At 41.2% G+C, this 144179-nt stretch overlaps 4 protein-coding genes across 14 annotated transcripts in view; 3 read left to right on the top strand and 1 right to left on the bottom strand.

Annotated features, from left to right (window-relative positions):
• The window catches only part of ccdc142 (coiled-coil domain containing 142), a 40083-nt gene extending 3261 nt beyond the window's left edge, over positions 1–36822 (bottom strand). The window contains exons 1-15 of the mRNA XM_069669380.1: positions 36558–36822; positions 35723–35802; positions 34565–34605; positions 34247–34292; positions 33632–33888; positions 33230–33442; positions 31777–32897; positions 29799–30100; positions 29628–29714; positions 26250–26429; positions 25994–26160; positions 12569–12709; positions 11713–11827; positions 11416–11593; positions 9391–9501 (exon numbers count right to left, since the gene is read on the bottom strand). Of these exons, the coding sequence (XP_069525481.1) occupies positions 9391–9501; positions 11416–11593; positions 11713–11827; positions 12569–12709; positions 25994–26160; positions 26250–26429; positions 29628–29714; positions 29799–30100; positions 31777–32897; positions 33230–33442; positions 33632–33888; positions 34247–34292; positions 34565–34605; positions 35723–35802; positions 36558–36571 (3053 nt within the window). The 5' untranslated portion in view covers positions 36572–36822. The remainder of the gene's footprint in view (positions 1–9390; positions 9502–11415; positions 11594–11712; positions 11828–12568; positions 12710–25993; positions 26161–26249; positions 26430–29627; positions 29715–29798; positions 30101–31776; positions 32898–33229; positions 33443–33631; positions 33889–34246; positions 34293–34564; positions 34606–35722; positions 35803–36557) is intronic.
• A 1752-nt stretch (positions 36823–38574) lies between these two features.
• cfap100 (cilia and flagella associated protein 100) lies at positions 38575–73583 on the top strand. 4 transcript variants are annotated; one of them, XM_069670606.1, is made up of 14 exons: positions 38575–38861; positions 60219–60387; positions 60668–60732; positions 63594–63757; positions 64202–64282; positions 64483–64661; positions 64820–64904; positions 65289–65331; positions 65447–65601; positions 67633–67762; positions 67849–67878; positions 67981–68051; positions 69861–69954; positions 73241–73583. In XM_069670606.1, exons 2-14 carry the CDS (start codon positions 60222–60224, stop codon positions 73364–73366), a joined length of 1389 nt encoding a protein of 462 aa, XP_069526707.1. In that variant the 5' UTR covers positions 38575–38861; positions 60219–60221; the 3' UTR covers positions 73367–73583. The 4 variants fall into 4 exon arrangements, with proteins under 4 accessions (XP_069526707.1, XP_069526705.1, XP_069526706.1 ...); XM_069670604.1 differs by adding an exon at positions 59904–59975 and having other exon boundaries at positions 38576–38861; positions 67849–68051; XM_069670605.1 differs by having other exon boundaries at positions 38576–38861; positions 65534–65601; positions 67849–68051.
• Positions 73584–75263: 1680 nt separating this feature from the next.
• Positions 75264–111986, top strand: ap1ar (adaptor related protein complex 1 associated regulatory protein). 5 transcript variants are annotated; one of them, XM_069669709.1, is made up of 11 exons: positions 75264–75455; positions 96750–96798; positions 96893–96919; positions 97351–97376; positions 97469–97565; positions 97756–97854; positions 98508–98569; positions 99341–99426; positions 99592–99714; positions 100271–100419; positions 109564–111986. In XM_069669709.1, the coding sequence occupies exons 1-11, from the start codon at positions 75385–75387 to the stop codon at positions 109663–109665; spliced, it is 891 nt and encodes a 296-aa protein (XP_069525810.1). In that variant the 5' UTR covers positions 75264–75384; the 3' UTR covers positions 109666–111986. The 5 variants fall into 5 exon arrangements, with proteins under 5 accessions (XP_069525810.1, XP_069525812.1, XP_069525811.1 ...); XM_069669711.1 differs by lacking the exon at positions 109564–111986 and adding an exon at positions 105162–105233; XM_069669710.1 differs by lacking the exon at positions 109564–111986 and having other exon boundaries at positions 99365–99426; positions 100271–101368.
• A 7533-nt stretch (positions 111987–119519) lies between these two features.
• smad5 (SMAD family member 5) lies at positions 119520–141860 on the top strand. 4 transcript variants are annotated; one of them, XM_069669689.1, is made up of 7 exons: positions 119520–119543; positions 129822–130712; positions 135529–135822; positions 139304–139411; positions 140279–140500; positions 140608–140864; positions 140996–141860. In XM_069669689.1, exons 2-7 carry the CDS (start codon positions 130310–130312, stop codon positions 141137–141139), a joined length of 1428 nt encoding a protein of 475 aa, XP_069525790.1. In that variant the 5' UTR covers positions 119520–119543; positions 129822–130309; the 3' UTR covers positions 141140–141860. The 4 variants fall into 4 exon arrangements, with proteins under 4 accessions (XP_069525790.1, XP_069525791.1, XP_069525788.1 ...); XM_069669690.1 differs by lacking the exon at positions 119520–119543 and adding an exon at positions 125032–125159 and having other exon boundaries at positions 135529–135765; XM_069669687.1 differs by lacking the exon at positions 119520–119543 and adding an exon at positions 125032–125159.
• Positions 141861–144179: the final 2319 nt, after the last annotated feature.

Below are 144179 nucleotides of genomic sequence, written 5' to 3'. Positions count from 1 at the left end.
TAGGCTGTGGATGAATAAAAGATTCATTTAAATCATCATTAGGCATAGGTTAAGTTAGTTATTGAAAATTTTATTCAAACTGCCTCCGTTATCCTCTTCCACACAGCGTTTTTATGAGCTCCTTTGTGTTGTGACCTCAGTGGGCGAGGCCTCTGAACCAGGAATATTTAAGGGCGTAACATGTTAATGACGATCAAATTCAGCCGCCGCATTTATCAAGACCCGATCATTTGTACGCTGGGATTGGTCAGATACGAATGTTTCATAAATCACACGTGTGTCCTGTCGTAAGACCAGTTCTGTGCTCAGATCTGCACCTGTTTTCACGCTAGATTGATAAATGAGGACCAATATGTATTTTTACGTCATGTTGATGTTGTGTTTTTAATGTTTCGTCCAAATATTCATCATGTGCTTAAAACAGTTCTTACTAAATGATGCGATCTTCTTGACTCCAAAGATCGCAAGAGGCTAAGTGAAGGAGTGTGACATTACCCCCTCTCCCTACTGACAAAACAGGTGAGCAGGTGAATATTCATTAATTCATTTCTACCCTCACCCATGTGACATGAATAACAACGGCGGTGAGGAAGAGAGAGAGAGAGAAAAAAAAAGACACTTGCATGGCTCCTACATTCCAGCCCCTAATTATTATAACGTACCAATAATTACTCAAATGCATATAAATAGGAGCCACATCCAAAGGCAAATTACATTGAATGTTTCAATAATAGTACACTGATGCTGGTGTCCTTTTTCTTCTTAAAGCAGGAAGTGTCATGCAAAATGTAAAAGTCACCTTGAGCCAGAGGTCATCAATACATGGCGAGGAGCAATTCGAGGAGCTGAGTCATCGACCACAAGCACTATGTCTGCTGGAACAAGTTGCGCCTTACCCCTGACCACTTCTGATGTTCCTGTAGCTGAGGTAAGTACTCCTTGACCCACCGTTTCGAAGGTGATTGGGTGTAAGCGCTTCCAAGTCATTTGGATCAGAAGATGCCTTAGTGACCGGGCGACCATTTATAATGGCTTCTGCTTCACAAAGCACTGTGTGAAGGCCTTCCTCATCAAGGTTCTGAACATTCAAAGTAGAATTCAGGACTTTTTCGCACAGTCTCAATCTCTCCCATGTTCCTCCGTGATGTGAACCGGTTGGGGGGTTAAAGGTCCACTTGAGCCCCTTTTGAAGGAGGGTTTCATTGATCCGAGCATGATTCCACTTCTCGGTGGTGCGTCTCAGCTCACGCTCGGCTCCAACAAAATTTGTTCCATTATCGGAGTGCATTTCCAAGACCTGTCCTCATCTTGCTATGAAGCGACAAAGAGCATTTATGAAAGAATCAGTGACCAGCGATGATGCCACTTCAATATGAATTGCTCTTGTCGTCAGACAGGTAAATAAGACTCCGTACCTCTTCACTGTGCTCCTTCTGCTCTTCACTTGAAAAGGTCCAAAACAGTCTACCCCTTCATGTGTGAACAGGGGTTCATCTGGAGAGACCCTGGCAAAAGGCAAGTCTGCCATCTGTTGGTTTCCTGGAGCCGCATACAACCTACAGCAGACCACACACTTGGACAAAGTTCTCCTTATAGCCGAGCCAACACCAGGAATCCAGTACTTCTGGCGCAGTCTGGAAAGCATGTGGTTACGACCACTATGTCCCACAACTTGATGGATATGTCTTAGAAAGAGGTCAGAGAAATGGAAGTCTTTTGCCAATATAACTGGATGTTTAGACTCCTCCGGCATAGCTGCCTTACTCAGCCGGCCGCCAACTCTCAAAACACCATCCTCAAATGTTGGATTAAGTCTGTAGATATGACTGTTCCTTCTCACGCTTTCTCCTCTTTACAAATTATTTCTTGAAGGAATCTTTTTCTCTGGCAAAATCTGATAATCTTCATTTTAGCTTCTCCTAACTCCTCCCCTGAAAGGTGGCCTCTTCCCTTCTGAGCTTTGACCCTTTGCATCTCTTTCTCCACAGTGAGTCTTTGTTGAGCCTTTTTCAGATCAGGATGAGCAAGAGACATTTGCTCAATTGCTTTCTTTTCTGACTTAGAGACAAAAGCAGGTTTTCAGTCTCAGTATCCATGCCACTGCCTTCCTCAAGTGGATCCAAGAAGAAAAGCGAGTGATCAGATGTGTGATCGCATCTATCTCTTCTGTGGTCTGAACTGCATTTGCAGTAAAACTCTGCTTGATTTCAGGATCATCTTGCAGAAGTTCTCTAGAATCGTCAGGGTTGATAGGCCACTCATTCTCAGGCTGAAGAAGGAATGGAGGCCCTGACACCCAATCCACGTCCTTCAGAAATTCTTCCACCTTCAACCCTCAAGACGCCACATCTGCTGGATTGCTTGAAGTGTTCACATACTTACATTGGCACACTTGTGAAACTTTGAGAATTTCTGTGACCCTGTTTGCCACAAAGACTTTGAATCTGGAGGTTTCATTCTTGATATACTTCAATTCAGAGGTGCTGTCAGTCCAAAAAATTTAGTCATGAAGCTCCATGTGCAACTCTTTTCTCCACAAGGTGTCCATACGGCTTGCTATAGTAGCAGCTGTAAGCTCCATACGAAGGATGGAAATTGATTTCAAGGGAGCTAATCTTGACTTCCCCATGACAAATCCAGTGTGCACCTGAGACTGGGCATTGTGCAACAGTAAGTAAGTCACTGTACCATAGCCTTCTTCACTGGCATCTGCAAAGTGATGCAGTTGTGCTGTAGCGACATCTCCAAAATCCAAAGGTTTAAGACATCGGTCAAGCTTGAAGTTTTCCAGCTGAGCAAGTTCCGCAAGCCAGCTCGTCCACTCCTGAGCAACTGAATGTGGTATGGTGTCGTCCCAACCAAGCTCTTTTCTGCACAGATCTTGTAGAATCTTCTTGGCAGATAGCACCACAGGGCTCAAGATTCCCAAAGGATCATAGATCGAACTGACTGTAGAGAGAATTCCTCTTCGGGTGAGGGGTCGATCTTGGACCACAATTTTAAATTTGAAAGTGTCCGACTGACCGACTACACCACTGCACACCCAGTACTCTCTCCACAGGAAGCAAGTCTTGGTCAAGGTCCACATCCTTCACATCCTTTGCTCTTTGGTCCTCAGGTATCTTGGCCAGAACGCTGTTGCTCATCCACTTTGTCAGCCGCAAGCCGCCTTCAGCCGATATGGCCACAAGGTCATGATAGGCAGATAGCGCTTGATCCTCTGTTGCCAACGAAACAAGGCAGTCATCAACATAGAAACTGTGCAAGACTCTTTCAACTGTTTCTTGGCAGAACTGTTTCCTGTTGTCTTCCACACATTTTTTTAGAGCAAAATTTGCACAGCTTGGTGATGAAGTTGCTCCGAAGAGATGAACCAGCATTCTATGATCCACCATGTCTTGACTGAGGTCACCGTCAGGCCGCCAGAGAAACCTTAGCAAGTCTGTGTCTTGTGCTGGTACTTTCACTTGATGAAACATAGATTCGATGTCTGCAGTAATTACTACTGGTTCTTTTCTGAACCTGGTCATCACTCCAATAAGTGAGCTAGCGAGATCCAGCCCCTGCAGAAACTGAGCATTCAGGGATGTTCCATGGAAGGTTGCTGCACAGTCAAAAACAACCCGGATTTTCCCTTTTCTGGGATGGTACACTCCATGGTGGAGAATGAACCACTCTTTGCCATCGCTGCGTTCAAGATCTTCAACCGGCACTCTCTGCATAACCCTTAGCAATGACATCCTTTATGAAAGAATCATACTCCACATGAAATTTAACATCTTTGTGAAACCTCCTTTTAAGGTTTGAAGCACGCTGTGCCGCAATTCTTCTATTATTTTGCATTTTAACCTCAGCCTTTCTCAAAGGCAAGCCAATCTGATAATGGTCGTCCACAAGCTTTACAGAGTCAGTGACAAGTTCAGCTCTGGCTGTGAACAATCCTTTCCACAGCTGTCATCCCTTTTTAGAGGCCCATTCACTGTCCAACCTAGCATTGTTTGTATTGCATATGGACCATCATTGCATATGGAGCTTTCCTGTGTGTAGATGTTAGGCATTTCACAATAAACTTCACCATCTAGGCCTGCCACTCCAATCCTGAAACAATGTTGCTATCCACAACTTTTTCTTGACCCATTGTACATAAGAGAATCCTTGTTTTTCTACCAGTGAGGTTGAGTTTGTTCATCAGGTCATCTGTACAGAAAACTGCAGTACTGCCAGCAACCAAAAAGGCATAAATTACCATGGTCTTATCACTCCCTTTTGATTGAACTCTCACTGGGACTATTGGGAGCTTGCAATTGTCATCACCAGTCCCAGTAAGAGCACTGGACACCAAAGCATTGTCAACTGCCGAGTCTGATTTTCTTATGGCTTGATCTGAACTCATGCTGTCTCTCCTTTTAGGGATATGGAGCATGCTGGGATGGTGCAGGCCATACACCTCACATGAAAGGCGCTTCCGACAGTTTTTACTTATGTGCCCTGTACACAAACAGCTGAAACAAACTCCTTTATCTTTAAGGAAGGCAATCTTCTCACTATGATCCATCTTTCCCAGCTGAGGGCACATATCCAGAGCATGGACGCAACCACAGAACAGACAGACCCTCTTGGCGGATAGACCATGTTCTCCTCCGTTAGTTCCAGGTTCAAGTCTCCCATCCACGCCGGACATGGTGGTGGCAAAACTGCTTCTGTTTGCCAAGTGAGGTTGGGACTTTAATTTAGTCACACCTCTGCTTTCTGCTGGTGCTGCTGCATCCCGTATGTTTCCAAACACTGGATCCGATGCGATCCTCACTTGTTTTTCAACAAATTGAACAATGTCTGTAAAGGTTGGTCTGTGGTGGTTGTTCTCCTGTTGTCCACAAGCCACTGTTCTCCATATGTCCTTAAGCTTATAGGGCAACTTTTTTACAATGTGGGACATATTAGAGGGCATATCCAGTTCAGACGTGTTTGATGTGTTCCATAGCATTATAGCAACCTCGAAGAAAAAGACTGTAATCCTGAAGTGCATTCACATCTTCAGGTTTGATGGGAGCCCGAGAGAGAGCCTTTTCTATGTAGGTGGAGGCAATTGTGTGCTCATTGCCAAAATGTTCCTGTAGCAGATATTTTGCCTTTAGATATCCCGATTCAGGATCTCCATGCTGGCAGGTTCTGATTAGGTATCTAGGGCGACCCCTCGTGTACTGCTCGAGGAAATACAAGCAGTTACGATGGCTGTTAGCCTTGCTCTCAAACTCCATTCTCAAAGGCTTTAATGAATGCATGAAACTGCAATGGGTCACCGTCGTAGACTTGTATTTCTTGTTTTGGTAAAGATGAAAGACATTGTTGGTGGACCAGAAATTCTGCCTTCTCATAATGTAAATGTCATAGAGAGTGTTTTCATAATTTCCATTTTGTGCGGTTTCAGCATTAGAGATGTTTTTGTGCTGCATGTGGATGCTACCTGAAATGCCTTGGGACAATGGGTGTAATTGGGTTCCATGTGTCTCAATGGTGCAGCCTGAGGATGAAAACGCTGGGCTGTATTTACCATCTTTGGCCTAGCGCCTGGATCCACATGACCACATGGTTGTGCTTGTGGAATGAATGAATGAATGTGCATCAGCATTAAGTGTTTTCCTTTTTGACTCTTTAGACCCCTTCGTTGAAGCACTTGTCACACTGGAGGCTCTTAACACACTCACTCTGGCCATATGTGCGGCAATTTCATCCTCCAGTTTTAGTTGTTCCTTCCTTTTGCGAAGATTTTCCTATTGTTCTTCCAGTGCATGCTTGTCCTTTATCCATTTCTGACGAGCTATTAGTGCAGCCAAGTCAGCCTCTGCCTGAACGCGTGCAGATGAAGTGGTGGAGGCTGTAGATTTTGTTCCTGTAGCAGAGCTGTGTGTGCTGGATCTTCTACTTCCAGCATTTGACACACTGTGAGATGGTTGTACTTAATCTTTTAATTTGTCTGCTAAATCAGTATTTGGAACTGGAGGCACAGGATCCAATACAGTGGGGGGAAGGTTTTTATACAAAGGAATGGATTGCAAATTTGAACCAGTTCGGCATTTTCATCTGTTTTCATTAGATCCTTAATTGCTGGTATTAGTCCTTTAATTTTGTTAACTTTAGTTTTACGATCCTTTTGAAGCATTCCAATTTTATTTGTGAATGCTTTGGTAGTCAGTTTCCTTTCCCTTTTTCCATCCAGCCTTTCAGAGCCATTGACATCAGGGATAACACTTTTTTCCTTTTTTAGCCGATACGGCTCAATTACCACAAAGCCAACATACACGTGTCCTCAGCCACAAACCAAAACAAACAGCGTCCAGAATGGCACAATTATTCGGTGATCGCACTTCACTCGGCAGAGTGCACACAATTGCGTAACTGTCCCTAATAGACCGGCAGACACAACACTCAAATCTGTGTTCTAAACATCTAAAAAATACACAGTATGAATGAAAGACAGCCACAGGCCGGCCTACCGTTTTCTCCACAGCTTTGCCGAGTGTTGAACAGCCGGCTGGCTCGTTTCAGCTTTCCATTTGTTTGCTCCGTCCTTTGTTTGAGCGTGTGATACAACCTCCAGAATGTTTTCGCTGAATCAAGTTATTACCATAAACTGCTGTATTGTAATGGATGACTATATTTTTGTTGACAAATGATGCAATCTACTTGACTCCAAAGATCGCAAGAGGCTAAGTGAAGGAGTGTGACATCTGTTTGACGCGCAATGATCCAGCTTGAGTCCAAGATCCATTTGATTATTTATTAAACAAAAACAGTAAAAACAGCAAACTCGAAGTACAGCTCATAATATCAAAAATGCGGTCATAAAGGCGGTCAACAAAAATGTGTCCTCCTCACTCACCCCCTCTCCCTACTGACAAAATAGGTGAGCAGGTGATTTCATTCATTCATTTCTACCCTCACCCACATGACATGAATTACAACGGCGGTGAGGGAGAGAGAAAACTAAAAAAAAAAAGAAAAGAATGACACTTACATGGCTCCTACACTAAATGTTGCTGCAAATTAAAAAACTAATGAAACATTCTGAACAGCTGACTAAAACTGCCTACACGAAATAAAAAACTGGTTGTCATCTAACCTACTCAAACTCAACAGCAATAAAACTGAGCTCATCCCAAGCTGCTAGACTGGAAGGTTAGAGATCTGCTCCTCTCCGTTGATGGCTGCTCCATCTCTCCATCCCCCGAAGTCTGCAACCTCAGCGTCATCCTAGACTGCACCCTCTCTTTCCAGGCTCACATCAAATCAGTCATCAAATCTGCTTTTTACTACCTCCGTAACATTTCCAGACTCCGGCCATCACTCTCCGACTCCGTGGCAGACACCCTCATACATGCTTTCATTATCTCCCGACTGGATTACTGCAGTGGAGTCCTGTTTGGGTTTCCCAGCAAAGCGCTGGACAGGCTCAAGTACGTCCAAAACTCAGCTGCCAGGGTTCTCACCTGCACCAAGCCCCGGCAGCAAATAACCCCCACCCTCATCCACCACCTCCACTGGCTCCCTGTCAAGTCCCGCATCACCTATAAAATCCTCCTCCTCACCTCTCCATTGCCTCGCCCCCCCAGTACCTAAAGGACCCAATCCCAGAGTCTCCGAAACTGTTGGGAACCGAGCCTTCAGTGCTGCTGCCCCCACCCTCTGGAACTCTCTGCCTGCAGAGATCTGCAACACTGCCTCCCTGGACATTTTCAAAAACACCCTCAAAACACATCTGTTCACCACGGTCTGTGGACTATAATTCACCACCTTCCCCTGTTTTCAGTGCTAGTTTTATCTACCTTATCTATCTATCTGCCTTATTTGTAATGTAATGTAACAGGTGTGTTGGTGTGTTTACCTGCAGGATGTAACAGGTGTGTTTACCTGCAGGATGTAACAGGTGTGTTTACCTGCAGGACGTAACAGGTGTGTGTACCTGCAGGACGTAACAGGTGTGTGTACCTGCAGGATGTAACAGATGTGTTTACCTGCAGGACGTAACAGGTGTGTTTACCTGCAGGACGTAACAGGTGTGTTTACCTGCAGGATGTAACAGGTGTGTGTACCTGCAGGATGTAACAGGTGTGTAGGTGTGTTTACCTGAAGGATGTAACAGGTGTGTGTACCTGCAGGATGTAACAGATGTGTTTACCTGCAGGATGTAACAGGTGTGTGGGCCTGCAGGATGTAACAGGTGTGTTTACCTGCAGGATGTAACAGGTGTGTGTACCTGCAGGATGTAAAAGGTGTGTGTACCTGCAGAATGTAACATGTGAGTACCTGCAGGATGTAACAGGTGTGTTTACCTGCAGGATGTAACAGGTGTGTGTACCTGCAGGATGTAACAGGTGTGTTTACCTGCAGGATGTAACAGGTGTGTGTACCTGCAGGATGTAACAGGTGTGTTTACCTGCAGGATGTAACAGGTATGTGTACCTGCAGGATGTAACAGGTGTGTGTACCTGCAAGATCTAACAGGTGTGTGTACCTGCAAGATCTAACAGGTGTGTGTACCTGCAGGATGGAACAGGTGTGTGTACCTACAGAATGTAACAGGTGTGTTGGTGTGTGTACCTGCAGGATGTAACAGGTGTGTTGGTGTGTTTACCTGCAGGATGTAACAGGTGTGTTTACCTGCAGGATGTAACAGGTGTGTGTACCTGCAGGATGTAAAAGGTGTGTGTACCTGCAAGATCTAACAGGTGTGTGTACCTGCAAGATCTAACAGGTGTGTGTACCTGCAGGATGGAACAGGTGTGTGTACCTACAGAATGTAACAGGTGTGTTGGTGTGTGTACCTGCAGGATGTAACAGGTGTGTTGGTGTGTTTACCTGCAGGATGTAACAGGTGTGTTTACCTGCAGGATGTAACAGGTGTGTGTACCTGCAGGACGTAACAGGTGTGTGTACCTGCAGGATGTAACAGATGTGTTTACCTGCAGGACGTAACAGGTGTGTTTACCTGCAGGACGTAACAGGTGTGTGTACCTGCAGGATGTAACAGATGTGTTTACCTGCAGGACGTAACAGGTGTGTTTACCTGCAGGACGTAACAGGTGTGTTTACCTGCAGGATGTAACAGGTGTGTGTACCTGCAGGATGTAACAGGTGTGTAGGTGTGTTTACCTGAAGGATGTAACAGGTGTGTGTACCTGCAGGATGTAACAGATGTGTTTACCTGCAGGATGTAACAGGTGTGTGGGCCTGCAGAATGTAACAGGTGTGTTTACCTGCAGGATGTAACAGGTGTGTGTACCTGCAGGATGTAAAAGGTGTGTGTACCTGCAGAATGTAACATGTGAGTATGTGAGTACCTGCAGGATGTAACAGGTGTGTTTACCTGCAGGATGTAAAAGGTGTGTGTACCTGAGGCTGAGCAGTCTGTGGTGCAGATCAGCTGACAGTCCATACTTGTCTGATTGGATCATTTCTCTGATGGAGTCAAAGTCCTGTTTGAGCTGCAGAGCTCCCTGCACACTAAGAGAGAGGTCAGAGGTCAGTGTTATTATATGACATACAGGCAGCGTGAGCTCCACACACACATTATACACAGTATACACTATATACTTATTTAGTCTGTATAATAGAGTATGTACATATATATGTACATATATTTTATATATATACATATATATATATATATATATATATGTATATTTATTTTATTTTTATTTTTTTACAGTACTGTGCAAAAGTTTTAGGCAGGTGTGAAAAAATGCTGTAAACTAAGAATGCTTTCAAAAATGGAAGTGTTAATAGTTTATTTCCGTCAATGAACAAAATGCAGTGAATGAACAGAAGAAAAGTCTAAATCAAATCAATATTTGGTGTGACCACCCTTTGCCTTCAAACCAGCATCAATTCTTCTAGGTACACTTGCACACAATTTCTGAAGGAACTCGGCTGGTAGGTTGTTCCAAACATCTTGGAGAACTAACCACAGATCTTCTGTGGATGTAGGCTTCCTCAAATCCTTCTGTCTCTTCATGTAAGCCCAGACAGACTCCATGATGTTGAGATCAGGGCTCTGTGGGGGCCATACCATCACTTCCAGGACTTCTTGTTCTTCTTCACGCTGAAGATAGTTCTTAATGACATTGGCTGTATGTTTGGGGTTGTTGTCCTGCTACAGAATACATTTGGGGCCAATCATACGCCTCCCTGATGGTATTGCATGATGGATAAGTATCTGCCTGTATTTCTCAGCATTGAGGACACCATTAATCCTGACCAAATCTCCAACTCCATTTGCAGAAATGCAGCCCCAAACTTGCAAGGAACCTCCACCATGCTTCACTGTTGCCTGCAGACACTCATTACTGTAGCGCTCTCCAGCCCTTCGGCGAACAAACTGCCTTCTGCTACAGCCACATATTTCACATTTTGACTCATCAGTCCAGAGCACCTGCTGCCATTTCTCTGCAGCCCAGTTCCTATGTTTTCGTGCATCGTTGAGTGGCTTGGCCTTGTTTCCATGTCAGAGGCTTTTTGGCTGCAGCTCTTCCATGAAGACCACTTCGTTGCCCGTTTCTTTGTGCTTCTTCAATAGAGCTTGAACAGCACATCTTGAAACCCCAGTGTGCTTTGAAATGTTTGTCTGGGAGAGACCTTGCTGATGTAGTATAACTACCTTGTGTCTTGTTGCTGTTCAGTCTTGCCATGGTGTATGACCTGTGACATTAAACTGTCTTCCACAACCTCACCTTGGTAGCAGAGTTTGGCTGTTCCTCAGCCAGTTTTAAGCCTCCTACACAGCTGTTTCTTTTTAAGTTAATGACTGTGTTTCAACCTACATGTGAAATTGATGATCATTAGCACCTGTTTGGTATAATTGGTTGATCATACACCTGACTATAATCCTACAAAATCTCTGACTTTGTGCAAATGTACCTCTAAGAATTGATGCTGGCTTGAAAGCAAAGCGTAGTTACACCAAATATTGATTTGATTTAGACTTTTCTTTTGTTCGCTCACTGATCATTTTGTAAATTGATAAAAACAAACAATTATTATTTATATTTTTGAAAGCGTTCTTAGTTTACAGCATTTTTTCACACCTGCCTAAAACTTTTGCACAGTACTGTACATATATTATATATGTTCTCCAGCACAGCCTAACACACAAGTTTAGGCTCACTGATCGAGGGTGTGAGTGATTGTCTGTCTCCAAGTGTCAGTTCTTGGCTGGTGACCTGTCCAGGTGGACCTGCCTCTCATCCAATGACAGCTGGGATAGGTTCCAGTGAAAGAGCAGTAAACCTCTGCCTGCTGGCTGACTGTAGGACTGTTCTCTGATCCGAAACTATTTGATGTGTTTCATGTTGCAGAGTCACAGCTCGGCTTCACAGACGCCTTCCGCTGTGGATCTCAGGTGTTACAGGTGAGGCTTACCTGAACTTGATCCTGTGTCTCAGGATGTGCTCCATCCAGGCCTCCATGAAGGCCGTCATGGTGATACTCAGAGCCTGCACACGAGCATCATCAGACAGCGGGGCCACGCCCTCCAACACCTGACCAATCACAGTCTGAGCTGCCAGGGAGGCGTAGTCACTGGGACTGCTGGGAAACCCTGCACACACATAGACACACATTAATACACATAGACACACAACACAACACAGACACACAACCATTACCACACACAGACACACAACCATTAATACACACAGACACACAGGTTGTAAGTACCTGTCCTGAGGCTCGGTCTCCAGTGAACAGCAGCAGGCATGGTCTGCTCAAAGATCTCCCCCGACATCCTCTTACAGTCTGTGGAGAACGTCTTCAGAACCACAGCGGAGAATGTCTGACACGCACAGCAGAGACTGGATCAAATCACATCCAGCAAACCAAGTGTCAAACCTGCAGTTTCTCTGGTGTCCACTTGAGGCTGTCTCCAGCAGTGAGTCAGTCCCCATAGAGCCCCATGTTAAACTTCACAGCAGAAATAAACATGTTTACAGCCTGGTACAAAAAACTGTTTGGGTCTCTATAGCTCATTTCTCTCTTCATGACAACTGTACGGGGAGAATCTTTATACAACTCACCTGTTTACATTATATTAAGGCTTAAAGTGGGGCGTCATTAGGGGCGAGGCCTCTTTGAGTGACAGCTGGGAGCTGCTAGCTGTCTGCTAGGTGTCCCCTCAGCTAATACAGTCACTGAACGTAACCTCTGGGCCGTGTTTGTGCTGTTGGAGCCTTTTGGAGATTTGTTCATGTAAATATCAGACAGATGATCTGTGCGCTTTATTGGACTAACAGACCGTCCAACACGTCTCACACACTGTTTTTAGACGTATTATTTTATTTGTGTGCTCGCACAGCTATCTGTGTCTGTGCTCACCATACCCCTTGTGTTCGTCACACAGTGATTCATCTGTTGGGGCCAGTGCAGGGAGTCAAGACTGTTGTTGGCAAATTTAATGACAGTGTCTGACAAGAGCTGTCGTCTCAGAAGACAGCATCATTAGTTTACATCACAAGTCTGTAAACTGTGCTGCAAATGTGTGAGGTGTGAGTGATTAACAGGTACATGTTTGTGTCACCTGCAGATTGGACACAGCTCCGTCCAGATCTCTGAGTTGTCTTCTGAGCAGGAGCTGGTGGTGAAGAGAGGACTGATTGTCTCTGTCTGAGGTCAGCGTCAGGGTCTGATGAAGCATCAGGTCAAATGAGTCAGTCAGCACCTGCACAGACACAGAACAGACACACCTGAAGCAAAGGACAATACAACACACACAAAGGAGAATACAACACCTGAGGCCAGAAAGCATCAGTTTTTGGTAAAATACACTTTACACACACTAGAGCTGACACAGGGACATGTACACACACACACACACACACACATACACACACACACGCACTTCACCTAGACATGGCTGAACAAACTCACTCCCGACTCGCTCGTAACTTCAGACGTCAGAGTGGACCGGAGCGCGAGGGAGATTGGTAAGAGGAAGGACGCGGGACTTGCGATGTATGTGAATGAGAGATGGTGCAGCCCTGGGCACGTCAGTGTTAAAGAGCAGTGTTGCACTAAGGATGTTGAACTGCTGGAAGTCAGTATTTGGCCATATTACCTCCCGAAGGAGTTTTCGCATGTCATTGCATTTACGGTTTACATCCCCCCCTTGGCCGATGCTGCTGCAGCCTTTGTGTTAAAATCACAAGTCTCCACCCAACCTGCATCACTCAAAATAACCAGCCACACCTGATCAAGCCACTCCCCAACATTATAAAGCCTGCCCTCAGACCTGTCACTTCCTTTCACACCAAACTGAGAGCAAAGGAACCACCATGTGAGTTGCAAATGGATTTTACCTTGCTTAACTCTTGTTTCATTGATGTAACTTGCATTATTTGGAATATATAACACTTTGTTTTATGTTAACTTGTTAGATTGCCTTTGTACTCACCTTATTTACCGAAGAGAGAAATCAAACAGAGGATGCATTAATGATGTAAGTTAAATACACCAAATTCAAAAGTTACATTAAGATTATTTGTTTAACATTATTAAGGTCTGTAATATTTCCATTGTCATGTTATCCGTATCACCAACTTACTTTGAAACCTGTAAACCTGCAACCACAATAAACTGTTCAAACTGTATTGGATCCAATGTCTAAATGTGCACTCAACAACAGACGGTTTCCTGAACCAACAGCAATATAAAGCTATAACATAATAGCTTTTACACTGTGAGCTCATCCACGGTGTAGTGTCCCAGCTGTAAACATTGCACCTTCAGGCCCTTGTCCTCATATCAGGGGACTTTAATCACGCATCGCTGTCAGCCATTCGCCCAGTGTGTTGACTGCCACACTAGAGACAATAAAACTTTGGACTTACTGTATGCAAACACCAAGGATGCATACAGCTCTTCACCCCTGCAGACTGCATTCCATTTACATACATATGGTGAAAAAACAACCCCCCACCAAACTGTATGTGAAGAAGTGGTCTGAGGAGACCACTGAGGCGCTGCTGGAATGCTTCGACACCACTGACTGGGATCAATCAATCAATCAATCAATCAATCAAATTTTATTTGTATAGCGCCAAATCATAACCAGGGTTATCTCGAGACACTTTACAGAAAGAGCAGGTCTAGACCGACTCTTTGTTAAGTTATTTAAAGAAAGGCCCAACATGAATCACAATTCGGCGAATATTCTAAATCCGAATATATAATCGAATTGTAATAAAAAACAGATATTCGGATATTAAAATCAATATTCGTTGTGACAAAAAAATCAGCACTACCGTGGCTGTTTGCGAGCTCGCAAGTTCTCGTATGTCCTCACGCGCACTCTTAGTTACGGAGCATCCTTGAATGCATCACAAAGTCACTATGATACATTAATAATTAACTTTCGTCTCGCTGAAACGAGCTAAAACCACAACCGTGTGGTGTGCGGTAATGATGTCGGAGAATTAAAATCCCTGCCCGGCCAGACAGAGAAATTCTCATCCCCAGCATAACAGACAGGTGTAAGTATGTGAATTTTGTTTTTTAAAGGCAATGTTTGAATAAATAAACCGGTCACAGCAAACTTAATTAATTTGTTTATTTTGCAAGGTGTAGGCACTTTTAAAAGGCACGTTTCTGTTTAAATCAATATATATTTGCAAGTAAGTTTGTCTCTCGTTGTGTTGGTTTGTCCTCTTGTGGACATATTGTGCAAAATTAGATATTCGAGTAGTTCGAACATTTGTGGGGTTTTTTGAAGGAATAATCGAACGTCATTTTTGGCCAATTTTGACAGCACTAGCCCACACGGAGAGGATTTTGACAGTTTGACCCACTGGATCACGGACTATATTAACTTGCCAACTGCCCAACAGGAAAGTATGGTGTTTCACCAATAACAAACCCTGGGTGACCCGTGAACGAAAGGCCCTGCTGGGCCGTGTTCATTTCAAATGCATGAAAACAGATGAGAGTCTTCACGCTGCGGACGGTTCCTCCTTAATATTCTTTGAAATAAAAACGTAGTCATATGTCTCCCGCAGGCCATAAGTAAGTATGTCTGTAAAAATACATAAATAACATCATGTTATTTGTTATGTCACCAGACCCATAGGAGGTGGCTGGCTTGTTGCAGGTCAGATCTACCTTGAGAGCAGACCCCACCTCTCCAGGTGGGGTCTGCGCATCTGGGACTGCCTGGGACTGTCTGGGACTGTCTGTGTGGAGAGGGGGTCACATTTCTAATGTAAATAAGATAGTTTTCTGTTATGACCAACCCCCGGAAACCTTTAAAAGAAAGACCCCAAGGTAACGCCGGGGACACACCGGATGCCGAAGCGCTGCGAAGCGCCGCGCAACGAAAATCGCGCTCAAGCCGGAGCACTTCCGTTCACACCAGACGCGCATTTCTCCGCGCCGGTCGACAAGCGCCTCTGCTCCTCAGCTGTCGTTGACTCACATTTGGAGCTGTTTTTTCATCATGCTCTCTCTGTCTTGCTCTCTCTCTCTGTGTTTGCATGTGTGTTTTGACCAGACGCCGAAACGATCGCTGCAGGGTGCGGAGGTGCGCGCCGCGGCGCGTCTGGTGTGAACGATACAATCGGTTAACATGGGCGCCGAAAGGAAACTGGCTCCGCTTCTCGGCGCTTCGCGGCTATTCGCAGCGCTTCGCGGCTATTTGCAGCGCTTCGGCGTCCAGTGTGTTCCCGGCGTAATGCCAGGGACACACCGGATGCCAAAGTGCTCTGAAGCTCTGAAGCTCTGAAGCTCTGAAGCTCTGAAGCTCTGAAGCGGAACCGGAGCACTTCCATTCACACCAGACGCGCACTTCTCATTGTTTCATGTGTGACTTCCTGCCAGGATTGACGCGATCGCTCGCGGTTCGCGCAAAAAATAGACCAGACGCCGAAACGATCGCCAACACACTATGTCTGTGTCTGTGTGTATCTTCATCTCTTTCGTGCTCTGTTTAGATACTGACAAATTGACCGGATTCTCTCATTGTTTCATGTGTGACTTCCTGCCAGGATTGACACGATCGCTCGTGGCTCGCGCAAAAAATAGACCAGACGTCGAAACGATCGCTGCAGGGTGCGGAGGTGCGCGCCACGGCGCGTCTGGTGTGAACGATACAATCGGTTAACATGGGCGCCGAAAGGAAACTAGCTCCGCTTCTCGGTGCTTCGCAGCTATTCGCAGTGCTGCGCAACGAAAATTGCGCGCGAGCCGGAGCACTTCCTTTCACACCAGACACGTATTTTTCCGCGCCGGTCGACAAGCGCCTCTGCTCCTCAGCTGTCGTTTACTCACATTTGGACCTGTTTTTTCATCATGCTCTCTCTCTCTTTCTCTCTCTCTCTGTTTGCGTGTGTTTTGACACCCCAAAGTTTCATATCACGTCATCACTTCAGTCGTGATCACGCGCTCCCTCCCTCTGAGCAGCTCTGCCCCTCTCTGTGCTGCGAGTCTGCCGTGTTTTTTCTACTATAGCCTATGATGTAGCCTATGAAGTCTGTAATTAACGGGTCTTACCTTTGCCGAAATTTCAACATCATGATGCAGATTTGTAAAAAGTAAAAATGAATGCTCGTTTGTTGAACGGATATCGGATCGAGCATTTCTGATGCATTCGAGGGAGTCGGGAAATCTGGACGCTGAACGGCTTTTGCAAACTAATGATGTTTCTGTCCGTTTTGGCACGTTTGTGGTAGTCTCATTACGTGTGTACCCTACAATCTGGCACAAGGCCACAGCTCTTGGGCTATGCAATTAGTTGTCATTTATTGAAAATCACCTGCTATTTGATTTCTGTCACCTGTTTGCCACCTAGATGTCTGCAATTGAATACTATGAATACAATAGTAATACAGCCTTGAGATTATGTCATGAGAGGCTTGTTGCATTTGAAATACATCTTGTCAAGCTTTAACAATAAATAAGTGTCATAGTTTAATCAAATGAAGAACATTATATCATTTAAAGGCAAGCAATGTCAAAAATGTGTTATTTCTGATGAGATGAACAATTTAATTATGGCCACAAAATCAACAACCCCTGGCTGCCCCCGGACCGCCCTACAAGGTGTGAGGTTAACTCCAGATGTATTTCGTTAAGCCCCAAATCTTTTCAAGTCCTAAAAACGCCCCTGACCGGCAGCACTGTGAGGGTCATGTTCTTTGACTTCTCCAGTGCCTTCAATACAATCCAGCCTTCACTGCTCAGGGGAACACTAGAAGGAGCGGGAGTAGACTGTCACCTGGCTGCATGGACTATTGGCTGCCTCACCAACAGACCACAGTATGTGAGGCTTCAAGACTGTGTGTCTGACATGGTGGTCTGCAGCACAGGGGCCCCACAGGGGACAGTGCTGTCCCCCTTTCTCTTCACCCTGTTCACATCGAATTACAGTTACAACTCTGTGAGCTGTCACCTCCAGAAGTTCTCCAGTGATACAGTCATCGTCGGGTGTGCATCTGAGGGGAACGAACAGGAGTACAGGGAGGTCATCACGGACTTTGTGACTGTTGGTTCGCAAGATGAACCAGCTCCGAACCAGCACGAGCACCAGTCCTGAACTACAACCAGGTTCACGTTGGTGGAAAAGGGGTAAGAGAGGGAAAGAAAGAGACTGAACAGACTGGTCTGGTACTGTCCTCTGGACTCCATAGAGGAGGTGGGTGAGAGGAGGATTTTAGCCAAGCTGACATCTATCATGGACAACCTCTCTCACCCCCTGCATGAGACTGTGGGGGCCCAACGCCAAGCGTATCATATTTTATACATGAGTTTCTGAGACCTCTACATCATCAGTGTGATATTTTTTTTTCGTAAAAACCTAATGTATACAATCGGATACAAGCAGTGCACGGATAATCCACCAGGGGTCACCAGAAGGCCTTCACTTGAGACATCCAAAATGGCAGCTGTCGATCAGTGACCCACAAGTTTTTTTCAGGCATATTTTGGCTAATTTTGAAAAAAGTTAAGGTAAGAAAAACTTTCAAATTGTTACTGAAACTTCAATATGAATACTTACTGGATTGATGCAAAGTAAAACTAATTAATATTTAACAACTAAATTTATAGTAAAACCGTGTTGAAAATGTCTGTATGAAAAAAGATACAGCAGGTCTATAAGGTAATTTATTTGCAAATCTGTCAGTCGTAATTTTATTGCATTTCATACATTATGCATTCAATAAAGCAAAATACGGTGTTTTTATTATTTAACTAAACTAATTAAAGATTTAAATGACATAATTAGGTATATTTAGAGTAAAAATTTAGATATGTATAACCTATATTGTAGTTTTATATCGCAACCTGCTGTATCATGATGATTTTTCATTCATGATTGACTAGTTGAATGTTGCCTTTCCTCCGTTGTAAGTAATTGCCTTTTGCTCATTGATTTCCACAAAAAATTAACAATATAGAGAAGAAATATACAATACATTTGTTTTTTTGTGTGTATTTTTAGATGGCAAAAAATGTCAGTGTTGAAGATGTCCTGGAGATGATTATGGATGGCAATTCAAGTGATATGGAGCAATTAGGGGAAGACGATGATGATGAGGAAGAGGAATGGACTCCTACTGCAGTGTGTACTGAGGAAAACTCAGATAGTAGTGACGAAGAAGACTTACAAGATGAAAGTGTGGACTTTATTAATTACTTTATTACTTTAATAAATTAAATAATAATAATAATAATACAAATTAATTACTGATTATTATTAATTAATTACTTGAGCCAAATATTGAAGGAAACTCAAAGTTTAATGCGTTAAAAATTTTGTTTTTATATGTTCTTTGTTTAAAAAATAAAAAAACTGTGACCAATAAATTGCACAAAAATGCCTGATGTATCAAATATGATACGAATTAAAATTCATATATGCAAATTGCTATTTAATTTCTTTTATTTGTCACAAGGTCCAATAAACACTCGGCTTAACAGGGTTAAGCAGCTCCTTCAGCAGCAGAATGAGACACCCACCTTCAGGGTTGTTTCTAGCTTTTTGGGGGCCCTATGCAAGATGCTGTTTGGGGACCCTTATTTTGTCAAACTAAGATGGGGGGATTCCAAACCCTTTAAGATGTTCCGGGGAGATGCATCAATCTGGTACACTTTAGGAGGGAAATAGACTAGATTTGTGGAAAAACTGTCTCAAATTCAAATGAAACATCTCAAGTTACCCCAAGCAGTATTAACCTACAGAAAATGATAATAAAAGGTAATCAATGATGCTCCTCTACGTCAATTAATGCAATAGATGCAGCATTTTCCTCAAAAATGTTTATTTTAAATTCTGAAAGCAAAGTTCTTGAACATGAAACATAACTCAACAATGGGGTCGGCGATATGATCTCAAATTTATACACAGTATTTTTTTTCCTTTTTGCAATACTGGTTTTATATCGCGGTATTACAGAATAAAAAGGGGTACTCAAATCAACATGATTGTAGCTCTTTTTGCTCTATTGTCAATGAAAGGAACAGATCTTCAAATAGAAAAATGTTTAAAAAAATGTTTTTTTCTAAAGAAACTAATGTGTTCATTGGTGCACAATAGGAATGAATATATTCCTGCCCTGATAGTAGGGATCCATATTGGGAAAACACTGACATTGCAATAACTTTTTGTTCTGTGATATGTATTGCAATATAAAAAAATGTTTTCATGGACATATAAACAATTAACAATTATACTTAATATTATTTAGGACTTTAAAGTCTATTTTCTATTTTACAAAAGAAAATCCCCTCCTACTTTTACCACATGTGGTTTAGCGACTACAAATAGACTTGTGGGCTACAAGATGACAAGTTGTCATCTACTGCAAATGTATGTTCAATCAGCATGACCAGCCCGGTGAGGGTAACTTGTGGAACTGAAAGCTCACGCATCCTACTTCCTGTCGGCACACGCAACCTCATGCTGCGTGTGTGCTGCAGGTGAAGTCGCTAAAAGCGACACCTCTGCTCCATGAACGGTCCGTTCATGTGGCCACAGCGTCAAACCGCACTGGGACGAAGTTCCGCTAATAACGGGAACACATTCACTGAACAGCTGACTTGCGTAACTGTCTCAATCATCCTCACTGACCTGACGTGCAGCTGTCAGGCCCATCATACCTGTCGGCAGTCACTCATTGCGTGACAGTCTCCTGGTGATTTTGACTTGATTACCCCACAACACAAGCCACAGCTGACCTACCATTGCATCTAAGTTTTGTTTATATCCTACATAGTTCTAAGCATGTAAGTGCTTCACTGGAAACACAAGGGGGCTTGGCCGGCTACAAATAACATACCGTGAACAAAAATATAAACGCAACACTTTTGTTTTTGCTCCCATTTTTCATGAGCTGAACTCAGACTTTTTCTATGTATTCAAAAGGCCTATTTCTCTCAAATATTGTTCACAAATTTGTCTAAATCTGTGTTAGTGAGCACTTCTCCTTTGCCGAGATAATCCATCCACCTCACAGGTGTGGCATATCAAGATGCTGATTAGACAGCATGATTATTGCACAGGTGTGCCTTAGGCTGGCCACAATAAAAGGCCACTCTAAAATGTGCAGTTTTATCACACAGCACTGTTGTGTTTGTGACAACTTTAGAAATAAAGAAAGACTGTTTTTATATAGTCTACCACTATTATTGGCATTGTAACCATAAGTATGTGTCTGTTGTTGTTCATGTAACAAGGACATATGTTGTTGTGGTAACAAGAACATATGTTGTTGTTGCTCTCTCTGCCTGTCTCTGTCCTTCATCTCCTTCTATCCCATTTTCAGCCCATCCAGTCGAGGCAGATGGCTGTTCAACATGAGTCTGGTTCTGCTCGAGGTTTCTGCCTGTTAAAAGGAAGTTTTTTCCTTGCCAATGTGCCGAATTGCTAAGTGCTACTCATGGTGATTCATGTTGGGCCTCTCTTTAAATAACTTAACAAAGAGTCGGTCTAGACCTGCTCTTTCTGTAAAGTGTCTCGAGATAACCCTGGTTATGATTTGGCGCTATACAAATAAAATTTGATTTGATTTGATTTGATTTGATATATATATATATATAAACAGTCCATACACTACAATTCCTCCCATTTTAAATTGAATGGATATTAGCACTCAATTTATAACAAAACAATCCATTCAAATATGAAACACACATGAAGACCTTTTTGTTTTCAACACCTTTGTGTGTAGAATGCTAACATGTCAACAACTCAAAACAACATGAGAACATATGAGCACTACAAGTCCAGTCTTGTGGGGGGCGCTCTGTGCCTTTCAGGATAACGCATCTGGACTTGTGGAGTAGGTTTAGGGGTAGCAGAGTTTTTTCCTGGATCAAGAGTCTCTGTTATAGCTGACGTGTTGATGGTGGTGGCATTACTGTCACTGAGGGCCGTGTCTGGAGATGATGAGTTGTCACTCTTTGGTTGTGTATCCCAAATCTGATCCATGTGACGTCTCCATGTTTGTTCTCCAACATCAACTGTGTACATCAGTGGTCCAGTTTTTGTTGTTATTTTCCCTGGGGTCCACTTGTCTTCTCTGTAGACACGTGCCAGGACTTCCTGTCCAATTTCAAAGTCTCTTGCAGTCTTACCTGACAACTGACTGAGCTGCTTGTTCTGCATTTCCCTCCGCAGATTTGGTTTCAGGAGATCAATACGGGACCTGAGGGTTCTGCCCAGGAACAGTATTGCAAGCACTTGGTTTGTAGTTGAATGTACAGAGTTTCTGTAGACAGAAAGGAAGTTGTCCAGCTTGTGTTGAAGAGTAATGTCTTGTTTTTCCATCGCTTTAATGGACTTCTTGAAGGTTTGCACAAATCTCTCGGTTAATCCATTTGTAGCTGGATGGTGAGGTGCTGACTTAAAATGCTTGATACTATTTTGTTTCATGAAAAGAGTGAACTCCTCTGAAGTGAATTGTGGCCCATTGTCGCTCACAATTTGTTCAGGCAAACCTTTTCTGGCAAAAAATTGACCTGAGAACACTTATTGTCTTTTCTGAAGTGGTTGACTTCATCTGTATCACCTCCGGCCCTTTGGAATGAGAGTCAACGGCAATCAGGAACATGGAGTTCATAAATGGTCCTGCAAAATCAACATGCACTCGTTGCCATGGCGCTGACGGCCTTTCCCAAGGGTGAAGGGGTGCCTGTGGTGGTGCATTTTGGACTCTGTGGCAGCCTAAGCAGCCTTTGGTGATATCTTCAAGTTGTTTGTCTATACCTGGCCACCAAACATAGCTCCGGGCTAGACTCTTCATCTCGACTGTACCAAGGTGTCCCTCATGGAGAGTCTCTAACACCCTGGCTCAAAGTTTTGAGGGAACTCTGACACGGGAGCCGCACATTAAGGTTCCCTGACAGATTGAGAGTTGATCTCGTCTAGCTGAAAACTCTGGAAACAGAGGGTCACCATGAGCTGGCCATCCCCGCATCGTTATTTCGTACACTTTCGACAATGTGGGATCATTCCTGGTGTATTTCTATATTTCAGAATTTGTCACTGACAGCTGATCCACCACAGCTGTGTGGAACACATCTGCTGGATCTGGATGGGTAGCGTTTTCTCCTTCTGTTCTTAACAGGGGCAGGCGTGACAGACCGTCAGCGTTGGTGTGTTGTTTTGTCCTTTTGAATTCAATGTCATATGAGTGAGCTCCAAGGAAAAGTGAGAACTTCTCCCTCCTGCCAGCAATGCAAAGATGTTGTCAATACGTGGCAGTGGATACTGCACAGTACGCAGCACAGGATTGACGCTCACTTTGAAGTCTCCACATATGCGAACAGCTTCAGCCTTCCCTTTCTTCATCACCGGGACAATGGGCGTCGCCCAATCACTCCATTCAACTTTTGACAGGACGCCAGAGGCCACTAGGTTCTGTAGTTCAGCTTCCACCTTTGGACGCAGTGCATACGGCTCCGGACGAGCTTTGTGGAATTTTGGAGTTGCGTTTTCTTCCAACTCAATTCTTGCCTTTATCCCTTTTAGTGTGCCTATGCCCTCTGCAAACACTTTCTTGTGGGTTTTGAGTAGCTGTGACAGTCTCTCTGTGGCACTGTGCGAACTATCATTGTCTGTTCGAGCCAAATGTAGAGCTTTAATAGTGCGCCAGGCCAGTCTGATCTTCCTCAACCATTCTCAGCGAGTGGCGGCCCTTTTTTCAACACATACAGCATCAATTGCAGTGTTTTACCCTCATATGTCACTTTCACTTTCAGTTCACCTGCGGGACACACCTTTTCAACTGTGTAGGTCTTGAGCCGCATGGAGGTCCTCAGCAACGGTAAGTTGGGGAACAGTCGCCTGTAGTCGGCTTTTGAAATGACAGACAAGGCTGACCCTGTGTCTAGCTCCATTTTCAGTTTTATGCCAGACACATCTAGAGTGATCCAGATCATTTCTCTGTCGTCTTCCTCGGTTATGTCATGTAACTTCAAGCAAGCCAGTCCAATACTGTCAGACTCTGATGTTGATCCACTTTCGCATGTTGTCACATTATGCACATTTTTACCTTTATATCTTGGCTTTCTATCTTTGTTTGATTTCTCTCTTTGTGCTTGGGTGTTGCTGGATTTCTGTCTGCAGACTCTCTCTATGTGCCCGCTTCTGTTACACTTTCTGCAGTTTTTGTACTTAAACCAGCAGTCATTTGGATCATGAGATGTTTTGCCACATCTGTAACACTTGTGTTCTTCCTTTATAATGTCATTCATTGACATTTTGTGTACGCCACTGTCTACAGCTTTCTTCTGTAGCTCCAAAGCGTCCTTAGCTGCTGTCTTCATTTATACTGCGATAGCCAGTGCTATTTCCAGTGTAAGATCTTTTTCTGACAGTAGCCTTTTTTGTTTGCTTTGACAATGCATGCCACAAATAAGTCTGTCATGCAGAGCATCAGAAAGTCCTGGTCCAAATTCACAGAACTGAGTCAGCCTGCGTAGTTCAGCAACATAATCTGAGACACTTTCATCTTTAGACTAGACTATGTTTTAACACCTATTAGGCTGAGGAGTATGGGAACGTTCTTTTCATCCTCCACATCTTTTGCAGTGAAGTAAAGTTCGACCCTTTCAATATAGGAAAGTCTTCATTTGCACTGTCACACTCCTCTATTTTTCCAATAAAAGACATGCTCACGTTCTGTCCATGTCATCCGCTCTCTGACGTTAGAGGTATCCGTTAGCCTGGTTTAGCATGTCACTCACGAGCCTTTTTTTCCTTCCTCTCTCTCTCTGCCGAGCTCCACCGCCTCCCTCAACTGTCAATGCAGCCGGGATCATTCACTTGCATGTCGGTCCGTGCTCGTTGCCAATTTGTTGTGTCTGTGACAACTTTATAAATAAAGAAAGACGGAGACGGAGCTTCCACTTAGTGTGTTACTTAACTGTAGAACGGCAGGTTACAAAGATGTGTTGCAACACATATCGCTGCGCCAATGTACTTAACATGAAGTGCGCTGTAAGGCACAAATTGGCATGCTGACTGCAGGAATGTCCACCAGAGCTGTTGCCCGTGAATTGAATGTTCATTTCTCTACCATAAGCCTCCTCCAAAGGCGTTTCAGAGAATTTGGCAGTGCATCCAACCAGCCTCACAACCGCAGACCATGTGTAACAAGACCAGCGGTCTGAGACCAGCCACCCAGACAGCTGCTGCAACAATCGGTTTGCATAACCAAAGAATTTCTGCACAAACTGTCAGAAACCGTCTCAGGGAAGCTTATCTGCAGGCTGGTCGTCCTCATGGGGGTCTCGACCTGACTGCAGTTCGTCGTCATAACCGACTTGAGTGGGCAAATGCTCACATTCGATGGCGTCTGGCACTTTGGAGAGGAGTTCTCTTCACGGATGAATCCCAGTTTTCACTGTACAGGGCAGATGGCAGACAGCGTGTATGCCGTCGTGTGGGTGAGCAGTTTGCTGATGTCAACGTTGTGAATCGAGTGGCCCATGGTGGCGGTGGGGTTATGGTATGGGCAGGCGTATGTTATGAACAAACACAGGTGCATTTTATTGATGGAATTTTGAATGCACAGAGATACCGTGACGAGATCCTGAGGCCCATTGTTGTGCCATTCATCCACGACCATTACCTCATGTTGCAGCATGATAATGCACGGCCCCATGTTGCAAGGATCTGTACATAATTCCTGGAAGCTGAAAGCATGGCCAGCATACTCACCGGACATGTCACACATTGAGCATGTTTGGGATGCTCTGGATCGGCGTATACGACAGCGTGTTCCAGTTCCTGCCAACATCCAGCAACTTGGCAGCCATTGAAGAGGAGTGGACCAGCATTCCACAGGCCATAATCAACAACCTGATCAAATCTATGCGAAGGAGATGTGTTGCACTGCGTGAGGCAAATGGTGGTCACACCAGATACTGACTGGTTTTCTGACCCCCCGGACCCCCCCAATACAGTAAAACTGCACATTTTAAAGTGGCCTTTTATTGTGGCCAGCCTAAGGCACACCTGCGCAATAATCATGCTGTCTAATCAGCATCTTGATATGCCACACCTGTGAGGTGGATGGATTATCTCGGCAAAGGAGAAGTGCTCACTAACACAGATTTAGACACATTTGTGAACAATATTTGAGAGAAATAGGCCTTTTGTGTACATAGAAAAAGTCTTAGATCTTTGAGTTCAGCTCATGAAGAATGGGAGCAAAAACAAAAGTGTTGCGTTTATATTTTTGTTCACTGTAGTATAATATCATACTTTGGTACATGTACTTCTGCATTTTTATTACCTCATCCATACTGAGCATATATGTCTGTGCAATCACTTCTCATGTGCAACTGTTATTTATTCTGCAATATGCATTTATCCATCACTTGTTTTACCCTGTCCTTCACTTTGAGCTGTTGTAACAAGTGAATTTCCCCCAATGGGGGATCAATACAGGCTATCTTATCTTATCTTAAAGTGTGTGTGTGTGTGTGTGTGTGTGTGTGTGAGATGTACCTTGAGGTCTCCCTGGGCGACGAGCAGGAACTTGTTGAGGCTCCATGACGACAGGAACTGGAAAGACTTGGACATGACCCAGACTGAGGACAGCTGCACGGTGGCTAATGCTAAGCTAACAGTGAGTCTGTGCAGAGACATTCTGGAGGGGAGAGGGCTCAGAGCGCCTGGGGGGGGGGGGGGGGGGGGGGGTTATTATGGGATGTTCAGATATGAAGCTAAACACTGATGCTGCTGAGTTACAGTGCATTGTTACCTGAGCTCCTGCTGAGTGATTGACAGCAGCTCAGTGATGACATCAGGGGAGGGGACAGACACAGGAAGTGCTCCATAGTCAGTGACATCATCGCACCTCCATCCTGCTCAGAGGACGACAGATGATTCACACCTTTGAGACACCTGTAATTCAGAGCAGAGCCTAAGCTGCTGCACACCTCTGAGGACAGCCAGGCAGGAGAGAGAGATACAGAAAGACAGGCAGTCAGAATGTTTTTAATTCAACAGTACATCACATGACAAAAGTGTGTGTGTGTGTGTGTGTGTGTGTGTGTGTGTGTGTGTGTGTGTGTGTGTGTGTGTATGTGTGTCTGTGTGTCTGTGTGTCTGTGTGTTTATGGAGTTCTATCCATATCAATATTAGCAGACACATGCGCAGCAATGTGTGTGCACGCATGATTAAAAAATAGTAAATTTTTGTACACGTGCGTTGTTACGTGCGCACACTACATCACGTGTAAAAACAACATGCATACTGCACTTACAGCGTGTGCACACACGTCTGCCACTGTTGGAGAAATTAAGCGTCCACACACACACACACACACACGTTCGCATTTTTTGATACTACACAACCGGAAGTTGATCTGCATCGCACACACCAGTCCGCATACATAAACGCCTCGCGTAGTTTCCTCTATTTCATTCTATTTCTGTGTTCCATTTTCATCCAGTAGAAGGTGCCGTCGAGCCAATAATACACTCTATACAGACATATATAATTAGAGTTTTTTTAAGTATTATTATTAGATGTAATTAGAAAAACACAGACACAAAGTTAGTAGCCTAGATAGATCAAACTGCAAAAGAAGAACAGAAAGTCTGAAATAGAAATACATATAAAAATAATAATAATGTAATAAGCCGTTTTTTTCCCAGAAAAAGCAGTGTATAAAATACCAACCAGTTACCCGCATAGTCATTTTTGTGGTGTAATGTCAGTTGAAATATTGTTGATCTTTAGTCAAAAATCAAAATGGTTTCAAAATTAATTTAGGGTGTAAACTGATGTTGAATCAAAATCAGAGTTCAACGTGGATTAAATGATACGGGTAAATCTCAAAAAATTAGAATAGCGTGGAAAAGTTCTACTTATTTCAGTAATTCAATTCAAAAAGTGAAACTCATATATTATATAGATTCATTACACACAAAGTGAAATATTTCAAGCCTTTATTTCTTTTAATATTGATGATTATGGCTTAGAGCTAATGAAAACCCAAAATTCAGTATCTCAGAAAATTTGAATATTGTGAAAAAGTTCAATATTGTAGACTTACGGTGTCATACACTAATCAGCTAATTAACTCAAAACACCTGCAAAGGTTTCCTGAGCCTTTAAAAGGTCTCTCAGTCTGGTTCAGTATGCTACACAATCATGGGGACGACCGCTGACTTGACAGTTGTCCAGAAAACAGTAATTGTGACCCTCCACAAGGAGGGTAAGCCACAAAAGGTCATTGCTAAAGAAGCTAGCTGTTCACAGAGTGCTGTATCCATGCATATTTATAGAGTTACGAGAGTGCACGAGCAACAGGGATGACCGCAGCCTTGAGAGGATTGTCAAGCAAAGCAGATTCAAGAATTTGGGGGAGCTTCACAAGGAGTGGACTGAGGCTAGAGTCAGTGCATCAAGAGCCACCACACACAGACGTATCCAGGACATGGGCTACAACTGTCGCATTCCTCGTGTCAAGCCACTCCTGAACCAGAGACAACGTCAGAAGCGTCTTACCTAGGCTAAGGAGAAAAAGAACTGGACTGTTGGTCAGTTTTGCATTTCACTTGGAAATCAAGGTCCCAGAATCTGGAGGAAGAGTGGAGAGGTACAGAATCCAAGTTGCTTGAAGTCCAGTGTGAAGTTTCTACAGTCAGTGATGATTTGCGGAGCCATGTTATCTGCCGGTGTTGGTCCGCTGTGTTTTATCAAGACCACAGTCAATGTAGCCGTCTACCAATAAATTTTAGAGCACTTCATGCTTCCTTCTGCCGACAAGCTTTATGGAGATGTAGATTTCATTTTCCAGCAGGACTTGGCACCTGCCCACACTGTCAAAAGTACTAGTACCTGGTTTAGTGACCATGGTATTACTGTGCTTGATTGGCCAGCAAACTCCCCTGACCTATTGTCTGTATTGTCAAGAGGAAGATGAGAGACACCAGACCCAACGATGTAGACGAGCTGAAGGCCGCTATTAAAGCAACCTGGGCTTCCATAACACCTCAGCAGTGCCACAGACTGATCCCCTCCATGCCACGCCGCATTGATGCATTAATTCATGCAAAAGGAGCCCCGACCAAAGTATTGAGTTCATACATGAACACACTTTTCAGAAGGCCGACATTTCTGTCTTAAAAATCCTTTCTTTAAATTGGTCTTATGTAATATTCAAATTTTCTGAGATACTGAATTTTGGGTTTCATTAGCTCTAAGCCATAATCATCAATATTAAAAGAAATAAAGGCTTGAAATATTTCACTTTGTGTGTAAGGAATCTATATAATATATGAGTTTCACTTTTTTAATTGAATTACTGAAATAAGTAGACATTACACCACAAAAATGACTAAATATGCAGGTAACTGGTTGGTATTTTGACAGGTTTATACACTGCTTTTTCTGGGGAAAAAACGGCTTATTACATTATTATTATTTTTATATTTATTTCTATTTCAGACTTTCTGTTCTTCTTTTGCAGTTTGATCTAAAAAATGTTTTTTAAATACACACACAAAAAAAACATGGCAACGGTGACTTTCGATCCCATAATGTTTGAACTGTAATTCCAGCTCCTTACCCTGTGAGCTAACTCTGCCTTTTGTGCTGTTGGTACAATAAATATTCCATTCAAATACTTTCTTCCACAATACTAAAAAAACTGTATCTAGGCTACTAACTTCTGTTCTTCTTTTGCAGTTTGATCTATCTAGGCTACTAACTTTGTGTCTGTGTTTTTCTAATTACATCTAATAATAATACTTTAAAAAAAACCTATAATTATATATGTCTTTATAGAGTGTATTATTGGCTCGACGGCACCATCTACTGGATGAAATGAATTTCTCCAACAGTGACAGACGTGTGTGCACACGCTGTAAGTGCAGTACGCATGTTCTTTTTACGCGTGATGTTGTGTGTGCACGCACCAACGCACATGTACAAAAATTTACTATGTTAATCACGCGTGCACACACGTTGCTGCGCATGTGTCTGCGCATGTGTCTGCTAATATTGATATGGATAGAACTCCATAATGTGTGTGTTTGTGTGTGTGTGTGTGTGTGTGTGTGTGTGTGTGTGTGTGTGTGTGTGTGTGTGTGTGTGTGTGTGTGCGTGTGTGTGTGTGCCTGTACTAACCATAGTCCCACTGAACATGTGCAGTAGAGGCTAACAGATACAGACTGAGGTCCTCCAGCAGGGCCCTGCTCTCCTTTGGAAGCAGATCTGCAGCAGAGAGAGAACATGATGGTGTACAGGAGGTGAACACATGAACACTGTTACCTGTACTGCTCCTGTCACCTGTCTCACCTGTCTTTGCAGCCAGTCTCACTCTTTTCAGGATGCTGAACCTGCTGTGGGGATCCTGAAGGTTGATGCTTCCTGCAGAGGTTCCTGCTGGGGGGGCGAGCAGCTGCAGCCACAGAGCTCTGCTGCACAGAGTCACCAGCAGGGGGCGGTACTGCCCCAGCACATCAGCCACGAGCACAGACTGACCCAGGTCCAACCACTGCACAGAGGGGGAGAAGCGCGTACACACCGGGGGCCCCCAGACCCCCTTTGATCCTGCAGAATACACCTGTCTGTGTGGGTCTGCTGCCTGAACACCTGAGCTGAACAACACAGGAGAGTCATCAGAGAAACAGGCTGAATGTGTGACTCTTTGAAGAGAGTGATGTAACATCTGTTCAAAGGTATATCTCTGTTGGGATCCTTCCTGCAATGTTGCAGCTATGACAGCCTTTTTCACTGCTGCAGGATGAACACATCTACTGGAGACATTCAAACATTTTCTTTACCTGTGAGTCATTTAGAGCCCATCATGTGTTAAAACCGGACCCAGGTATAAAAATGCCAGAAATGCAATAGGAGCTTTAAAAGCAGCTTTAACGGCAGCTTTAATAGCAGCTTTAATATGAGCTTTAGTAGCAGCTTTAATAGCTTTAATATGAGCTTTAGTAGCAGCTTAAATATGAGCTTTAATATGAGCTTTAATATGAGCTTTAGTAGCAGCTTTTATAGCTTTAATATGAGCTTTAACAGCAGCTTTAATATGAGCTTTAGTAGCAGCTTTAATAGGACCTTTAATATGAGCTTTAATAGGACCTTTAATAGGACATTTAACAGGAGCTTTAACAGGAGCTTTAATGGAGCTTCATTAGCTGCTTTAATAGGAGCTTTAAAGCTGCAGTAGGTAGCATTATTACCCTTTTGTCATATTTGCTCAAACTGTCACTTTAAACATGCAGTAGTACATGAGAGAAACAATTTGGGAAACCTCCTACTGCTCCTAATGGCATTTGCATAAATCCACCGCTCCCGAAACACACAACCAATCAGAGCCGAGCACTCTCTCAGGCTACTGTCAATCACACGCTGCGCAGCACCACTCCTCTGAGCTTGATCGTGTGAGCATGCGCAATTTCTTCAGGCTTAAAAACAACCACCAGGAATAAAAAAATTGACCATCCATCAATTGCCAACTAGGCTTACACTACAAAGAGCGTTACACCGAAGAAGAGAAATGAGGAAAAGCAAGCTAAAAAGAAAGAGTTGGACTGAGACAGAAATGAAACCAGAGTAAACATTGGAGCCGCATTTCCGAGGTGGAGAGAGCTAAGGGACCTGAGAGGATTAAAAAGCGATGTTGAGTTAGACATTTCTGCTCGACAGGTAATTACCCCAGCTTTATTTCTGCTGTATTTGTTTCACATTGCTAAGATGTCTGCGGTTACTGCGACGTTGTGTTACATTGGTGTTGCAGTCGGGCTAAGGTTAGCTTGTTCTCAATGTGGCTGCTGTTCAGCGTTGTTTCATGGTGGTGTGGCTGAAAATATCTCTGTGAAGTGCCCAGGCGGTGTTACCGTTTCAGACTTTCTCCTGATAATTCTGTGTGCCTGTGCTCTCACGGCTAAATGTGCTCAACATCAGTGAGTTACTGCTTAGTTGGCTCTGTTTTTTACACAGTTACTGTTAGCAAACTAAGTGCTGGTGGTTTTGCTAAATAGAATTAGCTGTAGATTACCGTTCACAGCAAAAACACTGATTTCCGCTGGTTTGATGTGTGTCTGCTTCGATAGTGTAACAGCAGCTTTAATAGGAGTTTTAATAGGAGGGCCTATTAAATGTGTGCAGTCAGTCTGAGGTGGCAGGTTCTGTGTGTGTGAAGGGTCTGAGCTGAGTGAAGAACCCTGTAGACATTCAGCTCCTCTCTTCATGTCGTACAGTGTAGAACATGTCAAGGAGACACACACAAACTGAGGACCATAATCACACCTCGGACTGTTACCTGTTGGTGTTCTCTGTTCCGGGTCCATCCACATGCTGGTCCTGGTTTGGTTCTGTCTCAGCTGGATTAAAGACCAGAGACTCCTCTGCTCCGGTGTTCAGACTCAGGTATTCAGGTGTTTGTGATGTCAGAGGAGCAAGCAGCTCACCTGAGGACACCAGCATCTGGATCAGCAGCTCCACAGAGAGCCGGTCCTGCTGGACCCCCGACAGCCCCGACTGAGGGGAACTGGTCTCTACATTGGTCTGTCTGTCTGAGACCAGAGCTTCTGGTCCGGTCTCTGTGGGCTTTTGGCACGGACTGGTCTGGTCTCTGTTAGAGGACTCTGTTCTGTGTTGGACTGAGGCAGTCTCTGGACAGTGGTGCTCCTGGTCAAGGCAAAGGTCCAGGAGGTGTCCTGGAGGAGTTTGGTGTGAGGAGATGTGAGGAGCAGAGGGCTGCAGAAGGGGCTGATGGGTAACAGAGGCTGTAAAGTATGTGTGCTGCAGCTGCTCCCAGGTCCACTCAGACCTCAGAGTTCTGGTCCTACAGCGGACCACCTGACCAGCAGAGGGATCAGGCCCGGTGTGGTTCTTGTGAACTGGACAGGTGTGACAGACCTGCTCAGAGGTCCAGCTGTGCAGCTGCTGGGCTGCTTGCTCCGTGTGATGCTCCGCTAACAGCACCATCAGTTCTCTTATGGAGAGGCCAGCTGGGTGACGTCCTCTCCTGGGAGGAAGACCAGGACCCAGAGCCGGGTTCTGGGCCTGCTGCAGTATTGTGGTCCTCTGCTGGGTGGTGCTGTGCTGCGCTCTCTGCTCCCCCACAGTCTGGTTGTACAGTTCAGTACCTGCTAACACATCCTCCAGAACCTCTCGAGGTACCGAGTCCAGGTCAGTCCTGACCACAGCGCATAGGACCAGGTACACATACCGCTCCATCAGAACCAGAGCCTGCAGACCCAGCAGCTCCAGACTCTGTCGGACCTGCAGTAGCAGCCGGGTCTGCTGGACCGAAGCTGCTCTCAGGTTCTGGTCTGACTGGACTTTAGAGAGCAGACAGGACCAGTGGCTCAGATGGACCCGCAGCTCCTGACTCATTGAGCTCAGAGTGACCCTGAACCAGGAGCAGTTGGACTGGGCCTGAAAGGAGGAGGAGGAGGGAGAGGAGGGGTAGGAGGAAGAGGGGGAAGGGAGGGAGAGGAGGAGAAGGAAAGGAGGAGGTGGAAAAGGAAGGAGAGGAAGAGGAGGAGGGGGAGAAGGATGAAGAGATGAAGGAGGAGGGGGTGGAGAAGGAGAAGAAGAAGGAGAGGAGGAGTAAGTTTGTGAAGAAGAGCCAATAAACAGGATTATTTAGTTCTTTACTTTTTCTCGTACAAACATGTCTTTATTGGTTCAGCTGTTCCACCTGAGCACCGCCTCCACACAGGAGCATTCAGACTGTTTACACTGACTCGGCTGCATATGAGTCTCACCTGTCTGAGCCTCAAGTGTTCTCTCTCCAGCAGGTGAGTGACTCTGGAAATGAACGCTGCGGCCAGATGAGCTCTCCTGCTGAACTCGTGGATGAAGAGTAGCAGAGAGCGCTGCTCCTGCAGTCTCCTCAGAGCGCTGTAGATCTCCTGCAGGGAGGAGGAGGAGGGAAGGAGGAGGACCACCCCCTCAGCTGAGAGGCTTTTCACACACACCTGAGGAGGAGGAGGAGGAGGAGGAGAGAGCTCAGGTTAACATCCAGCCTGTTTCTGTCCGACCTGCGGTCCGTTTTAGCATCTTCATGTTTCCTTTTCCTTAAAGAGAAACGATTTGTTTATCTGTCCTCTGTTCTTCTTCTATTGTAGTTTTATTTTAACACCTGTTGACGTCCTGCTGTCACTCACCTGTGGAGACCCTGTCTGTGGCCCACCCACAGGCTGCCACTGGGGGGCAACAGTGAGCAGAGCTTGTTGCAGCCGCAGGAGGCGTGCAGAGGAGCGAGACACCAGGTTGTGAGCGAGCACAAAGTTCCCCTCCTTGTCCTCCTCATCGTCCTGACTGCGAACGTGAAACAGCCACTTCAGACTCGGGTTGAAGGTGCTCCTCAGTAACGTCTCTGCCCGCTGCAGGGAGCGGGAGATCGACCTCTGAGACCACGACCCTGGGGGGGGGGGGGGGGGGTGGGGGGGGGGCAAAGCAAGTCAGCACTGTGCAGAGAGACGACTGGCTCAGGTACTTGGCTTCATATAAAGGAGGAACTCAACAGTTTATTTCAGACTGCTGAGGACGCCTGCACAGTGTAGAGGCACACATCATTGACTGACAAGAGCTCCTTTCAGCCTTATTAAAGTTCAGGACAAACCTGAACTCACTGACATATATATATATATATATATATATAAAATATAACAGTTAGAACTCAGTGCAGTGTCTAATCAGTGTGAGGTGTGTATTTCTTAACTGAAAGGAGTATGTGTGTGTGTGTGTGTGTGTGTGTCACATTCAGTCACGTGTTTTACCATCAGTGCTCAGGTCCTCTGTCAGCACGCACGAGGTGCATCTCCTCTGAAACACAGACATGTTAATATCACCTGTTCAACATACTTCCTGTTTGATACACACATGAATCCATATCTATAATTATCAGCCTCAGCCTGCAGGTGGCGCTCTGCAGATATAATGTTAACAGGAAGTGTTATTTAAGCTCACATGAAGCAAGCTGTTCATTATTAAGATGATCTGATGTCTTCACTAAACACTCCTGTACAGCAGGTGGCAGTATGCACCTTTAATAATATTACACACATATGACATGTTTTAAATGGGTAATAACCAACCTGCTCTTTTTCTGGACTGAAGGACTCAGACGTCTCAGAGTCTGAAAGAGACACAAACAAATGCACAACCATCAGAGCAGCATGTTCCTGCGGAGTGTTTGTTCTGTTTTCATGTGTAAAGAGTCTGCACTAAACTGTTACCACAGAGACTGTAACCATAGAGACTGTTACCTTAGAGACTGTAACCATAGAGACTGTAACCACAGAGACTGTATCTATAGAGACTGTAACCACAGAGACTGTTACCTTAGAGACTGTAACCACAGAGACTAAAGCCACAGAGACTGTAACCATAGAGACTAATGACCGTAGAGACTGAGGACCATGCCTTGGCTATGCCACCGAGACCAATTTGGAGTTGGTGTCTTGCCCAAGGACACTTTTACATGTGGCTGAGGAAGCTGGGGATCAAACCTCCGACCTTCCGATTGAAAGACCACTGAGTCACAGCTGCCCCTACAGCTGACCATACAAACTGTAACCTTAGAGATGATGACCGTAGAGACTGTAACCATAGAGACTGATGACCATAGAGACAGGAGCTATAGAGACTGTAACCATAGAGACTGATGACCACAGAGACTGTAACCATAGAGACTGATGACCATAGAGACAGTCGCCATAGAGACTGTAACCATAGAGACTGATGACCACAGAGACTGTAACCATAGAGACTGATGATCATAGAGACAGTAGCCATAGAGACTGTAAGCATAGAGACTGATGACCATAGAGACAGTAGCCATAGAGACTTCAACCATAGATACTGTAGCTATAGAGATCGTTACCTTAGAGACTGTAACCATAGAGACGGATGACCAAAGAGACTGATGACCGTACAGACTGTAAGCATAAAGACCATAGCTATAGAGACCGTTACCTTAGAGACTGTAACCATAGAGACTGATGACCACAGAGACTGTAACCATAGAGACTGATGATCGTAGAGACTGTAACCATAGAGACTGATGACCGTAGAGACTGATGACCACAGAGACTGAACCATAGAGACTGATGACCATAGAGACTGTAACCATAGAGACTGATGACCACAGAGACTGTAACCATAGAGACTGATGATCGTAGAGACTGTAACCATAGAGACTGATGACCGTAGAGACTGATGTCTGTGTGTGTGTGTGTGTGTGTGTGTGTCACCTGTGAGGAGTCCAGGTTCTCCTCCAGGATCTCTCAGTAGCTCCAAGTTGTTGTGATCCATTCCTAACGCTGCAGTAAAGCTGAGGAAACAGGAACCTTCAGGATGTTTTCTGTCTCATGTTTGACACAGAAATACGCCACATATCAGATCACACAGATCAACATAAAATGCTCTGCTGTGTTCTAGCTCTCTACTTGTGTAACAGCAAATTTCATCATATGAACATCACACTTGTGTAAATGTTCCTTATTTTACTCATTTCATAGGTGTGTTTGGTGCTTTATCTATATAATTAAACATCTTGTTCTGTTTGTAATAACAGTCCTGTGTTTTCTTTACCTTCACTTTTCAGTTGTCTATAACTGTGTAAGAACACTGAGAACAAGGAGAAACATTCTGACTAAGGACACAGGATAATTCCTAGTCATTTGTATTTTATGGCACTTAATAGTTCACAATAAAATATTGTGTTTTAACTGTGATCATCTGAATGTTATTGAGTTATTTTACACAGTTGGTGCTTTAAATTCTTTGTGTCACAGATGTAAATACGGTATAGTCTAATGTCACAGTGATATCAGAGGGCTGTGACTGATGTAAACATTTTTCACCAGAACACATCAGGCTCCAAAGCACTGGTTACTGGACAGACTGGTTACTGGTCTGACTGGTTACTTGCATATCTGACTGGTTACAGGTCTGACTGGTACCAGGTTTGACTAGTTACTGGTCTGATTGGTTACAGGTCTGACTGATTTCAGGTTTGACTGATTTCAGGTTAAACAGGCTAAAGGAGGAACATGACGAGCGGGGACAAACACTGTAGATTCTTACTCAGCATGAGACATGGCGCCCGGACCTCCATCCCTGCTGCATCCTGACGACACAACATCAGAGCTTTCCTCAACACTGTACTTTAATGTTGAATGAGATGCTGTAGCCTCAGACCCACTCTCTGTTAGCTTCACGTTAGCCCATGTAGCAGCGACTACCGGCACTTACATCCGTTTCTACTCCTTACATTCATCTGATGTCTTCAATATACGGCCTCAAAAACACGAGCGTCGTACTGTTCTAAGATGCACCTGATAATCCACTGCTCACGGGGAAGTGTGGTTTAAAATAGCATCTGCAAGCTGCCAAACCGGAAAACACACAGGTAAACACAGGAAAGTAGCTGTCGCCAATCAGGAGAGAGCGTCCCGGTTGCTATGGAAAACAGGTCCGGGTATCGGATAATCCGTTCTGTGATCAGATAACCCAAAACAAAACTGCTGAAAACTTTTTTGTCCATTTATAGTTTTGATTTTTATCGCAATGAATAAAGGAATAAATTTGGGCCCGTGTCACGTGACACGGAAGTAAAAGTTAAAATGTCAAAATAAAAGCCCCTGAACAGCGCTAGCTGGCAGATAGGTAGGTAGGTAGGTAGATAACTCACTCACTCACTCACTCTGTGAAGTCTGATTCAAGCCTTTCTATTTCTCTCTCTCCATCAAGCCCTGCCGTCTTTGGTTACGGCGAGACACTTAAAAGATAAAAGTGAGTGTACCTGTAGAAATTATACAGTTGTTCCCATCATTGCAGGTGCAGAATGCAGTGGTCAGACTAAAACTAGGTCTTGCATGTACAGATGAGAAGAGCAGGTGCAATGATGGGAGATCACAGAAGGTTGAGCCTTTACCCAGTATTGCCTTTGTCCACTGTGGCACAAGAGCTGCCCCAAGAGGCCTACAACACGCAGAAAGGAAAACAATATTTGCAAAGCATGCCATTGACATCTCTCACACCCCGCTGCTAATTTAGATCCTCTGCTAAATTGTAAAGACAAATATGTTCCTGTAGATTTATAATGTGCATTTGTCCAATGAAACAAGGAAGATGACACTTTAAGTGTTATTTTTTAATTTCTGTATGGTTGTTTGGTAACAAAGTATATTTGATTGCCAGAAAAGATCATGTCTATACATTTAGATCATTATTTTTGGGCATAGACAAACCACAATCATTCTTTGGCAGCTGAAAATGACATGTTACTGTTTGTTGCCTATTATTATACACATTTGGAATATATACCTGGGTGTAAAATGAGTCACTCGGGCCAAATGAAATGATAGAGCAATGTACTTATAATAAGTTCAATTGTAATACCTTGTACAATTATGATCATTATTTTGCTGTTGTCATGATTATCCTAAGCCATGTTGCTGCTTATAACCTTCAGGGTGGAGGATGGGGACCTCTGCTGGTGACTTTGAAGATGCTATGCTACTATGTTAACTAAACACAACCTAAAATTGTATCACTTAATTAAAAATAAATCACAAAAAATATTCAATTGTGAAAAGGAAATTGATAAACAGGAAATAAGTAAACCAAAATCTGTGATGTAGAGATTTTAAATTTAGCCCAAAATTGTCTGAAAGAACAATAATTAATATGGAAAGTTAAATTGTAGTTACAAAACTATTATAATTATTATTATCAGTATTTGTAGGAGTCTACTAGAATTAATATTGGTGGTAGTAGTAGAAGTAGTAGTTGAGGTAGTGATCAATGTTTGTCAAGGGAATATGTAGTATGTAGTATAGTATGTAGTATAAAACATGCACAATAAAAAACAAATGACTCTCAAAACCATCTCAAATCGATCTATCTATCCATCAATGTATCTGCCAGCTAGCGCTGTTTAGAGGCTTTTATTTTGACATTTTAACTATTACTTCCGTGTCACGTGACAGCCCAAATTTATTCCTTTATTCATTGCGATAAAAATCAAAATAATAAATGTACAAAAAAAACAAATTGGACCGTTTACCTTAAATTGATTTTGTCGGTTTTTATCGATTCTGAGTGACAAAACGAGAAAACGGCTCCGACGAGGTCGTCATTAAAAATAGAACGCTTCAACCATGAAGGCTACAGTTGCCAAGACAACAGCAGGCCAACGGAGCAGCTTGAAGAGCGAACCAATGTATGCTTGATAGTTAGATTGTCCTCGAAGTCATATGTCCTCTGCATAGCCAGCGCTATCAGAATATTTTGAAAAACAATTGGGTTTATGCTAACACGAAGAGTAGAATGCTGAGTCAAGAGTAGAAGAAGAGACACAAAAGGCGCTAACCTGTTGCTAGTAAGGTAAGCTAACAATTTTCCCTTCTGCCAGGATACTTTTCAAAACAATATTACCATACACTGCAGCTACTTTGAATGAGAAATGAATCGGTATTATCACGATAACCCAGCAAGCAATTTTGTGGCTAATACAAGGCTAATAGCCATCAATACGTAGACCTGGGGTCTGGGTTAAAACTGCTAAATGTGGGCTATTTGAATACTTTGATTAAACGTTTGTGTTTAGACCAGATTTCACCTGCTTCTGTCACAAGATTCATTACACATTCACGGCAATTTTCAAGTCTCATAGCAGCTAAAATGATAAATATAAGTGAGCAGTGCATCACAGTCACCAAAAAAAAAAGTGTTTTCCAAAGATGGGTTGACCGAGATTTGATCCGACATCGCCTGCACTTAAGCTGAGTTCTTGTCCCGGTCGGCATCGAACTCTTTTTAAAAATGTATTATTATTATCATAATAAATAATTCAATAATTCAAATAATTCAAGAACATTGGAAAAAGAGGGGTTGCAATTTTTCCACTTACCAGTTTGAATATGATATTTTCCCCAAATAATTATAAAATTAACAAGATAAATGTTCTTATCCAAGTTATCCATAAAATATGTAATATCATAACAGGGAAACTAGGGTATATTATCAATTTTTAAAGACAACTAGCTGTGGACATTAGACCAAAACAGTTTAGTTAGTGAACAGTAAAAACAATAGATTCAATGGTTTCACTTTCTGAGTAACAGAAGATACAAGGCTCCACATCAAATTGAAATCTTTGATGTAAAAAATAATTTACAGGACAGATTGCAGACACAATTTTAAAATGTGTTTCCTTGACTTTCAGAGCAACAGGACATAAACCACAAAAAGAAAAAGAGTCTTTCCTCAAAGTGACCTCTGTGTTTAACCTTTATATTCCCGGAATTGAAGTCCACCATGTTTATCTGTTTGAAGAATAGACTAATAGTTGTATTGTTGTTGTCATTTTCTACCCAGCAAATCGACCTCACCTACTTTTAAGGAAGGCAAGAAAAATGTAGGCAGAGAATATGATATATTATTTTGAATCATTCGAAGTACAGAAACTGGGAAGGCTTTACAGATTTTATTGTACCCTTTCCTTGTTAGTTATTTTGTACTTTGTGATAAATTCTTCAAAGGAAAACAGGTGTCCCTCTGTGTTCAGTAAATCATACACAAATGTTAAACCTTTGTCATACCAGTCCACTTTAAAAATAGATTTTTTATTTATGGTGAGGAACCTATTATTCCATAAAATGATATTGTGTGGAGAAAAATTGTGGGAAAATAGCATTCACTTTTGTTTTTCTTCCCATTTTTCATGAGCTGAACTCAAAGATCTAAGACTTTTTCTATGTCCACAAAAGGCCTATTTCTCTCAAATATTGTTCACAAATGTGTCTAAATCTGTGTTAGTGAGCACTTCTCCTTTGCCGAGATAATCCATCCACCTCACAGGTGTGGCATATCAAGATGCTGATTAGACAGCATGATTATTGCGCAGGTGTGCCTTAGGCTGGCCACAATAAAAGGCCACTTTAAAATGTGCAGTTTTACTGTATCGGGGGGGGTCCGAGGGGGTCAGAAAACCAGTCAGTATCTGGTGTGACCACCATTTGCCTCACGCAGTGCAACACATCTCCTTCGCATAGAGTTGATCAGGTTGTTTTTTGTGGCCTGTGGAATGCTGGTCCACTCCTCTTCAATGGCTGCCAAGTTGCTGGATATTGGCAGGAACTGGAACACGCTGTCGTATACGCTGATCCAGAGCATGCCAAACATGCTCAATGTGTGACATGCTGTGTCATGCATATGCTGGCCATGCAAGAACTGGGATGTTTTCAGCTTCCAGGAATTATGTACAGATCCTTGCAACATGGGGCCGTGCATTACCATGCTGCAACATGAGGTGATGGTCGTGGATGAATGACACAACAATGGGCCTCAGGATCTCGTCACGGTATCTCTGTGCATTCAAAATTCCATCGATAAAATGCACCTGTGTTCGTTGTCCATAACAAACGCCTGCCCATACCATAACCCCACCGCCACCATGGGCCGCTCGATTCACAACGTTGACATCAGCAAACTGCTCACCCACACGACGCCATACAGGCTGTCTGCCATCTGCCCTGTACAGTGAAAACTGGGATTCATCCGTGAAGAGAACTCCTCTCCAAAGTGCCAGACGCCATCGAATGTAAGAATTTGCCCACTCAAGTCGGTTACGACGACGAACTGCAGTCAGGTCGAGACCCGGATAAGAATGAGCTTCCCTGAGACGGTTTCTGACAGTTTGTGCAGAAATTCTTTGGTTATGCAAACCGATTGTTGCAGCAGCTGTCTGGGTGGTTGGTCTCAGACGATCTTGGAGGTGAAGATGCTGGATGTGGAGGTCCTGGGCTGGTGTGATTACACGTGGTCTTCGGTTGTGAGGCCGGTTGGATGCACTGCCAAATTCTCTGAAACGCCTTTGGAGACGGCTTATGGTAGAGAAATGAACATTCAATTCACGGGCAACAGCTCTGGTGGACATTCCTGCGGTCAGCATGCCAATTGCACGCTCCCTCAAAAATTGCAACATCTGTAGCATTGTGCTTGTAGTGTATGGACTGTTTTATATATGTGTGTATATATATATATATATATACTGTTATATACAAGCAGAGTTATATCCCCCTTTGTGCCTTACAGCGCACTTCATGTTAATTACATTGGCGCAGTGATATGTGTTGCGACACATCTTTGTAACCTGCCGTTCTACAGTTAAGTAACACACTAAGTGGAAGCTCCGTCTCCGTCTTTCTTTATTTATAAAGTTTTCACAGACACAACAAATTGGCAATGAGCACGAACCGACATGCAGGTGAATGATCCCGGCTGCATTGACACTTGAGGGGGACGGCGGAGCTCGGCAGAGAGAGAGAGGAAGAGGAGCAAAGGAAAAAAAGGCTCGTGAGTGACATGCTAAGCCAGGCTAACGGATACCTGTAACGTCAGAGCGCGGATGACGTGATCAAAACGTGAGCATGTCTTTTATTGGAAAAATAGAGGAGCTCCCTCAAAACTTGCGACATCTGTGGCATTGTGCTGTGTGATAAAACTGCACATTTTAGAGTGGCCTTTTATTGTGGCCAGCCTAAGGCACGCCTGTACAATAATCATGCTGTCTAATCAGCATCTTGATATGCCACACCTGTGAGGTGGATGGATTATCTCAGCAAAGGAGAAGTGCTCACTAACACAGATTTAGACAAATTTGTGAACAATATTTGAGAGAAATAGGCCTTTTGTGTACATAGAAAAAGTCTTAGATCTTTGAGTTCAGCTCATGAAAAATGGGAGCAAAGACAAAAGTGTTGTGTTTATATTTCTGTTCAGTGTAAAATCACATTTGAGCAGGAATTTAATAACCCCCACTTTATTAAATAAATGATAAGGAATGTGGTACCACATAGAGTGAGGTTGAGAAATACATTCTTTTAACCATTTAATTCTGAAGGCTGCAATTACAGATTCAGATTCCATGGCTTTGATCATCATCTTTTACTAATTGTGAATTGCGTAGGAAATGCGTTTTATTTTTCCAAATACATTTAAATATGATGGAGTTTATCATATAGATATAGGAGATAAGCCTAATTAAGCCGCCTGCTTTTGACAGAAGAATTCGACCAAGTATAGAGAGGTCTTACATGAGCCTGTGGTTTAATAATTTCTGTACATCTTTCAATCTGGGAATTATATTAAAGTCAGTTCTCATGGATGTATTTTTTGTTATTATTAATCCAAGATATTTGACCTCTTCTTTAACTGGGATATTGGCTATACTGCGTACATCACTGCTGTGAACAGCTAGGAGCTCACATTCTTTAGGGTTTCATGGCAGACCAGATGCTTTTGAAAAAAGATCCATTTGATCAATTGCTTTTGAAACCATATTTTGTCCTTTTAAAAAAAAAGTGTTGCAAATTGGCTTATAATGAATTGCTCCCCCAGTAATTCGATATCTTAACAGTTTTTTTAGGTATATTGCATCGACTCTGCAGTTAGAATGAATAAGAAAGTCAAATCAAAATCATCAAATCAAATTTTATTTGTATAGCGCCAAATCATAACCAAAGTTATCTCAAGACACTTTACAAAAACAGCAGGGCTAGACCGACTCTTTGTTATGTTATTTAAAGAGAGGCCCAACATGAATCACCATGAGTAGCACTTAAACTTAAGCACAGTAGCACTTCCTAATATTAGAGATGCACGATATGTAAAATTTAAACCGATACCGATAACCGATAATGAAATGCTTCTCATGGCCGATACCGATACAGATAACCGATAAGTTCATTTTTTTATATTTAATATAATCTTTATATAATCTGCAGTTTGTGCACCTAGGAAAATAAAAAAATGTAAGAGTGATGAAAAACTAATATTTTAGTAGCTCTGGCTTAACTGTAACGGCAAACAACAGTCCTGGCTCTTCAAATGTTCATTTATTTTTTGTGCAAGTAAGGCACCACAATACTTCATCAACAATAAACAACTTTTGGATACACTTAGGGTGTGTCATATCACACTCATAGTCAAGTAGTTGAAACAAAAATTTAATCAAAATAACATCTACTGTGATTGCACACAGTGAATTTACGTGCATCTTAGTATATTAGGCTTTTTAAAACTTAAACTTCAGGCCTTTGGTCAGTTGCTATAGATAAAAAAAAAACAGCAGCAAAAGACATTTTACATATGAATTCCGTAAATCAAATGCACTGACATGTCAAATCACACAATTAAAACAAAAAGTGCATCCCTCAAGAAAAGGGTTAAATAACAAAATTTATATTCAAGTATTTTTTGCATAACAAAGAAATACATCTATTCAACCTTTAGTGCCTGAGGATGAGGTAAGCATTTGTAAGTAATTTGTGAGTTTTTAAGTCAAATGTTTTTATAATATATAATAAATTAAATGCATTGACCTATGGCTTTTTGCATCTTAAAGTCTTCATCCAACCACTGAGACGTCAAGCTAAGCATACTGACCGGACTAACGTCAGAAGTCCATATGTCCGTGGTGAAACTTATGTTTAGTCCGTTCTTGTCGATCAAATTATGAATGTGTGTGGCGACCAAATCGCACAAGGCATGGAGGGACACATCCGAGAAAAATCGGCGGCTTGGGAGGGTGCAACGTGCGAAAACCTGGATCCTCTACCACAGAAAAAGGCTGGTCGTCAACCCTTTTCGCTGTCTCTAAAAAATGTTTTACAGTTTTAGCCTTAGCGCTAGTAGCTGCTGCTGCGGCTGCTTCATATTCTTTTAATACAGCTTCGCCGCGATGACGACCTTTCAGGTGATTCTTTCCTCCTCTCTGAATCCTCGCTGAACATGTTTTGCAAATAGCAAAGGTGTTGTCATCTGCTTCCTCCGAGAAAAACGAAACCAAGCTGGCGAAGACATGGTAGTGTACTGCTGTCAGCGCAGTCAGGCAGACATGGGGCCAGCTTGCCTTGGGTCCTGCTTGTAAAGCGCGGTAGATGACATCACGAGCGCGACACGGCCTGTTTTAAAAGGCGATAAATGTCCAGCAAGCAATTGCACCAGTTCCTTTACTTTATCAGATCTGTCTATGGGACTTTATCTATTTATCGGAGCAATAAAAATGACGTAATTTTCCCCCATATCGACCGATAATTTATCTGTCCGATAATTATCGTGCATCCCTACTTAATATTCGGCACATTGGCAAGGAAAAACTTCCTTTTAACAGGCAGAAACCTCGAGCAGAACCAGACTCATGTTGAACAGCCATCTGCCTCGACTGGATGGGCCGAAAATGGGATAGAAGGAGATGCAGGATAGAGACAGGCAAAGAGAGCAACAACAACATATGTTCTTGTTACATCAACAACATATGTTCTTGTTACATGAACAACAACAGGTAATACATACTTATGGTTACAATGCCAATATTAGTGGTACACTAGTGTGAAGATTAGCAAAAAATAAATTAGCGAGAGAAGCAGAGTAATGATAGAGGCTGTAGTAATCGTAATTGTAACAGTTGAAGTCAGTGCAAGATTTATCAAAGAGGAAAGTTTTAAGTCTACTCTTAAAAGAAGAGAGGGTGTCTGCCTACACTACTGTTTATATCTTTTATACAGCATTTGAGTTACATTACAAAATCTTGGTCCAAAACCAAATATTTCCAGGGCTTTAAATAAAAAGGGTGCTCCAAGGTATCAAAGGCTTTATAGAAATCTAAGAAAAAGATGAAGCTATCCTGTGAGATCAGAGAGTTATAATCAAGCATATCTAATACTAGGCGAATGTGATTATAAATATGTCTCCTTTTAATAAACGCAGATTGTGTTTCATCTCATCTCATTTCATTTTAGTCTATGAGCATAGACATGAGACAAAAGCATATGGTCACCACAAAGAAGTGTTGTAGGCCTCCAGTTGTCTAAGGATAGTTTGTCTTTGTTAGGCTTTGAGCATGATTATACCTTGTTTCATAGTTGCTGACATACTAGAGTTATCAGTACATTCTTTAAAGGCATTATAAATCAGATCTCTTATTTCAGCCCAGAAGTGTTCTGCTGTGAGAACATCTGAGCCTTTTGAGATAGAAGAGTTCTTCTCTGGATATTTCAGCTTCAGTAAGAAGTTTAAAAGTCCTCATCTATTTTTGGGATCCATTCCTTTACAATTCCCATGAAAAATTCTGCAACTTGATCAGAGTATTTGGAGCAGCTGAGAGTCTTATAAAATGTAAATATGTGATTATCAATTATATCCTGATCTTCACTCAGACATTTATTAACATATAATTTATTTATTGTCTTTTTGGCCTGTCTTCCAGGTTGAAAAAGTAGGATGGGTTCTTTTCATCTTCTTCGATCGATCCAGCCCTTGACCAGACAAATGTACCTTTTGCCTTCTCTGTGTAAAGGTCATCTAACTTTGACTGCAGTAGATGTAGTTCACGATTTTTTTCCTCATTCAAATGAGTTTGGCTACATAATAGAATAATTTTAGATATAATTAGTGGGAATGCTGATTCAGCATTCACACTATTGTTATCCTGTTTTTTTTTTTTTATTATTATTATTCTTCTGTCCGTTTTTCACTTTGTTACTCCTCCTACATACTTTGGGCTACAGAAACCGTTCAACTATCAAACTGTTCAGCATCTTCAGCACATCTCTTTGTACTTTATAAAATATTCAGCTTTATCTACATTTTTTTTTACAATTAAAACAGATGGGAAAAATCTTCAACTTCACCTCAAGTCCTTCAACTTCAAATGCTACTTCTTTAGCATACTTTCACTCACAGCCACTCACTCATTATTGCTTTAAAATGTTCAAAATTATTTCTACTATTATACTTTTATTCAGCTTTTTGCTATCTTTTACAGTTTTTGAATTATCACTGTTTAAGTTTTATGCTGTTTTTAGCCTTTTTCAGATTTTAACATTAGTGTGTATTGCGCGGAATGTTCGGGGCTTGAGTGGCAGATCTGAAAAATACTGTAGAGTGGGAGGGCTGTTTAAAATATTTAAAATTTCTTCCAAACAAATTGCTCCTCAGCCCACAATTTTCACTCCACACACATAATTTTCCACCACTCAAAATGTAGGAATTCTTTTCCTCTACAACTAATTCAATTTTGAAGCCAAACTGATTAACAGTTTTGGCACAATGAGCTCTAAAGCAACAAGAGCGCTGAAAAACTCCATCTGACGCAGTGTTAAATTCTACTTCAACTTCCTTGTGCGAACCACTTTGTCGCTTTTGTATTTCGCTGTGGGATCCACATTTCTAGCATCACAGACATAAAAACACAGACTCTCTACATGCTCACAGTATAATTCTTTTGCTGATACTCATTCAAATGGACTGAACTTAGCGCTTTTCTAGTCTTTGCAACCACTGAAAGCTGCTTTTACACTGCATATCACATTCACCCATTCACACACAGATTCATACACTGATGGCAGAGGCTGCTACGTAAAGTGCCCAACTGTCAATCAGTTATCACATTCATACCCGTTGGCTATTCCCCCGGGAGCAATTTGGGGTTCAGTGTCTTGCCCAAGGACACTTCGACATGTAGCTGGGGGAGCTGGGGATCGGACCTCTGACCTTCCGATTGAAAGACGACTGACTCTACCACTGAGCCACAGCCGCCCATTACTTTTGCCCCTTAAAATTACCACTATTTAGAGGCAAGTTTTCAGCTTTTGCTCACTTCAATCTAGTGTTTTAGTTGGCTAGGCTGTTTGACTGATGACTGCTTTTATCTCTCTCCAGCTGCCTGTCTATCTATCTATCAATCTGTTTTTGTTTCCTCTTTCTCTCTCTTTCCTCACCTTCAGCTATTTTTTATGACCTTCAGCTTCTTCTACCTCACCTTCAGGTTCTTCTTCCTCGCCTTTAGCTTCTTCTTCCTCTCTTTCAGCTACTTCTTCCTTACCTTCAGCTCCCTCTTCCACACCTTCTGCTTCTTCTTCCTCACTTTGAGCTTAATTTTCCTCAGATTCTGCCTAATCTTCCTGACCTTTTTAATATTTTCAACAGCTTTCTGCAGTTTATTTCACATTTCTGCATTTTCAGTATTTTTTTGCAATTGCATTTCAGCCTTGAGCTTCAGCATTGCAACACATTTTCTGCAAGAAAATGCAATTTTTCTAGTTTTAAATAGATTTTTCCTTGTTAAATAGGCCTTTTTTTTTGCCTTCTTCAATATCAATTTTTCTAACATTGTACTTAAACCACTCCCATTTATTCTTCCACTCATCAATCAAAGTGACTAAATTATAGATCAATCTTTTATTTCTGGCCCTATTATTAAACCCGTAAACATTAACGAGAATATAGTTGAAGTCATTAAGATAAATGATCACCATGAGCCAATGCCCCTCTATATCGCTCTTGTGGTCAGTAACCCTACCATCCAGTTTGTTAAATATAATTGCCACACCTGCTGAGTTTGAAGTGCCATGGGATAATAAAATGTCGCCACTACCCCATTGACATTTCCAAAAACTAACATCATTTTCAATAGAGTGCGTCTCTTGTAGGAAAAAACAATTAACCCTCGGCTGCTCCTTGCAAAAAAGAAATATTGCCTTGCGCTTTGTGCTGTTTCTTAAACCTCTAACATTTAAGGATAACAAAGAAAACACCATATAGAATACCTTGTGAGCGTATACTAACTCAACGCACGATGGGTGCAAATATGAACCTTTTGGCGTCAAATTGGTAACAGTCAAACAGTAAGTCCCAAAGATTGGTCTTAAAGAACATTGTTTTTAACAAGCATACAGCTTTGTCATGTAGTCAATATTCAAAGTGCAGCATGACTCATGTTAGTTTTTCTTGTCATGTAGGCTTAGCTGCATGTGTATTAACTTAACAGAGATAGCCTAAATACAATCAGGTGTGTACCTCAAACAGTGGGTGGATTAGTGACGATGCTATACTTCAGAAACAAAGCCTGCATGCAGCGTTCTCTCACCGGGTGCAGCGTTTTTTCTCTCACAGCACAAGTGCTCCATCCCAGCTCTCTCCAGCCACCCTGCCCTGCCTGGCTAATGTACGCTAATGCCATTTGGTTACAGAGCACAATGCCGGAGTCATCCAGTGCATTTATGTTAGAGCTAGTTGGCTAACCTTAGCATGCTGTCTGCAGTTCCCTCAACGGCCAACCGTGTAGCTAGGAATGAGGATTTTCTGAAAATTACATATATTACCTTAACAAGAAGGTCCAAAGGGAGCATTTTTAAACATTCCCCACTACGAAAGCAGAATGACCCCTCGATGCTGACGTAGTTCATTAATAGCTGACGGAAAAAGTAAGATATTATTACTCCGGCGGCTGACGTTGATGATCACTAACTTTGAATGCAAAGCTTGTTAGATCGAATCCAAATACACCCATGTGTGCGATATATTTTCGTTGGTGATTGTGATGCACTGCTCACTTGTACATCATTTTAGCTGCTATGCGACTTGAAATTTTCCATTAATATGTATGTGAATGTGTGATGAATCTTGAATCATGAAATCTCTAAACATAATGTCTTCATATAGTCTATTAAAAAATTCCAGTGATCAAGTTTTGAACGTCTTTTCAACAGGGGCCATAGTCAACCAAAATCAAAATGTTTGACATTCCTCTATAAGTTAAGAGGGCCCCAAAATAATTTTTTTTAAAAACATATATTGCATTTCTTACATCAAAAGCTCTACATAACAATTGTTGACCCCTTTAGGTGTTTTTACTATTTTCCTGATCTGATCAGCCCTTTCAACAAAGAGATTCTGCTCTGTAAAGAAGCGCCGCTGTTAGTCTGTCTTTATACTTTTAAATTGAACCAAACAGCACTGTCATATTGCTGTCCCAGTGAATAATTTTACACTGCTTTACGGCGTTGCGGGAGCAAAAGGGAAGTCACTTGTAAACAAACAGATACATGCACACAGAGCTGTTCTGTCCTGCCACTTCGGCCATTTACACATTCTTCGCTTTGCAACTAATACACCTTGATTACTACCTTCGCTGCTGGTTCAGCAGGGAACCAACTTTGCCCCACCATTACCCCTTCACACCTTTTACGCAGGCATAACAGGGGCCCTGTCTTGAACAGGCTATGTAAAAGGGGATCTCTTCTAATGACCCTAAGTTTCTTATCAGTATATTTGATGATGTCGTTGCAAGTCCTTGCAAAGTAGTAGTTATAATAGTATCTACCTATCTGTATATTTAACTAGAGAGATGGATAGAGACAAACAAACAACAACAAAACTAACAAAGGCTGATAGAGACTTTAAGTGAATATGCAAAATATGATCGTAGAAATATGATAATATTAGAAATAACAACTTAACTAATGATAATATAAGTATGAGTATAATTGTAGCAGTGGAAGTCAAGCAGGTCCAAGGCAGCTGGAGGACCTCAACAACTATTGGGGGGGAAAGGTACAAAGTAAGTGAGTTAGGAGACATACATGACGAAGCACATGTGGAAAAAAGGAGGATTGGGCAAATTTGAGTAAAAGTTGCGATGATTGGAAAAAATTGCAAGGCTGGGCAGAATGCAGAGGGATTGGTTGAATTTTTGTGAATTGATGCAATTGCGACATCGCAACTTTCTGAGGGACTGAGGAGTATTTTGAGTTTGAAGACATTTCTTAGGGCAGCTTCATAATAGGAAATTGCAATAATCCAGTATTGAAGTAAGAAATGCATGGTCTAGGGCAGGGGTCTCAAGGGGGCCTTGAGTACAACTATATCAGGCCCGCGAGATTATATCATATGTCTATCATAACTGGCCCCGCGAGTATACAGCAAGCACACCACTGATACTACACATCCCAGAATGCACTGCAACAGCAGGCTTTTAACTCCGCTAAACCCCGAGCTTCAGGGACGGACCTCCCTGTGGGAGACTCAGATGCAGCAAGGAAAGTTGGGTCACTTGCCAGACAAGAACAAACCATGTCTCCACTGCTGTGTTCCCAACTGCTCATTTTGCTGATAAACTGAGCGGACCTGGCACACACGAGTTCACATGGTGATTAGCCGACTTTGGAGCTCAGAAATTTAAAACTAAAGTGCTCAGTAATCCGTATGTATTTGACGTCGAAAGAACACCTGTAAACATCCAAATGGAGCTGATAGAACTGAAATGATGCCCCAAGCTCTGCCTGCAAGCTGCTCGAATGCCCTGCTGTATGTTTGGAAGCACATAGGCCTACCTGTGTTAGCAACTAATGTACACCTTCACTCCACCCTAAGGGCCCGATCAGCCAGCAGAGTTTTACAGCCTGCTAAACACAAGGCGCACCGCACTGCCTTTTTTGTTGAAGCCTACGGTTAAAAAAAGAGCAGCTCGCTGCGCCTTTTTTTTCAACTGTTGTTAAGGCAACCACCAAATTATTAGCTGTCATTAACCTAACCGTTATATTGTATACTGACAGAAAGCCAGGCCTCTCTTTTTATCCGATTGGACAATCAGAAATAACGCCCATGACACCTCTCAGTGAAAACAAGAAAAGATGCCAAGCGTCTGGCTCTGGTAAATAAGAGCAGAGTGCACTTAAATAATTGTTTTCATTTTTCACTTTTCTCTGTAATCACAGGTAGACTCACAAATTTTCACCAGATTGATCACACTTAAAATGTTCCTTTTTAGCTTGATGGTGTTGTAATAAAAAACAATATTTAAGATCTTCTTGACAAAAAATATAGTTTTCTGGCTGTTTTTGAAGCATGTGTAAAATCCTTTTTGGAAATGACTCTGTGAAAAACTGCTGATAGAGAGGAAGACTAAACAAATGAATAATGCTGATGTGTCTTTGTTTTCAAATTTGATCTCATTTCTTCTTTTTGATACCCTTGGTTTGTTCTGAATTCTATAAGATGTCTTGGTAGAAGTTAAGTTCATGTTTCTGTATGACTCATTTGTCATAATATCTCTGACAAAACGGTGGTTTATTTAAGTCTGTTCTAAGTGTTTCATTTTGCCCACTCTCTGATTGAGTTTGACACCCCTGGGGCCTCATGTACAAAGGGTGCGTACACACAAAAAGGTGGCGTACGCTCTTTTTCACGGCAAAGTTCAGATGTATCAAGAGTGAAATGATCGTGGAAATGTGCGGTGCCTCACGCCAACTTCATGGCTGGCGTACGCATGTTTCTACAGCTGTTGATCCTTTGGCGACACTTAGAGGTGATGCTGGGAAATGTGAAAACAATTAGTCCTCAGACTGAGGGATGTGCACATCAGAGACACATGAACAATTAACACTGATGAACAATTAACACACCCACGTGTCTGCAATTACATGAGTGGATATAAAAGCATGCGCAAAAATTACCGTTAAAAACAATGGCTGCTTTAGCAGTATTAGAAGACATTGTAAATGGTGCAATACTAAGAGAGAGTGTGTTCAGAGACAGAGAGGATTTACTGGCACATGATGACAACTGGCTCATCAGCCGCTTTAGGTTCCCGAGGGGCAATCCTCCTGGAACTGTGCGCAGAGCTGCGGCCGGCCTTGGAGCGCAACACAGCGGGGAGCCATGCGCTGCCTGTGCCCATACAGGTGCTGACCACACTGGGGTTCCTAGCAACCGGGACATTCCAGAGGGAGCTGGCCGACCGATCGGGACTGTGCCAGTCGACCCTGAGCCGAGCCATGCCAGCCGTGTGGGACGGATTTATCCGCATGTCAGCCAGGTGTATCAAATTCCCATACAATGCAGCTGAACAGGTCAACATTAAAGCGCAATTTGCAGCGAGAGCCGATTTTCCTAATGTAATGGGAGCTATCGACTGCACACACATTGCTATAAAAGCGCCATCACATGATGAATTTGTATATGTTAACAGGAAACATTTTAATTTGATCAATGTAAAGATCATATGTGATGTGCAAATGCAATTAAGCAACATTGAGGCGAGGTGGCCTGGTTCAACGCACGATTCATACATTCTGAGGAACAGCATGGTTGGGAACAGACTACAAGCTGGCACTGTGCGCGATGGGTGGCTTCTTGGTGAGTACATTTATTTGTGTAATTGTCCTAATATTAATCCCCGTGATGCACATTGAGCAATGCCCCCAAATTCTATCCCGTCTTCACAGCATCATTTCTAGTCGGTGGTTAAAGTTAGTGACTTGTTGTTTTTTGCTGGTTAAACTACAGCTTAAGATCTTTCTAACAAGCCCCTGATTGTCTCTGTGTGCAAAGTACTCATGTTAATAACCCTGTGCGTAAAGTGTGCAATGTCTTAATCAGCCTCACCTTTTACGCATTTTACGCATGAACCTCTATCTTATAGGGCTGTGAGCAGGCTACTGTATGAACACATTTGTTGTGAGTTACACAAATACATAGGTATTTACCTTGGGGGTAATCAGAGTCACCCACATGTGCTCCCACCACCCCTGAGAGAGCAGTGTCACCCACAATTGCGGCGACTCTCTGTTCAAACGGGGTGGGTCCCTTTTCTCCTGTCCCCCCGCCTGTTTTGGCCACACTTTGGCGGTGGGCAGCCATCCTCCGCTTCACATCCACCTTGATGTCAGACAACTTTTTCTTCAACTCTGCTTGTGTGCGCTTCTCTGACCCCACAGCTTTGACAGCCTCACACACACTCTCCCACTCACTCCTCTTGCATTTGCTGCTCATGCCAGAGGACAGCGTGCCAAAGAGCACATTTTTGCGCACCTCTACTTCAGCGAGTAGCGCCTCCAATTCACTTTCCGTGAAATTCTTTTTTTCCCCCGTCTTACTCATTCTTTTTCACTTTTCTGATTCGTGCAGAGAGGGGAATCTCAGGTGTAGGGCTCATTTAAATATGATTTGCGTATTTAAATGGGGGCGTGGAAAGGGAGGGGTCGGGTACTCCAACATGTGCGCTCAATTCCACGTTGATTGGGATGTACAAAGGAAATGTGCTTGGATTCATGCGTGCGCACAGATTCATACATCTGGATATATTTGTGCGTACGACGTTTTCTGGATTTGAGCGTACGCCATGTTTCAGTAGGAAATCCATGCAAGTCTTTGTACATGAGGCCCCTGGTCTAGGGTTTCTGCATTGTTTTGATACAGGATTTTGCCTTTTGGAACATTACATAGGTCTTCAAGGCTTTCTTTGACATTTTTATTATGTTGAAGTTGAAGGAAATATCCTGATCAAATATAACTAATATTTCTAACAGTGGTACAAGATGATAGAGAAGCTATATCATAAAATGTGTCGAGTGTTTAGGGCCAAGCCTGATAACTTAATTTTGTCTGAGTTAAGCAGTAGAAAATAGTGTGTCATCCAGCTAGCTCTGGTTGTAATGGTTGTAACTGTTGATTTTTCTGGCTGACTGTCGCTTTCCTTTTTAGACAGCTTGCCTTCATCTGAGTGTGTAATTGGTTCCTTTTTTATTGTATTTTCACTTCTTTTTGAAGTTGTATCTGTAGTCATCCATCTCTTCTTTGTTTGTTCAGCCATAGTAGATTAGTGTTTACTCACAAGACTTGCAGAGCCCGGAAAAGCAGCCGCTTAGCTCCGCCTACCCTCTCTGGCAGACCAACCACTGCTGGCTGATGGAAAACGCGTCACTAACTTGGGATTTTTTTCCGCGAAAGTTGCACCAGACACCCAGTGCGTAATTCTGCAAATGCGATCAGTGGGCCATAGGCTCAGTCACCATTGTGTTACTTCATTCTGCGATAGACTTAGTGACTAAACAGACTTTTATTAAAAAAAAGATTATTCAAGATTATTAATTTCATCTCAGAATTCTGACTTTTTTCCTCAGAATTCTGAGGTTCAAGTCAGAATTCTGACTTGAAACTCAGAAGTGTGTCTGCTACCTGTGAGGATCCAACTTCAGTGTGAGCAGGCGGGGAACCACAGGCTGACAGAATATGTGGGATTTGAGTGTGGGTCTTAGCGGACTCAATTTCTTTATTAGGAGAGTAAAAAAGGCATGTTGGTTTGGTGCTGGTGTCACGATTTCAAATTTAAACAAAAAGGTGTGGACCCAGAAGCAGACTTATAAGGATTTAATTAAATAAAAGGCAAAAATGCACAAACAAAACAGAGCAAAAAACTTACAAACAAAACCGGGAAAAAGGTAATCCAAGGGAACATGAGGAGGGATAAGGGGAGGCACGAAGATAATCCAGAAAAAGGTCAGGGACATAGACTCACACACGATGGACGACAATGAACAGGCAACGAGACAGGGGAGCACAAAGACTAAATAAACTTAGGAGGTGAGGCTAATCAGACACAGGTGAGACAATCAGACACAGGTGAAAACAATCAGGGCAGGGCACATAATCAAACAAGCGGGAAACACAAAGGCAGGAAGTGGACCAACACGAGAGACAAGGTGACAAAGTAAAACAGGAAATGATCTAATCAAAAAGACACAAGTGAAATACTTAACTAAACAAGACTAAATACTGACAAGAACACAGAATAAACTAAATACAAAACTAAACGATGAAAACTCAAGACAAGGGACAAAGTGACAAGGTAAAACAAGAAATAATAACTGAACACTGAAATACAAGAAAACCAGAACTAAACTAGAAACTCATGGCAGCTGGTGTTTGTAAAAACAAAGAAAAGGCTACGAATATGAAGTATGTTTTTGCAGATGGGGCTAGCTAGTAGCATGTTGTTAGCTAATGTGGTTGGGCAGTTGCATGAATATGTTAATGTTTGGCTGAGCCTATTGCCTTTTTTCGTTTATTTTGATAAGAAGACCTGTACCTGTACATGAAATATCGGAGAGGTCAGTGGTTAGAGAACAATGCGTGGAGAATCCTGGCTAAATAGGCAGCCCCGATAACTGGGGCGGGGGGTAGACGCCCAATAGTTTTTTCTCCGGCTGACGCTGTCCACGGCTTTTTGGGATTGTGTTACCACAAGGAGCCTGGCCATTTACCTCATCACCACAGGAATATTATCCTGCTCGGCTGTCTGAAGGTAGGTAAAAATCACAGGAAACATAAAATCTGGTTCATCTAAATACAGGCACAGGCATTTCACTCCTTAGAATTAATTAGCCTGTCAATTTCTTGTTTGAACTATAAATAAAACGTTTGTATAGGTCGATTTAAGTTGTATTTTAAAATGATTTAGCTTCAACGGTACAGGCACTCACACATCCGCCCATATTTATAATTTCACTCAATTTTGGTCGCTGGAAACATTGAGATACTCTGGTGTCATGAGTAATTCTTGTTTAGTTTTAGATCATTTCCTGTTTTACTTTATCACCTTGTCTCTCCACTTCCTGCCTTTGTGCGTTTCCCGCATGATTATGTGCCCTGCCCTTATTGTTTTTTAGCTGCTCCCTTGATTGTCTCTCTGTGCTCCCCTGTCTCAGTGACAGTTCGTCGTTTGTCATATGTTGTTTGTCTTTTTTGAAACTTCCATCTTTGTAAGCCCTCCTCCTGGCTCTTGTATTTTCAATTGGATGTTTTTGTTGGATTTTACCTGGGCTGTTCACTGTAAGCCTTTGTTTTTTTTTGCTTTATTTTGTGTGTAAATAAATCACCTTAGTTTGCACCTGGGTCCTCTCCCTTTTTGTTTCAACCACAACCCTGACAGTATGAACTGACCGTAAATGGACCCAGCTGATTTTGAAAGTTTGGATTTATTTTCAAAAATTAAATATATGCAGGACATTTTGAGAAGGGCTTTCTTGGAAGTGATGAGTCAGGATAAAATGGACTGGGACTCACCTGGCCATTTTTACTGCCACCCGTGGAGGCCCAAGAAAAAAATGCGGCCATCATGGCTCCCGTCTTCCTCGTCCATCTCCACGGCCCAGAGCCCTGGGTCCAGATCCTGTTCAGGCCCAGCCGGAGGATTCCCCTCCTGGTTCTCCGTTGGTGTCCTGGCCGACACCTCCTCTGGTCCAGCCGGAGGATTCCCCACCTGGTTCTCCCTCGGTGTCCCGGCTGACACCTGCACCTGATCCAGGTTCCCCGTCTGCAGTCTGGTCAATACCTGTTCCTGGTTCTTCTTCGGCGGTTCTTGGTCCTCTCCCTTTTTGTTTCAACCACAACCCTGACATCTGGAACCCCTGTGGGCAGGTGTGAAGTCTTAAAGTGAGAGGGACTTTTAACTGAGGCAAGTGATTGAAGCAGAATCATGTAAATAAAAAGCATGCTGCTGTTTTTTCCCAAAACTACTTTAATCTGCTCACCTTGCTTCTCTTCAGTTATTTCTCCCCACACACCTTCACCTGCTGTAACTGCACACAGCAGCTCTTTCTGTTTCTCTTTCGCTATCTGTCTGCTCTGTTTATACCTTATATTCATCATGAGCTGCACGTTTTACAAAGTCGGGCAAAAAAATACAACACGCACTTTGTATTTTTTCACCTGCAATCTCATTTTCAGAGCAGTGGGTGAGCCATGCGTGAAGGATGCTCGTCGTTAAAGACGTTGTTAAAGGCGTGTCGAAACGATAAAACCCGACTAATGAGGCCGACACTACACAGCTACACTTACAATCCTGAGGTCGCACCTCAATCAATGCATTTACAGAAGGGACCTATGGACGTCTGTGTGTGTGTGTGTGTGTGTGTGTGTGTGTGTGTGTGTGTGTGTGTGTGTGTGTGTGTTTTCTGATGAGCATGTGGAAGAAGCTGCTCCATGTATGGGACAGACAGAACGCGAGGGGCGAGTGTCCAGTTAGTTAATTGGTTGTGGATGATGATATTTTTGGCATATAAAAAAAGACACATGATGGAATTAGTCGGCAAATACACTTGCCCCCCTCCCCACCCCCAACCCCTTCGGGTCAGGGAAAAATCTTCCACTGTGAGGGACATGTGTGAAAGAGACTTCAGAGACAGAAAATCATGACCTGAGGGTGTGTCACCTTTCTGCCTGTGAGTCTGTGCTGACAAGCTGGCCCCCATCTTCACCCAAATCTTCAACGGATCTTTGGAGCTGTGTGAAGTCCCCTCTTCCTTCAAATGCTCAACTATCATTCTGGTCCCCAAAACACCCTCCATCACAGGAATAAACGATCACATCCAGCAGCTAGACAATCAGCACTGGCGCCCCCCAGGGGTGTGTGCTCACTCCCTATACAATAATGACAGCACCTCAGGGGACCCCTGTATTAAACTCCTGAAGTTTACAGACAACACAATGGTCATTGGCCTCATCTGGGATGGTGACGAGTCTGCATACAGACAGGAGATTGATCAGCTGGTCCTCTGGTGAAGTCAGAACCATCTCGAGCTCAACCCGCTCAAGACTGTGGAGATTACAGTGGACTTTAGGAGAAGCCCCCTCACACACACACACACACACACCCTCCACCCTCACAATCCTCAACAGCACAGTGTCTACTGTTGACAAATTCAGGTTCCTGGGATCCAGTATTTCCAAGGACCTGAAGTGGACCTCCCACATAGACACCATCAGGAAAAAGGCCCAGCAGAGGATGTACCTCCTGCACCAGCTCGGGAAGTTCAACCTGCCTCAGGAGCTGCTGATCATGTTTTACACTGCTATCATCCAGTCTGTTCTCTTCACGTCCATCACTGTTTGGTTTGGATCTGCCACCAAACAGGACAGGAACATACTGCAGTTCACAATCAGGTCTGCAGAGAGGATTGTTGGAGCCAGCCTGCCCTCCGTCCAGTACTACTACCGGTACAGGGTCAGGGAGCGGGCAGGTAACATCACTACAGACCCCTTACACAATGGACACAAACTGTTTAGACTTCTCCCCTCAAGTAGGCGTTACAGAGCACTTTACACCAAAGCATCCAGACCATAGACTGTATAAAAAGATGCACTTGACAGCTCCCTAAAAGTGAAACTAAATCATTTTGGGCGCCCCCTGCTGACTGGCCCGCCTCCTCCATGTAATCAAATGGGACATGAGACAAACTACAAAATAATAAAATGACAACTTTTAATTAGTTATGCGATTATGTTAAAAGGATGATTGACAGCTCTGTTGACCAATACGGCTCCTGCAGCCAATCAGTTCCGGATTAGCATAGAGGACAACTGGCGAGAGGAAACGTAACTAAAACAATCACTACAGTCACTGAAGTTTCCATACCTGGAAACGTTAACCTCAGACCAACACAAGAAGCTGTTCTGCTGTTAAATATGGAGACGCATCTTCCATCTATATATATAGTCATTGATCCAGACACAGAAACAGTTTTTTTCCCCAGGCTGTCACTCTGATGAACAGCTAACTCAGCCAGAGTGTCAGGGACAGTAAACGTGTAATAACCTAATCAGCTGTACACGTGAGTTATACAAACATCCACTGTGCATGAGAAATATGTTTATTATTTATTGTCATTGCTTAAATTCACCCTCTTTTGATGTATCTATTATCATTACGTCGAAGGTCAGTTCACATTCCACACATTTCAGTGTTGGAATGCTTTGGCTTACTGTTCCTTTAAGTCATTACAAGGGTCGGGGAGAAAATCCTAATGTATATTAACAGGAAGGCTTTGTACGCTGGGATCAGTACAATAATGGAAAAACAATAACAGCAGCATGCTTTTATTTATTTGATTATGCAGAGCTTTTCAATCACTTGCACCAGTTGAAAGAGTAAAAATCAGGGAGTGTTAATCCCTCTCACTTTGAGAGGCTCATCCACAGGTTCCAGAGTATCTTAATGTTTTCAGCAATTGAAATTTAGTGATAGTATCAATATGGGTGGGTGTGTGAGTGCCCCCGACCTGGTCCATTAAGCTTAATGATATTTAAAAAATGACTTAAATCCACCTATACGCTGTTTTATTTATGGTTCAAACAAGAAATTGACAGGCAAATGTATTCTAAGGAGTAAATGGACTGTACTTATATGGCGCTCTTCTAGTCTTTGCGACCACTCGAAACTGCTTTTACACTACATCTCACATTCACCCATTCACACAGACAATCATTCACTGTTGGCAGAAGCTGCTACGTAAATTGCCCAAGTGTCAATCAGTTATCACATTCATACCCGTTGGCTATGCCACCGGGAGCAATTTGGGGTTCAGTGTCTTGCCCAAGGACACTTCGACAGACTGAGGAAGCTGGGGATCAAACCTTTGACCTTCTGATTGAAAGATGATCCTATCCTCAAAAACATCCTTATATATTCGTAGCCATTCTTTTTTTTTTTTTTTTTTTTACAAACTACAGCACCAAACCAACACATATGTCCTTTTTACTCACCTTTATCTCTTCTAATAAATAAATGGTGTCCTCTGAGACACCTTGAACACTTGAAAAGTCACTCAAGTCCGACATTTTCCGACAGCCTGTGGTTCGCCTCCTGCATGCCCAGAAGTGACACTCTCACTGAAGTTGGTTCCTTTCAGGTAGTAGACACACTTCTGACTTTAATCTCTAACATTTGCAAGACAACAGACAAGAGAGTCAGTGATTTATGATGGATTTGTTACATTATTTATGTGATTATATGTTTTTCCACAGAAAGGCCAGAGATTTCTTTTGGCAGTGTTGCTTATTCAGAGACTGATAGTGCTGCCAAATCACATAAGCCAGGTACAGTGGCCAAGGTGACAGAAACTGCAGACAACTATATGCATTGTTTTCCTAACCCATTTTCATTATTGCATTGTTTTAAGACATGAGTAGGAGGGTGAGGAGTGACTCTCAACAGAACCCTTTCAAAGTGCCAGACAGCATTTTTCAACTAAGTATAGATGATAGCGAGAACCAAAAAGAGGTTAGTGTACGAATTCAAGTCTCAAAATCAAGTTTGCTGCTGTTATCCTCTGTACACAGGACATGGATAACTTTGCTATGCCAGGGGATAAGAAGATGACCCATGATGCAAGAATGAGGGTCAGGCTGAAGAACAGTCTGGTAGGACTGGAGGAGGAAGAGGAAGAAAAGGAGAAGCTGAAACAAGAACCCTGCAGTTATAAGATGAAGATAGCCATGATGAAGCGAGGTGAGTGAAGAGACAGTCAAATGTCAAAACCCCAAAGTGCTTTGCACCCTGTTGTTAGCTTGCTTTTTTAATGTAAACCATTGCCTGTGATGCCCTGGTAGCTCATCCGGTAGACCATGCTTCCCATGTACAAATACAAAGTCCTACTGCAGCAGCCACATACTGCATGTCATTTACTCTGTCTCTTTCCCATTTCTTATCCCTCCTCATCTTTCCCCATTTTGGAAAATTCCTAAAAATGTTTTTAAAAAAGTAACTATTGTTATTCTTCTGTTCACAGAAAACCTTATTAAAGACAGCAAACATGACTTAGTCTCCATGGAACGGCAGAAGGCAGTTTTGGAGGTGAATAGTTGCTATTATGTTACATGTAAAAGCTGGAGCCATGCTTGTTTAATATTGTTTTTCAACAGAATACATTTTTAGAAAAGGGAAACTCCAACATTTTGGGGTTTGGTCTTATAATCAGGATTTCAAATTCATGTTCATATTTAGGATTCGCTCCAGCTATACTGAAGTCAAGTCAAATCAAGTCAAATTAATTTATTAAGCACATTTAAAAACTAGAAAAATTGCATTTCCTTGCAGAAAATGAGTAGGAATGCTGAAAGCTGAAATGAAATTGCAAAACACTGCTGAAAATGTAGAAATGAAATAAACTGCGTAAAGCTGTTGAATGATTGACTGCACTGCTGAATAACCTGGAAGCTTAAAAAGTGATGAAGATGCTGGAAATGGTGAAGAAGGAATAATAAAGGAAAAACAAAAAAGACATGGAGACAGTGGCGGCTGGCCAATAGAGGGCGCTAGGGCGCCTTCCTCCCTAGTGGAGAGTGTGTTTTTATTTTTATTTATGTTATTTAAAAAAACTAATATTAACAAAATTACGTATTCAAATATGTAATATATATATGTATATATCCAAAAAAATATATACATTAATTAATGTTCATTGGAAATGTGGGAAACAAGCGTTGCCACCAGGGACTGTTGCTGGGGCAAGATACGTGCATATAAACGAGAATTTGGCCAATCAGCGTCGTAGAAAATAATCTCCGAAGGGCGATTCTGAAAACGCCCTTAGTTAGTCTCGGTAGTTGAAGTGTGATCAGTCTATGAGTGATGGAAATGACAATGATGGATGCTGACACCGCAAACAACTCTGTACGCTCTCTTCTTCAAAATCCGTTCGAGAGGAGAAGTTTAAGTGAAAAATTACGGATTAAAGAAACTGGACTGGATCAGCCAGATATTAAAATCAACCAACAGGCGAGTGAAAAAGGCAAAACCTACACCAGAGGATTTTCTCACAACTGGTACACCAGAAAGGCTTGGCTAGCTGGATGTAGCCATGTAAATGCACTATTTTGCTTCCCGTGTTTACTTTTTAAAACTGCTGGCACAGATACATCATGGACTTGTTCAAAACTTAGTATGGCACAGCACAGCCCCACCTAGAATATTTTTCACCAGCCGCCACTGCATGGAGAGAATAAAGAAGGAGGAGGAGGGACTAAAAGGAAGGAGAAAGAGAAAAACAAAGAGAGCAACAGCAACAGAGAGAGAGACAGACAGACAGAAAGCCTGAGTGATGAAGAAAAACAGAGAGAGAGAGAGAGATGGGTATGAGAGAGGGATAGAAATAGATAGATGGATAGGTAGGTAGGTAGGTAGGTAGGTAGGTAGGATAAATAGTGTAAACTGCAACAAAATCCTCAAAAATGTAAGAGGTGTGTGTGTGTGATGGCTGAAACAATAGATTTAAGGGAGGAAAATGTGTCTCTAAAAAGGGCTCAGTTTAAGGTGTATCAGTGAAAGAATGATACTGTGAGCATGTAGAGAGTCTGCTGAATGCGTAGATGTGTTTTTTCTGTCTGTGATGCCAGAAATGCAAAATACAATGTACTATGTAAAATACTATGTGTGGAGTGAAAATTGTGGGCTGGGGATCAATTAGTTTTGAAGAAATTTGAAATATTTTAAAAATCCCTCCCACTCTCATGATGACATCATCCACTCAAACTTTTAAGATTCCACCCAGTACACACTAATGTAAAAATGTGAAGGGCTACAAGTAGCATAAAACTGAAACAGTGATTATTCAAAAACTGTAAAAGATATCAAAAAGTGAATCATCAATGAGTTAGTGAAAAGATTGTTAACATTTAAAAGCAAAAATGAAGTCTGCTGAAGCAGTACCTTCTCAAAGTTGAGCGAGATTTTTCCCATCTGTTTTAACTGTTAAAAACAATGTAAAAAATGCTGAATAGCTCAAAAAGTGTAAAATATAGAAATGTAAAAAGTAATAGCTGTAATGTGCTGAAGGTGCTGAACAGCTTGATAGTTGAACGATTTCTATAGCTGAAAGTATGCTAAAGGAGTAGAAGTCCAAAAAACGTACAGAGAAGAATAATATAAGACAGAACAGGATAACAACAGTGTGACTGCTTCACACTAATTACTCGCATTGACCAAAGTGCTGTAAAACCAAGGCAGGCAGTAAAATTGAAATAAAATCACAACAAATAAGTAAGAGCAACCAGTAATGCACAAATGTAAAATTAAATGAAATATAAGAATAAAACAAATAAGAGAAGAGCAGAATGCTGCCCATAAATGAGCGGATGATCACTTCAGCTCTGTCTTACTGAATTTTAAAAGTTAAATTTCTCCTGATTTGTGGCGCTGCTTTAGCTCAGTCGGTAGAGCAGGCGCCCCATGTACAGAGGCTACAGTCCTTGACGCACTGATCGCAGGTTTGACTACCAGTCTGCCGATCATTGTCATCGTCTTCCCCCACTCTATCCTCCCCACATTTCCTCTCTCTCTTCAGCTGTCCTATAAAATAAAGGCAACCCCCCCCCCCCCCCCCCCCAAAAGAAAATCTTAAAAAAAAAAGTTTCACCTGTTTTGTTGCTTGAAAGAGAAACTTAAGAAACAGAGTAAGACTAAATGTAAAGCTATTGGCTACAAGGAGTGAAAATCATCCATGATAGCCTTTAACTATCTCAACCAGAAACCAGCTTACTGATATTTTATTAAGGAAGAAAAAGAAAAGGGGATTTGTCCGCTTTACACAAAAGGACAAAAATCATTAAAGATGCAGCAACATGGTTGTTTTAAAGAATTAGTAGCTTATTCTTTCACTGTCAATACATATTTGGGTTTGCCCTCTGGCTCAATTTCACTCACTTTCTCTTCCTCAGTTATCTCTGATGACAAAGAAGCTTGAGATTTTTAGGATGGACAAGGCCATTGCAAAGGAGGAGAGTCAGCTGAAAGAGCTTGAGATGATCATTGAGAGAGACAACCTCAAATTTGAAGAGGTCCTCAGGGAGAACGAGAAGAAGTCAGTGGAGGCCAGAACATTGTAAGTGTTGACCGTTTTGTTAATGTACAAAAATTCAAATTTTGCCCTTTTGAAGCTTTATCCAAAAGGCAACTGGATAAGGTTTAAGTTGTTGAACTAAATAACTAACTTTAGTTAAAGCCACATTTACAGCCTTGACGATGAAACTAGGTCAACTTCTCATTCAACAGCTCCCAGTTGATTACAACAACATTGGCATACTAATGACCGACAGAGGCTAATTTCTAGCTCCGTTCACCAGTCAGTTTTGAACTGAAGACGCCTTTTGGATGTGACGTCTTCAAGAACTTAGACCAAGTCCAGTTGCCATTTGGATTAAGCTTTGAATTACCATGACCTGGATTACTGAGAGCCTTCACAGACATAATTTTGCCCTTTCAAGAGGACATTCATATGATGCTTAAAAAGTCACATAACAAATGGTTATCTTCTCTCTGTTGTCAGCTTTGAACTGGAGGCCAAGTCCAAACAGGAGAAGAATGTTAAAATCAAGAAGCTGACTGCTGAAATAGGATCCATAATAAGGTAGCGCTTTGACAATGTTTTGGTGTGCACATTGCCTTTTGTTTTATAGCATCAAAGTGTACATTGAGAGAAACCATGGGTATGGGTGAATACATTATGTCATGTGGATTAAAACCTAATTCTACCAACTGGAGTTTCTTCATACCCCAGAGGTATATTTTTGTAGGGTTAGGGTTAAAACTGTCATTTCTGTTTCATAGTGAACTTGCCAAGTTTGAAGAGATCCTGATAGACTACAAGAGATATAAAGAGCTTCTGTTCAAGTTGTCTCCTCTGGAGTGGCAGCAGGCCCAGAAGACAAAGCCTTTGAAAGTCCTTTCTAACATAAATGCTCTTGACGAGCAGAACAGCGAGTCTGAGGAGTCAGCTATTTGGAATGGTAAATCACTGGTGCAATTTAAAACCATGTGAATCAACAACAAAAAGATTCTGATGATCAATGTCCTGATATTGTTGTTTTTCATTCTTACTATAATGCTTTGTTACAGTAGGTATAATAGAGCTACTAGAATGATTTGAATTGTGAAACTGGCACAGGTTTGGAGAGCAAGGTTTCCTGTCCAGGTAGAGAGCTGCCCTCCATCAGAGAGACCAAGCTGCCCTCAGCCCTCAGCAGCACACTGTAAAGAAATACCAACACACAACCTCAATCAAGTGTTTTATCTGTAACATTAACATTGCAGTGGTGAAATAAGGTGGATAATTTTTTATTTCCATTAACTATTCTACTATTAACTATAGAAAAATAATTACAGATGTACTTTAAAACTATATCTGTAAAAAAGAAATCACCCATTTAGGAGCCATGTCACTGTAAAAAAGTATAATAAAAGTGATGATGAATGAGGTATTGTAATTTAAGCATACTATCATTTTTTTCTCTCTGTCGTGCCACACTGCATGCTTGATAATTTTTACAATTTTGGAGTAAATTCATTTAAAATTAGATTTGCATGATGGTGCGTATATTTTTACCTGACCACTAACACTGTCTTTGGCCTTTTAGTATCATAAGTTCTGCACTGGAGAGTAACAGCTCAGAGTCTAAGGTTGGTTTTCCCAAACTTAAAATGTAGTTTTCAAACCAAACATTGTATTTTTTATGCATTCATTTGACTGTATTCAGTGTGCCTATCTTCCGTACCTTGTTTATACCCTCTGCAGGATGAGCCAGTGCTATATTTCAGTGATCCCAAGCAGCTACTGGATCTGGTTACAGAGCTGACAGAGCAAAACTTGTCTCTCATTCAGAACTCTTCAAGGCTGGTAGAGACACTGGAAGAGTTTCAACTAACAATGGAGACAACCAAGAAAAAAATGTAAGCATCATAGGTCATAGCTCTGTAAATCAAGGATTTTGAAATGTTGCCTGTTCTCTTGCTTTTAACTGAGCTGACTCTCAGCTGCTCCCCTGACCTCAACAGGAGCGTCGCTTAAAATATATTCCTTCTAGCTGCTTTTCATCCATAGCATGAATTGATGTCTTTTGCAAGTACGTCATTCCGATTTCTCTATGACAGGCATAACAAACCTCACTATTTGTGAACTTTTTGCATTCCTTCTTATTCACTATTGGGGAGAGCTTGTGCTTAATCAAGTTGTAGAGTGAAAAATCAAATGTATTGACACTAGGGCTGTCAAAGTTAACGCACATTCCCTTTAACACCACTAATTATCTTAACGCGCAATTAACGCACGCACGTTCTATTATTCTGACCCTCCGCCCGCCCCGTAGTTTGAGAAATCAGGAAGCGATGCAGCCGCAATGTTGTGCATAGCATGCAGAAACAAACCTCCGTGAGCAGAAATAGATAAAGAAAAGGGTCTTTTAAATGTAAAATTCAGCCTCAAAGCCCTGCTAGATGGTTCTCTGAACAAGGCACTGTTTCCGCTACATACATTTTGCCGGTCGTTCGCCCGCTCTCCTTGTTGAGGAAGAGCAGTGAAATAGTGACAGGAGTCACAGGACATCAGGACGCTCTCTGTCCGCACCATAGACTGTATAAAAAGATGGACGACATGACAGCTCCCTAAAAGTGAAGCCAAAACATTTCGGGCGCCCCCTGCTGACTGGCTGCAGTATAGGTCATAAAGCCTGCCTCCTCCATGTAAACAGATGGGACATGAGTCAAACTATAAAATCAAAATACACGCCCGATAATTTTTTCTCAAACATGGTTTCTGTCATCATAGCTAGTTATTATCATGCTGATTTAGTGTTCATTTCATATCATTTTTTTGATAAGTTTATTTTTAATTAGTTACTTGATGCTGTCAAAATGATGATTGACAGCTCTGTTGACAAATTAGGCTGCTGCAGCCAATCAGTTCCGGGTGAGCAGAGCGGAGGACGATCCGCAAGTAGAATCGTAACTAAAACAATCACTACAGTCATTGAAGTTTCCATACCAGTGAATGTTAACCTCAGACCAACACAGAGAAGCTGTTCTGCTGTTAAACACGCCGGTGTGTGCGGGATCCTTGCTGTTTTTTTGGTAAGTTAAGTGTGTGTTTGGGTTAGCGGAAGTGGCTACCGCCGCTTCACTCGCCAATCTCTACTGCGCAGACTCTGGCTCCAAATGACGTCACCATCGCAAGATGGCAGCGCCTATCACAGGGGCTATTTTGGCATCAATTACGTACAATGGGAGCAGATGGAGACGCGACAGACAGAAAGAGGGGGCGGGGCCAGCTATGCAGAGGTACAGGTGTGTTGGGGGACTGAAGCAAAGTGATTAGATTAAAGTAGATCGTGAATTAAAACGTGAATTAAGTTGAAGAAGAGAGTACAATTAAACTGTGGAAGGAAGAAATAAACGAAAGAGGGTAATCCAGATTGAGTAAGTCTACATGTGATGTGCTTCTCACAGAAATCATTGATATATGCGATGATTGCCATGTTATGCTTTCAGCATATTTTTTGAGCATGCAGTACCTTTGAGGTTATTCTGTAGAATATTCTGGACAGTATTTCTCATTGTTTTGGAATGGTGCAGTAATAATAAACATACATTTGCATAAAGGAAGCATATTTGTCCATTCCCATGTTGATAAGAGGATTCAAAACTTTTTAAAAAATCTCTGTAAGGTACATTTATAACAGGTAAAAAATGTGCGATTAATTCGCGATCAATCGACAATGGACAACAATGCTTGATCGCGATTAAATATTTTAATTGATTGACAGCCCTAATTGACACCATTTCAGTTAAGTCAATTTCCTGCACTTGTTGGAATGTATTTACTTGAAATTTCAGTTTCTTTTATAACCCTGCTTTTAGCATGTTTTACTCCATTTCCCAACATCTTCCCCACATCCATCTGAATTGCTGTATCCTTTTATCCTGAAGTGAAAAGGATGAAAAACAGCTAACACTGCAGATAAACGACATGAACCAGAGCATTGATAAAGAGAAGGCAAGAGGCACCAAGCTCAATCAGAAGGTTCAGCTCCATGTCTCATTGAACACAGAAGACCAGGTTAGGAACAGAATGTGTATGACTAAATAATAATGAAAGATCTGTGTCAATTTGAGCTGGGTCATAATTTCCTTTTCTTGTCACAGGATGTCATGTTTGAGACTCTGGATGAGAAGGTAGCAGAGGTCCACCACTGCTGTGTGGACAACAGTTTGACTAACTTCAGCACCTTGGAGAAGTTGGCCAATATTGAAAACCGTATATCTTTACTGCTACAGAGCCTTGAGAGCATCCCTGGAGAAAGCTTAGGGATGATGAGGAAGATCAAGGACAGTGAGAGGAGGAGCAGGTATGTCTCAGTGACCTTCTGTTTAGTGCACAAAAAGGAACATGAGAGCAGCAAATATCTTCTGAAGGTTATTCCAATTGGCAGTAACATAACCTTTGGCAATGACATTCACAATGTAACAACTTGGCTTACACAACAAAGCAGCACTAAATTGCACCAGAGGCGTAGCCAGATGTTACAAACATTAGGGGCTTAGCCCAAAACTAGGGGGGTCCAGGAACATGGTCCCATGGTCCAAATTTTTTTGTGTTACAGCAGCACTGTCTTCCAAGCCATTGATATAAATAGAATGTATTATGTATTTAATTTGGGGAAAAATGACTCTGTCTCTAACAATGGGCCTCCACATTACAACAGATGTTGAGGATTACTTATTTGCATTGCCTGCCACATAAAAAGGGCAGAAATTGACATTACTATTCTTTGTGTGACAAAACATTGGTTGGGAATGACATTGGCATAAACATCAGTAACATTCGGAGACCTTTTTTATTTTACTACTGCAGAAGAATTCCAAAATTAATCATGGTAAAAAAAAATCTGTGACGTTTGAAATCAACAGCTATGCCAAATAAATGTGGTCTTCATTTCTCTAAAGTGGATATTAAGATGACAGAAGAACATTTACTCAAATTATATTACATTTTTTTAAGGAAATAGCATCATAGAATTCTCCTCACTTTCTCTTTTAATCCTCCCTTTCCTCCTTCTTTCTTATTCTTTAAATCTAGATAGTCATTTCCACCTCTGACCTTTTCTCCTGCTCTAAGGATTTTCTCCTATCCTTCTCCTAAATCATTTTATCATTAAAAAGTAAGCAACTTTGAATTTCACAAATAACTACATAGATGTACAAGCTACGAGCCTCACGAAAATACTCTACATCTAACCTCTCAAGTAACTCAGTAACTACCGAAACATTTCCTTTCTGTCCAAACCAGTTCTCCTTTTTTCACTTTCCACACATTTCCTGCTCTATGTGCATTTTTTCCCCAGGAGGTTAAACCCCAATACAGGATTTCATTTTTTTAGATTAAAAATAATGTGTTTTAATGCAATTAAATGCCCCTCAGAACGTGGCGCCCTAGGAGACCATTTATATTGCCTAAGCCTTGAGCTTAGCTTGAGCCCTGATAGGACCTAAAAGATTCAGGGCTTTGGACAAAACATTCAGGGCTCAAGCCCAACAAGTGTGTGAATGTGTGAATGTGACATGTAGTGTAAAAGTGCTTTGAGTGGGCGCAAGACTAGAAAAGTGCTATATATATAGTATAATATAAGTACCACATCCCTGGGAAAACCGATTGAAAACATTCAGGATGAAAAGGATCTTGGAAAATATGTGTCTTTGAGGTCAGCCACCATGTGACAAAGCACAGGATACACAGAAGGCACAGGAAACTGATGCAAAAGCCCAAGGCACTGATAGATCTTGCTTCGTGCATATACAGGACAGGCAGCCACAATCAAATTTATCCAGCACAACAAATAGTTAGCGCGAATTGGGGATTGCAAGGATTGGGGTTGACTTGAAACTCTCCTATAGCTTGTAGAAAGCATCATTAACCAGTGGAGACCACTGAAACTTCACATGAGGTGATCTAAGGGCATGCAAGGAAATAAATGCTGCCATAGTTCCTGTTAAAGGGTGTGTTCAAATTTATTAAACCCCTGAAATGGTGCACAGACTTGTTGAAAGTGGGCATGGACCAATCTGCCACACTTTACAGATGCAACCATTTCTACTGGCCAATTACTACAGCAATATTACAATGTTATTTTCTTCTCTCTTTCAACATCATTCTACAGGTATCGTGACAAAAGGCTTGAAGAGCAGAGACAGAAAATGAAGGAAAGGATGAGGAGGTACTTGGAAAAATCCCTGGCTGACTCCAAGAAAATAGTAAGTCATTTGCTTAAAAAGTGCTTCATGCAGCCGATTATACTAATTGAACTTTGTCACTAGTAAATATCAAAATTCTATCTCAGTCAATTAATACCACTTTCTGTTGAAACACATTACTGCCTAATAAAAGACAAACTAACTTCAGTTCAGAGAACTTTTGTTATCCGTTATGAACCTCATTTGTGTAAAAGCATCAGTGTATGCAAAACACATGTAAATGTAAATGTAAATGTTCTTTATTTATACAGCCCTTTACAACAACCCTTTCAGTGGAACAAAGTGCTTTACAATAGATAGTAACTAAAAGGGAATAGATAAAAACAATAAAAAACACAATTAAAACAATAAAAGCAATAAAATACAATAAAATACAATAAAATAAAATAAAATAAAATAAAAATAACGGTAAAAGTGTCACCACACTACTGGGTAAAAGCATCCTAAATAAATAGGTTTAACTGGAGAGACTACAAACAAAGAGTAGATAACATAGAAGTGCAGCTTAAAAACTGTTAAAATGACACCAGTAAGAATAAGTTAGCCTTAAAATGTCCATAAATGAATGAATAATAAGGTTGAGCACCCAGACTAACTCAGTGGTTAATGAGTCTGATCAAAGCAGGCTCAAAGCTCCCATCACAACAGGGCCCTAAGTCTCTAACTAGAATCTTCTTCTCTGTCAGCTAAAGACCCAGCTCTTTATGAGCACCTCTGACCTTAACGATATTGATGCTATTGATGATGATGATGACATCGAGGATGTAGTTTATGCGGACAAGATTTACATGATGATGATGATGACTATACTGATGATGTTGCTGATGATGATTATTATTATATTAAAAAAAACAAAAAAACGCCCTATACACTTCCTGTCTGCACCAGTGTCCGATCACATTTGAAGCTGTGTGTTGGCTCTTACTGACTTCCTTCCCTCCTGTCTCTATCGTTGCTTGTGTTGTATTAACTCTCAGATGTACGTCGCTTTGGACAAAAGCGTCTGCTAAATGAAATTGTAACACTGTAACATGCATTTTTACTTATTCAAGCCAAATTTCCAGAGGCTTAAAATACTGACTGGAATTTACAGAAGCGTTTGCTACCATGCCAGAAAAACAACTGATTAGTATTATGTTATAATGTTAAAAGTTTAATGTGTTAAAAAGATGTTTTTCACATTGAACAAGAGAGAGTTCAGCTCAGCGATTGCTGTGGTATTTGAGTTAACTGTAATTACTGCAGCTGTAAACCAGCACTGTATGTGATGTGGTTTTAGGGTCAGAAGCAGGCACCTTTCAATCAGAAAAGACAAGTACATGAAGTAAGGATAAATATTTATTCTACAAAGATGATGTAGAAAGGAATCTTGGTCAAGCTGCCCTGAGCAAGATATATTCCCCCACAAAGTCCAGACACTGGCAGTGGAGGTGTTGGCTGATGGCTAATGTGTGTGAGGGAAATTCTCCTCCTGAAGATCATTTGTGAAGAACAAGCAAACTCAATGTTATGAATCACGTCTCATTACTTACATTTTACATGCAGCATGGAGAGAAGTACAGCAGTTCTCTCCCTTTCAGTCAGAGTGTTCAAGCTTATATACAGTGTCAAAAACCCTCACCCCATGACTCCTAAAACACATACCCAAATGGTACTCCTAATGGGAAAAACAAGTGATTAGCCCTTATAAATCAGATCGTGAATTGCCCCCCCATATAACTTCTAAATTTAAATGAGTTAACTTTTAATGATCCCGGAAAATTCCCACATGGGATGATGAAGCTGATGAAACTATGAAGACTGGGCAGTGATGGGGAGGTGGAGGGTTGTACATAATGATGGCATGAATGAACCGGAGGCAGAGAAAAGCTTTATTTGAAAAGACAGTAACAATATAGCAATTCTATTGGACAGATGTGACCAGGTTATGAGAACAGCTGATTATTGCAGGAAAATAGCAGTGAGCATGCTAGGGGAGTGTAAGCAGAATGGTATGGTATGGTAAATGGACTGTACTTATAAAGTGCTTTTCTAGTCTTTGCGACCACTCAAAGCTGCTATTACACTACATATCACATTCACCCATTCACACACACATTCATACACTGATGGCAGAGGCTGCTAGCCCAACTGTCAATCAATTATCACATTCATACCCGATGGCTATGCCACCAGGAGCAGTTTAGGGTTCACGTAGCCTGAGGGAGCTGAGGATCGAATCTCTGACCTTCCGATTGAAAGACGACCGACTCTACCACTGAGCCACAGCCGCCCCACTGATATGAGATATCTCATACCATTCTTGACTGAACTTACATTAAAGCTTCATATAGATGAGCAGAAATGATGGAGCATGCGCACAGAAGGAGAGACGAGATTTAAAAAATCAATTTTAACATCTAGCTCAGTTTATCCGTGAAATGTGTGAATTACACTGCAGATTGGAATCTTTGCTTACAGAAACAGGGTGATGCTGTCTAATATATGAACACCTCAAGCTTGAATTAAATGCGCATCAGTTTCTGTGTATTAGCTGTATCTACTGTATGAAATGCCTGTATCTTTGTATCTTCCATTTGCTTTGTATTATTGTAGAGTATGATGATCTGGTCATAGGCCACATCTGTGTACATGACTCACTCTCTCATCATCATCTTCTGGTTTAATGCTTGACATCAGTTTTGTTTTGCTTTAACTGCTGTGACATGTAGGTGTTCATGTTTGCTGTCTTTGTGTTAAATTGTCTAAACTCGATATTGGTAAAGATATGAATAATCCTGGATCATCAAATTGACTGACTTTCTCTCAGTACCCCCAACTATGATGACTTTGAGTGGCCCTGGGATGAGTCAAAACATAGGGAAGTTCTGTTGTGCCTCATTGGTCAGGTGCCTGATTGGCACTGCAACAGAGATGATTAGGAAGTAAGATGTCTCAATCGTAGCCACTTAGCTCCTGTAAAAACGTCTTTATTTTAATTGCTGTTATTTTTTATAACGGCTGATATATGACAAAATATAATTTTATATCCAATACCAGGAAAATAGTGTGTAATAATTCAACTGTACAACACTTACACACATAAAACATACATTTTTGCATTTTAATACACTTACAGCTCCCATTTTTTCAGCTTTATTATTGTTTACACTGTGTTATATTGTACATTGTAGTTTGATGCTCGTATATCTACTTGAATTAAAGAAAATACCAAAATGATTTTCACTAAATGTACAAAAATAGTTGCAAAACCAGAAGCAAAGCTAACTCCTGCCTGTTGTTTCAGAGTACGAGAAAGCTCATGCCCAGATGCATGCCTGTTGCCCAGAAGGTCAGAGTAAGCAATGTGGACAACACGCCAAGTGAAGACGAGATCCATGCCTTCCTTTTCACCACTGAGGACATTGATTGAAAAGAAAGAAAAGAAAATTCTTAAATATTCTGTTAGAACTGGATATTCTGTTGCCCTTACCACATTCACAACATCAGCTAAAATATTAACAATCTAACAGCAATATGGGTTGAAATAAACCAACTGTGCATGTGTAGGAGTACTATGTGAAGTACAATAAAGTAGTCTGATTGTAGTGAATAACATAGTCTCTGGTTATATAACTATTAAAGTTGCTATTTGGATTATTATGATCATATGTAAATTCACATATAACACACACCACTGAATCATGTGTTAATTTTTGTGACTACCTACAAACAAGGCAATTCACCATGGAGGTGGGTGGGGGTTTGCCTTTCACTTAGTTCTTCTTCTACTACCATTTGCACTCTTAGATGCCATTGGAACTATTTGTATTGCAAAACTTATCAACCTAAATACTTCAGATCTGTTTCATAGTGATAAAACATAAAAAGCATTTCAATTAGAATCATATTAATATCACGTATATACTTTAAAACAGAGGCTCATTTTATTCGCAGGAATGGTTCGTTGCAACCTGAGTGAGTTGAGTGATTCATGACAGATTGACTTGATGTGTCACAATCATGTCACTTTCTATTGGTCCAAAGCTAATGTGGAAGAGGGTAATGGACACAATATGCTTGTTTCATTGCCACAAATGGTCCTCATCTGTAGACATGCAGTTTGTAATGATACAGCACAATTTTATAATTTATTATAAATTTGTTATGATTATTTTTCGCAGACCCCCAGGCTATGGTTCGTGGACCCCCAGGGGTCCCAGGACCCCACTTTGAGATGCACTGGTTTAGACAGTAGCATAGCCCAGCACGTAATGTCATGTAGGCTCAAAACTTTAATGCAGGCATTATGCTTATGCTAGAGGTGGTGGACTGAGTTACAGACAACTTGTCTTGAAAACGGCAGAAGCAAAGTTCTTCTACAACAGCCCTAAAAGAAACCTACCAGAGATAAAGGCGTGGCCTCATGTTAGTAGGAGGCCTCTTAAAGGTGAGAATACAGAATGATGGTGACTGGGTCCATGCCTTTTAGACGGTCTTTCCTTGTTTCTACATAGTGAATGTTAATGGCACACATTACAGACACAAACGTGAGGACCTGCCTGTTGCATAGCGCTCAGCCCAGGCACAGCAACTGAGAATGGCATGCAGGACAATCCTTACCATGCTCCTTTCAATGGAAAGACAGCTTCAGCAGAATGAGTTGTCTCAAGTCAGGGCAAAGCAGGAAAAGGAACTCCCTTGCAACCAGCGTCCACCAGCACAAGTTCGGCGCTTGACACCTGGAAAATCTGTGTACTATATAGGATGTGCCAGTAACTGATCAGAATCAGAAATACTTTATTAATCCCCGGGGGCATTTCGGGTGTTACTGGTGTAGCGGCCCCCTCTCATGGCCCTCAAGACTGAGATAGTGATTTGGAAAGGATGTTGTTCATTCTTTTTGTAAGGGATTAAATACATGGCAAGGGCATATGTTATGTTAAAGTCTTACAAGTTTATTCGTGCACTTGACTGAAGTTAAAGGGAACAGACTATGTAAAGTATGTTGTTATTGTAAGTGTTCAACAAATTAGATGCTATGGCCATATATTTGATGCTAGTAGTTGAGTTTGTTTTTTTAACTTTCAATCAACTTTTTTTGTATCTTACTTTAGGTCTATTTTCCCATCTCCCTCTCACGTTTAATCAAATGGATCTCAATTTCCTTTCGGTGAGAATCAAAATGTTTTTTTTCGTGCAATACATGAAGCAATATCCTCCAAAATACTGTCTGTATAAAATTCTGAAAATCCGGCCACATCTCCCAAAATGACAGTAGGTGTCGTTGTTGATCGTTTCTGTCTGCTCTGCCATTACCCGGAGAGGGAGGATGAGGAAGTGGCTGGAACAGTACTAGACTAGAATATGTAGCTGTCTACACTAATCCACTTGCAGCTGTCAGGGGATTGCTAGCTTGGCGGCTTGATATTAGGAATATTTGACAATGCGATGGGCAACTGCTGGGGTTACTGTGTTGGGCTCTTCAGGCGAGAAGCCAACAGGATCCAGAGAGGAGGCGGGTAAGTGTAACATGGCACTTGCTAGGTTAGCTAGCTTAACTAGCACAACATAATTTGGATCAGCGTATCCGGTTACTGTTAAGTTAGCCAAAAGTTGATTAACCGATAACGTGTACCACCATATCTGTAGAGATTGGGTGTAAGCCTGCTCTGTGTGCAGTCCTAGTAATGATGTGTAACTCAAAGTTAAAGGCAGGTCAGTCTGCCACCGGGTACGCTATCATACGGTCTCTTTGGAGTCTAACTTGCAGCCAGCCACTGTCAACATGAATCAAAACCCCACCCTTTATGTCAGCAGGGCATGCAGTTTAGCTAGGTCTAATAATGAGAATATAAGAATAAAAGACAGACTGGTCAAGGGCTGTTTAAGAATGACTGCAGGCTAATGATAGTTTAATCGGTCTTTAACCTCCTTCTTGATATATGTCTGTTACATGTGTTTCGGTTTAACGTGTGGCCATGTTAACTGGCGACTTTCAGCCAAATGCGTCTGTGGTTGTCGTAGTTACAGCAGCTGTTGAAAACGGGAAGGGAATACGTAGTTGCCCTCGTAAACGCTCTTTGTTGAGTTTTTCATTAAGATCTAAAATATACTTATCTGTTACGTCTTTGAAGTCTTGTTTGTGCAAACGTATAGCTACTAACGCTCAGTCGCGTTTTGATCGCTGCTTGTTGTTACGCAGACAGGAAGAGAGGTTGCGCTTCCTGTGAATTTGTATCAAACCAAATACATTTTTCAAAAACACCTATCCGTCTTTGGAGTCTCATGTGTGTAATCATGTGAAACGTAAGCGAACTATATTGCTGTTTTACAAGCACAAACAAATAAATAAGTAAAAGTAAAACAAAATAAAAATAAAATCACGGGATTCCAACTCACTCCTCTGAGGGAAAATGAACCGACACCCAACTCCTTAAACAGCAGACCACCTTGTGAACTGGCTCACTGAGGTTGTAGCAGATAATTAAGAAATAGCCTAAATCATACCGTCAGCCAAATTTGGTCACAATGGGGAGCAGCCAGATCAACTTGTGACCATAATTTGAGTGCATTAAGCCGATTTTGCTGTTTGAAGTTTCCAACACAAATAACTAAGAAAAATGAGTTTGTTTCAAATAAATTATCTATAAGAAGCCTTACATCAAGTGTACTTACTATGTGTAAATATTACAAATATATTTAACAGGCAGCTATGTTTTATTTTAATTTATTTTTTATTTTAATTGGTTAATATTTTACATTTTATAGTTACATTTTATTCATGTACAAGATACCTGCTGTCATTCTTATCCATAGTCCTGGAGAATAGACCAATTCTTGTCTCTTGTGCATGGATATGTGTCTGAATTATTTGCTCTGTCTCATGTCCCTTTGTGTGCATCGCCATTTTAAAATAGGCTTTTATTTTCCTCTAAGGGATGGTATAGCCTGTTGTACAAATTGTGAGCTGGTTCCTTTCCTTGGTGATAAATATTGGAAGAACTAATTTTAAGATGTTTGCAGCAATACAATTAAATGTTGAATTAACATTTTTTAAATAGACAGTTATTCAGAGGAGTGAGTTCGAATACTGTGATTTAATTTTAATTTTGTATTACTTTTATTTACTTATTTTTCTGTGCTTGTAAAACAGCAACATAGTACATGAGACTCCAAAGACGGATAGGTGTATTTAAAAAATGTGCTTCAAAGACGTAACAGATAAGTATATTTTAGATCTTAATGAAAAACTCAACAAAAAGGGAAATTTTCGAGGGCAGCTACGTATTTCCTTCCCGTTTTCAACAGCTACTGTTACTATGGCAAACAGACACATTTGGCTGAAAGTCACTAGTTAACATGGCCACACGTTAAACCGAAACACCTGCATTATTTGCAGGCCAGTATGTCAAGTTTTTAAAAATATTTTCTAGTTTGACCGTACCTTGTGCTTTGTTAGAATTAGGCTACAGAATGCTTGCTCTCTCTTCCAGCAGCAATATGATCCGTAATATGCAATGTGAGCGTCTTATCATCCTGCGTTTGACGCCTGTTTCTAAATCCTGACTCATCGTTGAGAATTAAACTGGGGAGAAATTCTTCTAACCTCCAAGCCATTATAAAAATGTGTAAAATACGTTTTCGTATGATTGAGGGAAAAAAAGTATAATCCATCTCTGTGGCTACTGCACGCTATCATGTGAAGCATCTTGGCCCAAGGCATCAGATAACCAGTTCTCTATTTCAAACCAAACTTTCAGAATTTTTCTGCAGTCCCAAAATGCATGAATCAATGAATCTGTTATTCCACTTTTCAAACAATTCCCCAAAACATTTTCATCATATTTTTAAACTTTATCTCTTGTAAAGTAACTAATATCATAAATCTTGATTCTTTCTTCTTCTTGTTCTGATTGCAACAAAGTATCCACAGAATACTGTATGATTACAAATGTACATTTCCCACAAAGTATATTATTAGTGAATATATTTCTTTGTAGGAAAAGTATTAAATAACTTTCTGATCTCATCTAGAGGCTTTTTCAGCATCCACTTCATGATAAATTGTTTAACCATTGCAGTTGTGTTTGTGTGATTGTGAGGCAAATTGACTGCGTCACTTCAAGCTGCTACTTTATTGTTGCTTGGTGCAAAAGGAGTACTCGTCATTTTCGCATTTTCCATCACAAATCTACAACAAATGTTTCTCTAATATCACATTAGAGCAGCCCGCAGAGTTCTTCGTATTAGAATATGAGTTCCTCTCTTTCCTTCTTTTAACACTGAAAGCTATGGTGGATCATCTCGCCCGACATAAACTGTTTTTACAGCAATTTTTTTTGGCTCAGTTTTTAAGACCCCCTCCAGTGAAAATCAAGTTTTTTAAATTCTAAACATCTCCATGTGTTTTTCATGTGCTACAAGACATAAGTGGGACAACATAAGCAGTCTTTGTCATGGCTGGGCCATGCCAAAGACGGGCTGAGCAAAACGTTTTCAGATTGGCAGGTTTGACACGTCACAAACCTGAGGAGCCAATCCCGTTCATGGACAGGGTGACACTATGCATATCATTATGTGCAACCTATGGCAACCACTTCGGCAATGCCCAAGCCAGCTGTAACCGTCGTCATAATTTTTGCAAACTCACTACTGACTACTAACGTCAACGTTACTACTACTAATTACTAAATTTCAAGTTAGCTCAGTTTCAACAAGTTGCCACTAAACAATGGCAGAGATGTGTTTTGTTTTTGCGAAGGAGGGAGCGGTTGGAAATTTGCATAGTGGGTGGGGACTACGCAGATTCTGGAATTTTTTAATGAGGGAAAAGGAGGAGATGTCTTGGGGAAACATATCAGACACAATTTATTAATTCAAGCAGAGCATTTTATATTAGGGACAATTTTAAAAAATGCAAATCCCTATTTTATATGTCTTCAAACATGACTGGAGCTGGTCTTTAAAGCTAGTACAGTGTAAGTGATATCATGTGAATCAAGAGATTACAATTAATCCATTGATATCAAGGATGTGATGCTAGCTCACTGGGAAAGGGGCTAAATATCGCTCCAAAGTGGACTGTCTTTACCGAGAGGAAATATTTAGAAATATAATGCTGTACCTATGATGCTTATGATGATTAATTAATGAATATTCTAAGTTTACACTGATCAGCCATAACATTATGACCATTTGCCTAATATTGTGTTGTCCCACTTTTGTAGCCAGAACAGCCCTGACCTCTCAACAGTGTTGGGTAGCGTTACTTTTAAAAGGAACTTGTTACGTTACCTACTGAGACTTTACTTTTGCGTTACTAATAATTAAAAATGATCCCTTTGCTACTCATTACACATGGGGGTTATATTATCAGGACACCGTGTAGCCTACTGTACGTCTATTTTTGAATGTATTAACTCTGCCGTCATTGCAGCCCAGTTTACTGACCATAATCTGTAACTCTGCAGCCTAATAACAGGAATGACGGGCGCAATATAATCTTTACAGCTCTTAATTATGCTAACAATCTGACTATGAACTGGGCAGAGGCATACAGTATTAGGCACAGCTGTTTCAAAGAAAATACAGCACAGGTTTTTAGTCACCAGTTTTGTGGAGCCAGGTCAACGATGTATAAGGATTTTCAACAGGCCAATTTTAAAATACAAAAAAACTTAATATCTATTACAGTAGCTCAAACATTAATATTGTGGTGTACACATAAATCCATATTAAAATTTTAAATGAAGTGATTTTAGTGTTTTTTCATTGATGAATTGGCCATGGCCTTAAAAAATTTCATGTGGTGTGACAAGTTGTCAGTGATATAAAAATGTTTAAAAACAAAGTATTTGCATTTCTTTTCAGTTTTTGCAAATAATAATCACATATTTTTGTTCTATAATGTCACAGCTGCCTTCTTAAATGTAGTTAGCACACTTATTTTTCCTGTAAATCGTGTAAAGCAGATAAAAATGTCACTCATTCACTTAAGCATACTGTATCAGTGATTAATATTTCAGCCACAGAAAGTAGATATTATATTTTTAGTTTTGAGTTACAGTTTGCTATTATTGGTCACGCCACATGATGATTGGTCACTGCAAATGACAAGAAGACCTCATATGTTAAAACTGTATTTAAATAGAACAATAAACAATACATTCGATACAAAAAATATATTTAAATTAGATTTTATTAAAATTATATACAATTTTCACTAAACATTTCATAAAAATCTCATCAAACATTTTGGAGAATAACACACATTCACAGCTGTTTTCAAACATTTAATTTAACTTGACACTGGAATAAATCAGTTTATCAAATCATTGTCATCAGAGCCTTCTAAATTCATTGTCATCAGAATCATGTATTATCTAAACATGTACTCATTCTTTATCAAAAACAGTTTTAATTGCGCACATCCGTGGCCTTGTTGTGAACAAACATTTTATTAAACTTGATGCTCCACATGCTGCAGATGGGTATTTGGAATGTCTGTGTGAAATTGGGGTGCATGGCGTTAATTGCAGGGATCTTTAACCCCAGGCACCTGTGAACTTTGCCCAATCTTGGCTGCTCAACTTAGAGTAGCGTGACATTGCTGGCTCAGGTTAGCTCATGCAGCTAACCTTGACTTCCATTCCCACAACCTCAAGGACCTGTCCTACATATGGATCTCATCATGAGTTACAATCACAAACTTGCCACTTAAGTCTTGTGGACAATACTTGTTCCCTTGGTGGCTCCGGAGTGCTTGAGGGTTCCTCGGTGTGGTTCATGGTGTCCCTGAGGTCTACTTCTACTGGCTGGTAACATAGGAATGTTTTCATTTCTGCATGCTTGCAGAAGCATGACACCTCCCTATGACTAATTAGTGCTGGTTGTGAAGACAAAACCTGGTGTATTTTTAAGGTGCCCCTCACAGACATCAATTTGCCTGGAATCAGCTCATCATATTTCTGAATGATGTCTTCCCTTACTCAGTGGTAGGTGATAGCTAACACTGATTTTTTAACCAGCATCTCATACAAGTCCAGTGGAGTCTGCAGCTCGCCTCCTCTATGAACATAGAGATCAGCATCCCTCTTTACAGCACCACCAATGCCATCTGGGGCACCCTACCCATGGGACTTTTCTGAATAGTTCCATGTAACATGCTTGAACCCAGAAAGGAAAGGCACAGTACTAAGGAGGTAAGTTTGCTTTGTTCCTGTACTGTGTAACAGGTCCATCACTGATTAGATGTAGAACTGTGATCTGTGGCCAGGTTGCCCAAAGCTCTTTAAGTATGGACTCCAGGTGTGCCCACACTCCCCGCTCATCATGGCGGAGGCTGTCTGACAGTGTTGCATATGATTTAGTGCCATGGACTGTGTAGAGAACAGCAGTGTGAATTGTGGCTTGCTTTCGGCTGCCTCCAACGGGATAAGCTTGTATTTCTGTACTCATCTTGCAGGCATAGTTTTTCCCATTGTTCCCAAGAAACTTCAGCACAATCTGTCTCAGGGAATTTAATTTCTTCAAAGCAGCACTTCAACACGATCCATGCGTGCTTTGTTTTTAGGGTCACACACAATCATATTCACTAACTCAGAGATGCTGGTTGTCTTCAACAGCCCTCTCATGGCGAGTTTGTTAAGCAATAGTCTGACATTCTCATGTTCAATACATGCACATGTATCTCTATCCCTGGTTTTGTCTCTGTGATATAAAAAGGCCTTCTGCTGGCAAATTGTCTGTAAGACAGGATGCTGTTCCACCTCTGTTTGATACTGTGCATGGAGCTCAGTGAGGGGTTTTGTTAGAACTCTTCTTTTGCATTTTTTGTTTATTTTTGGTGACAGTGTCTTTTTTCCCAGCTAAAAGACGACTGTTTTCATGTCTGTACAGAAAATTGACAACAGCGTGCTCTCTCGCTCTCTACTGACAGTTTCTTTTCTTGACAGTTTCCCCCTTCGCTTGAATTTTTCACTTAGGCCTTCCCTTTGTCCTGCCTTAACCTGTCCTCACTCTTTCTGAATTTATCGCTTAGTTTTTTCTTCTCTGCTAGCTGTTTCTTCAGATGCAAGACCTGTTTTTTTAGTTCTCACTTCTCTTTCTGCAGTCTTTGGTGACGTTTTTCTGCAGAAGATGTATTCCTTCTCTGATCTCTCTCTGGTGTGGAGGACACTGCTGGATTAAAATCCTCATTCAGAGGTATGGGGTCTACCACAGCTTGACCTGCATTTTCTGGCAGCCCTTGTGCTACATCTACATCAACCAGATCTGGTGGAATGTCCTCCACAGATGATGGTGTAAGGTCTGACACAGCGTTTACCATCTTTTTCCTTTTCCTGTAAGCACTGGATGCAGCCCTCCATTTCTCTCTCTGTTCCTTTTTCTCTCTCACTGGCAGCTCACTTGACTTAACATATGGAATCTTTCCCTGACGTTTTCTTTTCTTCCTTGTAGTGTCATGCCATAAATCTACGGTGTATAGTCAATTTATTTTTGACTAATGATAGTTGACAGCAGATGAACATGTTAAAGAAAAAATGCATTTCCTCCAGTTAATGAAAAATACATGAGCAATATGTACTTCATTTGGCTTTATTTATAGTTTTCATTTTGTAACATACCTTTCTCTTCTTTTAGCAAGGTACTCTGCTCTTGCTGCAGGGTCAGAATTAACACGCTGCCTATGGCGAGCGATTTTTATTTTGCTTGGCAGTGCCATCTGGTAAAATAGATTAAAACAGTTATAAATAAATACATGAATAAATAACAACTAACTAATAAATGCTCTAAATAATCTTTTTGTATTTTTCTCACGATACTGTACAAAGATTAAACATGAACCGATGTTTCTAAAATATATGAAAAAATGACTCAATTTGCAAAGAAATCTATTCCAAATAGTATTTTAATGAAGTACATTATGTCTATAAATCCTCAATTGAATATAAAAGCACAAAAACTGCCCATCTAGGACATTTATCAATCATAGAAAACACTCGCACCACATGATATTTGGTCGCACCACATGATATTTTAAGTTCAGTCAAAATTTACAAGCACAGAATTAGCCACCTAAAAAAAACAAGCTAGCTTCCCACAATAAGCCACAATCAAATTTATTATCAAATTAAAGCCGCAAGCGGCGATGAACGGGCCCTCGCACCCGTGGCCACGTTGGGGTGTGTCGCGGCCGCGGGGCGTGCCGCAGCAGCAGGGTGTGCATAAGCCACAGCATGTGCTGCAGCCAGGGGCTGTGCACCAGTAGGTGGTGCTGTCAGCATCACCCAAATTCCTATGGAGATCTGTTCATGCCGAGACTATAATCATGCATGTGAAATTTGATGCTGAATGAGCATTGTATATGAGAGCTACGACTGGCACTTTCCAGTAGGTGGCGCTATGAGTATGAGCGAAAAATGATTATGTAGACCTGTTCAGGCCGACACTGTAATCATACATGTGAAAGTTGAAGCTGATATAACATTGTATTTGGGAGTTAGTACTGGCTCTCACCAGTGGGTGGTGCTATGACGATGAGCGAAAAATGTATATGCAGATGTGTTCAGAGCAGTACCCTCATGAAGCCTGTGAAATTTGGAGCAGATTGGACAATGTATGTGAGAGTTGATTCCGGCTCTCACCAATGGGTGGCGCTATAGATTGGGGGGGAAAAGGAGTGTGTAGCTGTGTTCAGGGCGGGACTCCTATTAAGCATGTGAAATTTGGTGCAGACAGGATGAAGTACAGGCGAGTTATCAATGCCTAAATGTCATGGCGAGGTATCATGGCGAAGGTTATATTTGCCGTGCCACCAGAGTCACGCCCTCTGTTGTAACCTCACCAAGTTTTCTCACAGACCTTAATCAAGGTCTTAAGAGTTTCCTGACATGAATTTGAGGTTAATATGTTTTACCACCTTGGAGGAGGGGCTTGTAGAGTAAAACATGTCACTTCCTGTTTCCAGTAGCGGGTGCTAGGCCTGATGGGAAATATTTTCCTGTAATTGTGTTCAGGCTGGGACTCTTGTCGTACACGTGAAATATGAAGACGATAGAAGAAGGTATATAAGAGTTACAGTGATTTTCAGTTTTGGGCATTTTGCCAAGAAAACATCAGACTTTGACCCCCCGCCAAGGCCACGCCCATTCTCAAAAACTCAAGCTTTTTATAACTTTTAATCTCCAATGTCTTGTCAATACACTGACAGCAAACCACAGTCACACCACATGATGTTTTGACACTTTAAATAACCGAAAAATTACAAATAACTAATGGTTTTTTTAAAGGTTAAAGTGAGTACATACATAAGAGAGGTACTACATATATCTGGTATCTAATGGTATTAATGAATTTAAACCTTTTTTTAATTGAAAAACAATGCAGTCGGACAGAAAATGTAGGCCTCACGTCATTGACCCAGCCGCAGGTAGTAGCTGCAGATGCTACTTAAGAAGTCGAGGCAGCATTTATCCTCCAAACACAACTTACATAATGATGATGGAAACACATGAAACATTACAGATTAAAGTTTCTGTAAGCATTGGCACAGAACGGCGGCTGTCGTTACGTTCACCAGCCTTGTGGTTAGGCTAGCCAGGTCGCTTTTTCTATGGATTTTAAACAATTTTGTCTCTGAATACTACTTCTCCATCACTGGTTGCCTACCCCCTTGCCGGCATCATCCCTGAAAAATGGAGGACCTTTCAAGACCCTCAAGTGAAACTGAAAACTGAAACTTAATTACCTATGCTGCTCCAGCCAATCTGCAAACCTTACATCTCCCATCCAAACTCTCTGTTTACAATGGTGGCTGTAAGAACGGGCAACTTGACATCCTCATAATTGGCGACTCCATTGTTAGGTGCATGAATGATGTCATGAACAGAAAATCTGTCATACTCCACGATTAGCTCGAGTCTCTGACAGTTACAATTCAGAGTCTAGGCAAAACATGCATATTTTCCAGTCCCATTCCCACTCTTTCAAAAAACACTGAGCATTTCTGCCGTCTCTATAGCCTGCATGAATGGCTGAAATGATTTATTAACTTAGACTGCTTTTGGCCCAGACAAGATCTTTACAAACCAGACGGCCTGCATCCCAACATAAATGGTATGACACAACTTTCTAAAAACTACATACAGTATATTGCTTTTAACTCTGACTGATACTCACCTCAGCGTGGGCCTGCACCAGTTGCCACCCCCATCCACAATGAAGAGTGTCTCTCCCTGGGTTCTGCTGAATTTCCCTCCATTAACAACATACCTACCAGGGTCACTTTAAATCGTGTCTCTCTCCCGACCGAGATGCCCTACTGACTCCACAATAAGAGCAAATTTGGTTTCCATTCCCACCACTCTAACAAAATTTGAGGTCTCTTGCTAACAAGATTTTATCATGACTAATAATATTGATTTTTTTTATTTATCACTGAGTCCTGGTTAAGCACTGGGTACTCTGTCCCCTTAACTGAAGCATGTCCCCCTAATTACTCCTGCTTCAACCAACCCAGGCTGTCTGGCTGTGGAGGTGGTCTGTCTCTTTTAGTACTTTTTCTTCCTTTGAGTCTCTGGGTTTTCTTTAAATGGCCAGCATCCCATACTCTGTGTGTTAATCTATAGGCCACCTAAGACTAACACTGGTTTTATTCAAGAATTTTCTGAATTTCTTTTTTATTAAGGCTAAATATGATAGAGTTCTTATCCTTGGTGATTTTAACATACACGTGTGTTGCCCATCTATGTCCTGTTTTACTACTGATTTTATTAACCTTTTTGAGTCTTTTAAACTTGAGCAACATGTTAAAAATCCAACTTACAAAAAGGGACACACCCTTGATCTTGTGTTGTCTCACAGTGTCCCTCTTCATAATATTGAATTGCATGATTTCAATGTCTCTGAACACAATGCCATTATCTTCCAAAATCTGCTCCTGCTCTTGTGCCATCCACTCAGACCCGCTCTCAGTTTTTTACCCCCAAATCATGAAGTAGTTTTAATAAATTGTTTTTAGCTGCTTCTGCTAATAACAGCCTTCACCTGAAGGATATGTCTCTAAATGTTTTATTATTTTATAAATTCTAACAGCTCATGCCAGACGATCCTTGATGTCATTGCCCCCTTCAGAACTAAACAAACTAGGCAGTACGCCCTCCCATGGTTCGACAACTACACTCGGGACTTAAAGAGGCAATGCAGGAAAGCCGAAAGAAAATGGCAAAAGGACAAGCTCAAGGCATCTTTCGATGCCATCAGAGGTCTGATGTTGGCCTATCAACAAGCGGTCAAGGAAGCTAGACGCTCATATTTTTCTAATTTGATCGCCAATAGCTGCCACAACCCCAGGGTTTTATTTAAAACAATAAACTCAGTTGTCAGCATGCCTCCTAGCCAGCATATTGAAGCCTCCACTGAAATATGCGAGCAGTTTCTCCACCACTTCATTGACAAAACAGACAACATTAGGCTCCATATCACACCTGCAACAAGAATGCTTCCCTCCTGTACTGAACCCTCCACTAACTCTCTGTTAGTATTAGAGGAGTTTCAGTTAAATTCCTCCAGCTGTCAACTAGACACGATCCCCACCAGATTTCTGAAAGAGGTATTTCAGACAGTCAGCCCTCAAGTTCTCTCCATCATCAACTGCACACCATCTACTGGCTCTTTCCCATCCGGATTCAAAAAGGCCCTAGTTCGACCTATCCTGAAGAAACCAACTATCAACCCTCTTGTTTTTAACTATTTTAGACCAATTTCTAACTTAGCCTTTTATCAAAAATGTTAGAAAAATCTATTGCTTCTCAGTTACTTGTTCACATGAACAGCTGCAGCATCTTTGAGGAATATCAATCAGGATTCCATGCCCACCACAGTACTGAAACAGCTTTCATTAAGCTCACGAACGATCTACCGCCAACTCCGGGGCTTGCTCAATTTTTGCTAGATTTAAGTTTCGCTTTCGAAACAGTCAACCATGACACTCTGCTAAATCGCCTTGAGAACTGCGTTGGCATTAAGGACACTCCCCTTGCCTGATTTCATTCATACCCCACTGACAGATCTTTTTCTGTTGTAATGGGAGAATTCCCCTCATCACCAGCTCCCCTCTTATGTGGTGTTCCCCAGGGGTTGATTCTTCGTCCTCTATTATTTTCCATTTACATGCTTCCCTTGGGTCAGATCATCCGTCGCCATGACAACAATTTTCACTGTTATGCAGATGACGCCCTAAGAGACCCGTTATTGTGCGATCCGGAACTGAACAGGACCCGTCTATTATTTGAAATTTGGGACCCGGACCCGTGAAGAACCGAGAAATGCCGGACCCGTCTGTTATTTGAAAGCTGGGGCCCGAACGGAGTTATGACGGACCTAAACCCTGCCAGACGAAACAGATCCAACCAGCACCAACTTCACAGCTTATTAATATTAACAAGTTACCATTAGTCAGCTGTCAAATCAAAACTTTTTGTCCTACTTGTGTGACACAGCCTTCTCCCCTGTGCCTGCCGTGCATATAATCCATCCTCCGCCAAGAAAGTTCATAAAACACATCCAGGTTTCCTGCTATCCATGTAGTGTTGATAAAAAAAAGAGATATTAATCCACTAGTTATCTCACATTAAAAGTCCACTTGCTGTCATTCAGACGGATGACAAACGCGCGGCTCGTTTAGAAGCCACACACGTGTTACACGTAATTGCGCGTAATTTCTTCTCGTCTTTGTCCACAATTTACATAAACAAGGTTTTACCTCTTCATATTCATTTTCTTTTCGCTTTTTTTCCCACATCAGCGAGGAAGGTGTCCATCAATACCGGCTTTGGCTTCAACTTTTCTCTGAACCTGCAGTCACATGACACGTCACTCAACTCGTTGTTGCTTTTTCTTATGTTTTTTCCACTTGTTCTCATGCGAATGACACATTGTTGCAAGTTAAAATACCCACACAGACACACACAGCACCTTAATCATGAACACTTTCTAATCACGGCCGGGTCTTCCCGGATCCATTTGGGTATTGCACATAATGTTGAACAGACTTGGAACCGAGGATTATAGAACAAAGCCCGACCCGAATATGTTTGACCACATAATACATGGACCCGAACCCATCCGGTCCTCGGGTTCCGGTAGACCCGTGAAGACCTCTACTCAGAGCTATGCTTCAATACCCAAATCACAAAGTAGTCTAATCATGCTTTCTCCAGATTATGAACAGCTCAAAAGTCAAAAACGTCCTATGTCAATCAGACCTCGAAAAAGTAATCCATGCATTCATCTCCTCTTGGCTGGATTATTGTAACTCTTTGTACTCGGGGCTCAGTCAAAAAGCCATCTCCCGTCTCAAGCTCATCCAAAACTCGGCTAGTAGACTTTTAACTAATTCTAGACAAGACCACATCACACCCATCCTCAAAATGCTTCACTGGTTACCGGTCAGCTATAGGATTGATTTTAAACTTTTAAAGGCCTACATGGCCTTGCCCCATCTTATATTAGTGATTTACTTGTACCTTATGAGCCTAGCTGCTACCTACGCTCCTCTGGTAGGACCCTCCTTACTGTTCCCACAGCCTGCCTTCGTACCAAACTTCGTACGGGTGTTTTCTGTAAAAGCCCCACAGCTGTGGAACACCCTACCAGAACAACTTAGGTCTGCAAACCCTGTACCTTCCTTTAAATCATTTCTTTAAACCTACTTTTATAGAAAGGCTTTTTTATAGTTAACCTGTTGCTTGCTAATTTTATCTTTTATCATTTTTATTTATTTTATTTTTGTATTTTATCTTTTTTCATTATACACCTTGTAATATCTTACATCTTATTTATCATGTTTTTATGGGTTTTATCCTGACTTTGCTTTATCTTGCCTTATAAAGCAGGTTATTTTATTATGTTTTTGTAAAGCACTTTGTAAACTCTGTTTTGAAAGGCCCTATACAAATCAAGATTTTTGTTATTATTTCACCGTCATGTTGCTCAAATTCAAAGTAATGGGAATATTTCCACGATATAAATGCTGTCCTCTCTGCCACCCCGCTCACTGAGTTAGCTAGCAACGCATGCGCACTGACACAGCTGTGTTTACCTTCTGCTGGTACACAACTACCTGCCAAGAATTTGGATTGAAACAAAGCTTCGGGGATTTTCATTTTTTTGTGGCGACAAATGGAAAAGGGAAATACGGCTTTTTTTTCAATAGCGGATTACTTTTGATGAACAAGTAACTAAGTAACGGATTACTGGATTTTCAAAAGCAATGCATTACGTTACTCATTACATTAGTTAAGTAATCTGGGTACTCTAACAGATTACACATCCTTGTGCCTGCCCATTTTCCTGCTTCCAACACATCAACTTTGAGGACAAAATGTTTGCCTGCTGCCTAACTTATTCCACTCACTGACAGGTGCAATTGTAATGAGATAATCAATGTGTTTCACTTCACCCGTCAGGGGTCATAATGTTATGGCTGATCGGTGTATATATAAAACACAATATGATCCAAGCTATATTCCTGGCCGACTGCCTTAAATCAAAATCGCTGATATTATCTTAAGCCATTGTTGTCAAACTGTGTGAGATGAGCTAAGCTTTCTTTTGAAAGAAACTAGTTAAAAGCTGTTTTGCCCTGATTGCTTGCTCTCTTTTTCTTTCTTCTTTTCATTGCAGCTTGCAGCACCACAAAGTTTTCTTCTTTAAGAAAAGATGATTAATCTGTTATTTTCATTAGTACACTGAGATAAAGTATTCTCTTATGTCAATAGGTAAATAATTTTATATTGAAAAAAAAATTAACTGTGGTTGTTGGGCTGTGCCATATTGTTCATATATATCCGGTATAAATTTTTTAAGTGATAAGAAAGTGTAATATCGCGATATCAAAGATGTAGATTTGCAAGAAGACACTTATGGCTAGCAATGTTACAATGTTACAATTTCGTTTAGCAAACGTTTTTGTCCTAAGCGACGTACATCTGAGAGTTAATACAACACAAGCAACGATAAGGACAGGAGTTAAGTTGTGTATTGCTTTTCCTGTTCATTAAGAAGCACTTGCCTCCGCTTTAAATCAATACGAGCCTGAGAGATGCCTGTCTTTCTGAGTAAACCTGCATGCTCTGAGTGCGAGTGTGGAGAGGCGGGGCCGCTCAGCGGAGAGCAGACTTCAGTGTTTGATAGATATTAGCAAAAGAATTGAAGACAAGAAGAATAATTGAAAGAGAGGGGTAGGGCTGGGCGGTATGACCTAAAATTCATATCACGGTATAAAATCGAATCCCTTCACGGTAACGGTATATATCGCGGTATAAATTTAAGGTTGAAAATTATAATAAAAAGCAAAGATATAATGTAATTTTTAGAGCATTTATTGTGCAGAAAGCAGAACTCAAAACTCAGCACTTTATGGTGCAAAATAGTGCAAACGAACACAAATAACATATTACAGAAGTACAAAAGAATGTTTTCTATGTTGCAAAACAGTTTCAACAAAAAAACTACAAACAAAAACAATTTCTCAATTCTTCAATAATATAAAAATAAAGTGGATATTGTAAACAGTACCTCAAGTAAGAGAAGTTTTCTATAAGGCAAATGGCAAAAACAGTGAAAAGGTTCTGTAATCCAAAATAGTGCAAAAGTTAATCCTTCTGCTATTGCCTCACCTGTATGGTCATCAGGTAAATACGAAGTCTGCAAGCACCTGCTGGCCAGTTTCAACTCATCGGTAATGTAATGAATCGTGAGGCTGATAGAAGGCTCCATGGTGCGACTTGACCATAAGTCCGTAGTAGTTGTGTTGTATTTTAATTCACGGAGGTCTTTCTCAACTTTCTCTCGGAGCTGGCCATAAAAGAGAGAGCAAGTGTGTGAGGCGTTCCGTCAGCTGCTCCGAATGTTGTGTGTGTTTATACTGTCTGTTACACTTGTTGCACGTAATGTCAACTCTCTGTTGGTGTATGATCGCCAAACGTTGCTGGATCTGAGAATCTCCACTAAAGATCTGGTCAACTCAGATCATTACGGACAGCAAATGCTGCCTCCTTTCCTGGTGGACATCACGGCATACCTCTGCCGTACGCCAGCGCCACTCCCTCGGCGAAAACGCCACCGCCGCCGGGGTAAGCATGGTGGATGTGGAGCGGTGCCTCGCCTATGTGTCTTTCGACGTTGGTTGGACCCTGTTGCTGCCTACTTGGTACCGGTGGCCGGCTCGGATGATCTGTTCCAGCCCCGCGGCCCCTGCCCTCCTTGCCCCCGCTGGCGTGGAGTGGATCCGGGGAACCTGCGGCCTCTCCGCCGGGACTCACTGTCAGCTGTTCGCCCAGATCCGCCAGCTCCTGCCAGGTTTGGCCTGGTCAACGCAAGATCGCTTGCGAACAAAACATTCATCCTGAAGGATTTCTTCAGATCTCGTGAACTGGATTTCCTGTTTATCACCGAGACTTGGACGACTGTTAGTGAGTCCAGTGCCTTCACAGAACTTTTACCTGCCGAGTGTTGCTATTTAAATTCTCCACGGACATCTGGTCGAGGAGGAGGAATTGCAACTATTTTTAAAAGTGTTTTTAAAAGTAAACAGATATCACTGTCGTCGGCTCTAGCCAGCTTTGAATTGTGTTTGTTTGAGCTGGGAAGTTCTCACACAGTGCTGTGTGCTGTGGTTTATCGGCCTCCCAAATACAACAGAGATTTTTTAACCGACTTTTCTGTGTTTCTGGCTGATATCATGCCAAAATATGACCAGGTCGTGATTATCGGTGATTTTAATATTCATGTGTGTTGTCCAGAAAACCCCCTGGCGAGGGATTTCTTAAATATAATCGACTCTTTTAATGTTGTACAGTCTGTACTGGGCCCGACACATGTACAGGGGCACACACTCGATCTTGTTTTATCATATGGTTTGCCTGTTTTTAACTTGGAGGTCTGTGAAGCGTTTTTCTCTGATCATATGCCTGTACTTTTTGAAGCTGCTGTGTGCTGTAACTCAGTTAAACCTTGCGCTGCTCGCAGATGCCGGGTTATTAACCCTTCCACTGCTGCTCGCTTTTCAGCCGCCTTCAGTCAGAACTGCGTCACTCCCGATCCTGTGTGCGATGATACAGAGGCTCTTAGCTCTCAGTCTCTTGACATTTGTCAAACTGCCATTGACTCTGCTGCCCCGTTAAAGAGCAGGCAGTATAAAGTTAAATCAGAGCCTTGGTTGAATGATACAACCCGCACTGCCAGACAGGAGTGTCGTAGAGCTGAGCGCAGGTGGAAAAAGGATAAACTGGAAGTGTCTTTTCAAATGTTGAGGGATTGTTGGCGTCGCTATCAATCCTCTGTGAAAGAGGCTAAAAGAAAATATTTCTCTGATATTATTGTCTTAAACTGTCACAAACCTCGTTTGTTTAAAGTGATCAACTCTGCTCTGAATGCACCACAGACTGTGGGAATTGAGCCCTCCCCTTCTGTGTGTGAAAACTTTCTGCAATTCTTCACTGCTAAAGTCACCTCTACCAGAGCACTTATTTCACCTCCTGCTTGTGACCCCTCAGTGTTTGTCCCTTGTTCTGCTGTTTTTGACTCATTTGAGCCTGTGACTCTGCCTTTTTTGCAGGAGACTGTGGGGCATTTAAAGCCATCAGGCTCACCCAATGACCCAGTTCCTCCTCAACTTTTTAAAGAGGTTTTCCCCACTGTTGGGCTATATTTACACAGCATCATTAACAGCAGTCTGTTCTCAGGAGTGGTTCCTGTAAATTTTAAACATGCAGTTGTGCAGCCACTGATTAAAAAACCTGGACTGGATCCTGCTGTTATGGCTAATTTTAGGCCCATCTCTAAACTGTCCTTCTTTTCCAAAATCTTAGAGAAGATTGTCTACTCTCAGCTCATGGACTTTTTAAATGAACAAAATGTTCTTGAAATTTTCCAATCTGGTTTTAAAAAAATGCACAGCACAGAATCAGCTCTTTTAAGAGTTTTTAACGACATCTTTTTAGCTACTGACTCTGGACACTGTGTTGTCCTTGTACTCTTAGACTTAACTGCTGCATTTGATACAGTGGACCATGACATCCTGATTGCTCGTTTGGAGCTGTGGGTGGGCATCAGGGGCTCGGCACTGGAATGGTTCAGGTCGTATCTTCTCCCACTTGGTTCTATTCTGAGGAAGCACGGCATTCTATTCCACTGTTATGCTGATGACAGCCAGATCTATGTCCCCCTTAAACAGGCTGATTCATTCTCCCTTAAGCCACTGTTAAATTGTTTAGATGATGTCAAGGCCTGGATGGCTCTAAACTTTTAAAATTTGAATGAAAAAAAGACTAAAGTGATGGTCTTTGGTGGCACCTCTGTTACCCCCCCAGTCGATCTGGGTTCCTTGGCACAGGACGCCAAACCTGTTGTAAATGATCTGGGGGTAAAGGTGGACGCAGAATTGTATTTATTTTACTGTACAGCACTTTGGAAACCTTTGCGTTTATTTAAAATTGTGCTTTATAAATAAAATGGATTGGATTGGATTGGAGTTTGGGCATTTCTGTGTCGTTAAATAATTGCAGCTCGGAGGGTCGTAACGTGGATGAAGGGTTTTAATCATCTCTTTAAACCCGCTGCGCTCCACTGTATAGAGAGAGACCATGTCTTTGCACAAGTATGTTGTGATAGCTCTTGTTATGTCACTCCATCGCTTGCTCTTTCTCTCATAAGCTGTACTCTTTGAAAAAGCTTGAGCAATGGAGGTCTGCTGTTGGGTAGCGGGGGAAACTTTTTTGCTTCCTCCCGTGTTGGTTGACCGAGCAGGTGTTTGAGCCGAGCGCAGCCTCTGGCTCTCTGCATACTCGAGCACATGCTTCATCTTCAGATGGTAAAATAAATTGCTCGTATTACCTTTATTTGCCGTCACTGTCACTCGGCACTTGCAAGTATTGTTTTCTGTTCAACATCTGATCTTTTAAATCTGAACCAAGTCCAAATCACAGACGTAGCACCGTTTTTTTTGACCAAGTCCTCCTGCTCAGCTGTCTCTGTGCTTGCAGCCAAGTTGAGGCAGGTGCAATGACGTCATCGACGATAGGACGGTAGAGCGCAAATCTCTACCGTAGGCCAAATTTATATCATTTCTACCGTCTACCGCATAAACCGCACAGCCCTAGAGAGCGGCCATCATCATTACGTGCTGCTTCAGAAAACACCGGAAAACACCGGTGGCAGCAGTCTGACCCCTGCACAGTAAGCATTAAAAAGTTTTCCCAATACGCCACGCAGCATTAATGGGCTTAATGAATGAACAAATCAACAAATTACTTTTGATAAAGCCAACATTTCACTTCTCTTCTTTATTTCTCTTCAGATGACCATGTAATTGAAATTTGTAGCATATATAGAGTAATAAAGCGGGCAGCTCCGCTATTTACTGATTTAAAGATAAACATATAGGGACGGTTGTTACAGTGGCAGATCAAAAACCTCTTATTAATAAGCAAGAAGAGAGTCTAAGCAGATCACAGCTTGTAGTAGCAGCTACAGCAGTGTTTGTTATGTAGATCCCAATCTCGGATCCCATTGGCTATAGTCTGAGACGTTATATCCTCTGGGGACACCAGTGAACGTGCCGGGCGGTAAACGATAAACTTCCCATCAAGACTTCCTTTTCCGCGTGCTGCATTGTTACAGAAAGAGAAACCGTTTTCTTGTGATGTACTTGTTTATTAATGGGTCTTACCTTTGCCCAAATTTCAACATCATGATGCAGATTTGTAAGAAGTAAAAATTCAAGCTTTGTCAGGTCTGTCCTCAAGAGGAGAAGAAAACTTTTAAAATGCTTGTTTTTGAACGGAGGTCGGATCCATCTGATGCATTCAAGAAAGTCCGGAAATCTATTCGCTGAATGGCTTTCGTGACACAGCGTCAAGGGAATTCATCTTTTTCAAGTAAAATTTTAGATCTAGAACAGATTGTTAGCTGTTAGCATGCAGACATCTGTTTATAGAGATTAATAAGAAGCTAAACTGTCGTCAGATCACGCTGATGGGAGCCGGGAGGGCATTACGGTGGATTATGTTCCGCCTGTTTTTGCTCTTCTCACATACTATTTTTTTCTGCATATGCCGCAGCCTGCTGATACGTGATTGGTCAATATTACTCGAACTACAAGCGTAGTTCAAATGGAAACCAGAACACTTGCCTTCCCGGAAATCCACGTCCCTGCCTACAGATTCTACATTTCTATGTAGAATCTGTAAATAGAGATTATGTAGATCCAGAGGTTAATACTGACTGGCTGGGCACAGAGTGGGCTAAAACATATAAAAGGCCTAATTCTCCTTCGAAAATGTGCCAGAAGAAACCAATTTGGGCTTTTACAGCCAAAATCTTCCCCCAGACCCCCCTAGCTCACTGGAAAAGAAGGGAAATTGTCAAATCACATTATTTTGTTTGCATTAATAAATGATGCTGCCTGAAATCCCATACAAACATTATTCAGTTTTTATTTTTTTTATATCATGAATATCATTATCACAAAATTTTGTGAAATATCGTGATATAATTTTTAGGCTCTATCGCCCACCCCTATATGGTTGTAACATTTTTAGGACCCCTGCCAGTCATGGGCCCTTACAATCATCCTTACTTTTCTCCCCCATATGGCACCCCTGTCTACAGGATGTAGGATATGGTGAGTTTTCGTTTCCAAAATGTACCGTCATGGTGGTTTGCCACGCTGCTACAACATACATTTGTACACCGTTAGAAACAGCAGATGACATACCATATTAATAACGCAAATGCAGCCCACAAGTCTGTTTGTATTTATTTCATTAGGAAAGGTTTCGTATTCTCTACTTTTTCATGTGGGTAAAAGTAGGAGGGGAGGGTTGTTTTGTTAAGGAAAATAGACTTAAAAGTCCTAAATAATAAAAAGTATGATCATAATTGTATATAAAACCACAATGCATTAATCTGGTATGATTTCCTCTATTTTTTTCTCGCAATGTCAATTTTTTCCAGTATCATATTGCCTAACCCACAGCCATTACGCTCATATCTAGCATACCTAGCTTTTTAGCATGCTGTATTGTGCCAAAACCTGTTCTTGTATTTGTATTTGATTGTATATTTAATGCACCCTGTTTGGTTCATATATATATATATTTAGTTAATATTCTATTATCACAATAAAGTAATATAGTTCTTTATATTTATATGACAGACTTGGGATTAGAGTTTGATACATAGATTGGGGTACTTGACATGTGTCCAATCATTTAATAATAATAATAATAATAGAAATAATAATACATTTTATTTGAAGGCGCCTTTCTCAGCACTCTTGAATGAGTAAGGGAGCCAATTTGCTCCAAAATGTGGAATATAACTCAATAGGTAACCTGTCCATACCTGGGGCTATCCAGAGTGAAAAAGTTGAAATAGTTTGTAGTATTTCTGCCTTGGATATCTGAACTTGATCATTCTCTTTTCTCCTGGGCAAGTTGTTTTAGTTTTATTCTCGTCAAAAACTACTTGAGTCTTGTAAGTTGTGTTTTTCTGATTTATATCAAGTTTCATAAAAGGAATCGAAAGTGTTGGTAAATGGACTGTACTTATATAGCACTTTTCTAGTCTTTGCGGCCACTGAAAGCACTTTTACACTACATGTCTCATTCACCCATTCACACACACATTCATACACTGATGAGGCTACGTAAAGTGCCCAACTGTCAATCAGTCATCACATTCACACACATTTTTTGCACCTGTTTTAGTGTCTGAGAGTGTTCATACTCTGTTAATCATTCATACAGGTCAAAATACTTCCGAAGCAGAACCACAGGGGAACATTATACAATAGAGGTATGAGTCCTATATTTAAGAGCATTATTTATCTTTTCAACTATTTTGATTAATGTCTAATATATATGTCTAATTTTGACTTTTCATTTTGCAGTTTGAAAATCTTGTAGAGAGTGATGAGGTAAGTCTGATCATCCCTCTGATCATGTAAAGATGATGTTAATCTGTCAGAACCAAATTATGTTACAAAGATAATCTTGTATTGATCCCCAGTCGGAAATTCAGGGAAGCAAGTTGACAAGTTTTCTCTTAACCCTTACATTCACGTAACCATTTACTTGAGTATGTGATATACTGTATGAGATAAATGGTCTAATTTCAAGCTAAATATGCTGAGACTCCCAGAAAACTGTTTACCTCATGACACCCTTCAGACTTTTCTCTAATAGCTGTCCAGGAATGATGGATTAAAAAATGATTGGTGCACCAACTTCACACCCATCACTGTGGTACAGCAGTCCAGGAGTGACTTCATCACTATCTGTAGGATCCTAGACTTATAACGTGCATTTCACATTGCTGTGAGGTAAAATGTTATTTATTCAATTGCAGGCTGAGAGCCCCCAGCCCTGCCCAAGGTAATAGATCTGGTGTGAATCCAAAATAAATGATTTGCCAAGAAGTATTGGAAAATCCATTTATGGTTTTTGTTTATGTTTTTTATTATTAGGCCAATAAGTGAAGATGAGATCAAGCACCTCAAAGAGCACCACTATGCTGCAATCTCGGACAAGCAGATGCTGATAGACCAAAAGCTACAAGTGGAAGTAAGACACAAGTTAAAAAGATCATCTTAAAGGGATCTTTGTGACTTAGATTTAGAGCCCTTGGTAATTGATTTTATGATTTAAAACGCATTTTTGCTTCTTCTTCTTTTTTTATTTGCTGCATTGTTTTTTCTGGTTTATAATTTTTGTTCTGTGTTTTGTGTTTGTTTCATTTTTTTCTCTGCTTTAGTTAGCGGCACAAGAGGAGAAGTTGAGGCTAGAAGAGGAGGCTAGAAATGCTGAACAGCGTGAGGCTGCCAGGTTGGCACGTGAACGCAAATTGAAGGAGGTGAGGCAGCGCTGAGCGCTCCCTTCTGCCAGGTTGACTTACTTGTTGTTGGCTAAAACAACTTCTCCTCCAACCTGCTGGCCCTGTGCAGAGACTCCCCTGCCTTCCTTAGCCTTCTTTATCTTAAAGAGACACTGCTCTTTTCTCTTCCTTTTATCCTCACTAAGCTGCCTTTGTTATCCAGTCAGGGAAATAATTTTACTTTCAGCTAAGTGGCAAATTTTGTTAAATTTATTTCAGTTGGGCAACTCAGAATGCAATATTGGCCAGTAGATGATGCAAGTACTAAGTGTCAATAGACATAAAACTGGAAATTAACGTCATCCATTAGTAAAAGAGGTGAAATGAGGAGTAGGCCCCTAATGACAATAATATAATTACGTTTGCCTGACTTCTACAGTCTTTGCAGTCTCTATATCATGTGTAGAGAAACCTGGACTATTAGAATGTATTTGTGCTATGACAAGACTTTGTAGTCAACATCATAGCTTTCTATTTGACATACTGTTACAGGGAAAGGCCCCTTGTAAACAATTGCTTTTCATACTCTGCGATATATATATATAGTATATATATATATAGTGTATGTATATATATAGTATATATATGTATGTATTTAAACTATGGTTTCATCTTTGTTATTTTGTTGGCAGTTGTCAGCGCGGAGGAAATGGGGGAAAGCAGATGGCTCCAGCTTTGATCCTCAGCAAAGAGAGTGAGTCTTAAGTTCATTAGACAACAGGAGTGTTGTGCGACTGAGGACAAGATGAAGTCATTAGGTTCTCCATAGGGTAAATTAGATAGATAAATTCATAGCCAATGTCTGCACAGAGCATCATATCAATTCATTGGTATGTACCAATGAATTAATATATACAACATTATACCCAACAACGTAACTTCCTGAAAGACAGGACAAAGACAAAGAAATATCCAAATGTATGCACACATACCCACATCCACATTTATAAACACAAATTTAAACATATGTACATAACACCAAGTACCTACACACAGCAGTCACAGGACTGCTTTGTATGTAATGCTAAGGATGAGGTTACAATATTGCTGCTATAGGAAGCCAATTTCCAGACCAAGGAGAGAGGCAGACAGGCGTATAGTTTAGACAATGCAGACACAGCAGAGCACAAGCTGAGTTTCACCATCGGCATACTAAAGTGGACATACTTTGTAGACTGTTGTACTGGATGCTTTTAAGGGATCTTCTTATAAACTCACATAAACACCGATTTAATGATGTGATCAAACTGCAGTCCCAACGTGTGTAGGCTACAGAACAGATATTAAAGAACTACAAGGTATTGAATATTAAAACTAATGCTTAACTAATTTTTCAGGAATCTGGGCACAGTATCAACTCTTGTCTCATCAGAATGTAAAGCGCATTACATTATTACTTACTGAGTTTTAAGTCAAAGCTATGAGTGGAAGCTCTTACTGTTATTTTTGTTTTGATTGACATAAGGGCCTGTTTTAAACAAACCTCTAGGGAGGATTTTGACGTCTACCTCCAGACTGTAAAAGCCCAGTCCGAGGCTTTCAGAAGCAACAGTAAGTGAACCATCTAGTCTTCATTATATTAGCTTCACTAATTGGGTTATACAGTATAAAGGTTAATATCCGTTTGGGGTGAATCCTACAACCCTAACCCTACATCCATGAAAAGTCTCAAGAATAACATGAACTCTGTTGTACTAACTGACTCTTTGTTTATAGGATTGCCCTCTGACACAAACCTGGTGACACCCAACACAGAGCACAGCTGGGACTTCACCACCAAGACCCGCTCCACAAATGATGATGGAACTTCACTGGACCTAGAGTGGGAAGATGAGGAAGGTCAGGGTGGTATTTTTGCTCATTTGGAAAGCTTTCACTCGCTGAGTAGTTGTTTTTACTAATCCTGATTGTAGCCATAAAACTCCATTCCATAAAAGAAACAAAGATATGCTTAAAGGGATAGTTCCTGTCTGGGCAGTCTGATGTCAATGTGAAGTGGTGACATAAAATAAATATAGCGTACACTTAAACTGGAATGCTTGTTTCTATGTATTACTCTTTTAAGTGGCTAAAGTACGTGGTACTCTTGGCCCTGTCTGCAGCGGTGCTGAGCTTAGCTTCCGTGTAAGAATTCCAGCTGGCTTCGCCTTATAGGGGCCGTGCTGAGGGTATCTACTGTACCCTTACTATTGATAAGTACTTCATACAACCCTTCTCCAAAAAAAACAGGACTATCACTTTAAATGTAGTAAATTAAGTTTTAAATTTGGTTTGGAAAGTCTTGAGAGGAACATGTTACTTGGTTTCTCCCTAAGCTGTCAGATTACTGCCTTTAGCAGGTTTTCACTTCAGTGGCTACCATTGTCAGACTAAAGGCTTGTGCCCTGCGTTGCAGGAATCAATCGTGCACTTCCAGCATGGGAGAGGTCTCGGACCGAGGAGGACATCCTGCGTGCAGCCCTGAGGCCTAGCAGCAAGCAGATTAAAAGTGGCCCAACATCTGCCTCTGAGGATTCAAATGCACTAGAGTGGGAGAATGATTTTGTGAGTACCCATCCAGAGGACAGAGTAGACACTGAATTTGAAGGGTTTGTCAATCCTGTACTAGATACTACACCTGAGGATGCCTTGGACTGTAGCCTCAGGGTGGACAACGAGGACAGATAGTGTCGAGCACCAAAGGAGATGTTTGTTGCGTCATCCTCATCTCAGAGATCACCAGCTTTTATCATCCTGAAATGGAAATGAACCTACTTGCTCTTCATTTTCTTTAATATGGACTCTGATATTGTAAATCTCTGCACTGCAGAATGGTGTGGTGATGTTTTCATCAAATATAATTTTTTTCAGTGCCTTTGTTTGCCATTTTAGGAGACCATTTTATGCTTTGTAACTTAACCTAATCAGTTACCATCCATTACCTTGGACACATTGTTCATTAGGTGACCAGGTGACCAGGTGACCATATAAAAGTTGCCAATCTACTGTGAAGATGGTTCTGCTTGAGGAGCTGCATAGATGATGGCATATTAACACATTTCACAACTTGTGGTAGGATTAGTTCATTGAGTGCCACTTATGAAGTTATGTTGTACTTTTTAAATCCCACTCTAGAGATTGTCCTCTGCATTTGACCTTTATTAACCATTAGCAGTGTCCAGGTATCAACCGCATTTTTGAGGTAAGTGCCTTGGTCAATGGCTAAGAGTCCTTCTGAATGTCTTTTGTGTGAAAAAAACGAAACAGAAAAAAACACAACTACTGGTAAACGTCCTCAGTCTCTCTCCTCCGTCCTTTAGTTGTATTAAGTTTTGGCATGATGGCGGGAAAACAACTGAATTACATTAAAAAGTTGCTGATTTAATAAGTAAAAGAGACTAGACTTTTTTAATGAGTCATTATGTTAAAAATGCTACTGTTTCTATATTTGATTCTTAAGCACAGGATCTGAGGGGTGATGGGGTATTGTTATTAAAAGCTCTTCTGATTCTTGGATTGGTATCATTTCTCTTTCTGATTGATTGACATTGATCTCAACGGGTAAGCCTGTGTGTCATCAGGAAGCAGCAACCTCAAAAAAGGCAAGGGTTTATGTAATGTACATTCAGGGCATGCACTCTGACAAGAAAGCTATGGACATTGCAGTGACCCTGCTCCAGTCAAAAGTGTTTTTTTGTATTAAAAGATCAACTAATAGGGTATTTGGTCCATTTAGTTAATCCCATACAGGCTCAAAATAGGCTTTTACAGTAGATTAATTGTATCAGAATCTCAGGTGTAAGCCTTGTGCCCAGAAAAATGGAAGTAGAAAGTGGAAGCATGAATGCACTTTCACTGTCCTTTTTCAGGCGATGCTCAACAAGTAGTGTTTACACATTAAATTACTGAGCATGTAACAACAGAGCATTTTTTATAAAACATAAGCACAAACACTTTCATAGGCTCATTGTGCTAGGCACCTTGACATCCACCACATTCACAACACAAACATTATATATTACTAAATAATAAGGACAGCGTCAGTCTTTAAATGCAAAGAATAAATAAGATAATGCAGTGAGATTGAAAAGGGCGCACTGAACTAAACTTAAACTAGGCTTAAGAACGTCATGTCTTTAAATATCAGTCATTACCCGCAGTTGGTTCTCTGATTCACTGATAGTATGAAATGATGAGGAAATGTAAAATCCTCACATCAAAGAGACAGTAATTAATATGGTGGTGCCACACAATCAGGCCTTTATTCTGGATTTAAGTACATGTTATATGCCACAAATTGGCTTGGATAAAACAAATGATCAAGCTTCTGTTGTGAATAATTGCTCTGAAATACAGGGGACTGACAAAGATTATATAGTTTGACTTCATTGGAACGTCACAGGAGACTATCCTTACTGAAAGGCAAAAATCACAAATCAAAACAGTGTAATACTTTTTATTTGCTCTGGCATGAAGTCAATTACTCTAAACTCAAAACATTCACAAATGATAACGGTTTGACTGATTCGCTGCTAATAATGAAAGTAATAGATTGACCCAGTTGGGTTAGCTTTTTCATGTTCCTTTAATTAATCCAATGCTGCTGTATACATGATTATGGATGTTGTGCACTACCTTCTGTATCCTGATGTTTTGATCCCTCACAGACAGTGGAGCTTGAGTTGGGACAACTAGTGTTTCATGTTATCTTAGGTTATTTTAACGGTTTGAATCAAATGTATTTCACTGATAAGCAAAAGGCCTCACATTTTTGGAGATGTAACAGGTCTAACAAATAAGCACTGCTGATGAATACAGGTCGATTCTTAATGTTTAAGTGTGTATTAAAAAATCCAATTGTTTTGAGCTTATGTATGGTGATTACATGTTGTCAGATGATCTCACTGTAATTTTTTGTAAAGAAAAAAAGAAATGTCAACTGTCACATTGCATTACCTGTAAAATCAAATTAAATGTAATCAAATTTTATTTGTATAGCGCCAAATCATAACCAGAGTTAATTTGAGACACTTTACAGAAAGAGCAGGTCTAGACCAACTCTCTGTTATGTTATTTAAAGAGAGGCCCAACATGAATCACCATGAGTAGCACTTAGCAATATTCGGCACATTGGCAGAAAAACTTCCTTTAACGGGCAGAAACCTCGAGCAGAACCAGACTCATGTTGAACAGCCATCTGCCTCGACTGGATGGGCTGAAAATGGGACAGAAGGAGATGCAGGATAGAGACAGGCAAAGAGAGCAACAACAACATATGTTCTTGTTACATGAACAACAACAGACACATAATTATGCATGTAAGCCAAAGGGAAACTATATTGGCCATCAAATACACTCATTGTAATGACCAAGCATATGCGGTACACTGTATGGCGTATCAGTGGAGTGCAGTGGAGATCGATTATATTTTTAAATCATAATATAACAGATCCATTATCACTAACACATCAATCAGTCACAAGGCGTGCATATACCTAAAGACCAAGACACAAGGCTGATGAGTAGTTTTACTTACGTCACAATAATAATTACAGATCTACAATACATATTTAAGAAGGTGATGTGGTATATCATGTGTTCCACTAAGTAAAATGTATAACTTGGAAGTGGAGCTGCTGTGTAGTATGGATCTTAACTAAAGCAAGAGGTGCTGCTACCGCTGCACTGTGTGACTTTCTTTGATTGTGATTTGATATAGCTCAGATGGTTGAACATGTCAACATAGGTTTAGTCCATTTTTAGGAATCCAGACCTAAAGTGTAACAGTCTAATCCTTGACACTCATCCACCGGCCTATTAACGCTGTATAGCTAATTGGTTTTATGTGCTATATAGTATATAGTGCTATAGTCCTCAATTTTTCTTTTTTTTTTTTTTTTTGAAACTTTGTCCTCAATTTTTCTTGAATGTAATTGTGTCCTTAAAAGCAATCTGCCTTGGAATTGCAGCCTTGAAAGTGCTATACTGTATGTTACTTTCAAGTAAACGTAAATGGACTGTACTCAGCGCTTATCTTTGCGACCACTCAAAGCTGCTTTTACACTACATGTCACATTCACCCATTCACACACACATTCATACACTGATGGCAGAGGCTGCTACATAAAGTGCCCAAGTGTCAATCAGTTATCACATATGTTTTTACATGAGTAAGTTATTTGAATACTTGATACCAGGGCTTGGGTTTTTGTTTGTCAAACTTTGCATTAGGAGACATGAGTACATGTGAGTGCATTTTCCAGAATTGTCCAACAGTCACTGTGTCACTGCTCATTGTAATCAATCAATCAATCAAATCAAAATGTATTTGTGTAGTGCCAAACCATAACCAAAGTTCCAATCTCGAGACACTTTACAGAAAAAGCAGGTCTAGACTGTACTCTTTATGTTATTTAAAGAGAAACCCAACATGAATCACCATGAGTAGCACTTAGCAACATTCATCACATTGGCAGATAAACTTCCTTTTAACAGGCAGAAACCTCGAGCAGAACCAGACTCATGTTGATTTAACATTTAATTAAATCAACCTAAGCTAAGTTTCATTGCCAAACCACTGGTATATGGGTTGTCACAACTTCTCCTGATGTATTCTTATGAAAAGAGCATTTGGCATCTGGTATGATTGGGATTTAAGGATCGCATAGCTGAATTATTTTCATGAACATAAAGCAGATACAACAATGATCTTTATGATACAGTATCTGGATGATTTTTAATGAGACAGCATAATATTTCTAGTAGCATGTAGTACCGCAGGGGGCGGCTTAGTGGTAGGGCCGGTTGTCTTTCAAACGAAAGGTTTGCAGTTTTATCCCCTGCTGCTGCAGTCTACATGTTCTTGTGTCTTCACCTAAATACCTGTTAACATATAATAATAATAATATATATAATATACTCCACCTAGTGTTCATAATAATTAATACAAACTAAACAAATAATAAACGCACATAGAATGGCTAGAGACATGACAATTCCAATCCAATAAAAATAAAGCCATTACATAGTGACATATATAATACAGTATGAAATTAATTTAAGTCCATATGTCAATTTATAATTCATCAGAATAATTCTTCAGATCAGAGTTCATCAGATTAGTCCATCATTTGACCAACAGTTGGGCCAAGTGTTAAACGCTGATCCAAACAAAAAACAGTTACTGTGCCACTTCCAAACGACAGTTTGGTGATAGGCCTTTCCAGTACACTAGTCTTTGTCTTGACACGAGCTGATCTTACAAATCCTCATTTGTCAGCAAAGGTGTCCTGTACTCTGCCCAGCAGCCAAGAACTGCAGGGAGGAGTCCACTATCAAGATGATGTCTCCTGGAACAAGATTTATTTTCTCCTTATTCCACTTGTGGCGCTCCTGTAACAAAGGCAAGTACTCTTGAATCCCCCTTTCCAAAACTGGTCAGAGATGTATTGCACTTGTTTCCAACATCTCTTTTAAAAAACAATCCTGGTAGTAACACTGGTTTTACTTTCATTGTCAACAGATGACTCGGAGTCAAAGCTTCCAGGTTGTTGGGATTGTCAGATTCTTTAGTTATAGGACGGTTGTTAAGAATAGTGTCCACTTCACACAGCACTGTGTGAAAGCCTTCATCGTCCAAAGTCTGCTGCTGCAGTACTGAACTCAGTATCTTTCTTATCATTTTGATAATCCATTCCTACACTCCTCCGTGGTGAGATGCTGCTGGAGGGTTGAAGCTCCACTTTATTCCCTGTTGCAGAAAAGCTCTCTGGTTTTTACTGTGATCCAAAGCAGCAAGAGCCTCTTTCAACTCCCTCTCTGCTCCAATGAAATTTGTTCCATTGTCTTATCTCATGTGTTGGACTGACCACGTCTGCAAACAAATCTGCGCAAAGCGTTGATACAAGAGTCTGTGTCCAGTGAGTATGCACATTCCAAATTAACTGCCTGGCTTGCCATACATGTAAAGATAACACGTTTCACCAAGCTGCGCCCTCTTTTCACCTCAACAGGTCCAAAATAGTCCACGCCCACATTTGTAAATGGAGGAAGGTCAAGAGAAATTATCTGCCATTTTTTGCTCCAGTAGTTGTCCTCTTTAGTGTCTGCAGACTCCACAGTTCGAGATGATTTTTCTTGCGGCAGCATAGGCATTTGTTATCCAGTAGTTTCTATGCAGTCTGGAGAGGATATGATTTCTGCCAGCATGACCCAACTGATTATGGATGTGTTTTAGAATCAAAGAGGACACATGCTGCTCCTTGGAAAGAATGACAGGATGTTTAGTGATTTCGGGCACTGCTGCCTTACTCAAACGTCCTCCAAATCTGAGCAACCCTTCCTGCAGAATAGTATCCTGCTTGTAAATGGTGCTCTTTTTTTTCCACTCCAGACCATCCAGATGTTAATGCTTCACTTTCACTATACAACCTTTCCTGCTGACTGTAGCGAATGATGGCTGTTTGTGCTTCATTAAGGTCATCAACAGACAAACTTTGTCCACCCAGTGTACTTTTCAGATGTTGCTTTTCATATTCCACTTTGTCTTGAACGTCTCCATGGGCATTTTCTAGTAAATGCTTTCTTTTCCGACTCAGTTCCAATAGACTCCTCCTCAACTTCAGAAACCATGCAACTGTGCCTTTTTGCTCATTCCAATCTGAAAAATACATCAGAATAAGAATCAGAATCAGGTTTGTTGCCAAGTAGGTTTACACATACAAGGAGTTTGTTTTGGTGGTTTTGGTGCAGAACAATAAACACAGAACTAGAATAAAAATAAGTTAAAAAAAAGTCCAGTGTGGGTTAATGAAGCGCATAGAGTCTTAATTAGAGTCTTAAACATTAGTGGAATGTTGAGTGACTGAGGGGCTGGATGAGAGTCCATGTCACGTGGGGGGTTCGGGTGGGGTCGGGGCCTTGTTGACGAGGCTGGCAGCAGAGGGGAAGAAACTGTTCCTGTGGCAGGAGGTTTTAGTCCTGATGGAGCGCAGCCTCTTGCCAGAGCGGAGGGTCTCAAAGAGACTGTGACCATAATCTTACCTGCACGCCTCAGGGTTCTGGAGGTGTACAGGTCCTGGAGAGATGGCAGATTGCAGCCAATCACCCTCTCTGCAGAGTAAATGATACACTGCAGCCTTCCCTTGTCCCTGGCAGTAGCAGCAGTGTACCAGACAGTGATGGAGCAGGTGAGGATGGACTCAACGATGGCGGTGTAGAAGTGCACCATCATTGTCTTTGGCAGGTTGAACTTCTTCAGCTGGCACAGGAAATAAATCCTCTGCTGTCCCTTTTTTGATGAGGGAGCCGATTTTCAGCTCCCACTTGAGGTCCTGGCTGATGATGGTCCCCGGGAAGCGGAAATACTCAACAGTGGAAACAGTGGAGTCACTGAAGGTGATGGGGGTGGGTGTGGCTGCTTTCTTTCTAAAATCCACAACCATCTCCACTGTCTTCAGAGCATTAAGCTCCAGGTTGTTCTCACCACACCAGGTCACCAGATGGTCAATCTCCCACCTGTAGGCAGACTCGTCCCCACCAGAGATGAGTCCAATGAGGGTGGTGTCGACCGCAAACTTCAGGAGCTTGACGGACTGATGACTGGAGGTGCAGCTGTTGGTGTACAGGGAGAAGAGCAGAGGGGAAAGAACGCAGCCTTGAGGGGAGCCAGTGCTGACAGTCCTGGAGTCAGAGACGTGTTAACCCAGCTTCACATGCTGACTCCTGTCGGACAGGAAGTCTGTGATCCACCTGCAGGTGGAGTCGGGCACGTTCAGCTGGGAGAGCTTGTCCTGAAGCAGAGCCAGGATGATCGTGTTGAAGGCAGAGCTGAAATCCACAAACAGGATCCTGGCATAGGTTCCTGCTGAGTCCAGATGCTGGAGGATGAAGTGTAGGGCCATGTTGACTGCGTCATCTACGGACCTGTTGGCTCTGTAGGCGAACTGCAGAGGGTCCAGGAGAGGGTCCGTGATGTCCTTGAGGTGTGAGAGCACCAGGCGCTCAAAAGACTCCATTATCACAGAGGTCAGGGCGACCGGTCTGTAGTCATTAAGTCCTGTGGTCCTTGGCTTTTTAGGGGCAGGAATGATGGTGGAGGCCTTGAAGCAGGCTGGCACGTGGCAGGTCTCTAGAGAGGTGCTGATGATATCTGTGAAAACTGGAGACAGCTGATCAGCACAGTGCTTCTGGGTGGAGGGGAAGACAGAGTCCGGTCCGGCTGCTTTGCAGGGGTTCTGTCAGCTGGTGAGTGGCATTTGAGATGTCCTTGACTACAACAGGATTTAACGACAGGTCCCTTATTACCTCTGGATTGCCATCAACACAGTCAGAATCCAATCTGTTTATTGGCCATTTCTCCTCTTCTTTCGATAGAACCGCTGGTCCTTCCATCCACCTGTTTTTGGTCAGCAGCTGTTCAACTCTGAGTCCTCTTGAGGCATCATCTGCTGGATTCTGTGCTGTGGGGATTTATCTCCATTGTGAGAAGTCTGATGCTTCTCGGATGGCAGATATTCGGTTGGCAACAAAGTTGTGAAATTTTTACGGACGTGCCTACATACTACGGTGAGCGTATTGCGTCATTTCCTGTTTTCTCGCTGCTACTGTGTTGTCCTGTGCTGTTTGTAGCTGTTGCTAGAGCTCGAGCTAAATCGATTAATCTGCTGTAATTATCATCACTGCGGTTATTCAGCTGCTGTGTACTTAAACAAACACTAGTTTTCATCAAGCACTCTCGTTGTTGCATTAGCGACATATCTGCTAAACCCTTAATTTTATACTCAACCGTTAGCTTAGCAGCTAGCTTAATCCATTGAAATGGCTTCTCCTTCTCCCTCCTGCTCTCCTGATCTGCCCTGTTCAGTGTGTCAGATGTTTAGTTCTACCTCGACCTCTTTTTGGGATAAGGGTACTTGTATGAAATGTAGTATTTTTGGAGCGATGGAGGTGAGGATCACGGAATTCGGGACACGGCTCCGCACCTTGGAAAACCAAGCATCGCTAGCTGCTGTAGTCAGCAGCAACCCCCCAGGGCCAGTAGCCGGTGCGGGCCGAACTAGCGTAGCCTCTCCCCGGCAACTCCCGAGCAGCTGGGATGCAGTGGCTGGGTTACTCTCTGAAGGAAGCATAGCCGCAAGACGAAGCACACGGTTCACCACCAACCACTTCACGTTTCGAACAAGTTTTCCCCACTCAGCGACACACACGCTGAGAAACCAACTGTGGTTATTGGCAGCTCCATAGTCAGAAATGTGAAGTTAGCGGAGCCAGCGGCCAGAGTAAAATGTATTCCTTGGGCCAGAGCGGGCGACATCGAGTCCAATTTAAAACTGCTGACAAAGGATAATCGTAAATATGATAAGATTGTTATTCATGTCGGCGTTAATGACTCTCGGTTACGCCAATCGGAAGTCACTAAAATTAAAGTTGAGTCGGTGTGTGCATTTGCAAAGACGATGTCGGACTCCATAGTTTTCTCTGGACCCCTGATCTAGGCCTGAGGACAGGGAGGCGCTGGGATGGATCTGAGGGAGGACAGATGGATGTGGGCACAGTTTTGTATTTGTTTTTATTTTGTTATATTATTATTATTAATTTTTTTTTCCCTTTCTTTTTTCCTTCCCTCCCTTTCTCTTTTTCTTCTCTCCTCCCTCCTCCCCTCCTCTGCTCCAATTACCACTCTCTGTCTGTTGCTGTTTTTTGCTCTAGGCCGCCACCAGACCCGTAGGAATTGGCTGGCCTGTTGCAGGTCAGATCTACCTTGAGAGCAGACCGCACCTCTCCAGGTGGGGTCTGCGCATCTGGGACTGACAAGAGGGTGTGGAGAGGGGTCAGGCAGGGATCAGGTCCTCTGATTTCAGACTGTCCTAACACAGTCCAGTACCCCAAGCACCTCCCTGGCCCCTGGGCTACGCAAGAGGTGGTCACATACTTGTGAAATTAAGGTAATAATAATTATAATAATAATAAAAAGAATAATACTTGTGATGTGATATATTAAAAACAAAAAACAAAAAAAACAAAACAAAAAACCCCCCAAACAAACAAACAAAAAATAATAATAATAATGAATGAATAAATGATAAAAGGGAAAAAATATATATATGTATATATATGACTTGATTGGGACGTTGAGTGGTGAGGTTTAGTGTGATTGTATATTTAAGTTGTGTATTGCTGCACTTTTGGTACATGAACTGAAAAAGCTGATACATCTTAATAAAGTCTTGTGACCCAATATGAACTTGAAACGAAGTGAAAAAGCTAACCAGCATATAAGACAGCACCCAATGATAATAATAATAATAATAATAATAATAATCAGAATTAATCATAATAATAATAAATCATCAGTAGATTAGAGGGAAATTGGGTAGCAAAAAAAAAAAATTATATATATATATATACATACATATACACATACATACACACACATACATAAAAAAAATAAAAATAATAATAATAATAAATAAAAAATAAAAAAGTATGGAAAAAAAATTACTGTGAAGTAATCATTATAAATAAGGTAATAGCGATCATTTGCAAGCAGTTTAGAGCATGAGTGACAACCAAGTCAAAAAATAAAAAAGTAAACATATAACCAATTATCATAATAATAATAAAAATAAGTAGTAAGAATAATAATAATAATAATAATGGTATTAATTATGATGAATAACTAATCATGAAGGTATTTATAATAATGATAATGTAATGTAATGATAATAACAATTGATTATAACTGTAATAATAAGTCACCAGCAGATTAGAGGAAAATTGGGAGGCAAACATGAACACAATAATGGAGATAATAATACTAATAAGTAAATACCTTATTGATGAAAATAATTATTGTAACAATATACTTGACTAAGTAAGAGGAGAGGAGAAAAAGAGGAGGAGAAAAAATAGATAAATAAATATATATGTATATATATGTATATATATATATATATATATATACACATACATACATATACACACACCTAAATTAAATAAAAGAATAAATAAATAAACATGTAGTATTAATGACCATTTGCAAGTTGTTTAGAGCAGGACTGATAATTACAAAAAAAAAAAAAAATGGACCTATAAACAGTGATCAAAATAATAATTGTAATCAAATTAAATTGTAATAATGATAATATTATTAATAATAATAATAGTGGTGATTATGATTATGTTTGTGGTATAACACCACCCATGAAGTTATACATAATGACAATAATAATACTAATAATTGTGAGGGAAGGTCTAAGTTGCATGATTTAATATTGATTTTAGCTTGAATAGAGGATTTGATCTGGTAATATTCTAAGAAGTGTTTATCCCCAATGCTGTACTTCTGGACCAAGTGAGGTAATGAAACCAAGGTGTTGTTATGGAAGATGTGTTTGAGGTGTGTGATACCTTTACTGACCCATGATGTGATATTTAGTGTTTTTTTGTTCATTAAGAAGTCAGGGTTGTTCCAGATGGGAGTGTGTTTGGTGGGTGAGAATGTGGTGTTAGTAATTTGGTGAAATTTCCACCAGGCTGTCAGCTATGGTAGGGTTTTTGAAACATGGGTGGTGCGTGATGGAGCGGCTTATAAATGGTAGATCTGAGATATGGATGTCTTTACACAGTGTTTGTTCTATATCTAACCAGGAGATGTCAGATTGATTAGGGTTGGTCCATCCGTAGTTTTCTCTGGACACCTGCCCAATCTGACGAGTGATGACATGTATTGCCGCATGTCATCATTCAACCGCTGGCTGTCGAGGTGGTGCCCAGCAAACGATGTGGGCTTCATAGATAACTGGCAGACATTCTGGGGAAAGCCTGGTCTGATCGGAAGAGACGGCATTCATCCCACTTTGGATGGTGCAGCTCTTTTGTCTCATAATATGGCTAAGTTTGTTAGTCGTAAAACCTGACAAACAAGAGTTGAGACCAGGAGGCAGAGCTGTAGTCCTACACACTCCTCTGACCTTCCCTGTGAGCAGTTTCCCAGCCACAATGTTAATGTTATAGAGACTGTGTCTGCCCCCCAACCCAGGCCTTTTATTACAGTTAATTCAAACTTAAATAAAAAAGGAGTAAATCAAAAAAATGTTATAAAAATTAAAACAACAACCAAAGTTGTGCCAAAAAATATGAGAATTAAATGTGGTCTGTTAAATATCAGATCCCTGTCATCTAAAGCTCTATTAGTGAACGATCTGATATCAGATTATCATATTGATTTACTCTCTTTAACTGAGACTTGGCTGTGTCAGGAAGAATATGTCAGCTTAAATGAATCCACTCCTCCCAGTCATCTTAATACTCATATTCCTCGAGACACTGGTCGAGGTGGTGGAGTGGCAGCTATCTTCAGTTCTAGTCTTCTAATCAACCCTAGACCAAAACTTAGTTTCAGCTCTTTTGAAAGCCTTGTTCTGAGTTTTTCACACCCAGCTTGGAAAACTTTACAGCCTGTTTTATTTGTGATAGTATACCGCCCTCCTGGCGCATACTCTGATTTTCTAACTGAATTCTCAGAGTTTTTATCAGATTTAGTCCTGAGTTCAGATCAAATAATTATTGTAGGGGACTTCAATATTCATGTAGATGTTGATAATGATAGTCTTAGCATGGCATTTATGTCCCTTTTGGACTCTATTGGTTTCACTCAAAGTGTAAACCATCCTACTCACCGCTTTAACCACACCCTCCACCTTGTTCTAGCTTATGGCCTTGGAACCGAAAACTTAATTGTCTTCCCACAAAATCCTCTTTTATCAGATCACTATTTAGTAACATTCAATGTCCTATTAACCGACTACTCTCCAGTTAACAAAAATGTACTCACAAGATGTTTGTCTGATAGGACTGTAGCTAAATTTAAGGAAACAATTCCAGCTGCTTTTAATTCTTTACCACATCTGTTTACTACAGAAAGCTCTGTTAGTCCCTCTCAGCTTGATCGGTTTGTTGATAGTACTGCAGGTTTGCTGAGAAGTACTCTAGACTCGATTGCCCCCTTAAAAAAGAAGATTATTAAACGACAGAGGCTAGCTCCATGGTATGACTCAGAAACTCGTAACTTGAAGCAAATTTCGCGTACATTTGAAAGAATGTGGCGATCCACCAAAACAGAAGAGTCTCGTTTGCTCTGGCAAAATAGTTAATAAATACAGGAAGGCCCTACGGCATGCTCGAGGTGTCTACTACTCCTCCCTCATAGAAGAACATAAAAACAATCCCAGGTACCTTTTCAGCACTGTAGCCAGGCTGACAGAGAGTCAGAGCTCCATTGAGCCATGTATTCCTATAGCCCTCAGCCGTGATGATTTCATGAGCTTCTTTTATGTTGTTTAAAGTCACTAATCAATTATGTGACTTTCTTCATAACAACAGTTTATTTGAGGACTTTCAGTCAGGATTTAGAGTCCACCATAGCACTGAGACAGCCCTTGTGCGAGTTTCAACTGATCTACTTATTGCTTCTCTCTGTACTCGTCCTGTTAGATCTTAGTGCTGCTTTCAACACAATAGACCATCACATCCTGTTACAGAGACTAGAGCATTTAACGTTCATTACAGGATCTGCATTAAGTTGGTTTAAATCTTATTTATCAGATCGATCTCAGTTTGTTAATGTTCATGATGTGTCCTCTATGCACACCAAAGTTGGTCATGGAGTTCCACAAGGTTCTGTGCTCGGACCGATTCTTTTTACCTTATATATGCTTCCTCTTGGTAATATCATGAGGAAACACTCCATTAATTTTCATTGTTACGCAGATAATACTCAATTATACTTATCTATGAAGCCAGACGAAACCAATCAGCTATCTAAACTAGAAGCATGCCCTTAAGGACATAAAGATCTGGATGACTAGAAACTTTCTGCTACTTATTTCAGACAAAACTGAAGTTATTGTGCTCGGCCCCAAACACCTCATATATTCTCTCTCTAATGATATAGCTGCCCTAGATGGCATCAGCCTGGCATCCAGCACTACTGTTAGGAATCTGGGAGTTCTATTTGATCAGGATATGTCCTTCATCTCCCACATAAAACAAATATCAAGGACCGCCTTCTTTCATCTTCGCAACATAGCAAAAATCAGACACATCTTGTCTCAAACAATGCAGAAAAACTAGTCCATGCATTCGTTACTTCCAGGTTGGATTATTGTAACTCGTTACTATCAGGCTGCCCTAATAAGTCACTAAAAACTCTTAAGCTGGTACAAAATGCTGCAGCACGTGTGCTGACAAGAACTAGGAAGAGAGATCACATCTCTCCTGTATTAGCCTCTCTGCACTGGCTTCCTGTAAAATCTAGAATAGAATTTAAAATCCTTCTTCTTACTTACAAAGCTCTTAATGGTCAGGCACCATCATATCTGAAAGAGCTCATAGTGCCATATTACCCCTCTAGAACATTGCGCTCCCAGGATGCAGGCCTGCTTGTGGTACCTAAAGTCTCTAAGAGTAGTGTTGGAGGTAGAGCCTTCAATTACCAGGCCCCCCTCCTCTGGAACAATCTACCAGTCAAGGTCCGGGAGGCAGACACCCTCTCTTCTTTTAAAGTTAGACTTAAAACTTTCCTCTTTGATAAAGCTTATAGTTAGGGCTGGCTCAGGCTTGGACTAGCCCATAGTTATGCTGCTATAGGTTTAGACTGCCGGGGGGATCTGGCAACCCAAGCTCCTCTCTCTCTCTCTCTCTCTCTGTGTTTATCTGTCTCTGTCTCTCTCTCCCTCTCTGTCTCTCTGTCTCTCTCCCATGCTCTCTCTCTCTCTCTCTCTCTCTGTCATATTAATGCAGCTCATTAACTCTGTATCTTCTGGTCCCATTAACATTACTAACCATATATCTTCCCGGGAGTTCTTGTGCTCCCTTGTCTTGAAGGTTCCTGGGGATCGTTGCTGTAGACCACCTGCTGCTGTGGACCTGCTCGATTGCAACAACTACTAACATCAGCCTTCCCCATAGAATTATTATTGTTGCTGCTAATGCTAATAGTAGACCTGTTGACTTCAACTGTTACAACTATTTTTACTACAGCCTCTATCATTACTCTGCTTCTCGCACTATTTTATTTTCTGCTAATTTTCACACTACTGTACCATTATTATTAGCATTGTAACCATAAGTATGTTTTACCTGTTGTTGTTGTTGTTGTTGTTGTTGTTGTAACAAGAACATATGTTGTTGTTGCTCTCTTTGCCTGTCTCTATCCTGCATCATCTTCTATCCCATTTTCGGCCCATCCAGTCGAGGCAGATGGCTGTTCAACATGAGTCTGGTTCTGCTCGAGGTTTCTGCCTGTTAAAAGGAAGTTTTTCTGCCAATGTGCCGAATTGCTAAGTGCTACTCATGGTGATTCATGTTGGGCCTCTCTTTAAATAACATAACAAAGAGTTGGTCTAGACCTGCTCTTTCTGTAAAGTGTCTCGAGATAACTCTGGTTATGATTTGGCGCTATACAAATAAAATTTGATTGATTGATTGATTGATTGGTTTGTCCTTATTTCTGATGTATTTGAATACTGAGGTGCTGTCTGTCCAAAATAAGTCTGTCCAGTTTAAGATGCAGTTCCGCTTGAAGCATCCTATCCGTTCGGACTGCGAGAACAGCAGCTGTTAGCTAGAAGCAAATCTAGCCTTGCCAAGCACAAAAAACCCTCTTTCCACTTTGCATCCTGATGTAGCTGACGGTGCAATATTCATCCTGGCTAGCATCAGAGAAGTGATGGAGCTGTACTCTTGTTGGGTGTTACTTGTTTTAAAGCATCGCCTGACCTTGAAGTCTGCTACCATTTTAAGGTCAGCCAACCACTTTTCCCACTGTAATTGCAGAGCTTTAGGTACTGCTCTTTTTGTGAAGTGTCTCGAGATAACTCTGGTTATGATTTGGTGCTATACAAATAAAATTTGATTGATTGATTGATTGATTGATTGATTGATTGAATCATCCCAATGATATTTCATACAACAAAGCTCCTGCAACATCATTTTTGCCACAAGTGTAAGTGGTGCGAAAAATCCCAAAGGATCTTATACAGAGATTACCACTGACAATATTCCCCTTCTGGTGTACGGTTGCTCTTTGATTTCAAGTTTGAACTTGAACATGTCAGTCTCAACACACCACTGCAAGAGCCCTTTCCAATGGCAACTTGTCTCTGTCAAGATCCAGCTCATGTACATTTGTTGACCTGTGCTCCTCTGAAATAAAATGCAAAACTTCTCGACTATTGTTGGTCCACTGGTCTGCTGAAATCCTCCTGTTTTGCACACTGCCATAAGGTTCTCAACCATAAGCACAGCCTCCTCCTCTGTAGGCAAACTTTAAAGCAGGTCATCCATATAAAAGTTGTGAATCACTGTGTATATCACTTCAACAGGAAAACTTTGTCTTCTGCTGTCTTACGAAGGGCATAGCATGCACAACTTGGTGAAGATACCGCACCAAAAAGGTGTACTGTCATGCTGTAGTTCACTAGATCTTATTGCAGGTCACTCTGTGGCCACCATAGGATTCTCAGAAAGTCGGTGTGTTCTTCAGCAACCCTGGCTTGATGGAACATAGCCTTTATATCCGCCCTTGGCTCCAGCCTGAATCTTGTTAGAACTCCTTCAAAATAGCTGGTTAGATTGGGGCCTTGCAACAGTTTCTTATTTAAAGAAGTTCCCTTGAACTCCACACCACAATCGAACACCACCCGCAACGTTCCTTTCTTTGGATGGCGTACTCCATGATGTGGAATGTTCCACAATTTGCCATCAGGTTGCTTCAGATTCTGATGTTGTTGCACTCTCTCAGCATATCCTTTGCTGATAACATCCTCAACAAAAGTTGTATATTCACAGTGAAAATTTTTGTCCCTTAGAAACCTTTTGGTCCACGTATGCGCTGTTCAGCAACACAGAGATTATTTGGCAGCACTACAGCATCTGTCTTAAATGGAAGCTTCATCTCGAAATGCTTATCTTGAAGCTTGGCTGAGCTGGACACAGTATCCATGAACCTTACCATGAACCTTTCTTCTCTGGACATTTCCTCCTTTTCATCTGAAGTTTTCTCATTAAACCCATGATTGTACTGATTAACAAGAAACTCTTCCAATCTGTCAACAGCAATATGATGCACAGTTGCCACAGCAGTTGCGCAGCCACTATGCTCTCCACCGCTTCCTCAACCGCTTCCTTGGAGGGGTCCATTAATCACCAGGCCCAACAGGATTTGAATGGCATACAGTCAATCTCCAATACTGTTAATTACTTCCCAGGGTTCCATTAACTTGGAAGAGTTAGTGCCGATCAGCATGTCCACGTCAGCTTGTTTACAGGGAATATGGATGTCATTCAAATATGGCCTCTTTGCTCGTTCCTCTTCAGAGATGATATTGCATGTCGACACGGGCATTTTCTTCTGCATCAAGACTTGAGGAAGGTCATAGAACTGTTCATCACTGTACCCAGAAATCTCCAAACTGTGAAGAATGAAACCTTGAACTTCCTGATCTGGTGCCATTGTACGCAAGTGGATTTTAGCTGTCCTTCCATTCACTTTCAACTTTCTCATTAGACTTTCCGAACAGAATGTTGACATGCTTCCTGGATCTAGGAATGCATATGTTTGAATGATTTTGTCACCTTTAGAGGACTTTACTTGAACTGGGAGGATAGAGAGAATGCTGTCACAGCCTCCTGTGTGACTACAAGTTGAGACAAGTGTTTTGTCCACTGGATTTTCTTGTAGTGTGTGTGAGTGTGTGTCCTTTTCTTCCTTGCTGATGTGAAGAACACTGGGGTGCTTCAAGCGTCAAACTCTGCAGGTCATGCACCTCTCACAGTCTCTGCTCATATGCCGACTACACAAGCAGCCAAAACAGATAAATGGTAAAAGGACTGTACTTATATAACACTTTTCTAGTCTTTGCGACTGCTGCTTTTACACTACATGTCACATTCACACACACATTCACACACTGATGGCAGAGGCATCTACGTAAAGTGCCCAACTGTCAATCAGTTGGCTATGCCACCGGGAGCAATTTGGAGTTCAATGTCTTGCCCAAGGACACTTGTACACTTGACGACATGTAGCCTGAGGGAGCTGGGGATCAAACCTCCGACCTTCCGATTGAAAGATGACCGACTCTACCACGCTTCGCTTCTCAGCCTTTTGGCTAAGCTCAAGTGTAGTATCTGTTCCTATCAGATCCTCCACTTTTCTGCCTCTTGGTCAGACAGCGATCGCCTCCGCTAGCTAGTAGAAGCTCTTGCCTGTTTGTGGCATTGCTTCTGCTAGTGCTTCGGAGGATGATATCTTCCTTGTGAAATTCTGAACATTTGCTTCATAGTTGCATAGGTTTGGGGCGGCTGTGGCTTAGTGGTAGAGTCGGTCGTCTTTCAACTGATTGACAATCGGGCACTAAAGGTAGCAGCCTCTGCCATCAGTGTATGAATGTGTGTGTGAATGGGTGAATGTGACATGTAGTGTAAAAGCAGCTTTGAGTTGTCGGAAAGACTAGAAAAGCGCTATAGAAGTACAGTCCATTTCCATTTACCATTTACCCCTGAGTCACAGCCGCAGATGCCTTTCTCCTTTAGAAAGCTTATCTTTTGCCTATGTGTCCTCTTCCCCAGCAGAGGGCACTGCTCCAACCTATGTTCACTAGAGCATAACAAACACACATTTGCCCTTATTGTCTGAGATTGAACATCTTTTATCTTCAGCTTGCTGTTAACTGCAGTGTTTTAAGTTACACTATGATCAGCAGTTGTGGCGAAGCTATTTCCCTTGATCCTGGTGACTTGCCCTTATCTCCAAGTTTACTTGATTTTCCATAGTTATTGTCCTGTAAATCTCCAAAGATGGGGTCAGATGCAATCCTCATTTGGGGCTCAATGTAAACAACAATATCCCTAAAACATTAACCATAAGCCATTAACATCTTCAGCCTTTACTGAAGGCCATCCAAGCGCCTTTTCCACATATGCAGCAGTGATCTCTAATTCATCTCCAAAATGCACCTGCAGCAGCTCCAGAGCAGAATCAGAATCAGAATCAGAATCAGAATCAGAATCGGGGTTTATTGCCAAATAAGTTTACCCATACAAGGAATTTGTTTTAGTGATTTTGGTGCAGCACAATTTAACACAGAACTACAATAATCATAGGCAAAAGACTTAATAGAATAAGAAAAAATAGGCAATAAGAATAAAAATATAAAAAGCAATATGTATAATACAATCCAAACAGGTATAATCCAAAGCCCTTGCATAGCCTTTATCAGGAGCCAGATGTTGACAGCTGCGTACAAGTTCTTGTGGTTTCCCCCTAGTGTACTGTTGGAGGAAGTACAGGCAATCTCCCTTGTTTGTCTTTTCTTCAACACAGTGTTGAAATGCTCTGATAAAAGCTGTATGAAAGAGGATCTCCATAGAAGACTGGTATTTCTCTTGTTGGTAGAGAGTTTGAATTTTGCTGTTGCACCAGGAGCTCTGTAATCTGAGTTTGTCTGTGCAACAGACTGTGATGAAATGACTGCCCTGGCTGTGATAAGATGGTATGAACAGACTAGAATCAAGTTGTGTTGCTGCTCCATAAGCTTGTGATTCTGAGGTCTTTTTCTTGATTTCAGCTTCAGGTTCCAGTTGAACTGGTTGTGACAGAGCTTGTGAATTATTCTGCCTTGCAGGTAAGTCTGTGATTTTCCATGCACTTTCAGGTAAGGGAACAAATTCTTTGGCATCAGGATACGTTTTGCACCTCTTCTTATGTATGAATCCATCCCATTTGTTACTGTGCTGTGTCCATCATTGCCCATTAATACTGATAATTTAGCAGTTGAAGCTGCAATTTCAGTATCAAGTTCCAACTGCTATTTTTGTCTCCGTAGCTGTTCAGTCTGCTGCTCCAAAATATGCTTTTTCTGCAAAGCAGCGGCACAGGCTTCCAATGCAGCTTTTTCTGCCTCTGCTTGAATGCATTTGGAGGACAGATGAGCGACCACTTCTTGGGCTGTGATTACTTCCACAACGTGTTGATTTGCGGGACACATTAGTTGCAATATTTGATATACTGTCATGAGGCTGTAACTCAGTTTCATTTACAGCATCATCAGCAACATCATCATTTGTCAACCACATGTTAAACTTCATCTGTGAAGTCTTTGTCACTCATCATTTTGGCTTGATACCATATTTTATGTTATTCAGCTTCTTTAGTTTGTCAACAAACCCAACAAAGTGTCATGTGTATTATGAGCTTCATCACACATCACTTTTTAAATGTACGTTGCACTTCTTTTTCACATTCTCTATCCGCCATTAGCTCAGCAACAACCGCCTTTAGTTTACTTGCATTATTCAGTTTAGATTTCCGTGATTTTTGCAACGTGTCTACTTTTTCCATCAGTGCTTTTGCTGTGAGTTTTGATTGACATCTTGTGTCCACTCCAGTCCCTGACTGTGTTTCCTAATTTTTTTGCACGTACATCCACGCAGCACGAACAATCACGCAACTTGCATTTTAATGATCACAGTTTCATTATGCCCTTTGCCATCATTATCACTGTCCATCGGCATAGATTTGGCAACTACCGGGTCATTAAGCAGTGTTTTATTCATTGTCAAACATTTACAGACCTACTCACACTTAAGTTAATTTAAGTGGGCTAATTCAGACTAATGATGCCTCATACTGATTTCAGATAAAGGTTTAAATATGTTTTAGAACAATAACCTACAATTATTTCTTTCCTCCATCACATACATTGTAAGGATCAGTGTAAACAGGCGCAATTAAAACAGCAAGAAATATTTCAATATACATAACGAAAACCCATGACTAAAAAAACACATTAACTCACTCACTGTTAATGCCCCAAAAGCGTTTGCATTTTTTTGGAATTTGAAGAAAGAATCACACCATACATGTTTTCTGCCGTACTGGTTTATCATCGTCATTTATGAATGCAATAATCTATTAATATTGTTAAAGGAGATAAACACTGAGCTATTGAGATGTGTTGATCCAGGAGCAACCTGGCTCTTCAGCTAGTACAAAATGCTGCAGCACGTGTGCCGACAAGAACTAGGAAGAGAGATCACATCTCCTGTATAAGCCTCTCTGCACTGGCTTCCTGTAAAGTCTAGAATAGAATTTAAAATCCTTCTGGAGCGTTTGTCCCCTCGGTGCGGTTCGTTTAGGTGGTGTGAATGCCGGAATGCAACTCTGGTGCGGACCAAACAACCGGACAACCGTTTCCAAATGAACCACGGTCCGGTTGGATTCTGGTGAGAATGTTAACGGACATAAAGTAGTACCACATACAGAAAACAAACCATAAAACTGTGCATTGTAGTATGTTTACGGGTGCTGACATTTGCAGAGACACGCAGCAAGATGAGTAGAGGACAGACGTGGGGGAGCAATGAGGAAACTGAAATATGGGCTGACCAAACAATTTCACAAATGCTTGTAGACACGCACGAAAACACGGAGGTGTTTAAAAAACTGTTCAGTGAAAAATTAAAGGAGAGTGGAACTGATCGATCTGTGGAACAATGTAGGTTAAAAGTAAAAAACTCAACAAAACATTCAAGTCCACGATCGTGTTGAGTGTGATTGATCAGTGTGCTCTCTTGCTTTGTTTACTTCAGGAAGTTTTCCCATGTGGAAATTCTGACCAATGAGAGAGCAGTTTCCTCCAAACTCAAGGCAAAAAGCAACATTGTAACAGTTTGGTCTTTGATTCGGACCAAACAAACGGACTTTAGGTGTGAATGCGCCCTAAGTGTACTATGGGAGGTAGAGCCTTCAATTACCAGGCCCCCCTCCTCTGGAATCATCTACAAGTCAGGGTCCAGGAGGCAGACACCCTCTCTTCTTTTAAGAGTAGACTTAAAACTTTCCTCTTTGATAAAGCTTATAGTTAGGGCTGGCTCAGGCTGGGACTAGCCCATAGTTACGCTGCTATAGGTTAAGACTGCCGGGGGATCTGACACACTGAGCTCCTCTCTCTCTTTCTCTCTCTCTCTCTTATATTAATGCAGCTCATTAACTCTGTATCTTCTGGTCCCATTAACATTACTAGCCACATATCTTCCCGGGAGTTCTTGTGTTCCCTTGTCTTGTAGATTCCTGGGGAATGTTGCTGCAGACCACCTACTGCTGTGGACCTGCTCGACTCAGACTGCAACAACTATTAATGTCAGTCTTCCCCATAGTATCTTTATTATTGTTGCTAATGCTAATAATAGACCTGTTGACGTCCACTGTTACAATTACTATTATCAGCCTTTCATCATTATGCTGTTGTTGTTAACTTCTACGCCTTTGTACCATTATTACTGGCATTGTAACCACAAGTACCCTCAGGTTAAGAGTCTGGGTGACATCAGTAATGTCACTCGGTCTGCATACCTCCATCTACGTAACATTAATCGCCTCTGCTCATCCCTCACACCCAACAGCACCTCCATTGTCGTTCACACCCTGGTTAAATCCCACATTGATTACTTCAATTCCCTTCTCTTCAGTCCCCCTCTCAAGTCCCTCCACAAATTTCAACTGGTCCAGAACTCTGCCGCTCGCATCATCACCAGAACCCCCTCCATTAATCACATCACTCCTGTCCTTCAGCAGCTTCACTGGCAACCGGTCAAATATCGCATCAATTTCAAGATTCTGCTCCTCACTTTTTAAGCCATCCATAACCTTGCTCCTCTGTATCTCTCTGAACTTTTGCACATCAACATACCCACCCGCTCTCAGGTCTTCTTCTTCCATTCACCTCACTGCACCACTCGCCTGCCTGACCACAATGGGGTCTAGAGCCTTCAGCTGCTCTTCCCCCCACCTCTGGACATCCGTGACATTGACTCTCTCTGTTTTCAAATCCCAGCTCAAAACGCATCTTTTTAAACTTGCATATTCAGTTTGATCCCTCACACTAACCCTCTGCACATAATGATTTTATACACTGTAAATGTGTCTTGTTAATTTTGTTGATTTATTGTTGTATTGTTTTTAGTTTTTTAACTCTGCTGTGAAGGTGACCTTGAGTGCTTTGAAAGGCGCCTATAAATATAATGTATTATTATTATTATTATTATTATTATTAAGTATTATGTATTATCTGTTGTTGTTGTTGTTGTTGTTGCTCTCTTTGCCTGTCTCTATCCTGCATCTCCTTCTATCCCACTTTCGGCCCATCCAGTCTCCTCAGATGTTCAACATGAGTCCGGTTCTGCTCGAGGTTTCTGCCTGTTAAAAGGAAGTTTTTCTGCCAATGTGCCGAATATTGTTAAGTGCTACTCATGGTGATTCATGTTGGGCCTCTCTTTAAATAACATAACAAAGAGTCGGTCTAGACCTGCGGCCCGTTTCAGAAAGGAGGTTTAACAAACCCTCAGTCTAACCCTGGACTGTGATTTGACTTACCCTGAGCTGAAATATCAGCTGTTCTGAAACCAAAATGCGACTGCGTTAGTTCAATCAACCCTGAGTAGGTTTAGCCGGAGTTAAGTGCGTGCACGCTGACTATAAAAAGCCAGCATTAATGGAGCCCCACCATGGCAACGGTACACAAAAAGAGGTCCTCTTACGTCACACCAGTGGAGCTCGAAATCCTCGTGCGGACGTTCAGCGAATACGAGCATGTTTTGCAAAAGAGAGAGAAGCGGTGTGAGAAGAAACTGCTGCTCGAGTGAACGCGTCAGTTTGAACTGGTCTATTTATTTAATATTTAATCACGACTGGAAGCTAAAATTTACAGTTATTTAGGAGCAATCCAGCGGGAGAAAAACGTACATGGAAGCAGTTAAAAATAAAAAACATAATTGAAAGGTGCGGCTCAGGCAGAACAGGCTCATGGCTAAATATTAAACAAATGAAATATAATTCAGTGGCTGTTTTAATGTGCATTAGCTTTATCCCTAACATAATGCTGATTTCACATACATTATGTCCTCTCACCTAAATCCTGTTTAGTAGATGAAACTGATAAAAAATATATATTTATATTGTTCCAATAATTAATGGCTGCTTCTGTATTGGTAGGAAATGAAGAGGACCAAATAAATGACTAATTTGTCTTATCTGAGTGCTCTCGGCAGTGGTGGTGGAAAATCTACAAATGATGACTTTGACACAGATTTATCTTTTGATTATTTTATTGCAATTATAAAAGACTTTTGCAAAGGGGTCAGAGCAGCACAGAGACTAACCGCTCAAACACGTGTGATACGTGCTGAATGAATGAGGACATTGAATGAGGGTTTTATAGCCTAGAGGGAGGAGACAGAGCCAAACTCCGAGTTTCCTGAAGAAAACCTGCTTCCGACCAGGTTAGGTTCACGGACCAACTCAGAGTTGAAGATACCTCTCTTTGTGAAACGAGGTTTTCACTTAACCCGCTTTCTAAAAACGGACCCCTGCTCTTTTTGTAAAGTGTCTTGAGATAACTTTGGTTATGATTTGGCGCTATACAAATAACATTTGATTGATTGATTGACCTGGCTGACGTGCAATTACCAGTGCCAAATTACACGTCTGGTAATTATATATTTCTTCTTCTTCTTCTTCTTATTATTAGTAGTAGTATTATTATTATTAGTAGTAGTAGTTTGATTAACGTTAAACCAACTAAGCCTGTGACTGCTAAAGCTTCGATATCTACAAAAGACAACAATACAAAACAAACCGCAGTGCTGCAGACTGTGTGGAGCCAGATTGAAACTTGTGAGACGTCCGAGAGCCGCAGCACGACCACCTTACGAATTCTAAGTACATACACTGAAACATGAAAAACGAATGACAAAGACCATTATTTGTTAATTTTGTTACATGTCAAACTGCTGATATTATATATGACGTCTACGAACGCAATAGTCCAGCGTTATAAAGCTGTTAAAGGTGGAAAGCGCTTGTTTATTTGGAACATTCTATTATCTATGCGCAAGCAGAGCCAATAAATGGTTTGAAAAGTTAGCTATTGAATTAATACTTTGAAAACATAATGCCAAAAATGTTGTTGTAAATTATGTTACGATCACATGTTTTAGGTAATGAGTAACCAAATTCTGCTCTGCTTCAAAGACAAAGTGAGCACTAGTTGTCAGGAAGGCGGAGTGATATGCACTCCGTCCCAGCAGTCTACTTGTGTCGGGGACAGGATCTGGAGGACATGGCACGGGGAGAGGGAGGCAAGACGTGTTGGAAAACGAGAGAAAATCTTTAAGAAAGAATAAACTATCGCTTAAACGTTCCAAGAAAACGCTTTTCCATGGCGTGTGTGCATTGCTAGAAGGTATGTGACAAATGATCATTTATAAAAGTAGAACTGTGCTCCAGCTACATCAGAAAGGGTACGCAGGGCAGAGACTCGATACTTTCCGGCGGAGGGCTGGGCTAACAGCTAGCATAGTTTCGTCTCATTTTGAGATGTTCAAAAAGTTTCTGGAATGGAGGAAGATCAGGAAGGGTAAAGCAACTTATCCAGACCGCTAACGTATATAAAGCTACACCTCGTGAAGTTATATTTAAACAAAGAGAGTTTTTTTTCTCTAGACGTTTAACTCTTAACCCATGCAGTGTTGTTTTTGGTGTCTGACTGTAACTTTCAGCTGAACAAGTTGTGTTCTGATGATGTTAGCTAAGCTAGTTAGCAAATTCTCGAGGTTACTTACCAGCTACATACCAGGATTAACTAATACTACTGAAATAATGATATTTATTATGACTTTGCATAAATGGAGAAGCACTTAGTTTTTATTTTAACGTACAACTGTTTGGGAATTTGTGAAACGTTGAATGCGTCTTTCTGAATCGATTTTCCCTCTTGCTGTGTGTGTGTGTGTGTGTGTGTGTGGGTGGTGGTGGTGGGGGGTTGCGTATTCTCATAGAATTGTTCTCCCACATTGTCTGTCCACTGTACTTCATACTTGTTACGCATTTTAGACATATTTCACACAAGTGATGTTGCTTGCGTATGCCAATGTCAATACGTGCTATTTTTCGCCTTGCATTCGGACGATAATGGCAGCAATTTCGGATGACATTAATTTTTCATCTGTTCCATCTTTTTTCCTGTCAATTTGGACAGTTCTTAGGACAACATGTTTTTACTATCAAAAATATAGGGGACATACTCTTTGTACTAATTCATATTCTATATGCTCAGGTTTTGAGAGGGAAATACTGTTTTTGTAAAAAACAAAAACATCTTTAATCATCGTTACAGGCATGTCAGGCAATTATCAGTATCAGTTATTCCCCAAAATGTAACTTTGTAAAATGTATGTTCAGTCAAGATTTATTTAAATGTTTTTGATTGTAAGCATAAAATGCTATCAAAGTGGTATTTGTTTGTAGAGATGGTTACCTTGTATTTGAATCTATCTTTGAATGATCATGCTATGTGGAAAGAGCTAATGAGGTATTGGCTTGTTAATGTCAGCAAAACTAAATATTTAATGGCTTATAATTTGTGTGTATGGCTGTCACGGTAACCACATGCCCGGTTACTGCGGTTAAGTGATGCTAACCGAGGGGTGGACCCAGTGACCATCATCAACGCTATTTTTTTTTAATATCATAGATCCAGTGATGTCACTAGGTATCAGTGTACGTCTCTGACGCATTAAAATCTAAAAGGACACAAGTAAATTCTATCAATGCCTCCCAGGGAAGCACCTCATCTTTCCCATACAGAACGATACATTATGAACAACAAACTTGTTATAAAAATCCAAGTAATCAGCAAAAGAAACCCAGCTGTCAGAGCACTGCTGTTTCAACCCTCGGTACATTTAATTGGCGCACATGAGCCTATGTGCAGTCTCATAACATACTTGTTTAGCAACAACTAGCCAGTCACCATGGATTTAATTTCAACAATTAAGGACACAAACTTAGTAGTGGTTAATAAAGTCATGTTCCCACAGCTCATGCTGTTTTCACTCGTGTCGATAATGTTTTACCGTCTGGGGGACACACTGTAGTTAAATAAACAAAACATACTCTGGCAGTGGTAGGGATGGGGAAATTTGCCCACTGGTTAATCAACTGGAGACACCACCAGTGTTACTGATTACACCGGACATGAAAAAAAAGTAATTGACGCTCAATACCTGTAAAGCGCTTGCTGTAATCTTCCCTTTATGTTTGAACAGAAATGCTTAAAAGGTTGGTTCATTTTTATTTTTTAATCAAAAACACAACAATAAACCAGTGCAATATTAAACATTTAATAGGTTGGAACAGAACGAACAAGGCGAATGGTGGCTTGGCGGTGGCGCATGGCACTCATACCCATGCTGTAATATACAAATACACATAAATTAGATCTATAAAGTTTTAAATAATATAGGCCTGAATAGTAAAAAAAAAAAAAGTGACATTGGCAAACACTCTGGAACCAAATCAATAATGGGAAACGAATTCAGAGAGGAACCACATAAAATTGGAATACAAAATAAAACAAAGCCTGGACTCCAGGTTGTAGGCAACGATAAACAACAGAAATCTACAGGCTTAAAAGCATAATAATAATGATAATAATAATAATAATAATAATATAGAGAGTAGAATATTAAAATTAGTAAACACTATTGAACCAAACAAACATAGGAAACAAATTCAAACAGGAATCAAACTGGCTGTTAACTGGCAAACTGCAAGGGGGTGTTAGTATTTCACCACGGTTAGAAAAATTCAGTACCATGTAGGGCTACACGATCTATTCGCAGGATGTGCAATAGTGAGGCAAATTAAGTGAAATTATATATTATTTACTTTTAGCGGCTACACCTGCAACGCACACACCGTGTGAAGTTGTGTGTGCTAACAGGAAGTAGGATACTGGGAGCTTTCGTTTCAAAAAGGTTACTGTCACTGGGCTGATCACACTGATTAAACATACATTTAAACACTGTTAGAAATGATATGACATGGTATGATGACATACCATATAAATGCCGCCCACATGTCTTTGTATTCATTTTCTAAAGAAATGTAGCTCCACCTGAATTCTCTCTACTTTTTCTTAAGGCTGAATGGACCTAACCCTAACCCTAACCCCCTAACCCTAACCCTGAAATGGACTTAAAAGTCCCAAATAATAAGTGTGATTGTTAATTTTTTATAAGGACATAAAAACACACTTCTTTTATCTGGTATAATTTAAATATCACAGAACCAGAAGTTAACGCAATGTAATTTTTCAGATAGCGTGCAGCCCTAGTACGGTGTCAGCCCTAGTATGCCTACATGTTCTTCTTTAGAATGTTTCCTTTCACTTTAATATGCATGTACAATGAGCAGTGGAAATAGTTGCTGTGCTGTGATAGCTGTATGCTGAAAGGGCGGAACATGGTGGAAATTGGATGAGAGAGGAAGCAGCTCTTTGTGGTCACATAATTCTTGAATGACACTAAGTTCACACGGCACATCTGATTGGCTGCAGGCACCAATTTGGCTGCATGTCAGCCACAGTGCTGCTAGTGCCACCCCTGTCTCTTTACATCGGAATTTGCCTTTATGGCCTTAAACATTGAAATGTTTGTGTAATTGTAGATATCATTCATATTAAGTGTTGACATAAATCTGAAAGAGATACTGGCAGGTTTGAGTTGAAAATATTTATTTTCCGTCCCTGTGACATATTTTACATATAAAGACGTAAAAGTGGTGAGAGATTGTATTATTTCTGGTATTATTTCATTATGACAATCTATTGTTGCCAGTCTGTGTTTGCAGAACAGCAGATTGTGGTAAAAGTAGACAAGCCTTCTTTTTTCTAGATTTTTGGCGCTGCTGCACAGAGTGAGCTGTACCTGAGCTGTGCCGCTCATGCTGGCTGTTTGGCTGCTTTAACTGGTTAACATAAGTACTACAATGAAAAGCAAAAGGTAGGGCTAGACCAGGGGTTCCCAACCTTTTTGACTACACGGACCAGACGGTAGCAATAATATTTTTAACGGACCGGGGGGTTCGACACGCATGCGCATAAATCATGGTCACAGGCACATGCATACATACAGACAGATTTATCTGTATTTATTCAGTGAGGAGACTGCAGTTTTTAATGCGGGACGAGCCAACGAGAGGGGTGGCGCGATCCATATGATCCATAGTGTGATCCTAGCAGTTTATCTGAATTTATAATGTGATCCAGCAGTGAGCAGTTTATAATCATGCAGCGCAGTGACTGATCTGTGTGTTTCTCAGGGTCTGCCCCTGACTTAATAGTGTTGCAATCGGTGCTCATACCTGAATTAATAACGTTGCGATATGTCCGTATTTCTGCGCACAGTTAAAGTATAAACTTCATCTCCACAGGCTGTCATATGCCCATATGCTGTGTAGTTCATATATTTCACTGATAAACACAGAGCTTTAGAGCAGCATCAGGCTTCATGATCAAAGTTTCATGGGATGCGAAGCCAGGGTTGTCAGGTCCGTGGTTTTTCTGGCTGAATTGTGCTACTTTTGCAGTGTCTTTAGAGGCGCAAGGCCCTGTGCGGTTGCACACTTCACACAGCCCATTCGACGGTTGTGACTCCGCGTACGTTTGGAATGTCACAGACACCTATTGGGTTTCGCGGCCCGGTGCTGAACAACCTATGGCTCGGTACTGGTCCACAGACCAGGGGTTGGGAACCCCTGAGCATAAGATAATATGAACTTGACCAATGTTCAGAGGATGATAAACATTCATAAACTTTGAAATTTTTTACTTTAATAAGAGATAAATTAAACAGCCTATTGGACAGCACAAATAGCCAGTCAGTCTGCAGTTTTCTGTGTGCACTTGAAGTGCACGGATGTCAATTTCAGGTTTACTAACTGTATGTATGAAAGTAAGTTTTCATTTACAAATGTTAGGAATTCTTTCTAAATGGTCCTTGAACAAAATGCCTAAACTAATGAGTGGTCTTAACATGTATCTGCACTCGTTTCTGTTTTGCAGAAGACTGGTAAAGGACAACACCGACTGTTAATTGGTTGAAAAAATCAATCCAGGAACGGGCCGGGGCTTGATGTGGAGAAGTAAATACTTTCTTATTTCTTAGCCTGTCATCCTAGCCAGAGGTCCTGATCCCAGCTCCTGCAGCCTGCTCCCCCTCCCTCCAATAAGTGGTGACCCAACTCTGGACAGCTTGCTGCAGTGCCCTTCCTGAGCAGCAGCAGCTGCGTCCTGCTTGCTAACTCCCATCCCTCCCCTGCTTCCTGTCCTTGGTCAGACAAGGATAAAGCTGTCTCTCCCCTAGCCCACCCCTTATCTCTGTTGGCCTCTCATACTTTTACACTCTCCACTTTAGCGTGTTGCTCTTGTTGACCACACTTTCACAGGTTTCAGGCTTCAAACACTATTTTGAACTGACCATTAAGGGACTTGTGGATCCCTTGGTCCCCCTTGAGTGAGTTCTCCCCTTTACCTAAAATACAGCCTGCAACATGACCTCCATGTCCAGTCTCTTCTCCTTCACAAGCCCAGCAGTCAAGCGCCTGCTTGGCTGGAAGCAGGGAGATGAGGAAGAGAAATGGGCAGAAAAAGCAGTGGATGCCCTTGTGAAAAAGCTGAAGAAGAAGAAAGGTGCCATGGAGGACCTGGAGAAAGCTCTGAGCTGCCCTGGGCAGCCCAGCAAATGTGTTACCATTCCAAGATCATTAGATGGCCGGCTACAGGTTTCCCATAGGAAAGGTCTGCCTCATGTCATCTATTGCAGAGTGTGGCGCTGGCCAGACCTACAGTCCCACCATGAGCTCAAGCCCCTGGAGGTGTGCGAGTACCCGTTTGGCTCTAAACAGAAGGAGGTCTGCATCAACCCATATCACTACAAACGAGTTGAGAGTCCTGGTAGGTACACATGCTGTCTACAAATAGGCAAGTCCTATTTTATCAACATGGCTATTTTCTTTTTACTTGAAGGGGTTTGTTCAAGTATGTTTGTTTGACACATACTCTCAACTACATTTTTTAAGTTTGTTTAGATTAATGTTTCAAAATATATTTTTTCAAGATATAATTTTAAAGCCTCTGGAAAAACAGCTTAAAATAATAAAACTGCATGTATAATATCAAAGTTGAGAGTATCATTTAGTATCCTCAAAATCTGAGTAAAAATAAACTTGAATAAATATTAGAAATCCTAGTTCAAAACGGCTCATTTTGCAATTCTCAAGCTGTGGACATGGATGATGATGATTTGATTGACATTTCCCTGGTTAAGCATACATAAACGGCGCATGTGACAATCAGTGTAGTGCAGCCCTAAATGGTAAGCAGTTTGCATTGCATGCAACAGTAGCTCAGATGCCTCTGCTTTCAAAGCTCTGAATACATTGCTAAGTGCTCTGTAGTGTTAGCTAGTGCTTTAGACAGCTGAAATGCTGCCATGTGATTTTTTTGTCCTGTGACTGGTTCGCATACCCACGACCAATTCAAACCCAATATCAGGAAAGTTGGGGTATACATTTTAGATGCTTACTGTTAACACCCTAAATTAGATACAAATTACATTTCTGTTTTTACCAAATCTATAAAGTTCTAATGTCTGTAATGTCTCTTTTGTTCCTCTTTCAAATAACTGCATAGCAGCACATCCAAGACAGATTCGACCAATGTTGAGCTGTGCACATCCCTGGGCTCTGTGCACTAGCTAGTAAACAAATCCACAAAGGTTCGGAGGCTGTCATTACACAGGCCTGTTTCACCCAGCCCCCGTTTTTCACAGAAAATCAATATTGCTTTCTCTTTAGAAGTCTTATTAGATTATATGTCTCAGGCACTCCATAAGGGGTGTGGCATCAGAGAGTGGCTTACTAAATGCATAAACCACTCTGACCCCCCCCCTTCCTCCCTCTGTCACATACACCCGATCACATACGCTTACAGATGACCCTCACTTACCACATTTTTGACACAAAGCTCGGGTTTGGGATTGCCAGCAATGTATTGATCAGTTGAAGGATGGGAATCACATGTCGGTCAGTAGAGACTGCTGGCCAAATCATTTGTAGCAAAGCTCATTGGGTTGTTAGGACAGCCTAGAAGCCACAATGCTTAACATCAGTCGCAAGATAAAAATCAAGGCTGGAAAAAATGCAATCCATCCATGACAAAGTAGAAAATGAAAATAAATATGAATGACCGCTATAGTTCTATCTTTACCAAGGGTTTTTCCTCACCATGTGCACTCTTGCATGTGTACTGTGCGTACTGGCTCCACCAAACACTTTTTCTAAGCAATGTATTTTAGGAATTCTAATAACTGCATAATTAGACAATTCTCACTGTAAAGGCTGTTGTATTAAAATAAGTTGAAACATTTAAAATAAATGTGCCCTGTTGAAAATTAAGTTCAACACAACATAAAAGCAAATGTGCTAATTTACACAGTTAAAGCAAAGCTGTCTAAAATGAAATAAAACCCAAGCTACTGTTTTTAATTTCAGTTCACAGTGGCCCTCTTGCAGTGTAGTTGAACATAAATATAAAAGAATAAAAGAAAAGAAAAATCCTTTTGGTTGCATTCATCTACACAACAATCAGCAATATGTGGCCCTGTTACAAGGTGGTAGAACCTTGTGTTAAAGCCATTGTTTTCATCTATTGCACACAACCAGACGAGCCTCCTGCCTTTCATTTAATAGAAACTCTTCATGCATTCCTTGCAGTCCCAGGCCTCCTGCTCTGGTCCATAGATGGCCACCTTGTAACACACATCCAAGTGCCGTGCCTTTAATCTTTTATGCAGGGGTGTCTTAACCTTTAAAAAAAAGTGCATTAAGAATCTTTGTATTATTCTGATACCAGATATAAATAGTGATAATATTCTCATATCATATATTACAGAGAAGATCTGGGAGGGTGAACAAAAAGTGTTTTAAAAAAGAAAGTTAAAATGGTGTAAACGTAAGCTTTGTATGTACTCCTAATATACTCCCAAATTAGATCGCCTTGACTCCTCACCCTCATCCTGCACTGACCGAACTCGCCATTACCAGTCCCTTCCATTTCTTGTGCTTTTGCACTAGTTGCAGAACTGACAAATCAAATCCATTGCATCCCGTCAATTACATAAAATATTATTTGATTGCCTGTAATGATCAAATGATGTCTGCGATGTTTTACTTGCCCTCTTGATTCGTATCCACACGAACACGCTCTGAGAAGTAATCACTGATTTCGATTTTTACGAGACATTGCTCCGACAGCTGGTTGGAAGTAACATTAAGGAAAAACCTAATACACAACTGGATATGCTTAGATCCTAGGTCGCCAGTTGGCAGACTGCGGCCCGGATCCGGACCCAGATGCCGTCGTATCCAGGCCCGGACCTATTTACAGTTTTGACATGCGCATCTATCTTGATCAGCGCAGCTTTTTTTGTTTCTGTGGTAGTGATTTTGGAACTCACAGACCAATGCATTCGTTGTAAAACATCATACGTGACGCTACTCGGCCAATCACATCTGTTACTCTGGGTGTGTGAGAATACAGATACACATGGAGAAGCCAGCCGACAGAAGAGTTACAGAGACGCAGAGGGAGAAAATAAGTGAGTCAGGGAGAAGTAGACATGGCCTGCTCTATATTGAGAAAAGTAGACTGTGAAAACTGAGCTTTTAAGACTGGACAGACTCATGTGTGTTCCGTGACTGTGGCGATTATTAAATGCGGACACTTACTCTGTCACTCCGTCTGTCTCTGTTAACAGAGACTCCAGGCTGCAGTTTAGTTCAAACACTTTACTGATAAACCTGAGAGTTACATAGAGCTACATCAGCTTCATCATCAAATGACCAGTTTTCCTCTTACGCACTTCTGTTCTTATGTTTGTCCTCTCGCTCCCTCCAGGTCCGTCTGTGTACAGTGCGCTGAAATATTAATTTCATAGTCATTGCCTGTTTTAAAACTCACCATGAGCGAATACTGAAATAGCTTTTTGGCTAAAATAAAATTTGGCAAACGAATAAAATCCTGCTACAATGAAATTCATGCTTGAAGTGGGCAACCTGACATTTATTTGAGTTAGTTTTCATCACAAACTGGGGCATTAAATATACTAGAATAGAGGAAATAAATATTTGGACATTCAACATTTCCTGGGGGAAACCCCAAAGAGGGGTGGGCGATATGGCCTAAAAATTATATCACGATATTTCAGTTTTGTGATAACTATATTCACGATGATATAAAAAAATAAAACTGAATAATGTTTGTATGTGATTTCAGGCAGCAGCATTTATTCATGCAAACAAAATAAGTGCTTTGACAATTTCCCTCCTTTCCAGTGAGCTAGGGGGGTCTGGGGGGAGATTTTGGCTGTAAAAGCCCAAATTGGTTTCTTCTGGCTCATTTTCAAAGGAGAATTAGAACTTTTAGCCCACTCTGTGCCCACCCAGTCAGTGTTAACCTCTGGATCTACATAACAAACACTGCTGTAGCTGCTACTACAAACTGTGATCTGCTTAGACTCTCTTCTTGCTTATTAATAAGAGGTTTTTGATCTGCCACTGTAACAACCGTCCCTATATGTTTATCTTTAAATCAGTAAATAGCGGAGCTGCCCGCTTTATTACTCTATATATGCTACAAATTTCAATTACATGGTCATCTGAAGAGAAATAAAGAAGAGAAGTGAAATGTTGGCTTTATCAAAAGTAATTTGTTGATTTGTTCATTCATTAAGCCCATTAATGCTGCGTGGCGTATTGGGAAAACTTTTTAATGCTTACTGTGCAGGGGTCAGACTGCTGCCACCGGTGTTTTCCGGTGTTTTCTGAAGCAGCACGTAATGATGATGGCCGCTCTCTTTCAATTATTCTTCTTGTCTTCAAATCTTTTGCTAATATCTATCAAACACTGAAGTCTGCTCTCCGCTGAGCGGCCCTTTGATATCGCAATATGACACTTCTTATCACGTAAAAAAAATGACACCGGTATAATCTGAACGATATGACATGGCACAGCCCTACTCTAGATTTACAACAGTAGCAGACTAACTCTGTGGAGCTATGAGCATACAGTGGAAATTTGTGCTCTCTGTTATGCTACAGAGTTGGTGCTGTAACAGTAGCACAAACCTTATGCATCATGATGCTGTATTGGCCACAGAAACCTAGATGCAGAAAATCTGCCCCCCTCCAGAGTTCCTTCCTCACTTTTCTCTGTTTGCTTTAGGGAATACCATTTGGATTATTAACCCAGATTAAACAATGCATTAGTTTATGGTTATTAATCACACAAAACATTCAATTCATTTCACTTTGATTTGGCTACAAACTTAAGTGAACTCCAGCTATCCTTTATTATGCCACAGTGTCCCTGCTGGAAAAAAATGCATTAGCCAGAATCAGGATGATGCTGATCTGGTGTAGGTTTAACTGATGACACACTGTAACTGTGTTAGTAGACCAGCATAGCTATGCTGATAAAGCTGTATTGCGATTTTTTTTGCTTGATTTTGTACATAGTATGCAGCCAGTATCCTCAATACAGGATCCTTCTATTTCTAACTTCATTATTTATGTTTGATTCAGGCAGGATTACTAAGATGTAATGATCATTTAATTTTTTTTTAAAGAAAAGAAAATACTATTCCCACTGACTGTGTGTTGTATTAATTTAACAGCCAACTTATTTTCCACCCCTTTGGTCCACTATCCAGTGCTTCCGCCTGTCCTGGTACCGCGCCACAGTGAGTTCAACCCCCAGCACAGCTTGCTGGTCCAATTCCGCAATCTCACCCACAATGAGCCGCACATGCCACTCAATGCCACCTTTCCAGAGTCCTTCCAGCAGCCACACAGTGGGGGCGGCAGCAGCACCAGCGGCGGAGGAGGTGGAGGCGGTTCTTTTCCAATCTCTCCTAACTCTCCGTATCCTCCTTCGCCAACCAGCAGCGGTACTTATCCCAACTCCCCTGCCAGCTCAGGGCCCTCCAGTCCATTCCAGCTTCCAGGTACGCCCAATATTAAGTATGTGTCCCTGGGCAAAATGCAACTCATAAGAGGCTGACTGTTAAGACGCTATTCTTTGGTGATTTTTAATTCCTAAGTTGTGTAATGTAAGGAAAAAAATGTTAGTAGGATTATGACAAGACATTTGAAGAATTTTTAGAATAAATATTTAAATATATACAGTACTGTGGAAAAGTTTTAGGCAGGTGTGAAAAATGCTGTCAACTAAGAATGCTTTCAAAAATGGAAGTGTTAGTAGTTTATTTCCATCAATGAACAAAATGCAGTGAATGAACAGAAGAAAAGTCTAAATTAAATCAGTATTTGGTGTGACCACCCTTTGCCTTCAAACCTGCATCAATTCTTCTAGGTACACTTGCACACAGTTGCTGAAGGAACTCGGCTGGTAGGTTGTTCCAAACATCTTGGAGAACTAACCACAGATCTTCTGTGGATGTAGGCTTCCTCAAATCCTTCTGTCTCTTCATGTAATCCCAGACAGACTCCATGATGTTGAGATCAGGGCTCTGTGGGGGCCATACCATCACTTCCAGGACTTCTTGTTCTTCTTCACGCTGAAGATAGTTCTTAATGACATTGGCTGCATGTTTGGGGTTGTTGTCCTGCTGCAGAATACATTTGGGGCCAATCATACGCCTCCCTGATGGTATTACATGATGGAAAAGTATCTGCCTGTATTTCTCAGCATTGAGGACACCATTAATCCTGACCAAATCTCCAACTCCATTTGCAGAAATGCAGCCCCAAACTTGCAAGGAACCTCCACCATGCTTCACTGTTGCCTTCAGACACTCATTACTGTAGCGCTCTCCAGCCCTTCGGCGAACAAACTGCCTTCTGCTACAGCCAAATATTTCACATTTTGACTCCTCAGTCCAGAGCACCTGCTGCCATTTCTCTGCACCCCAGTTCCTATGTTTTCGTGCATAGTTGAGTCGCTTGGCCTTGTTTCCATGTCGGAGGCTTTTTGGCTGCAGCTCTTCCATGAAGACCACTTCTGGCCAGACTTCTCTGGACTGTAGATGGGTGTACCTGGGTCCCACTGGTTTCTGCCAGTTCTGAGCTGATGGCACTGCTGGACATCTTCCAATTTTGAAGGGAAATAAGCTTGATGTGTTTTTCATCTGCTGCACCAAGTTTCCTTGGCCGACCACTGCGTCTACGATCCTCAACGTTGCCCGTTTCAGAGTTTGGCTGTTCCTCAGCCAGTTTTAAGCCTCCTACACAGCTGTTTCTGTTTTAGTTAATGACTGTGTTTCAACCTACATGTGAAATTGATGATCATTAGCACCTGTTTGGTATAACTGGTTGATCAATACACCTGACTATAATCCTACAAAATCCCTGACTTTGTGCAAATGTACCTCTAAGAATTGCTGCTGGATTGAAAGCAAAGGGTAGTAACACCAAACATTGATTTGATTTAGACTTTTCTTTTGTTCGCTCACTGATCATTTTGTAAATTGATAAAAACAAACAATTATTATTTATATTTTTGAAAGCGTTCTTATTTTACAGCATTTTTTCACACCTGCCTAAAACGCGTGGGTGTGTGTGCATACGTGCCTGTGCGTGCCTATTTTAGATGTGATACATTGAAGAATTTGGATCAATGTTTAATATAAAATGCGAAAAGGTCTTTATACTTGCTAATCCCAGTTATAGTACACTTCATCACTAGGCCATGAAAATGTGCTCTTAATGAAACTCTTACTAGATTAATCAATCAAATTCAATCTCTTAAATTTTAATTGAATAGCGCCAAATCATAACCAGAGTTATCTCAAGACACTTCACAAAAAGAGCAGGTCTAGACCGACTCTTTGTCATATTATTTAGAGAGGCACAACATGAATCACCGTGAGTAGCACTTAGCAACATTTGGGCAACAGTGGCAGAAAAATTTTAACAGGCAGAATCCTCGAGCAGAACCAGACTCATGTTGAACATCTGAAGAGACTGGATGAGCCGAAAAGTGGGATAGAAGGAGATGTTGGATAGAGACAGTCAAAGAGAGCAACAACAATATATGTTCTTGTATTTTGTAGATATTTATTTATTTGAATAATCCACCGCGTTTCACTTTTCAGTAAGAACGCATCTTTATTTGGCACTACTTTGTGTGGACCGCAACACATACGTGTCACTATGCCTGCAGCGTACAGTGTTGGATCAGCTCTTTGTGTCAGCTGTTTGTAGAAGAGACAACAAACTACAGAAAATACAATATTATGGCAATGACAAAGTGCTGTTCACGGGATGAAGGAAAACAATGTCCTCTGGTCCCCATCGTGAACTGTTTTATACTGTTGAGTTACAATGGTGTCGCTCCGCTAATATAAATAACCACACTCCAGGCACAACACTGAGACAGTTAGACGCCTTGCACTGATCATTTTTCTGAAGATGATTATACAAAACCAACGCCGAATGATTCAACTGGACTCTTGCTAAAGAGCAATACTACCATTGGTAAAGCTAGTGCCAAATAAATAAATGAATGAAACAACTCACCAAATAACCGCAGAAGTTTCCCCCTGTCTCTCTGTCAGCCAGTCTCATCTGTAAGTATCTCCTCTGTGTTATCTGGTTCGTAAAAGTATCCGTGAAGAGCAAGCAAGAGTCCAGCTGGATCATACGGCATTGGTTTTGCATAATCCTCTTAATAAAAATGATCGGTGCAGCCGTCAACTGTCTCAGTGTTGCGGAAAACAATGTCCTCTGGTCCCCACCATGAGCAGCACTTTGTCGTTTCCATAATATTGTATTTTCTTAAGTTTGTTGTCTCTTCTACAAACCGCTGACAAACAGCTGATCCGACACCGCACGCTGCAGGCGACACGTATGTGATGCGGTCCACACAAAGTAGAGCCAAATAAAGATGCGTTCTTACTGAAAAGTTAAACGCAGTGAATTATTCAAATAAAATTACCTAAAAATTGATTTTTAGGTGTGACGTCCTTATAAGTGGATAATGTAAGTGTGGAATTTACCCTATCTGCAGTGGCATATAGCCTTGCTTCTGTGCCAGCACTCCGACCGGGGCCGTGCTGGCTGGCATCCACTGTATGTAGTATACTTACTATTGATACGGATACTGAACCCCACTTCAAACAAACCCCACTATCCCTTTAAAAACAAATGAGGATTTTAGGATTAAAAGGTATTTGTCCTGAGAAGCTTAATTGTCATTTTCTACACTCAAAGGCATCAGGATCATTAAAATGACCTCAATGCAATCTAAGTGGAGGTTTTCTTGATTGTTTCACGTGTGTCTCAAAATGAACTTTGAAAGCTGTTATTACATCTGTGTTGAGAATAAGTTTGCATGTGGCTTAACAAGTTAGTCGTGTGAAATCTGAGTCCATTTCCGGGGTATGTATTCTGGGATGATTGTTCAAGTAGAGGTAGGTGTATGCATTTGTGTTTTAGTCCTCTCTAACTGCTCCTCTTATATCACAGCTGACACCCCACCCCCTGCCTACATGCCCCCTGATGAGCAGTTGGGCCAGGAGAGCCAGTCCATGGAAACGAGTAGCAGCCTGGTAGCGCAGACCATCACCAGAGGAGGTTAGGAGTGCGCACATTCAGACAGACATCAGCCCCATGATAAAAAATAGACCAAATGTTGAAAAGATGAAGTATGAATTAGTAACTCCTGTTGGAAGTCTTTGGAAATCCAAGTCACGGCAGTAGTTGACACAATTTCACTGTTCTGGAAAAATACTAAGTTATCATCTGAGTTAAAAACATACTCCTTTCACTTAAACCATATTGCTTTGTAAGATGCATCCTAATAAGTGTTATTTATTCTGGAAGTTTTTTTTGTGTATGGGAACTAGAGCTGAACGATTTATTGTTTAACCATCGCAATTGCAACGTGCGCTAAGCGATAGTCGCATTGAACAACGTGATAATGAAGCAAATTTAATGAAACACTTTCAGATGCTCCTTTATTGTTACTTATTGCAAACTGAAAACTCGCCAGTTTCTCATTTCCACAACTTATCTACAGGAAAAGTCTCTGTGATATCACTTTAGTGCAGCCCTTCACATGGGCACATGGAGAACTGACCACTGTGCATGCAGAGCCTGTGTGCCACCTGCATGTAAACAAGCACACAACACTGCAGAGGCTCAATTACACTTGGTGGCTTTTTTGTGTGTGTATTGCAGTTATCAGTGGCACCTCGTCCCGGTGCTCGTTAACACTGTGGCCACATGGCGCTGGTTCAGCTCAGTTGGTAGAGCAGGCCATTAAAACACCCATAATTTTTCTGGTATAATTTCTTGTTTTTTTAATTTAACATATCAATTTATATTGCAGAAGAAAAAGTTAGAGCAATGTAAGTTTTTTTCCAAAATTGTGCAGCCCTAGTGGAAACACATCATCAGCTAAGCTACCAGTTTTAATTTACCTTTTGCCCATGTTCCCAGATGTGCAACCAGTGGAGTATGAGGAGCCGAGCCACTGGTGCTCTATTGTCTACTATGAACTCAACAATCGTGTAGGTGAGGCTTACCATGCCTCTTCAACCAGTGTACTGGTGGATGGCTTCACTGACCCCTCAAACAACAAGAACCGTTTCTGCCTTGGACTTCTGTCCAACGTAAACCGTAACTCCACAATTGAAAATACCCGCAGACACATTGGCAAAGGTATGATCAACAATCACAAACAGCAGAACAGGATGGTTGATGTGTGGTCTTACGGATATTTTGGTTTTTAATGTCTTGACCATCAGTTGTCTGTCTCTGTTAACCAGGAGTGCACCTGTACTATGTGGGAGGGGAGGTGTACGCAGAATGCCTCAGTGACACCAGCATTTTTGTCCAGAGCCGAAACTGTAATTACCACCATGGCTTCCATCCCACCACTGTCTGCAAGATCCCCAGTGGATGTAGCCTTAAGATTTTTAACAACCAGGAGTTTGCTCAGCTTCTGGCCCAGTCAGTCAACCACGGCTTTGAGGCTGTCTATGAGCTTACCAAGATGTGTACCATTAGGATGAGCTTCGTCAAGGTAAGGCCTCCATGAACTCAATAGAAGACAGAGTAGGAGATAAAGCAGACACAGCAATCAATGTCTCATCCTATTGTTTAGCAAGAGACAAATATCGTTATAATCTTTTGATATGTTCGTCCTCCTCACAGGGCTGGGGTGCGGAGTATCATAGACAGGACGTCACCAGCACCCCCTGCTGGATCGAGGTGCACCTGCATGGGCCCCTTCAGTGGCTGGACAAGGTGCTAACACAAATGGGTTCACCTCTCAACCCAATCTCATCTGTGTCCTAATGATGAACTTTTGGAAGTTTGGGAAACCCTTTCTACATGAATCCTTTCAAAATTTTGAACTGCTGAACTGCGGCTGGAAATGTAACAACAAAAGCAGCAGCCAGAATCTTTTGTTCAGAGTAACATCACAAGCAACTGCCTGGAAAATGGAATTACAACATGGAATCATTTCTGCTTGACAATGCAACAACAAGAATAGCAATTTAGGATATCATTGTCAAGCTTGTGTCCCACAGACAAATTGGGTTTTTACTAAAAAATGTCTTAAAATTGTTATCTTGGTGTCAGATATTTACAATGCAAAGACATAGACACCTTTATGTGAGGCTCAGTTTTAACAAATGCTTTCTTTTTGTATTCTCTACTAAGAAATGGACACTAAGCCTACTGCCTTTGTAAGAAGGTTATGTATGCCAAACTGATTATTTTAAAAATGGGAGATCAATCACTGAAAAGGTTTGAAATACTATATGCTAACAAAATGTTGAAAGTTACATCTATTGGAATGGAAGTAGTCGGTTTGATACAAACAAACAATGGACATCATTCTAAATTCTTATTTGTACTCTTGTACAAGTAAGATTGACTGTATTTTTCATTTTCATTGTATTAACAATAATGTTCACTCATGGATTTGTGGAGGCATATTTAATTTTGGTGTGTGTACAAGGCATTATGCTGATAGATAATTGACATCATTAGCTCAATTAAATAAAAATGTTATTTGGTAACAATTATTGTTCATGCTATTGGTTGTTTTAGTAAAATTTGGCAAGATGCTCACATACAGGAAATACATTTTGATAAACACAAGTTGGGTGGAAGTGTGCATTAGGATGGATCAGCAGTAACAAAAATAAAACCAGTGGCCTGTACTACCAAGCAGGATTTGCGGTTAACAAGGTTACCTCAAGGTTAACTCTGGGTTGTCTGTACTGTTGCGGCGGTTAACTTTTTACTGGGTTGGATGGATACTAACGGTAACTTAAGCTGCACACCTAACCTGCTCCGCTGCTTATGACAAGGGATCAACCTGTACTACCACACCACCTATGACCATCAGGTCTCAAGTACTGTGATTTTAAGAGGGAGAGAAACCGGTAAAACAATTATACTTTACAGTATGATTTTTGATATGATCAGCCATAACATTATGACCACTGACTGGTATAATGTATATTATATAATATGTATAAATGTCAGGGCTGTCAAAGTAAACGCGTTAACGCACATTCCCTTTAACGCCACTAATTATCTTAACGCGCGTTCTATTATTCTGACCCTCCGCCCGCCCCTTAGTTTGAGAAATCAGGAAGCGATGCAGCCAAAATGTTGTGCATAGCATGCAGAAACAAACCTCCGTGAGCAGAAATAGATAAAGAAAAGGGTCTTTTAAATGTCAAATTCAGCCCCAAAGCCCTGCTAGATGGTTCTCTGAACAAAAGTTATTTGTATTTACTGTCGATGTGAACCGAGTTACCACCGGCACCGTTTCCGCTACATACATTTTGCCGGTCGTTCGCCCGCTCTCCTTGTTGAGGAAGGAGTCACAGGACATCAGGACGCTCTCTGTCCGCACACAATCATATGCAGTTTTGTAACGCAATGTAAAGATTCCTAATTTGAATCTCCGTGTGTCCCCATTGTAAATGCATTGACTGTCGCTGTTTATAAAGCTTATAAAAAGTGCAGATGTCATTCGGTAACGATCGATCGTTTAGATCGTTTACTGAACTTTTGTGACTTAATTAAACAGACTGCTGATGAAGAGAGTCAACACAGCAGACAGAGACAGACAGAAAGAGGGGGCGGGGCCAGCTATGCAGAGGTGCAGGTGTGTTGGGGGACTAAAGCAAAGTGATTAGATCAAAGTAGATTGTGAATTAAAACGTGAATTAAGTTGAAGAAGAGAGTACAATTAAACTGTGGAAGGAAGAAATAAACGAAAGAGGGTATACAGATTGAGTAAGTCTACATGTGATGTGCTTCTCACAGAAATCATTGATATATGCGATGATTGCCATGTTATGCTTTCAGCATATTTTTTGAGCATGCAGTACCTTTGAGGTTATTCTGTAGAATATTCTGGACCGTATTTCTCATTGTTTTGGAATGGTGCAGTAATAATAAACATACATTTGCATAAAGGAAGCACATTTGTCCATTCCCATGTTGATAAGAGCATTAAACACTTTTTAAAAAGAGATTAATTTGCGTTTAATCACAAGTTAACTGTGGAGAACCATGCGATTAATCGCGATTAAATTGAAATTAAAATAAATCGATTAAAAAACAACTAATTAATTGCACAATTTGCTGTGATTAATCACTTTATTTTCTTCTTAAGACTGAAGCTTGTAATAATGAATATTTCAATGTCAAATCAGGAAATTAATGTAGAATCAACACAAAAGAAATACATTTAAGTAAAAATACTATTGTTTAATAGCATCTTTTTAACTTTAAACAGATTCTGTCCTGTGAACCACCGATTTCCAATAGAACCCTCAAGGCCATCAAAATTGACCGTCGGTTTGAAAGGCATATTTCTTATGTACTAAAAGAAATAATAGCAAAACCCAGGTCTATAAGTGGCAGTTGAATTTCAAAACCAACATTGTACCTATTCATCTTTAGCCAGGATGGTTCGGTGTGGCGGTTGTCACAGCCCTGCGGCGAGTGAGCTGCCCGATTGGTGAGGGGTGCTGTCCTCTCTCTCCTTCTCTCTCTCTCCCTCTCTCTCTGTATATATATATGTATGTATGTATGTATATGTGTATGTATATGTATATGTATGTGTGTATATATATATATATATATATGTATGTGTGTGTGTGTGTGTGTGTGTGTGTGTGTGTGTATATAACAGTATGTATATATATGTACATTTATGTGTGTGTGCGTGTCATTATCATAATAATGACAAATAAATCAAAAAGTACATTACTTACTTTTAAACAAAATGGGAAAAAAATACATATCGTCATAACATCATACAGGAAAGGTTAGCTCCAGCTTGACAACTTCCTATTGGTCCACG

Source organism: Semicossyphus pulcher, unplaced genomic scaffold, assembly GCF_022749685.1.
Source record: "Semicossyphus pulcher isolate SPU_LCO1_2020_fin unplaced genomic scaffold, fSemPul1.0.p SCAF_2, whole genome shotgun sequence".
Classification (NCBI taxonomy): Eukaryota; Metazoa; Chordata; class Actinopteri; order Labriformes; family Labridae; genus Semicossyphus; species Semicossyphus pulcher.
Note: the sequence above shows the minus strand (reverse complement) of the source record. Positions and strands in the feature narration are given on the sequence as shown.

What these genes read in the sequence shown, in the direction of transcription:
- cfap100 (XM_069670603.1), top strand. Translation starts at nt 60,222, where the DNA reads ATGGATAACTTTGCTATGCCAGGGGATAAGAAGATGACCCATGATGCA. An exon ending in TCAGTGGAGGCCAGAACATT is followed by an intron (nt 63,758 to 64,201) that starts GTAAGTGTTGAC and finishes CTCTGTTGTCAG; the next exon opens with CTTTGAACTGGAGGCCAAGT. An exon ending in TGGCTGACTCCAAGAAAATA is followed by an intron (nt 69,955 to 73,240) that starts GTAAGTCATTTG and finishes CTGTTGTTTCAG; the next exon opens with AGTACGAGAAAGCTCATGCC.
- ap1ar (XM_069669708.1), top strand. Translation starts at nt 75,385, where the DNA reads ATGGGCAACTGCTGGGGTTACTGTGTTGGGCTCTTCAGGCGAGAAGCC. An exon ending in GGGAACATTATACAATAGAG is followed by an intron (nt 96,799 to 96,892) that starts GTATGAGTCCTA and finishes TTCATTTTGCAG; the next exon opens with TTTGAAAATCTTGTAGAGAG. An exon ending in AGAGTGGGAAGATGAGGAAG is followed by an intron (nt 99,715 to 100,270) that starts GTCAGGGTGGTA and finishes CCTGCGTTGCAG; the next exon opens with GAATCAATCGTGCACTTCCA.
- smad5 (XM_069669689.1), top strand. Translation starts at nt 130,310, where the DNA reads ATGACCTCCATGTCCAGTCTCTTCTCCTTCACAAGCCCAGCAGTCAAG. An exon ending in CAAACGAGTTGAGAGTCCTG is followed by an intron (nt 130,713 to 135,528) that starts GTAGGTACACAT and finishes TCCACTATCCAG; the next exon opens with TGCTTCCGCCTGTCCTGGTA. An exon ending in CAGTCCATTCCAGCTTCCAG is followed by an intron (nt 135,823 to 139,303) that starts GTACGCCCAATA and finishes CTTATATCACAG; the next exon opens with CTGACACCCCACCCCCTGCC.